The sequence below is a fragment of the Molothrus aeneus genome, chromosome 4 (assembly GCF_037042795.1).
Source record: "Molothrus aeneus isolate 106 chromosome 4, BPBGC_Maene_1.0, whole genome shotgun sequence".
Classification (NCBI taxonomy): Eukaryota; Metazoa; Chordata; class Aves; order Passeriformes; family Icteridae; genus Molothrus; species Molothrus aeneus.
In genome coordinates, this window is record NC_089649.1 from 55,240,757 (window position 1) to 55,382,942 (window position 142,186).

General features: G+C 39.0%; 5 protein-coding genes across 9 annotated transcripts in view; 1 reads left to right on the forward strand and 4 right to left on the reverse strand.

Annotated features, from left to right (window-relative positions):
* The window catches only part of SLC34A2 (solute carrier family 34 member 2), a 17,927-nt gene extending 7,667 nt beyond the window's left edge, over positions 1-10,260 (reverse strand). The window contains exons 1-7 of the mRNA XM_066549177.1: positions 10,207-10,260; positions 4,355-4,469; positions 4,114-4,251; positions 3,510-3,638; positions 2,469-2,612; positions 1,702-1,813; positions 418-613 (exon numbers count right to left, since the gene is read on the reverse strand). Of these exons, the coding sequence (XP_066405274.1) occupies positions 418-613; positions 1,702-1,813; positions 2,469-2,612; positions 3,510-3,638; positions 4,114-4,251; positions 4,355-4,460 (825 nt within the window). The 5' untranslated portion in view covers positions 4,461-4,469; positions 10,207-10,260. The remainder of the gene's footprint in view (positions 1-417; positions 614-1,701; positions 1,814-2,468; positions 2,613-3,509; positions 3,639-4,113; positions 4,252-4,354; positions 4,470-10,206) is intronic.
* Positions 10,261-48,192: 37,932 nt separating this feature from the next.
* On the reverse strand, positions 48,193-65,478 carry ANAPC4 (anaphase promoting complex subunit 4). 2 transcript variants are annotated; one of them, XM_066548531.1, is made up of 28 exons: positions 65,416-65,478; positions 64,051-64,156; positions 63,041-63,173; positions 62,373-62,447; positions 62,219-62,245; positions 62,075-62,119; positions 60,511-60,595; positions 60,036-60,146; positions 59,389-59,472; positions 59,042-59,128; positions 58,249-58,313; positions 58,113-58,155; positions 57,938-58,014; positions 57,397-57,497; positions 57,262-57,313; positions 56,919-56,974; positions 55,692-55,738; positions 54,713-54,769; positions 54,496-54,552; positions 53,834-53,927; positions 53,076-53,173; positions 52,483-52,544; positions 52,352-52,390; positions 52,151-52,252; positions 51,449-51,526; positions 50,561-50,731; positions 49,271-49,394; positions 48,193-48,919 (listed from the first exon to the last, which is right to left on the reverse strand). In XM_066548531.1, exons 3-28 carry the CDS (start codon positions 63,070-63,072, stop codon positions 48,704-48,706), a joined length of 2,085 nt encoding a protein of 694 aa, XP_066404628.1. In that variant the 5' UTR covers positions 63,073-63,173; positions 64,051-64,156; positions 65,416-65,478; the 3' UTR covers positions 48,193-48,703. The 2 variants fall into 2 exon arrangements, with proteins under 2 accessions (XP_066404628.1, XP_066404627.1); XM_066548530.1 differs by lacking the exon at positions 65,416-65,478 and adding an exon at positions 64,755-64,888.
* A 591-nt stretch (positions 65,479-66,069) lies between these two features.
* ZCCHC4 (zinc finger CCHC-type containing 4) lies at positions 66,070-76,541 on the reverse strand. 3 transcript variants are annotated; one of them, XM_066548532.1, is made up of 13 exons: positions 76,454-76,541; positions 76,150-76,268; positions 74,539-74,621; positions 73,582-73,857; positions 73,007-73,087; positions 72,620-72,692; positions 71,988-72,138; positions 71,373-71,473; positions 70,045-70,166; positions 69,390-69,465; positions 68,860-68,911; positions 68,018-68,162; positions 66,070-66,302 (listed from the first exon to the last, which is right to left on the reverse strand). In XM_066548532.1, the coding sequence occupies exons 1-13, from the start codon at positions 76,539-76,541 to the stop codon at positions 66,179-66,181; spliced, it is 1,491 nt and encodes a 496-aa protein (XP_066404629.1). In that variant the 3' UTR covers positions 66,070-66,178. The 3 variants fall into 3 exon arrangements, with proteins under 3 accessions (XP_066404629.1, XP_066404630.1, XP_066404631.1); XM_066548534.1 differs by lacking the exons at positions 66,070-66,302; positions 69,390-69,465 and having other exon boundaries at positions 68,048-68,162; XM_066548533.1 differs by lacking the exons at positions 68,018-68,162; positions 68,860-68,911; positions 69,390-69,465.
* Positions 76,168-97,596, reverse strand: PI4K2B (phosphatidylinositol 4-kinase type 2 beta). Of its 2 annotated transcripts, XM_066548536.1 has the most exons (11): positions 97,299-97,596; positions 93,086-93,243; positions 87,945-88,145; positions 87,297-87,428; positions 85,837-85,990; positions 85,062-85,129; positions 84,479-84,575; positions 81,957-82,090; positions 80,823-80,882; positions 78,114-78,308; positions 76,168-76,268 (listed from the first exon to the last, which is right to left on the reverse strand). In XM_066548536.1, the coding sequence occupies exons 1-10, from the start codon at positions 97,594-97,596 to the stop codon at positions 78,135-78,137; spliced, it is 1,476 nt and encodes a 491-aa protein (XP_066404633.1). In that variant the 3' UTR covers positions 76,168-76,268; positions 78,114-78,134. The 2 variants fall into 2 exon arrangements, with proteins under 2 accessions (XP_066404633.1, XP_066404632.1); XM_066548535.1 differs by lacking the exon at positions 76,168-76,268 and having other exon boundaries at positions 76,834-78,308.
* Positions 97,597-100,765: 3,169 nt separating this feature from the next.
* On the forward strand, positions 100,766-121,130 carry SEPSECS (Sep (O-phosphoserine) tRNA:Sec (selenocysteine) tRNA synthase). Its single transcript, XM_066549178.1, has 11 exons — positions 100,766-100,889; positions 102,269-102,423; positions 104,712-104,830; positions 104,918-105,076; positions 105,619-105,772; positions 109,182-109,284; positions 111,350-111,479; positions 111,606-111,697; positions 118,674-118,767; positions 119,376-119,466; positions 120,606-121,130. The coding sequence occupies exons 1-11, from the start codon at positions 100,776-100,778 to the stop codon at positions 120,853-120,855; spliced, it is 1,461 nt and encodes a 486-aa protein (XP_066405275.1). The 5' UTR covers positions 100,766-100,775; the 3' UTR covers positions 120,856-121,130.
* The last annotated feature ends 21,056 nt before the right edge of the window (positions 121,131-142,186 follow it).

Consider the following 142,186-nt stretch of genomic DNA (forward strand, 5'->3'; position numbering starts at 1 on the left):
CAAAACCTGTGTGCACCCCCTGGCCTCTAGATGCACATGATTTTGTCCCATAATTTCAGTGTCCTCATCAGGTCCAATGCTGTTCCTCTGGCTGTGTCTCAGCTAGTGCTACCTGCAAATGCCCAGGCAAGAGGCTGCCTTCCCATCCATCCCACATGGCTGAATTTGTCATCACCTGCCTTCCCAGTCCTCCTCCCCCCTGTCTGCCACTGATGCTGTGAAATGTGGGCGAAATAGAAACTGGAAACGTAGAACTGGGGCTTTATGAGATATGAATTAAGAGAAGAATACATCTGTTAATGAACTTTGCCCCCAGGAACACAGAGGTAGGAGTGGGAAGCCTTCTCACAGTCAGAGCATTTTGATTAGTTGGGACTGAATCAGGTAGGCAGCTTCTTGAAGTGAGAAAGAGCTTACCTCAATGATGAGCTTTGTAAAGGGGTCTGTGATAACTTTTAGTAGCTCTGGAGCATCCTCACCACTTTCAAGGTGAAAGGAGTCAACTATAACATTGGTGAGATGGTAGAGATAGCCAGTAATTACTTCAATGGGTAACAGTGCAAACACAGCCAGCCAGTTAAAGAAATCATGGATTGTTGCCCCAGCAAAGGCCCTGCAAGAAGAAATTAAAAAACAGAGCTGCTTTTAATTAAACAAAATGTGTATAACATCAATTAGATATGAAATCATAAAAGATGATGAAGGGCATTTCAAGATGGGAATAATTTAATTTCTGGGGTCAAATGCAATATCTACTTTGTTATGGAGTGCTAGGTTGGCTCCACACTGTTGGCCAATTAAAGAGCCAGACAGGTGAGTAAAACAAGAAAAACTAGAAAAGACAGAAGTAATCCATAGCATGAGGCTGCCAAGAGTACTTTTTTGAAGAAAGAAGTGGCTGTACAGCCTGTGTTTGTTTTGCCTCTCACCTGTTTTTAGTACATTTTTAATCCTCGGCCAGGCGTTGCCTCCAGGACCAGTTCTCCCTGACTCCTGGGGCAAGAGGGCTTTGCAGCTCTCCCACATGTTTCTGCAATCTGTGGTGTACAGGTCCCTTCAATCTTCTCCTCCAAAGCTTAAGGAGCCACAGCTCGTCCCTCAGAGGCTTTGGCCAAGAGTATTTCAATATGCCCAGTGCATAAATGACAAGGTACCAAAGTCTCCTATCACTCCCAAGTTTACTGCCCATCTCCAGTAAGCCTCCAAGTGCTCCACGAGCTCTCTCAGTGGCAATGTCAAGTGTCAGTCCAAAAGATGTCACTGTATATATCTGACAGCCAGAACATTTCATTTCTCTACAGTTACTAGCTCTGGTTTTCTGCAGACTTCAACACTGAAATCTCTTTTAAGGAAACCAGACCAAACTTATGTAATGCTAACTTCTTGTACAGCCCTCCCACAGCTGGCACATAATAAAAGGTGGGGGGTATAGTGAGAGCACTTGAAAATTTATTCCTGTGTAAGATCATTAAAAAAGGTGAATTCTTAAAAACCCACAAAATTTTTAAAGGGACATGATACAGTTTTTTTTCCAAGCATATAAGGCCATACATGTAGGCAGCTTTCTACCTTTGCCATGGCCATGCTTGTGACTTTCCTATCTAGAAAGGTTGAATGGCTGTAGTAGCGATAGGGAATATAGAAGAAGACCTACAAAAATGAAAGAAACAATTTTCCAGATCTAGAGTTTAAATACAATACCTTCTAAATTCATTCCTGTCCCCAGCTTGCATAAGTGCCACAATTGTGTTTGTAACTGAGGTGCCAATGTTTGCTCCCATGATGATAGGAATAGCTGCTCTAACAGTCAGCACTGGAAAACAGAAAAGGAAACAATGAACGAAAAAATCATATTATTAGCAAGCTCTATGCTTCAATGAAAATTTCTATTGCTATCAGTGAATTCCTGACCACCCTTGATGTCAGTGTGATGAGCTGCTCTAATCCAAACAGGTTTGCTTTAATCAAGCCCCCTGGGAATGTGGCACTCCCATAGTCCCATGATCCCCACTGACACTATGGCCCATGGTTATCCCTTTTCATCACATGTTAAAGGGCCAGATGAAAATAAAGTCTTTTCTTTCCCAGGCATTTTCCTACTTACTACAGAATTTTGAAATGATACCACAGAAAAAAATGAAGTTCAGTAACTTTCCAACATGAGAAAATGATGCAGATAATTCCAAAATTAAGTCATTTGGTGCCAAGGCTTCCAATGATTTTCCTTGCAGTTGTGGTTATTATTATTACTACTACTACTACTACTACTATTGCTACTACTGATATTAATACCATTATGATTCCTTTTTAAAATTTTATTTTATATCAGGGAAACAGCTGTGAAAAACTTTTCCAATGGTCTCTATTCTTTTACCCAAAGCTTCTACAATTTGAACACAAGTGGGAATGTTTGCACCTGAGACAAGTTTTATGAGTGATCTCTAGGAAGATTCTGTGAGCAGACTCACATGTGGAGGACACCATGCTGACTATGATGGATGAAGAGGTGCTGGAACTCTGGACCATCACAGTCACCAGAACTCCGATCACCAGTCCCGCAACAGGATTTGAGAGCACTGAATCATCTTTAAATATGTCCCCTGCTGCTTTACCTGTAAAAAAAATATATTCTCAGAGTGGGGGAAGTACAAGGTAAAGTCCATAGAAATTATCAGTGTTTAATTCAAGATCATTCAGCCATTTAATTGATACATATATAACCATGTTTGCTATCCCAAAAAAAGTACAATGTAGCCCAGGGATCCAGATTCATGTCCTGGACTCTCAGTTTCTCAGATTTTAGCGGATACTTTATATTCTCTCATTTCAGTGACTATAAGCCCTGCTGAACTCTGCAGAGAATTTCCACATATAATGCCACAGCCATCAGCAGAAAGACTGTAGGACAAAAAAAACACCCATACCTTGATTTAAATGTTATTACTTGGTATTTTTGGACACTGAATTAAGGGTAATGCTTTTAATAATACTGACTAATTCAGTCCCTGTACCTTTCTGTGTTTGCAAAATACTTCAATAGAGGTACACATATTTCTCTGATAACCACTCCTGAGTCCATCACCTGAATTCAACACTTTGAGGTAAATGTAAAAAATACATTTCAATAGTTTTCATCTTTGAAGGATTTGAGGGACATTTCAGTGTTAGATGCTTTGGTCAAGAGCACAATTTTGTAATTCACCTTGTTGAAATGTCTTTTACATGGGACAGATTTATGTCCAGATGTATTTTTTTAAACTGTCACTAAAGTAACTGGGAGCTACTGGGAAATTGGGGCCAATAACCCCTACATCAGCTCTGTGGAATTTGAGACAGAAAGACCCTTTCAAACATCTGAAGGTCAGTGTTTAATCAGAGCTGCTTCCTTCTGAATCTATGCCTCATCATATATGAAGAATGTTCTTGAAGAGTGGTAGATGTAACTAAGTGTCTCAGACAAAATTTACTGCCTTGTTAATTTATTCTTGATATTTTAGATATTTTCATACCTCCTACCAGTTGAAAAGCAGAGCTCAGTACATCCAGAGAACACACAAACATGTAGAGTAATCCAAGTAGCATAATGAACTTCCCTATCCCATAGAGTACACGAATGACTTTTCCTTTTGTATCCAGATCTGCAAAACAAATACATTATGTATAAAAGAATCATTTGAATTTTTCTCTGGAATACTCTAGTGCACAAGCAGAGACAGTGGAGACAAAGACAGTGACATGACTCCAGTGTGTGATTAAACCCAAAAGAATGTTCTTAATCACATTTTAACTGCAGAAACAGGTATTTTGTTTGCCTACTTTTACCACAAAAAAACCTTTTTGGTATGTGACAAAAGCCTTATGAAATCTGACATTGACCCTTGGTTTTATAGTCATCCTACTGAGTAAAAAAAAGACCAACAGCTGCCTGGATATAAAACTGTATTAGTGCTGGACTGTTTTACATATATCTTCTCATGTTTTAAGGAGGCTAAGAAGCATGATTTTGGGATTTTTCTTAGCTGACTGAATATTATAAACCCATTAACTCTTGAATAACATGAGACAAGTGATGGGAAAACAATGTAGGTAACTTATTTACAGAGAAATGGCTACCTGACCACTTGATCCCAGTGTCCTGCAGTTCTGGCAGAGCCCACGGGTCTTCTTCTTCTGGCCTTGTCTCATCTATCAAAGCTACTGTGGAAAATGCAGGTTGAATTTCCCCTTTATTTCCAAGTGAAGCCACGTTGCCTGATGAAACAGAACATTTAAAAAATTGTTTAATTACTTTCCATCTTCTCCAAGGATCCCCAAATCCTATCTATTTTTTTATAACTCAGAGTGAGCACATTACCTTTGTGATTTTCTCCTTCTTTCCCAGCCATGTTCTGGTTTTGTTTGGAAGAGTCCCCAATATAGTTATTGGTTTCAGGCTTTTCTACCTCCGGCCAGGGAGCCATGATCTGTGACTAACAAAGTAGTGTTGAGTGAAATGCAAGTGCAGTCAAAATATTCACCTTATAAGAGTGCATGTGAGAAATATGATAAGGATAAAGAGCACAGGAGATGAAAATTAAATAGAAGCAATTTTCCCTTGAACACAAATTTTTACTAAACTTTATGAGTTATTCTTCTATTTGGGAAATTGATTTCTCAATATTTTTAATCACAGTTTACTTATTTGTGTACACAATTAAAAAATTATTTCCATCTCACATCTATATTTTCATACACTTTTAACTTTCATTAAAGAAAATATTCCTCTGCTTTCCAAAGGTAGGCATTTCTTCTCTTTAATTAATTGTAACTCCTTTCAACAAGAAGTCAGAGAATTGTTTTATTTTCTTCCACCTTCTGGATTACCAAGCAATTGCCTGGTAATTCAATACACAGACCTTTACCTGGTAATTCAATACACAGAAATGTTTTAGCAAAAAAATTCTTCCCTAAAGCACTGCTTAGTTTGGGTCGTGAATGCTAAACACAATGCCTTGTTGCCTTTACTGGTTCATTGCCATGGAAACATGAAGAGGAGAATCCTGGACAAGGTGGAAGAAGAGCCCAGGGTTTTGAGCTTGCTGAGTGCCCAGAGAAGAGGACAATTAGGGAGCGGGGGCCATTTGCAGGTCTGTATTTGCCTGTAAGCCACAGCTGATGCTGCAAATGAAGCTGAGCTGGAAGCAGCAAGGTCCAGCTCACCCATCTCACACAGGCTCTCTCTCTGAACCTCTTCCTGACCCCTTTCTGGGCACATTTGACATGCACTCTATTATTAATTAATAATAACTTAAAAAGTAAGACATCATATGTCCAGATCCTGCCAGCATGGGTGCAAACACACATGACAGACCTGGTCTAGGCACAAGAGGAGACCAAGCTTGGAAAAGTCCTCCCTATTTACTTCACCAGTATTAGAAACCAGAGGGAGAGACATGAATGAGGGGGGAAGTGACTGTGGAAACAGGAGCCAATATGTACCACAATGCTTCTGCCTTTACAGACTTGGTGACATCAGCCAGCACATCCAAAAACTCCATGGAAAGGATGGGAGAAGTGAACCCTGTCCAGGAAAGCCCCACCTTCAGGTCTGTCTCTTCCACCCTCTGTGCCCCACAAGTCAGTCAGTGCTGCAGCCAGAGCTGCCCCATGGGCAGCACATCTGGCACCCACATGGCTGAAACACTGGTCAGTAAATTTGCCACCAATGCTCCTCATACACAGAGCCCCTGTGCCCCCTGCACCTCCAAAAGTCAGAGCTGGTTTCATGCTCCCATAAACAAGGTTCACCAGCAGTTAGCAGTCACTCTCAGGGAGTATAATTAGTCATTCATTTAATCATAGTCCTTTATGTAGCTGATGGCGAAAATGTTTTGTGCCTGCCCACATCAGTAAGCCACACATCCTCCTCCTTTAGCTGGGAAGGAAAAGTCACAGACAAAATCACTTGTGTCTTACTGTTACACAGGTGGGTATTGTTTTCTGGCACTCCACAAAGAAAAGAGTATCTCTTCTTCCACATTACCAGGAAAAGTTATTCTGCAATTCCATTAGCAAAAACTACACGTTTCACATTCTTTATCTGTGGTGTAAGACCCAGAGCAGCTCCCAAGATACACAAAGATCTTCAAACAGATGAAAGAAAGTCATTCTTGCTTGTTTCAACAAGGATTCCCATTTGCTTGGAGCAAATTCTCGCATTTCCATCCATGCCAAAACAACCTCCAGCCCCACCCAGACAAAAACACCTCCATCTTGTTAAACAAGTTTCATTTATATATGTTCAGCATCTAAAGACCTATTAAAAAAATAACTGCTCTGCACAAGTGATTCTTAAGTGAAATGTAATCATGAAAATATATTGGAAAGTCAGATGTGAAGCTGCAACTTATTCCAGCCATGGAGACACAGAATATGCTGGACACCACCATCCCCAGAGATGCCATCAGTACTACAGCTCTTCTGTTACGCTTAGTATGGAAATGAAGGATTCAGCCTGCATTATTACTGTATGGAAACTGAGCTGATGCATTCAGTGGAGAAACTGGAGCTTGAAAACTTCAGCAGACAAACAGCCTCTGCGTCCCCTAAAAAAAGTCTCTCCAAACAAGAATTCGGCAGAGCATTTTTCCATAATAAGCATCTCCCATGTTCCTGAGGTGCTCAGGAGCCCACAGGTACGTCATGTATTATTATTGTTTTTGCTTTATGTGATTAAACATCATAGAATGAGAGTTAATCACCTCTGTAGAGGAAGTTTTTATAGGTATGTATATAAGTAATTCACATGAGCCCTAGCCAACCTCTGACTTGAGAAGGTAGAATTGAATACTGGAGGCTTTTACAGCATTTGCCTTGAACATTTGGGTTTGCAGAGGCACTACTAGAACAGCCCATGCTGTGTGAGTGGTATTAATGACTGATGCTAGCAGAACTTCTATACCCTTGAAGTCCTCCCACAGTTGTCAGCTTTCCCAGATCCCAGCTCTTGTTAAGAGGAATAGCTGAGAAGATAGTGGGGAGACACCTGATACTCTCTGCTGGAGTCCTAGCCACAGCTACTTACTGTTAATTAACCACTGTGCTACAAAGATAATCTACATTCTATAGTTTTCCCTTTAAAGAATTTTTCCTTGGCCCAAATACAGACATTAACACCTTGGGAAAATACTCAGAGGACAGTCAGTGTGCTGTGGAGGAGCAGAGCAGTGGGGTGGCCGAGTGACCCCATCGCTCCCTGGGTGCTCACACGCGCCTTTGCAGAGGCTGACGTCAGCTGTGGCAGAAAGCACCAGCACTGCTGACGCAAGATCCCAATGACAATGAAAACCCTAATAGTGGTTTACCTGTGAGCACCAAAGACAGCTGCATGCAAAGGAACATATTAGGGAGCAGGCCAATGACAACGCACCCTGCAACAACTTGCTGTGCTCAGCTGGACGCACCGGTCCAGGTCCAAAGGCAGGAGAGCCACAATTGCTGGATGAGGCACTGGAGTGATGAGCTCTGCCCACTCCCATGCCAGCCCAGGTGCCTCAGTGCCACGCATCTGCCTCCTGCCTTGGCTGGCAGGACACCAGGCAGGGTAGGGTGCCTGCAGCCAGGGTGAAGTCACGGAGCTCACGTCAGGACACGCGTTGGTGCTCGGGATATCCACCTGCCGGGTGCTGAAACGGGAGCTGATTTCCTCCTGAAAGTGGCAGGTCACAATGTGCTATGCATATTGCAAAGGTCTGAAAACCAATGCCTGGGCAAGATGTAATCCAGCCCGTTTCAGTGAACCTCGTGGCAAATCCTCTCACACCGTCGTGTGTGCTTCTTTCGTTGTGAGTATAATCTTTCCTTGCCTTTGGAAAATGCTAACCATGTGTGACATCCTTTCTAACTTCAAAAGAAACTGAACCCTCCCCCTCCTAAGAGGGAGATAGATGGGAAAAATCAATGGCATTCAAATTCCGAAAATGTGAGAGAGAAAAACTCAGAGCCAAAGTGAGCTCCTGTGGTTTTTATGTCCATAGTCTCTCACTGCAGCATTTCAAAGAGTTAAAGTCTCTGGGGAATTATCTGAGCAACACTGGGTGTCATGCAGCTGCCCTATATTGCATTCCTCAGTGACTCACAGGCTGTAACAGCTTTGCCTGTGTTGCAGAGCTGCACTCTCGGTGCTTTGCAGTTCTAAATCAGAAACAGCTGTCAATCTGTTTGTTTCGCTGGACTTAACACAGCTAAATGAGCTACCCCCTGTGTGTGCCCAGCCAGCATTGTTCGTGCCTCTCCACCCGTGACAGCTCACCCAAAGGTGAGCCGCATTGTGCCGGACACAAGAACTATGGAGCAGCAACAAGCCTTAAAGAAACCTCACTCCTGGGGAACGGAAACAGTCAAAACAAGATAAAATAAAAAATACTGAAGAAAAGAGCAGTATTTTCAAAACTAACTGATAATAACTACAACAACCAATGTGACCATACATGCACCTACAGGCTGCTTAAGCAGCTCCATATCAGATTTTGGGTTCAGCCAGGCTTTCCCCATTTTCTCTCCCTCTCATTCCCTCCTGTCTCAGCTTTTCTACTAAAGTACCTCACTTCCTTATCATTCATCACAGCACTAAAGTTTTTATCTTCAAAAGGGATTTATTAGCTAATCTGATATCCAAATATATGACTTAGCAAATATGAATATTTATCACACATACTTCATAGGAATAAATACCAACCTACATATCAGCCTTTCTCGTACAAAGTTTGAAGAAATATTGTCTTTTTCCTCTCAAAATGTACCACTTGCAGCATAGAAGCACATTGTGTAGAGACAGGAAAAGAAAGCTTCTGAGCCAGCACAAATTCATTCAGGAGCTTTACATCAGCTGATAGTTTTGCCCCAGAACCAGTTCCATGGAAGCCACAAAGCCCCAGGTGCAACAGAGGCAGTAACAACTTAAATAAACACCAGCAATGATTCAGCCTTGCTAGGAGCAAGTCTTGTCTTTGCTCTGGCACCAGCTGCTTCCTTGGGGCTTTTTCTTTGAATAAGTCAGCAGGCTTAGCCGGGATGTAAACTTTCAACTCATGCAGTAGTAAAGGCAGAAAGAGATATGCAAAAGCTACAAAAACTGTGCTCAGTTTTAGTCCTATGGATCTGTAAGACTCATTGCTCACAAGCCTGAATCTAACACACAACAAAACTAAAAAAACACACAAAACAAACTAGAAAAGTCAACTAATATCTAGGTATGTGCAGGGAGAGAATAAATCCCAAAGATTAATTTTTGAATTCACAACCAAGCAAAGCACTGGAGACTGCCCCTGGGGAGCCAGAGCCAGGAAATACCACTGAACTACTTGAAATGCCTAGTAGGTATTTAAATAAAACTATTACTTTTTCAGAATAAAATGCCAAGAAAATTAATAACCCCACCAACAAAGAAATAGTACAGATCTACCCCATCCCATAGACAAAATACACAGTAAAGAATAAAGAAAGGAAAAAAAATGATGTTAAAAAGACTTACTGATCTAATGGAAGAGCTGATAATAAAAGTTACTGAGAAACCAGTTGATTTCTGCCTACTGCCACATTAGTTGGGCAAACTACATCAGAGTCTAATGTATTCCTTTTACCTCCGTGTATCAAACCAAATTAGCATAAGAAAATGTTTCCATCGAGAACAGCCTGACAAGGCAGTGGTGAGGCACACAGCCCTTACAGAAGATCTATGCTAACACATGAACTGACCGTATTTCCTTCCAATGTTTCATTAATCATATCCTAGACATTTTCCATTATCCAATACCACTGATCACTATGACTTAAAATCTCACTTCTTTTCAAATAATAGTTAAACAAATATTTTCTTTTGATACAGGCATTTCTTTTTTTGGGGGGGGGGGTGGTCTTTTGGCAGCTGCTAACAAAATACTTTCTTTCTTTATCATATTTAATAAGAATAAACCTAGCTAATTGCAGAAAAAAGTATAGTTTATTTTCAGAACTATGTTCTTTATCACTTCCTTAAAAATACAGATGCAGTAAAAGGAAAACAAGGTAAAAATATTAACAAGAGGATGACATTTCACATCCCACTCCAGTACCCCCATTACCTCTCTTTCACTATTTCTTGAACTGCAAAAGCAGAGCTTTAGATTTGAAGCTAAAAAAGTTCAAAAGAGAAGAAAAGAAAACTCAGTCTTAGTTGCTTTTACTTACCACGACTTAATTCCGAGACAATAGAGTGAACGGATCAACTGGGCAGCCACTGAAACCTGCAATATATATAGACAGGTGTTGAGCAAAGTTTGCTTTCATCACTGCACACTAACATTCCTATTTTACAGTCCAGAGGCACTGCCTACCTGCAACTTAATGATCACAATAAAACTTCTTTTTGCAGGAGTGGGCAGCAACCAACACTGATAAAACTATGGGTTATTTCACACTTATCACATTCTAAAAAATGTCCCATCAGCATTTAAGTACAAGTTACAAATGTGCTCATGTGAGTACTGGAGAACTAATTGTTCCAGCCAGAAAAATTGCTGTCCGCCTGATCATTCAGTAATCTTTTTTCCAATAATAATTTTCCAAAAATATTTTGCAGTCTCAAAAGTCTGTCAAAAGAGTGTGAAGGAGATGTAGTACTGTTATTTGTCTGTTCAGGTGCCTATTAATCTGCCTAAGAACAGAAGCGAAGGAGAATCAGATAAAAACAGTGTAAGTAGGAAACACGTAAGAACTCCTTAGAACAGAGGATGGAGTTTCATTCTTATCAGTGCTCAATGTTTACAATTAAGGCAAGCTCATTAGCATTTTGGCTGTGGCTCTACTTCCAAAGTAGATTTAAAGGTGTAAGGACACCTTTGATAATCACATTCAGAACACTAGAGATGAAGACAAATAGATGATAAAGAGATAGGTTATTCAATAAAACAGTGTGGTACTCTAGATTAGACAAAGCAGCCACCAGCATTGCTGTCTGTTCTAGTGCTGATCATCTTCACAGGGAGCTGGATGGGGGGGGCTGCATTAGGCACTGCAGCTTTATTATCTTTGATTTTTTTCTGTTTCAGTGGGCAACTTACACTGAGAAAATACGCTGTAAACTAGCCATGTAAGCAGCAGATCTGCTTTGTCTGCTTGTATGCAGTCATATCTCCCAGCAGCTTAGTGACTTAGTAACTCAGTAAAGTAAAACTCTTGCTTTTTGCACCTTTCAGTCCCCTGGAGATGCCCAGCCTTTGGAGCGGTGAGTCACAACTTCCCCTTCTCCTGCGTCGGCGTCAGAAATGTTTAATAAGCTGTGGCCAGGAGAGCTCTGCAGCCCCGTGTGCAGCATCACATCCTGGCAGCAGAGCCACCAAGCACCTCCCCTGCTGCAAGTGGCTCTGCTGGTGTCGACCCCACTGCCCACACTGTGCTGGGCAGGGCTGATGGTGCAGCCCAAGGATGGAAGCACCAGCCCTGCCTCACCCTCCCTACTTGCATTTTGCACAGAGGTGGCAAGGATGAAAAGGAAACCAATTTCTCTTCTGTGTGAAGTGGAGAACTGTGCAGAAGTGGAAAGAAGTAATGGAAAAAGGACCCAAGGTTGTCCTTGGTGGTTCACAGGCACACTTCTCTTAGCAGAAGTATACTTTAACATTACATCTAAAAATAGTACATTTTAAGTCATGCCCAACATGCAGGAAATCAGGTGAATCTTTTACTTGGGAATACTTGTATTTCTTTGAGTTATGGCTTATTCTCTTCTGAGTCACTGGTTGTGAAACCCAGCTCTTCTGAGTGGGAAGTTATGAAATGTGCACATTTCAAGTACCCAAGTACCCTGCCATGGCTCACCCAGAATGTGGCGATGTCCTCTGCAGTGTTTTATTCCAACATTGCTAATTCCATTTGCTAAACACAATCCTAAGTGCTGACCAAGTTAACATTTTAGAAAGAGAAAAATTCTATATCAGACCTATTGAACTAAAAAAAAAAAAAACTTAAGGAAAGAAAAAGCAGTCATTTACACAAAGGCAGACAATCTACAGTCTGTCTTTGGAAGTCCAGGGTGAATCTTCTGCAGAGTCACTCTGAAAGAGCCTTCATAAGAAGTTTGTCACAAGGGATGAAGGTGGGTGTTATTTGTTCCAGAAGCCTTCTCTTCATTCAAAATCAGAGGAGAAGCTGATGTTCTTCCTGGAACACCAGGGCAGTCAGAGTGATAGTTCAGAGTGCTTGTTGGCACACACTCAAAAGATGCTGCTGCTGCTCGGGAAGTGTGAGGCAATGCTCTATCTTCCCACTTTAGAGCTTACTTTGAAACAACTGACTTAATTAAATATATATATATATATTGGATAGGAAACACTTAATAAAGTAAAGAAAGCAAGCAAATTTGAAGGGTCCTGGTTTCCTCAAACAAAGTTGCTGGATCACTCTGCAGCTATTTGGAATAAATCTAGCTTTTAACAGGAAGTGCAAACACAGAAAATGTCTTAAACACAGAATAAGAAAAAAATTCCTAGCATGTGCAAATTCTGTGAGAGGTGAACTCTGTCCAGTCACTGTTATATGTTGCAAGAAGTTATGACACAGAAAAGAAACATGTCCACATAACATCCGTGCTACAAGCTCCTTTACAGATCTCCCCAAAAAAGGGGTACCTGCTGTGCAAGTGTCAACCCCATCCTACCTGTAAGACCCAAGCCCTAGTTCAGCAAACCAAGTGCACATAAGTCACAACTAAAACAAAAATAATTACAAGGAAGTGAAAGAAATGGCCATTTATCCTGCAAAGGTGTGTCAGTGCAGTCCAAGATACATATTCACTAACAGTAATATTAACATGATGAGGGTTGCTCTTTTAGAGACACAGCTTCAAAAGTCAGCAAGCATGAGCATGGCTCTCAGCTAACACCAGGAGAAAATCTCTCCCTCTCCTACATTTTAATTTAATTTTTAATATTCCACAAATCCAAAGAATCCACACCTAAACTATGTACATTCAAAAGAGTGGGAATCTGGAAAACAGCTATATGGCTCTTTACTGAAGAGAACGGGAATTGTTTCCATCATTTGGAAACAGAAGTGTCAATTTTCTCTTGTTCAGAAACCTTGACCAAATCTAGTTGTCTGCATTTGGGAACAACATGAGTGTAAATCAGCCTTCCCTCTTCCGGATACGTAAAACACGAAGCCCCAATCATAAAAGAGAGAGGCCAGTGCTGATTTCAATAGGAATTATAGCCTGAAGAGTTATTTGGTTAAGGACTTACACCCATTCAGCAGAAAAAGGTTTTCCTTCTTTGTGTAGTTACCTGGAAAAATTTAAGTCCTGGCTTTATCTATTGTCTGAAAAGTATTCTTCCTAAAAACATTTTAGCAGTGAACCTTATTAATGAAAACACCCAGTCAGATGTGGGTTTTGAATATGAACTTCCATAGTGGTACCAAGCTGGGTATTTCTTTGGAAACAATATTTGTAGCAGACTTTGACCCTGACATTATATAGGATGCTTTGATTTTGTAACACTGGGTAAGTGCTACAACTCTGCTGTTCACTAATTAATTTATTTTCCATTAAGAAGTGTAAATTTGTCTTTGAAAGAAATCACTGGCTTTTAGCTAGCCTGCACTCTTCTGCCTATTACTGCCATACATACTCAGAACTTTTTTTCCCCAATATTTCTGCTATAGTTGGGAATAGTAAAGAATAACTCCTAAGTCTACTTTGACAGGAATAAGAAAACCCCTAATTTCACGTATAAAGAAACTGGATACTATCACAGGGTTCTCTATTACAATACTGTGCATTTCATCTAACATGAATGATATGCAAAAAAAAATAATGGAGTTATGGTAGTTAACATACTTCCAGAACTGAGTAATGAATAAAGTCATAAAGAGACAGCACTCAACAGAACCAATGCCAGGAATGGAAGGGGGAAATAAAATGTGAACCAAAGGAGTCACAAAGAGAAAAACTACAGGAAGGGCTTTCAAATGTACAAAGGAAAATAAATATTTCAACACCAGGGAAATAGTTTTTATGAAGCAATTATATGGCAAACAATTTTAGACAGATAGTAGTGTTTGAAAGGAATAAGGGAAATCTCTTTTGGTCTTACAACAGCAGAGCAGTTCCTTCAGTATAGAATGAGTTTATTCTCATTACCACTATGTCTCAAAATTTTTTGTCAGTACAAATACACCCTTGGACATGAGTTAAGGGAGATATTTTGTTGACATTTTCCATGATAGCTATGTTTTCATTAAAGTAACTATTTACAGTTATTTTTATTGTTCCTGAAGTATCTTATTTTAACGTCCTATTTAGTTGATGTTTTGCTACAAGATGCACTGTTCTCAGCATTTGCTGACATGTAAGGGAGTGCTCATCTGGAGCCTGCAGTCCAGGCACTGGAAGTGGGGGCTTCAGAGCAGGGGCAGCTCCCACATCTTCTGACCCCCTGCCAGGGGAGGCATGGCCTGAGGCAACAAGGCACAGGCTAAAATAGGGCATGAAAAAATAGTACCAGCAGTAGCCTGCATTTGATTTCAGCAAGAATGCTAAAAAGTTGGATCATGTAATTTGCTTTTACTACTAAATCCCAGATAAATTTTTAAACTTTGCTTACCATAGCTGTTTTAAATGTTCACTTCTTGTCTGGAGTGTATAACTAAAAGGTTTAACTAAAGGTTAAGATAATTCATTAAAAAATAATCTCCAAGACAAAGACCTGGTGATGCTTTGGCATCAGAAATTTTTAATCACAAAAGAAACCCAATATTATTCCCCTCCTGCTAACCTTTCCTTACACTTTTTATAGTCTCTCCCCTAACCTTACCCTGACACCACACCCCTCATTCCCCACTCCTGTTCACTCTCTGAACCAATCTTATATTCCACAGCCTCTGGTTGCCTCCCACTTTGGTCACACATGAATGCAAGTAGCACCTTCCCAGCAAACAAGTGATGGGGAAGAGGAAGAGAAGTGAAAGGAAATGTGAGAGCTCTTAAATAAATAATAATATTCACACTCTTAGGCAAACCTTAATTTACAGATCCAAGCGCTTTGGGAAAGTAGGCGATGTTGGCTCCTTTATTATTCACAGACAGTTTCAATATATGTTTAATTTTAAGAAACCCATTGTTTTCCTCCTACATGATTTGTTAACTCTTGGCTGACACTGGGCATGGTGCTGCTGGTAGCAGGACAAGCCAGTATAATTACTGTCAGCCAGCTGAGCATGACTGCTGAGACAGAGGCTCCATCTCACCTTTCCCACCCATCGTGTGCTCCTCCTGCTCTGTGCAGCCCCTGCGTGCTGCCAACAGGGCACACCCACACTTATTTATCTTCCCCCAAATTAATTCTTCCCAAAAGGCAGATGTGAGGGTGGCATAAAATGAGGATTTTTGACAAAATAAATAGTCTCTCAAGAACACACTACTCATTCAAAGGCCATATGCACTAATTCTGCACAAAAATGTATATTTCAAATAAAGTATGAAACCCCTCAAACTCCAGGTGAAAAATTACCAATAATTTCATCAACAACACTGTTCTGTACTTATTGTTGCACAATGCTTGCAAAATCTCCTTTCTGAGCCTTTGTTCATGAAACAGCTTTTGGACAGCTCTAGGTGACTCACTTAAATGTGATCTGATGCCATAAGGTGAGGGAATAAATCTCTTTTCTTTGAAATTAGTTGCCATACAAATAATTGTCCAACTCACTAATTCTGTAAAAGTCATTAAACTAGACCTGCAAAATTAACAGCAAAATCAAACTATCTGGTATTCAATAAATATCAAACACAGTAACTTTCCTTAATGTGTAGTTTATAAGCAATTACCTGTGATTATCATCTAATAAAAAGGTCTTTGAATGTATCTGGAGAAGGGCAACAAAGATGGTGAAAGACTGGAAGGAATGTCCTGTGAGGAACTGCTGAGGGCTCTGGGTTTGTCCATGTAGGAGAAAAGGAGGCTAAGGAGTGACTTTATTGCTCTCTGTAGCTTCCTGAGGAGGGGAAGTAAAGAGAGAGAGACACAGAGAGGGATGAACCCTTCTCCTCCCTTCTCCTCCCTTCTCCTCCCTTCTCCTCCCTCCTCCTCCCTTCTCCAGGGATAGGACTCATGGGAATGGTTCAAAGCTGCACCAGGAAAGGCTTAGACCAGACATTAGGAGGCATTTCTTTAACAAAAGGGAGGTTAAACCCCAGATCAGACTTCCTAGAGTGGTGGTCAATGCCCCAGGCATGTCAGCATTTAAGAGACGTGTGGACAATGTCATAAACAACATGCTTTAACTTTTGGTCAGCCCTGAATTGGTTAGGCAGTTGGACTAGATGATAATTGTCGGTCTCTTCCAACTGAGTCTATTCTATTCTATTCTATTCCATTCCATTCCATTCCATTCCTGCCAGGATAACCAGGAAAGGAATCCAAGTCAAGTCATGAGTGAGGACAGCCCTCTCCTGTGTGAGCACTGCAGTAATTTTCTTACTGCATTAGGCAAACTAGTCTTGCTGCATAGTTGAGAGATCTTGCAATTAGGAGTGTGCCAAACATCAGAAAATTTGTCTCCTTCTTTCACAGCACCATCTCTCAGTGATGCCTGTGCCACAAAAACAGTTTCAGTCCAGTCCTGCTGTCAGCCACTGAAACCATGGATTCTTTTAGAGGATTTTGTTCTTGAAAACAAGACATTGTACATGGTGCAAGAACCATTCCCACTCTCCTTGCAGTGTAAATTGGATATAAGTCTCAGCCTTAAGTCACACATGAAGAAATGTAAGGCTTTTTTTCCTTAAATACTATCCCCAGGACTTTCTATAGATTTCAGGTCCCCATCTTCAAGATACATGCAATGAGTGACTTCACTAGAATAAGAAGACATAGCTTCTTATAAACTTTTGAAAGATTAAATCTCCTATTCACACACAATTACAGCTCCTATTGACTCAGAAGTGTAAATGTGTGTGTTTAAGGCATTATATTGACCAAGGCATGCAGGCCGTGGCTGCTTTTTAATTGTTTACAGTTCATCCTTTTACACACATATTTTTAGCTTTATAAGGGGTAATTAAGGGAGTAACAAGACCGATACCTGCTTTTACAAAGGAAGGCTGTAATAGACACAAGGCAAACCTGAAGAGGAACCCAAGACAGAAAGCATTTGCTCATGTGCAAGGATTTTGCTGTTTGCTTCCCTTAAAGGATAGAAAGTCCTTTTATTGCATTGTGTCTCTTTATATGAAAAATCATAGAATGACTTGAGTTGGAGGGGACCTTCAAGACTGCCTGGTTCCCACCTCTCTGCTGTGGGCAGGGACACCTTTCATTAGACCAGGTTTCTCAAAGCCCCATCCAACCTGACCTTGAACACCTCCAGCGATGGGGCATCCACAGCTTCTCTGGGAAACCTGTTCCAGTGCCTCACCAACCTCATGGGGAAGAATTTCTTCTGAACATCTAATGTAGACCTGCCCTGCTTCAGTTTAAACCATTACCCCTTGTCCTGTCGCTCTCTGCTGATGAAAAATCCCTCTACCTCCTTTTATAATGCCTGGAATCTATAACAGCTTTCCCTACTGAATACACCAAGCAGAACTCAAAGGTATTAAATAAATATCCAAACCTTTGGGCTCAGTGATGGCAGAAAAATGCCAGCAAAAACTCAGAACAAAATATTCTCTGTTGTATTCTTAAGCTGAATTCATGAAACAGGAATCTGAACATTTCTTGGAAATACAGAGCAATACTTCAAGAATATCTGAATACACAATTAGCTATCTTTCCTAAAGGAAGCAGATCTCAGCTTTGGCTGGTTGCTCAAGTGCAAAGAGGAAATACTACAGCAAAGACCTTCTTTCTTTAAAGAGTGGATCATGTTAGCTTTAAAAAGCATTATAAACAATTCCTCTGCTCAGGAAAACATAATTTTATCTCTCTAAAAAATTAATTGATAAACCACTGGCTATATAGTTTGGCTGCTCTTTTAAACCTCTTCAAACCTAGGCCCAAATATTATGCTCATTGATAAGCTGGAAATTTCTGGCATAATGTGACCTTATTAACCTCTTGCTTTTAAGTCTTGCAAAGCATCTCTTTCAGTTAGCAGAAACACAGTCTTAATAGTAATTTAATGCATTTTCATTGAAGTTTCTGCACTTTCAATAAAAATTATACTATTGCAAACCTATGACTTCCATTACTTTCAAATTAAGTGTTTCTTTGTTTAAGTAACAAGCATAAATTAGTTCAGCAAGAAGAGAAGAATTGCTTCTTAATTGTACTGGAAGAACTTTTTTTTAAACCTGAAGGTAACAAGTGTCATTTTGCATATATTAAGATTTAAAGAGGTGCTTTTGTTACAGCTGATGTGTAACTCAAGACTTTCAGAGTTGTAAAACTGTAACTTTATGCTAATTTATATAAATAATGTATAGCCCATTTACAATACCTTACGTGCTGTCCTTGATCCTCACACCATGCTTGGATTGGTCTGCTATTTTTTAATCAGCTCTGTCTCCACAGGTCTTGTAAACTGTCCCTGGTTCCAGGAAATAAGATTTGACCTGCCAGCCTTCACCTCTGCCAGTCACAAAAAGGCTTGGCACATATCATATGCCACAGAGCACATTCTTTCATTATTAGGTGAGTTTGGTTATTCATTTGAAAAATACTCTTGAATAAAATAAAAAAGTATGAAGTACAGAGCTTGTGATATTCAGAGATGGTCAAGGCAGACATTTCAGAATAAATGTTATGTATGACTTTTCCACAGTCTGAAGCCCTTGATCAGATGTAATTCTTCCATGCTTGTGCCTGTTCTTTTCACTGAAACAGCAGCAGAAAGAACAACCAGGATCCTTTTCCAGCCCAGGTGCATTAAGGGCAGCAGGGAACACTGTGCATGGAATGAAAGCCTGTCTGAGGCACCCACTGTGAACCTCAGCCTGCAGAGACAAGCAGTGGTGGGGGTGCAGATGGGGCAGAGCTGCCCACCTGCTCTCAGGGACACGGACACGGCCGTGCTCCCCCAAGGACGATAAACACACACCACAGCAGGTACACAACAGGGTCCTGGCAGCAGCTGAGCATCACTTTCTAGATGTGGTGCCTTGGGAAACACATGGCTGTTCTCAGCAGTGAATAAATAGTGCCACGAAATACAAGCCCTGGGAAATTGGAAAACAGGAGCACAGCAAACTGCCAAGGTTTCTGGTAGGGTTCACAGTAGGATTGCACACACCAAACAAGTGCACAAGGCTCTATCCAGCTCCCCTCTTAGACCCAGAAGCAGTCCCCATAGATGTTGTTTCCAGCTGCAGTGTGCCTTTCACGTGTGTGATACGTCATGCACTTGCCTGCAAAGCTGGAAGTGCTCTTCTGTAGCTGGATATTACAGAGATTAAGACAGCAAACCATCACAGCAAAGGGGAGCATGAAGAAGGAGAAATAGCTTTTACAGCCTATTTATTTGTAATATCAAGCATGCTGTTGTTTGCCTTTTACTGACTTACTGATATTTCCTCTGAAAAGTCACTGACTCTTAGTCCTATTGTTTCTGAAATGTGTCATATTTACTATGTGGCAGATTCAACTGCTGGTCTTGCATTTTGAAAGTTAAAGCAGACCATAAAATGGCATTAGTGCAAAGCCAGCATGATCTGTTCAGGAGGCATATAGAACAGCTTCCAGCACATTTTCTGTAATCACTAATCAAAACACATAAGTCTAATTATGCCTGATAACAGTATAATAATACTTGATTTTTGCATAATGCATTTCACATTAAAGGGAATCAATCTGTTGAAGATATAAGATGCATGTTGAAGACACAAGATTGAGATAGCTATAAATGGTTAAGAGCAATTTCTGGTGAAGGACAAGATACTGCAGCCTGAGACAGGTGCCATACCCAGATACTGGCACATCTCTGTAATCCTTGTTTTAAAAGTTTCCTGTTTCAGGTGGTCCTGAGCTTAAAATTGTTCTCTGAAAGCAAAGACAGGGAGATGCCCATTTGAACAACCATTTCTGAGAATTTTCTGTCCTTGAAACCACTTCCTTTCTAAAAAGAAGTGCTTTGGTGGCAGCTTTATCCAGGCCAGTAAGCACAGGCACATTGGAGTGGCCAGTTTGAGATGGCTGACAAACTTCCTGCTGAATTCTTCCAAAGGTGCCACCTTTCAGTCAGCTGACAGCATCATATCATCTCCACCAGTGGAGCAGCTTCCTCTGACTCCCAGTGGCCCCTTGGCCTCCAGGTCAGGCTGCCTGCAGCACCTCAGCTCCTGCTGCCACAATTTGAAACAATATTTGGGTTTTCACAAACTTCAGGGTAATGGTGGAAACCTTCCTGCCCTACCCAGTCCTTGCTGGGATGCTTTGCTTTGAACTGGACCCACAGAGCACCTTCAGTGCAGAGAGCTCCACCATCAAATCCCTTTCTCCTTCTGCCCATGCCTCACCCCCTCCCAGGGCAGCCTGAGCACAGCAGCTGCAGCTCTGGCACTGCCAACAGAGGAGAATTCACTGCAGGAGGGAGCAGCCCCAGGACTCCCAGTGCTCCAGGTGCAGGAGGGGCTGCTGCTCCAAAGGATGCAGGAGCAGCCCAGCACATCGCTGCTGCTCACTCCAGGCAGCTGTCCCACACCATGTGCCAGCACCCACCAAGGGACACCATCCCTGGGGAACAAACTGGTGTTCACAGCCTGGGGATGGGGAGGAGCTGGCAGGGCTGGGGAATGGCACAGCAGGGCCACCAAGCCCCAAAACCGCACTTGTGACAGAGAGCTGTGTCTGCAAGGACATGTGTGCAGACTGTGCTCTGCAAGGACAGGCAGAGGGAGGGAGGGAAGGAGGCTGAGGTGCTCTCTGCTCTCAGAGTAGGAGCTGGTCCTCACCCCCAGCCAGGGGCAAATCCAGCTGTGCTGTGATCTGCTGCCACACAGAACCGTGCACCAGCTCTGATGAGCAGGGTGAGATGTGCAGGTCACATCCTCCTCAAAGGGTTTACAACTTGCCAGCAGGAATGAAAGCTCACAAGCCTGGAGGTTCAGGGTGTAACTTGCACATGCTTAGTCTAGTCCACAGATCCTGGTGATACAGTAAATTCTTCACAGATAAGAAAATGCACGGGGTTTTTTGTGGGCTTTGGTTTGCAGGAATTGCAAGATGTGTTTTGTGAGATAACCTCTATCTTATCTTTATTTTTTCTGTTCTAAAGTAGAACAGTCTGGATACTAAAGCCATTTCTGCCACAACATTAACCCCATCAGGTAAAACAAGCTTCACTAAAAGAATTTTAGCCTTGGCCTGGGATTCAAGGAGTTAAAATGTGGCATTAGTGCTACAACAGAGTTTCTAGCACTGGAAGATGGCTCTTTCCACACTACAGAAAGCAGAGAACCAGAAATAGATAGATAAACTACTCTCCCTGCTACTCTTCCTACTTCTCTCCTTCTAAACTGTTCTCCTTTCTCTGGCTAAACCAAACAATGGTTGACTGCTAATACTCTTGCCATCCACTCATTTTGGAGATATATATATATATATATGAGACTGATTTCTAGTATTGCAGTCCTCATGAGTTTTTTTGGCAGAATTCTCAGGACCAATGCCAAGTGACTGATATTTGTCTGCCTCTTCACCAGCATCACACTTCTCACACCAATACTTCTCCAGATTTAAGTATTACTTTTTTTTCTGAGAATGTATTCAGTTTCATAGGAACACAGATGAGGAATTCAGCAGGACTAGACAACAGATGATATTATTCAAAACATTAGTAGGTTAACACATCCCACCTGCACCCAACTTTCTGTTTTGTCAACCTGTATATGTTCGTAATTTTTGTCTCAATTTTTTTCTGAGGCCTTGCACACTACAACACACCTGCATTGTTTTGGTCACCATTTTCTCCCTTCTTTCATGGATAACATGCTACACTTTCTATTTCCAGTCTGGTTATCTCCCTCCTGGGCTGGCAGCCATTTAAGCCATCTGACCCACATTCCCCCTGACCTTTATTACAGAGTTTCTTCTCCCAAATGACCAGCCTCCCCAGTGCACTAGAGCCATTCTAGGTATGGTCTATATATTCCCACTCTCCTGGCCCTAATTGCTTCCCTGTGTTTTACCCCCTGGAAGAGAAATATTTTTTTCTTTTTCCCCTCAAAGACACACCATTAACCTGGTGATCAGCAGGATACAGATACCCCCCTCCCTGCAGTTCTTTTAGTGATAAAGAAAGGAAGAGACCATTTGAGGCATGTTTAACAAATCCAATTCCCCAAAGCACATCATGGAGTAGATCTTCTCTGCTGAGGGGTACAAGCAAAGACAAAATATCTGCTATTAAAGATAAAATACACACCTATCATTTTCACAGACAGAAAAGGCTTGTATGGAGGATTTGCTCCTTTACACTCATGAACCTTTTGAGGTTCTAGGCTTTTGAACATAGCAATACTTTATAAAAAAATCCATTCTTAAATCCCATTTAAGTAGGTCTCAAAGGTAAGACCTGCCTTACAGAGCATGTCATCACCTCAGCTGTCATTAGATCACACAATAGCATGTAAGAGAACACTGAATTTGGGGTTACATGTGCAGCATGGAACTCACCAGTATTCACCCAATGCAATTGCATAAAAAACAGTGTTTCCTGAGAAAAAATGCCTGAGAAGAAAATGGGGCTCGCTTAGTCATTACAGTAAATAATACTTTCCTACCTGAGAGCAGAGAAATGTTATTGAAGTGTGTCACACAGAGCAGCTGGCAGAGCCTTCACCTGGGGCAGCCTTCATCTTGTGCCAAGTCACACAGTCACACCTCTGCAAGGTGCATGCTCAGACCAGGACACTGCTCACAGCCAAAGCCACAGCAAGCAGAGCCAGCTCAGGATGGCTGCTAAACCTTCTACACCCACCCTGAAATGAAAAAGCCAGGGCAGAGGACTTTCCTCCTCCAAGGAGGAGGAACCACTCCATAGACCTTGAATATAAAGCCAGAAGGTGAAATAGCTTATAGGAAAGTCCTCTCACCTTTCGTGGAAACTTGGTCAGGCTTGCCAGCACAATTTGATCCTTGTCCCATACAGAAATCACTGGGTAGGAAAAGTAGTGTGTCAGCTCTCAGAAATTCTGAGAAGGAAACAACTCAAAATCCCCCTACCTTTAAGCCCTGCCAATTACCTTTGGGGTTTTTACATTTGATCCAAAACATCTTGTGTAATTTTATTACTTATCTTTTGTAGAAGGCCAGCACAGTAAACATGGACTTGTATCCAGCAATAATATACATAAGGGTAATCAGGAAATTGGAATGGAAATTAGGTACATCAAGATGATCATCACAGCTTGATGGAAGAACATAATAATTCAGTGTCTTATTTGCCATATATTCAGGGGTTTGTCATTTGAGCACTTCAAGAGAAATGAGAGCAGATCACTCAAGCTGCCTTTCTGAGTTATTCTGCAAAACTCAAGAAGTCAGGAAAGGAGGTCAGAGGTGGAGGTAGGTGTTTGGGACCTTTAACTTACTAGAGAATGCTGATTCATCAAAACTTTTTGTGATTCATACATTTCATAGCAATAAAACTTGAGAAGGAAAGGTTCTTGGATTGAAAATTGCTCTTCCAAAAAGAGGCAAGATCTGTGGGATGTGAGCCCAGAAAATTTAGGTCGTGAGCAAGCCCCAGTAAGGCTTGATTGTACATTCTCTTCTAACCACAGCTGTCCATGCAAACACCTATGGACAGGGTCACTGGGAGAGCAACTGCTGGGGACAAGAGCTACTTGAGATCATTTTCCCTTGAAAAGATTAGGAGTTGATTACCCAAGCAACTGTGCAGCAGAACTGACTTTGGAGCAGAGACAGCCATCCCCTCATTTAGCTAACCCAGTTGCCCTTCATACAATGAGAAATGACCAAAAATTTCAATAGTAACTAGCATATAGAAATTTTATGTTTGACACCAAATACCAACTGCCTGGTCAATAAGACTAAAAAGAAACATAATAAACTAGAAATATTTTTTTATTAACCCTGTGGTCAGTAAATGGTTGCCCATATCAGATGTGTATCACTCTTTGAGGATACTGAGGACCCATGTGTAAAATTCTGCATCCTAATAATAGCAATTCATAGCAAAGATTTTAGTTTTTGTTTTTTAACCCAGGCATTTATAGGGAAACAAAATTAACATCATAAGAAATGAAAGTTTAAAAGTTAGAAGTTCAAAGAAGGCAAGGAAGAAAGGAAAAAAAACGATGGGCATAGCCAATAATTACAGTACCATGTGAAGAATGTAGTTAAATGTAAAGCTTATTGTGCTTTTAAATAGCCCAAAATAAACAGATGTACAAAGCCATTTCCAATTTTGATAATTTCCTTAAACATGTCTCTTCTTCTGACTCACAGGAGTAATTTGAGGACAACAATTTTAAGAGATGCTCCTGTGGAAACACCTCCCTCATGCTGTTGCTTGCCATATAATTCAGATATAAAAGCAAAGCCACATGACAATTACACCTTTCTTTGAGCATTAGTTTACATTAAAATTCCCTTTCCTTTAGACTACTGCCCTTACATTTTTATGATTCAGATGTTTAAACTTGATTAGATCTAGCAGTGACTGCTTGCAACAACAACAAGCAATTGCCAAGAAAAGGCAAAAAGTGCTTATAGCTGTGCTGGGTATCATCAAACAACTCAAAGACCTATAGAATTTAATGACATTGTCAAAAGCTGGTATTTGTAGTGATACACCAGCAAGAAAGTACATTGTGTTTCTAGTACTGATCTTAACTTTCCCTCTTTAGACAAATACAGCTTCTCTGTAAAACCTTTGTTTTTACTTTCTAGTCCTTGACAATCCACAGAGAGAGACCGGCTTTTCCAGAAGGTGTTCAGAAGGTAGCAGCATACCACAGGACTCTGCAAAAACAGCTTTTTTTTTCTCTGCTAATTGAAAAGGCAGCATACAAAAGTGCTTATTTGAATTCTTTCCCTAAACCCATTTTCTGAACTTAAGCAGTACCCTGTGACCCCTGCTGACAGATGGGTTATGTCAGGACAAGAACTCTGGTATCCTGAGCTCCCAGAAGGCAGTGATAAGGATCTTTTCTGTCCACTGGACTAGGCTAAGGACTCAATGATTTTAGACACAGCAGGGGTGAGCTTCTCCTTGGCAAGATGGAACTTCCAGCAAAGGCAGATGGGTAAGGGCAGAACCCAGGAAAAGAAAAGCACTATGAATATTAGGAGATAATCCCTCAAAAAGAAGAAATGGGGGGGTGAGGTGGAAATGCATGCCATGTTTCCAGTTAGGATGTTGGCTAGACCACAATCTGAACTCAATGTCTACAAATGACCTTCACAGAGGTCTAGGATATATTTACATGTTCAGTGCAGTCAATATTTAGGTTTTTTAATCTACTGAAACAGTGCAACAGCATCTCCCAAGTGGTGCTGCAGAGAGGACATTGTATAATCCCATCCTGCAGCAGCAATACTGTCCAGGTGCCCCTGCACTGTGGCATTGAACCACACCAATTTCTCTTGGAAACTTCAGCCAGGAGGATGCAGAGGGCTTGGCAAACATCAGCAGTTTTCAGCAGGGTGAAGAAATATTGGATGTTGACTTTTCATTTACACAGCTCAGGAAAGAAATGTCGTGGAATATTTAAATAGACTAAATACTCAGGAGCTCTCATCTGTGTCTGACTGTTGATTGTACATACTACAGAAACCTCAGCTTTGCTCTGGTGACAAGCAGCATGCAAGGAATGGGGAGATTAGAAGCCAGCTTCCCATGACTGCAAGAGAAAAAAAAAAAGGATAAATTAGATGTTACTTTTCAAAATAATGTTTATTTCCCTTTTAATCAGAGAATTACAGTTCTGTACAGTTAAGATACAAACCCAAGCCAAACCTAACCAATATCTCCTCAGCTCAAGGAAGTGAGAGTAATACTAGATTTAAGGTAAAGACACCGTAAAATATGAGTTTCTGTTCTAACTCCACTGTGTTCATCTTTCTGCAGTAGCAGAACTTTTTAGGTTAAAAAAAATAAAAAAAGGCATAACAGGCACCTGGTCAATGTCAAGGATAGTCCAGTTTCACTGTTTGCACTAGCTCAAGTTTCTAGGTTGAATTTTCTGTAGTTCATTTCTGGTATTTCTAAAAGAATCTGAGAGAGGTTGCATCAGCTTTTAAGGAGATGTACCTGTTGCTCTGGATTCATGTGTATGTTGCAAAATTCTTTTATGTTTATTTTAACTACTCTCAAAATTCAACTTGCCTTCTAAAGCAGTTTTCTTTATTCCAGAAGTAACATTAAGTCTTTAAGTAGATATTTTTACCAGCTGCTGAACCAGCAGCATGTCTCAGGCTCCTCTTGCTTCCATTGGTCTCCAGGAACTGCTGGGACAGAGCCCAGATACCTCTGAGGGAGCAGAAATTCTGAGTGGTTGGTGATGCCACCACACCAGTGCTAAGCAGTGTCTGAACTACCAGGTCACACGTGATGGGGTGCAGCATTTCTGTGCTGCAACTGCCTTGATTTTTGCTCCAAACACCCAGCTCTGTGCAAAGGCACTGTTTATGAACAGAGGAGCCTGAGCTGGCACTAGTCAAGTCTTTCCTGTGCCATCACCCAGTGTCTGGTGTGGGCCCATCCTCTGTGACTTAGAAGCCCAAATTCCACAGACATCTAATGAGACTGTTTCTGACAGTCTGTTTAATTTTACTATGACAAACACTCATCTTCTGCCCAGAACAGACAAGTTACAGGCACACATGAGGAACCACAACAGCACATGTTTCAGGGTACCTCTTCCGTGTCCCTTACTCTCTTAGCTGCTCATGTGGTTGATCACCAACAGTCTTCATGTCTCTGAATATAATTAAAATATATAATAAAGCAGTATCATAACAAAAATATACAATAATACTAAATAGTTCCATTTAAAAAATCTAGCAATTAAAAATAAAAGACAATAGTCAGGCATGGGACTGCAGGCAGTGAGAGGCGGATCTCCAGACCTCTGCTCACAGGCAGCAGGGCTCCAGAGTCACACTTGGCAGCTGTGCAATTTCCAGAGCAACAGAGGATGCTCATAATTAGCTGACAAGAGGCTTAACCTCTGAGGCAATGATTGTGTGAAAAACTGTAATGTGGGCTCCATACACTTGTACTTCAGCACAAAACTCCTGCAGAACCATCTCTCTCCTTTTCTGTGCCTCTGTGCTCTGCTATTCACTTGTTAAGATTTGCACCAAACACAGGTAGTAAATTTTCACCATCATTTGTAACACTCATGCCTGGAGGGCTTTGCTAAGAGCAACTTGTTTTGTTCTTGTGTCTTCTCCTCTGTGCTAACAACCTCATAGCCAACAAAACAGATGGAGCTGAAATACAGCTCCAGCAGAAGAATGATATTAATGGACTCCCCCCATTTCACACAATGGGAAAAGAACATAAAAAAGGAATATAATGTCAGAATATAATTTTTCACATCAACTCCACTTCTACTTTGCAGTATTGGAATGACCAAATGCCTCCAGCTGAGATGTCACTGAGCCACAGATAAAGCAAAAGCTGAGAACCCTCAGGTGTTTCTGGCCTCTGAAAATGTCAGATTCTGCAGACTAAGCCTTGAACATCTAACCTTGCTTCATTCCTGAGGAGACAGCTTTATGATCTCATTAAAAGAATTGTTTTGTTTGGAAAGCTTGTTAGCCTTCCAGATAGAGTCAGCTTAGCTGAAACTATCTATCAACGTTTTATTTGATTTCAAAAAAGATAGACCAAATAAAAAGGCTAGGCAAACACCAGCCAAATAAGAAGACTTACATACTCAGGGTTCCCAGGTACTCTCTTTGTTTTCTTTGGCTTTTAAGTCATGATTATTCATTACTATTTTTAGCACCAGCCACATGTTTCTCTGAATATTAAGGAAACTAGTAGCATCACATTCCTACAAGGAAAGGAAAGTCATACAATACAGCACCTCAGCCTAGTTCCTAGTATGGAAAGAGTGAGTCCAAGTGAATGAATAATACCCCCTGTGAAGTTTGCAGGTACTGTGCCTTGACCAGACATGTTCAGGTACAAGCTGGTGTAGAATTGGCCCCCATTGTCTTCATTCCTGGGCCATTGATCAAAAGGCACAGTTTTGGATCAGCAGCACCAGCTCCCCACCCACTGATTTCTCAGGGAAGAGCTGGAGCTTCCTCCTTCATAAAAAGAAAATTTTAAGAGCGATAGCTCTGGATAAAACAGCCTTTGTAAGAAACAACTTTGAGAACAACAACAAACCAACAGCAGGTTTTAAATCTATATAATACCCAGCACTGCAGGTACTTGCAATTCTGACCAATTAAGCACTGCATGTTCAGGATGTCTAAAGTATAGGTCTTATTTTGGAAAATTGAGAAAGTTGAGGGAGTACAAACCAGCAAGCATTGGTTTGCATAGCAGACATTGCAGGAAAGAGGGGCAAGTGAAAGGCTGCAGTTCCATTTCCTCACTCATAGTAAACAGCCCATTTCTCACTGCAGTAGGAGTTAAATCAGCTAGCCTATAGAAAAGTTATCTCAACATAAATATTAGAATTTAATAGATGTATTTGCCATTTGTAGACCTGGACCTGCCCCAGAGAGACAAGATGAAACAGTCCCTTAAATACTCAGGAAAGAAGAACCAGCAAAACACTTGGGTGATTTGTCCCTGGTGGAGAAAGAAGCAATGGCACTGGCACTAATTTATTAATAAATTAGAGACTGCCCTCCACTCTGCTGTCTCCTCCAAACCAGAGACTGCAGCTGCCATACCTTGTTGCTTAATTGTGATGATAGTTCTAGTTGTTTCAGTGCCTGAGAACACCTATAATCTTTACATACATTTAAGAAAGTGTAGAGCTCTCTAAAAGCAACAATTTAGGAAAAAATTAGTATAGATGTAAGAGAAAATTATTATTTATTATCTCTTCTGATTTGTGCAGCTGCAGTTTCTGAACTTGACCAAATAATTATCATCAAATCCATAATTTTAGATTAAGTTGAAGCAACTAGGATATAGAAAATACTTAATTGTGAACAAAGAGACCAGAAGATGAAAAAGGCAGTAAGTGTTTGAATTGGCTGTTTCCAGGTAAATGATCCTCTGTTAAAACCATGAATGGCACACCAAGCCTCTCTGTCCATCATTAAGGGCTTGAGTATTTTTCCTCATACAATGAAATTAAGTATCTGGTAGTAATCAAATTCTGGTTTGAGCATACTTATAACTGTCTGCCAACCTGCCAAACTGAAAAGAAATTGGGAAAAATGGAATTTAAGGGCAGAGCAAGTAATTTTTCCAAGATAATTTTTACTTCAGAACTGAATGCTGTGGTCAAATCAATGTACAAATCCATTTTTCATTTTCTGTATTCATTCTACTATGATTATCATTAGAAGATAAATTTTAATGGCTTTTAAATTGTAAATAGATATTCACATTCACACATAAGAAATATAAATTATGTTATAATGTGGAAGTAAAAACATTGCAAAAATTAAAGAATGCTTTCCATGTCTATTTGCTTTGTCCTATGGTTTCTCCTCCATTATTTATCTTACACATTCCTACTACCAGACCTTGCCCATGTCAAGAAAATGTGTTTACATTAAAGAATATGACAGCAGTGGCATGACAACAGAAAGAATAAACAACATAAAGAATATGACAACAGCTGTGTGTACCAACACCCTTTTCCCATAGCTGGTAAAGTTTTAATTCATTTCCACCATGTATTTACATTTGGAACTGCATCACCTGTGACCATCTGATATCACCTATGCTGGCTGACAGTCAAAGATTTACTTCCCCACAGGCAAACAACTGGATCACACAAGCCTTGTTCACACTCAGCTCTGTTCACCATACCTGGGTTATAACATCACCAGGGATGCACTGAAACACTACATATTCCTACCAGAAAGAGCAAATCAATAGTGTTGCCATAGAAAAAATGCAATCCCTTTACCTAACCATGAATTTCTGTACAACAACAAATAACAACCAAGCACCTTTTATTTCATTGTGTTTGCTTTTAAAATCTTTGCTCTTTCCAGAAAGTGTTTACATACATAAATCCAAAGAGTGCTCAGTAATAAGGAGAGCCAGGCTATGCACAGGTTCCCCAGAGGAAACCAAGGGTGTGAAAGATGCCCCATGCAGGAGAGGGGTGCTGCAGCTCTGCACCCACCAGCACAGAAGGCACCCAGCCTGCTCTGCACAGCACCTGCCAGCACCCTGCACCTCCAGAAACTGCAGTGGGAGGGACCAAAAAGCCCCACCACTTGCAGCAGAGCAGCCATCCTCATTAATGCCTGGGATGGTGAGCAGGCAAAGGATTTGTAAGGGGTGGTCCCACACCAGTGGCAGTGCTGCAGCCCAGGTTTGTGGAAGTTTGGCTACTCCAGAACCAGGATTTCTCAAACTTGTTTCTGCTATGTCTGCACTCACTAAACAAAAGGTATTGGGCCACACCCTACCTCATGCTAGGTGACACTCAGATATAATGCAACATCTAATTTCATGAAACCTGTCTTGCCAAAGTTTGTAATGACCTCAGTCAAGGTGCTGCGCTCCCACCTTCCTTTGACACAGACACCAGCTCTTCTGCTGAGTAATGCTGCCTTCCCTTCCCCTCACTGCCAGCCTTCTGCTTCTTCTTTCACTCTCCTACAGTTCTCATAAAAGGGGCTTGCCTTTTCAGGTCCTCTGCAACTCTCCTCCACTTTCTATTAGCATCCTACAGATCTTTGACCTTCATTTCTTTCTCTTCACCTTCAATAATTTCTCCCAGAATCCCAAGTGCAAACAAATTATAGCTACAATGTCCATAGCACTGAAGTGTTAGAGGTAGAGAAAGTCTTACTTTTTTTTTTTAAGTTAGACTCATTCACAAAATAACAATGGCATCTTATATTAGAGAGCATCTCCCATGTTTTGATGACAGGTTTTGTGTATGACTTCCCTAAAATTTTATATACAGTATAAAAAATTAACCAAGCCAGAGCTACTGCTGAGCTGAGCTGTGTTCACAAAATATGTACTTCAATTTCCTAGAATCGAAGAATATCTGAAGTTGGAAGGGACCCTTAGGGAACATTGAGTCCAGCTTCAAAAAGCTGGGGAAGAAAACATGACCTGATAGCATATTATTTAAGAAATTATATGGTGTATAACAAAGACTTAGAAGTGAACAAAAGCAGCATAACTTCTACACATGCAGGCTTAACATGGCCGTTCTTTGGTTTATGAAGCTTTTCATGTTTCCATGTTTTTCCTTGAGAAGCACATCCACAGGTTACCTGCAGAGATAGCTATCAGTGCCCTGCTCTGGGCATTAGGAGCATGGAAATAAGGAACTACACCCATTGTGAGACAAGTGCCCTTATGAAACAAGTGTCAAAAATCTCTGCTGACAACTCCAGCTGGCCCTTTGTCATCATGTTTAAACCAAGTGGAGCCCATTTTTGAGGCTTGGTAGCCTTTGTACAGTCTGTACTAGATGGGAGTATGTCTGTGCTTAGAGTAACCACAAGCACTGCAAAAAGAGCAGAACAACATAACAGCTCTTAAAAACACCAGCAATAAAAAGCAACAGTTGATTTTACACATAAAGTCATCTGAGCTGGCTTTATCTCAGCACTGCTCTCAGACTTTGTGCTCCATCATTGCAAAGTCTGCATCAGCCCAAAGTGGCAGGGGCAGCAGCAGGTGGAAACAGCACAGGAGATAGGAACAGGGAAGCCTGGTCTCCTGTATTTGCATTTGATGGTCTCAGTGACACTGCCCACCACCAGGAGTGCCATCTCACCTGAAAAACCCTCTGTAGACACAAGAGATTGGGAGAGGAAACAGATTCAGAGTCTGGCATGAATTAATTATCTATGACTGAGGAGTTGCTGCCATAGCTGGTCACCAGGGCTGGCTAGATAAGGAGATTAGGGTTTAGAACTTGATGAATTGTCTAGAATGACAAAGGAGGGAGACAAACCTGAAGAGGAGTATTGGTAAGGTTGGTAAAGAGTGTGAGACAGAAAACAGGAAAGCTTTGAATGGAAGGGTAGATTGGGGTAAGAAATTACAATTGAGAGGGAGGGAAAGATTAGGGGAAAAGGCATTTTACTTCACAGTTGCTATCCAGACTGCAAAAGGTATCAGCTAAACAAACAAAATGATAAAAAGGTCTTTGGGGTACTGATGGGAAACAGAACAAGGCCACCTGCAGAAAGGAGAGTGGCATCTGAGGAGCAGAGAGATTTGCAGGTGGGAATCTCAAAGAGCTTGGGCTGTGGTTTCCATGGTGAGCTCAGGGTGACATCTGGGCTTGCCTGAAGAAGACTGGTAGAAGATTCCTAAAGAGAGCAGAAGAGATGGCAAATCCATCAGGTGCACAGGGCACAGGGCTGGATCCAGCTCAGACTGTAGAGCCAGAGGGAGGGCATGAGCAGCATGGGGAGAGGGAGGAAATGAAGAAATAATTGAGTCTGTGCCACCAAGTACACACAAGTTTTCTTCATCCCCTGGGATAAAATCCAGCACTCAGGACCCTTTTCAGCCTTTTCCCATGTCCAAATTCTAGTGTTATTTTCTATTTCAAAGCAATAGATTTGCTTTGAAGGGGAGTACCTGCAGGAATGAGAATTACTATCATGTTATTAAGCACCTCCTAGCCCACAAGCAGCTACAGTCTGTTACAAGAAAGTTGTATATTTTTGTACATCCCTTTCTGATCTTTGAGTTTGAGCAGTGGGGTTTAACCTAAGCATAATGCTGTTTATTATACTAACACTCATTACAGGAAACAAGAGCACAGAGCTTGAGAAACTGTAAACAAGGACCATCAATATTATCTAATGATTCACCTAACCTGGTTTAGGAAGCTGTAAAACTCATTAGGTATATTTCAGCAGTCAATAGGTTGGCCATGACAGATAATTTCAGACAGTTGACTTCTGCAAGGAAACTTTTTCACATTATTTCAAGCTTAGAAAAATATTAAATTACGGAAAAGTATAATTAATCAAATCTGATTACTAATTTCATTAGCACAGTAACAAATATTGCTATCAGAGTAGGAAAGCACTTCTAAATCACTGCTTTTTAACAAAGATGAAGTTGAGCTCAGAAGAGGTCATCTGAAACTGGACAATTAGACATCAGCTTGATGAATTTGTTGATTGTCTTTCTGGTCTGGCCATTATGCTACCAGCACCTAGCTACAGGGCAGGAACATACAGCCAGTGCAGGGGGAAGAGGACAGGGCAGCACTGCAGGGATAGCATGTTCTCAGATCAATCACTGTACATCAGAAATGAAGACTGACCCCGTTGAATACAAGAATCATCTTCCTGAATTTAACAATCAACTTCTTCAGCAGCTGTAGACCTGCATTCCTGCTTTCCAATCACTCCTGTTTGTGCTTGAGAGGGTGGCTGTTACATTGAATTGTTTCATTTGCAGAACAAAATCCCCAACATTTCATTGGCATTTAGGAAAGAAAAATTAATAATTTTTCAGACTACAAAATTACAATTTGAGGATCCAGGTTTCCTGTTATTCTTGGGATATACAACTTTTATCTGCTAAGTAAATAGAAACAATGCTTACAACAAAACAATTCCGTTTTTTGGATGTGAATAAGTGTTTTTACTACACATGTGCTTACTTACACATGCACAAGTGTTTGGAAAAGACTGCATGTCCAGATTGTTATATTTCAGGAAAGAAAAAAACCAAACTAAACAGCAACCATAAAAAAAGTATTTCCTCACTAAGCTGTACTGATATGTTTTTGCCAAAACCAGATGAGGATCGTGCAGCCCCCTCAAAGAAGAGTTGCTTTTGCCTCCCCTGCCTGAGAGCTCCCAGACAGCCCATTAGCTGGAGCTGGGAACACAAGGGTTACAGCACCAATGTGTCAGCCAGGGGTGGGCCAAGTCCTGAAATTTTGTAAGGCAACTTGGAGGAGGAGAGAAGGTTGGGTCCTATCTTCTCCCTCCATCAATTTTACAATCAGCATTAGAATTGCAATTTCCATTTACTGCCACTTTCTCAGTACAAATGGCATTAATATTAATAAAGTTTCTTGACAATTATTTCTATGTCAGCTTTTGGAGTTCCCTTACTGTGTTTGAAGTTAACATCTTAAAAATAAGATAAAGAAGTTGCTAGTTTTGCTTTGGGAGCAGGAAGATACTCGCAAGAAGACTCCTTGTCTCTCTGCTTTATGACTGTTACTGTCATATTGAATCATCTCAAAACTGAACCCTGACCTCATATACAGATATTATGGGACTTACCTTTGCTTCTGAAGTCTTCATTTAATAGCAATAGTTCTGATATCCTAGACATATGCCTTCATCCCACATCATTTGTTCATTTCACAATAGTTACAGGTTCAAAGTATTAATAAAATTACCTGTGATTTTTTTCCATGTTTAACCATCTTCTTTCCATGATGAATTTTTTAAGCCTTTATTTATTTATGGTAGGTAGGAGCTTGCCATCATCCCTCCTACACACTTGGAGCTCCTTCTTCTCTAATATCAGAGCTGCTAAAATCACACCAGGTGTATGAAGACCACCATGAAGGACTGGCACAGGGATCCAGACTAAGTTTTGTGCTTGGGCTCTCTTACTGTTGCTAAAATAGCCTATTACAGAATATAGGGAACCAAGGCCATGACTTTGTATTTTGGGTCTGCTCTATATTTAACAGCACTTCTTTTCAAGACTTACTGGCACCTGCACATAGGTAGATTGCAATCCAAAACCAGACTTGAAGAACATTGTTAGCTTCAATCATGAATTCAACATTGGATCAACAGTGGTTAGCAGCTCTGGAAAACACCCTCCCGGAATAAATAATTCATAAAACTTGTGGTGTTAGGAGCTCCATGTACACAAAGTACACAGATTATTTTTATCAGTCACAGGAGGGACTGATACTTTACCCTCACTGAAACAACTGTACAAAACAGGTGGAAGGGATGCAAGTGCTTCACCAACTGGCCTGCCAAAGATTTTGGTTGTACCTCCATAAAATGAACAAATTTTGGACTATTCACCAACAGAGGTAGCATTATTTTCATGCCCATGCTGTGTTTCTGCTCACACTCCCACCTTTTACTTCACATCTGCACTTCAGGGATGTTGTAGAGCTCAAGAACTTAAATATTAGCAGCTACATATTCTGAGGAAGCATCAGGAACTGAGGATACATTATACATCTCATTCTCTTCAGCCTCCTTTGGAGAATGATTGTCCTCCACCTCTTCCTCTGGGACCACTTAAAGAAGATGAATCAACTCCTAACTTGACACACCTAATCATTACATGCTGCTAATATTCAAGGATGCTGCCAGATAAAGCAGAGGGTGTAGCCTTCATTCAAATGTGTTTTCCAGATCTCAAATCAAAGGCCTTCCTTTAATTAGTCATCTAATTAATTGAGGTCCAAATGAGGCTTCAGAGGAAAAAGCAAATTCAGATGAGACATCATAAATGTGCAATTAGAAGTTGTTCACTAATCTTATAATTATTAGGTATTTTCAAAGCAAGCCTTATAACAAGGCTGAGATCCCCTATTGTTTCTATCAGGAAAGGAAGAAAAGGCTTCCCTAATCATCTTCTTTTGAAATTAATTTCTATTGAACTTGACTAAATTAATAAACACAGTAGCCTAAAAAGTTTAGAAAGCAATTAAGAGAGATTTTGAAATTATTTAAAACAGCCAAAGTTTTACAGTTATGGGTAATCAAATTATTTCCTTTGAAACAGTTCTAGCAACTGCCCTGTATTTCCTGGTTTCCTGATTATTGAAAGGCTGCTCATACTTTTAATTTAGGAACTTCTAACAGAGGGAATCCTTAATCCTCCCCAAACATCATATTTCAGCAGAGATTTGTATTGGATGGCTTTCAGTATTAAGTTCAAAATTCAGCTGTATTCTGGTACCAAGAGATGACTGTTTAACTTATATTTAGATTTTTATGCAAGTTTCTCCTTCACTTTGGTCCAAACTCTCTTTCAGCACATGCTGCCCACTAATCTTGGCAGAAAGGATGGCAGAATGAGTTTTTCTGCACTATTTTCTCAATCTTTCTTCTTTGGAGGCAGCAAAGAGATGCAGCTGGAGGGTGCTTTATTCTTCCAGCTACAGCAACAAAAGGTGAATGAGATGGGAAGAGAGTGTGAGCTGGAGCATAGTAGGATTTCTGCAACAGGAAAACTGGCTTGCTTCTCTTGCTTTGCACCTGTCTGGTGCTCATCTCCAAGGCAGCACTGCTTACACAGACTATAGAAATACAGCAAAGACTCAAAAAAGGAGTGGCCTTCATGCCATGGCTTAGAAGCCTTCCTGTGGAAGTGAAAGAAAGGAAAGAAGTATGGTCCATGTTCCCATCTCTGTTCCCATTTCTGCACCCCCGCAGTCCACCCTCTGGGCCAGCAGCTGCACACTTGTCAAGTTCTTTCAGGCTTCTTCTGAAAAGCACTGTGAGAAGCAACTTAACAACTGAATCAGACACAAATGTAGGGAACCTGATGCTAATGAAACAGTCACAACAATTCTGCTATTTCACCTGAATCCTTATAGCAGTAAACTCATTCTCCCCTCTCGATCCAGGTAATTCAGACAAACCCCACTTTCAGTTAGAGTTATTATTTTGTGGAGTAGCAGGGTATAATATTTTCAGGTCATTAGCCAGAAGCAGGTCACTAACCTACTTCAAAGCAAAAGCTAAATGGGTTTAAAGAGAGAAGCAATATTTTGGGGCTTTTCAACCAATCTTTTGCAACAACAAACTTTCAAAGACTGAAGGAGCAGCTTTGCTTCTTAATGCAACTCTGGGATTTTTTCCAGCTAATTGTGTGATCTGATAAATTATAATGATCTCTTTCTATAAATACTGTCTTTCAGAACACCACCAATATAATCAAAAACTACCACAACAACAAATGAACAAGTTTGATACTAAGAAACCATTTTAGGTTGAACTCTGAGGGAGCATTAAACCTGTATTTCTGAAGTGCCAATAGTACAGCCATGGCATTTCAGACTGCACAAACAAAGTACAAATTTTAATAGGCCAAATTAAGTTCTAAGTGAGCAAAGTACAGTTCCTCAAAGCACTTTGAGGATGAACCCCAAATGGTCAAAGCAAGATTCCTGACACTGGCTGACCTGCACAGCCTGGTATCAGAAGATTCCCCAACATGATGATCAGGATGAAGAGAAAGTGTAGTGAGGCCTCTGGCAGGACATTAAACAGACGACATTGGCTTTTGAAGTGTGCACCTGATATAAAGAAAAACATTGCTTGAAGGCTCCAGGAATAAGTGTTTACTTAAGACAAACAGGAATTCAATAGCAGCTTTTACAGTTGGAGAACAATGAATCCAGTAAATATTTTCCACTCATTTAATTTAAAAACAAATCCACTTAATCTGTGTTCTCATTTTCTGCACTTGCTCTCTGTTCTCACTATTGAAAACAATTTAAATAGGTGGAATATTCTTAGAAACTGACTTTTAAACAATTACTATGGAGAGATCACTTCATATGTAGAGTAGGATATACACAAACTGAAGGCAGGCTGAACAGGCATAACCTAAAAAACAAAGGGTAAAAAAAAAGGAAAAGCCATTCTGTGTAGTCAAACTGTATAAGTAATAGGACTAATGGGTAAAGCTGCCTTATTAAAGGTCCATATTCACTTCAGTCACGTGCTCTACCAGCTCCTAATCTCCCCAGAAAGTACAGAAAGTACAGGAAACCCACAGAGAATTTCTGAAATTTCTGAAATCAGACTTCACAACGTAATTCCTCTTTTCCTCACCTCTCCTTTTTAAAAATAGATAGTGGATCTCTGGCCTCTTCTTAAACTACTTCAGTTACTCAAAGAGAAAAATACTTCTGTATTTCTTCTCCAGTTGGGCTCTAACACTCTTAACCATCCCAGATCTACCCACTCCTAGCTGGTTCTAATGACTGGAGATAAGTCAAGAAGTAATAATAGTGCTGTAATAATCAAGAAGTAATAATAGAATAATAATAGTGCTGTAGTGACACATCACAGACAGGGAAATGAGAAAGCAAAGGTTTAATCAGAAATCTTAAGCCATAGATATTGTTTTCATCTGAAACAGAAAAAACATGAAGGAAAAAGAACAGCATCAAAAACCTTCCATGATTTCTGTCCCCTGGTACAGAGTTAAGGTTTGGCTCTGAGAAAGTAATGAACAGGCCAGCCACCTGGACCTTTAAAATATTTACAATGCTTTATGTACTAATGGGCAAATCATATAGAAGTCGGGAAATAGTCACCAAACTTTGAGGCTTCCTGCCCACACACCCCCTTTTTTCCCCCTCATAGGTACTTTGTCCATGTTTTCTCCCTGTTTTCTGGCTGTGAGGCAGCTGCTGCTCCAATGGGGCTGTCAGGTATCCAGGATCCCTTGCCAAATGGCCACGCTGCATTTACAGGCCAGCCTTACAATGTGTGCACAGTCACCGCAGGCAGGTTGAGGGCCAGCAAATTCTTTATCCAGAGGCAGTAAACATAAACATCAAGCCTCTCACCAACCTCTTGTGAGGATGCATCAGGTCTATATTTCAGATTTGCTCATAACAGCAGCAGCATCCGCCCAGATATTTCAGTCCCATTCTCAGGAAACTTTTCCTGACTGAAGCCCAGTTTTTTCCAGACGTACCATCTGGTGAGCAGAACCTCTCACAGTCACATGAACCACCCAATTAGTCCTGGGTTGGTTTTTTTCTGCACATATTCCCACTGTGCTCATCATAATTATATTAAAAAAGAAGGTTCAGGTTGCTCTTTCACCAAAACCAATTTTACTTGATAGAAAGATAGAAGACATGACACTAAATGAGTCGCTGTGAGCTGAGGCAGGGTGGGGATTTTCAGCACACACCCAGCATTTCAGAGAAGCTTCCCTTGGACCTGCCCTCCTCTCATGGTGCTGTGGTGCTCTCACTGCAGGGTGGCTGCTGTTCCAGTGCTGTGAGTCCCATGGGAAGGCACTCAGCAGCTTATTTTTATAAATCCAAACACTTACACCATTATGCCATATCTCGTTTGTGGGTCCAGGTCTGTATCCATCCATCCACACTTCTAAAGGAACTTAGCCTCTAGCTTAGCTGATAAACATTTAATGGATTGACACAAGGCAAAATTATGTCAAGTCACTGCTTACATCACAAGGATGACTGTCTGGATTTTCTTTTTTGATTAAGTGATACAGTACAGGACTTTTAAAGCACAGCTCCATCTGCCTATGTGAAACTTTTGAGCTATGCTAAGAACAGATGACCCTATTAGCATGTAGAAACAGTATTGGGCAGCTATTGGGAGTAACCAACAAGGTGTGCTTTATTTTAATTCACTTTTTTTTCAGACAGATAAAAAACTTCAGGTACATTTTTTTAAAAAGGCATTACATACTTGGCACTGCATTAGTATTACAAGCATTTTTTTTCAACAGTTTGAAAATAAACCTTTCATTGTGTCCAGACATGATTTACAGATACAGTCCTTCAAATAGGAACCCTGTGTTAATTTTAAGACAAATCATTCCTTATGCCCATATCTGATTTACAGTTAGTTTTGTTCAAATAAAAATGTATGACGCAGATTTCCATTTACATTCTGCCAGGTACTTCTATTTTTAGATGCAGGTCAGTTTTATACTTCTTTCATGTGCTTACAGCTCCAACACAGCAAAGGATCCACCTTACTAAGTTTATCTAACATTCTCTTAGATAAAAAACCTGCAAAATTGCTGACCCAATTGTATCAACATTGACAGGAACAGCAAGGTGTTTGGACCTCCTCCTTGATGGATGTCTGCTAAAGGAAGGTTTTTTTCCTTGTCTTTTTTTTATTGTAATTTTTTAATGTGGACAAAACCAGAAAACAGAAGTAGGTCCCTGGCTACACTCCATACTGGAACCACACTGCTCTGACACAAAATGTCTTCTTGAATCTTTCAAGCTGGAGCTGCTCCAGAAGTCTTCACTGGCTCACACTCCCGAGGCACCAGATCTCATCTCATCAGCTTCACCCAACCTTGGCTCCACCTGTCCCTCCCATTTCCTCTCACACTCACCTCCCAATCTCCACTCTCTGCCCAAATTACTGATGACTGGCCCTTTTGGATTTTTTATCCACTCCCAAATGTGAATTTTCTTACATCCCACCCACGCTAAGAGAAACAGCCTCTTAGCCAAATATTTCCCCTTCATCAAGGGCACTCAGAAAACTTCTGTTCTGAAAAACACTCCACTGTTAAAAATTATGGAAATATGTAGAGAACAGAAAGTGATAGGTACCTTACTTTGTGTCTGATCCTTTGTCTGGCACGTGTTTTGTTACATACAGTACAGATAAATACTTTGTTAGCTAAAGAAAAAACAAAAACTATTTCAGTACATTCTTTTCCCCAAGTAACAAAACTGGGGTTTGTTTTGCAACAGAAGTCAAAACTTGGTACATATTTGACACATGCATGTTTCTTTTTGCTTCCCTTCCCTATCAAAATATCAAGTCAAACAGAAATTCCTTGATTAGAAAAACAGTTTGTTTCTATTTATCTTGTCTTTGTGATGGTCTGTAGTTTATACTTTATGAAAAAACATCAACTTCAAATACATGGATACATAATGAGAGGAATGTGCATTTACTACTCCTCTTGAAACTAAAAAAACTTACAATCCAAAGTGTGGAAACCCAGATAAAAAGGACTTAATTTACTAATTCCAGTCTCCCTAAGGCCTCTGCAGCACGAGTGATGATCGTGCAATTCAAATGTGCGTTTCAGGAATCTGTAACATTCCTTGCTGCAAGCTTCTGGGAAAGAAGCAACTTTTTCTGGTAAGAAGTTCTTCTTTTATTAACTAAATGAATCTGAGTTATTTGAAACTATAAATATTTGTCCAAATGTTTACATGACTGAGAAATTTTAGGTAAATTCCATCCAAACAATGAAGCAACTTCCAGCAATGTGTAACAAAAATAGTGCCTCCCTTACATTTTTACTTCAGTAAATGTCTTAAAGTGATCCCATAATCAGGAATCACAAGGAGAAATGAAAGACACTGGGAGGATAGCAACATTTGGAACAACAACTCTTTTAGTGTAATGTAGATAACATATGTGTAGGAAGATAGACTGTATCCAGTTTCATTTCTTAGGGATGTTCTCACTTATCTATTCTCAAAGCTTCCAAATTATTTCTTGCTTTAGGAAAACAAAACTATTTTTAGAGAATTTCTGAAAGCTGGATAAATATTTTTAAATAACACTTGGAAAGCCTACAAGAATGAAAATGTCTTTTTGTCCCCCACTGCTTAGTCTAACTGGCACTACCAAATGTTTGCCATTTTACTGAAAACACTTCCATAAACTGAGAAATCAAGATCCTGCAAATGATTATACTTAAAGTAAGTCACAATTCTGATCTAATAGGATGTTCTTTGAAAACAAAAATGCAGTCTTGATCACATAAACGACCAGCTCTTTCAAAATCATCTATTGTAGAACTGCAAGGATTTAAAATTAAACATCAGTATAAGAGCTTTGTCAATGATGCAATTATATAAGCATATCCTTACTATTACATGGGTTAAAACTGGAGAACAGGAACATGTCTTATGCAGGAAAAAAATCAGAACTGAGTTTTGCCTGTAACCAAAAGTTTAACTAAGGAACCTATTAGATTCAAAAAATACTGTATAGCTATTTTTGTCATAGTATATTTTCTCCATTTTCTAAAGAATTAGTGAACAAAGTTGAAAGAGTTATCCATGCAGCTTACAAGCCATCTGCAAGAGTATTTTTTTGAAGTCACAGCCTGAAATTTTTGGTGGCTACCTATGAGTGATATATTCCCTGACATCTCAAAAGAGATCTCTGGCTACCATGAAACAACAGCAGCTTGCATCAGCCCCACATTTTCCGTGGGCTTTTAAATATGTAGGAGGAGTCTGAGAATTTAAATGAAAAACAAACAAAAAAAATCACAGTCCATGTAATACATTAACAATCATGATGTGTGGTACATCCCTGGCACAGTTCAAGGCCAGGTTGAATGGAGCTCTGAGCAACCTGCTCTAGTGGAAGGTGTCCCTGCTTATGACAGGGATTGGAGCTAGATGATTTTTAAGGTTCCTTCCAACCCAAATCATCCTGTGATTCTATGACTGCTGTAAATAACTATGAAGTTTGACATAGGACTAAATAAGATTAAGATCTACAAAATAGAAGCCAGTAAAGAGTTTCCACCACTGCTGTTTCCCAATGGGCAAGTTCCCAGGATGTTAGAGAAGGCAAATTCCCACCTCATGTTAAGGGCTGCTTTGAGAAGCAGACTTTCACTGCAGAAAATCTGCTATATTAAATCAGCAGTTGGAAGAATAAAAGATAAGGAGGATAATGTGTGTAAGGAGCCACATCCTGCCAGTTGTTTCTCCTCCTGCAAAACTTACAATCATACTCTCTGACCTCACCCTGTTGCAGAGTGGTGGGATTTTCCAGTGTGTTGAAGTGCTACACAAGGCTAGTAACTCAAAGAGATTGATCAAAGAGACTGATAAAAGAAAACACTCATTAAAGATAGAGCTTCAGGAAACCCCCTCAACAGGCACCACTTCCCAGTGCTGACATCTCAGTGACAGGATACTGTGCCGAAGCTTTAGTTTACTGCCTAGTCTGGCACCTTCTTGACACTCTAAATTGAGCAATTGTTTATTACTACTTTTAGAGAAAAGGCAACAGAAAGGTTTTGGTGAGCAAAGGTACCTTGAGCAACTTATGCTGGATACAAAGTGGTATAAGCAATACTGACTTTGCAACAAATCAGCTAAGGAACAGTAAGAAAATTCATTCCAGAAGAGATGGTAACAAAAAAAAAGGAGGCAATAATGAAGGGCTTGGAAAAATAATGTATTTGCCAAACCAAAGTGAGGAGTTTTCAGTGAGGACTCAGGGAAAAATGCTATCCCCTTAAAACACCAGTGGTGTTCTGTGTAGCACCTAGAAGTCTCTTGCTCAACTGCCTCAGTCCAGTCATACTTGATTTATAAGATCACAGCAGTTTGCTATAAAATTCCCCCCCTTAAAATATCTTTTAACAGTTGTTAAAGTTATCACTTCCCTTACAGCACCTTTGAAAAATGAAAACAAAACTACCTGATAAAACATATATGCTATAAACCCATAAAACTAGATCACAAATAAAACTATAAAGGCCAATAAAAAGTCATTTGGATTTAAAACAAGAAACCAAACCACAAATTACATACTAAAAGTACCCCTCCCAGCCTTCTCCCTTCCAACAGTCACAGAAAAGCTCCATAAAGTTAAGTTGCTCTGGTCTAGTGGAAGGTGTCCTTGCCCATGGCAGGGGGCTGGAACTAGATGATCTTTGAGGTCCCTTCCAACCCAACCATTCCATGAGTCTATGATTCTGTACTTCAAGCATCCTAAGATGTTCAAAACAACGTGACATCAAAATGTAAGAAAAAATATTGTCTTAATTGGTAATACTCAAAACAGGGTATAAATCTGGACCTTGCTGAAGGTGCTGATTTTGCAAAAGTCAAGCTGCTTTGGTCTGAATTTACATACTTTCCTTGGAGTTCTTTGGAAGGGAAGCAAGAAAAACACCTTAAACCTTTCTCTGATGTAAACTCAAGAGCTACTTTCAAAATATTGTCACTTTAATATAAACTTTGGTTATCTCCCCAAGGCACAAAGTGTGCACAAAGAGTCCAGTCCAGTCTCATGCTGTTGAAGGATCCCAGCCTGAGAGAGAATTAGGAACACTGGAGACAGGTTTCTGTTAAAAGCATTTGCAGATGTGTGCAGGTGGGCTACTTTGTTCACTAAGACACCTGCAGCTTTTCACTTGAATAAATTACACTCAGAAATGGCCTGAGGATCCAGGAGCTCCCTTGTGAGTTCAGCCTGTCACTAGCACAGCTTTGGAGCTGCAGGGCAGAGCACAGCTCTTCAACCCCAGACACAGCCAAGTCCCACCCATGAACCAGAGCAACAGATGAACAGGAGAAACATGGAAGGATGCTGTTCGATTAAAACAGACTTCACCTTGCCCAACTTGAATATGACTTGGCAAGCCAGCAACGTCACTTCCAGCCAGATCTGACTGCACTCAGAGCCATTCTCCCCCTCTGCAATATTCCCTGGATACACTTTGTGCAGCAGAAAGGAGAGGCAGCCACAACAAACTGAATTAGTGCTGCTGGTTGTTTCAGTGTTCTACTGAAAGTGGCTCACCAAAGATTGGACAATCCCAATTTAGGAAATCAAATTCAACCCAGACTACGAACTCAACACAGCAACAGCTGTGCTGCATGTGCTGTTGCCACGAGTTCATGCATGTTAGCACGTCTGAGAGACATTATGGAAAAAAAAGCAATGCAATCTCTAATACAAGCTGAGAAACTGAAAGTTTGGGTCTATTACAAGACCTTAAATCGGAAAGTCTCTAGGTGTGACACAGGAAAAGAAAAACACAGTCAATAAACATTGAGGAAAAATGGAAAGTGTAAATTTTACTTTTGGGACACCCTCCCCTTCCTGCACCTATAATTAGCAGGGATACACTTGCTGTGAAGTTCTGCCTTGGTTCTCTTTGAGGCAACCCAATTCCACCATGGCTACAGAGATTTTGAAAAGCTTCACTTTAAGAGACCGCCTTTGCAATTAAGAGTTCCTGCTGGATTTGTTCTGCAAAGTCTGTAATTGGCACTTCTGCTGATGTACTTCATTTCAACAAATTGTAAACATTTTTCTTGATTTTGTTTACCACTCCTCTTTGACTGTAAAGACACGCATATTTCTCCTGTTACTGCTATGACGAGAATCAGATGAGCATGTTTACTGACATCTTCCAAGCTGCTTTTATCAGTAGCTCAGTATTAAGCTAGGAGGAAGGAAAGGAGGGAAGCCTTCTCCCCTTCCTCAGGGACCTCCTTCCAGCAGGACTTTGGAACCAAAGGCTAACCCCACTTGGCTTTGCTGGGTTAAGTACAGGGTGGCACAGGACTTTGACTAGAGCTGAGATTGTGCCCATCTAATGTCAATATACTCAACCACGACAGATAAGGCTGCTCCTTCACTCAGTACTGAGCAATCAAGGTTCAGGTCAAGGAAATATCAGTAATCTACAAAGATAAGATGCACTGGAGAGACAGGAAAGTGGGGACAGAATGTCTCTTCATTCTCTTCTGGCTGCAATTTCTACTGCAACTTCTTTCTGGTTTGCAATTTCAAGCCAAACCCACTCTCAATGCGTTTGCTCTTGCTCCTGAGCAAGCCATCAGATCCCTCAATTTAAATTAAGCATAAAAATTCTTAATAGAGATCACAGATAAATCAACATGATCCTAAATCCTGGACTGGTATTTCAAGTCTTCCAGAATCACAGAATCTTCAAATGGTCTGGGTTGGAAGGGACTTTAAGGATCATTTACCTCCAACACCCCTGCCATGGGCAGAGATGCCACTCCCTAAATGAGGTTGCTCAGGGTACCATCCAGCTTGGTCTTGAACAGCCCCTGGGAGAAGACATCAGATACATTGCTAAAAATATTTGCATCTAGTTCTTTCTCTCCACCTTAATACTCTTAATAAGAGAGTTCTTAATACTGGGTCCATCCTTTCAAATTTTAAAAGGCACTGGCTCTCTCTCTTTGCCTTTGTTTCTTACATAATCAACAGCAGCAACATAGCTAACTGTAAATTCAGGCAGCTCTTCCCCTAAAACAGCTTGTGAAGCAAGAAATTGAGATTATAGCCCCAACTCCAAGAGCAACAGCTAGTTCCAGGTAGCATGAGGGCTCTCAGATGTTAGTGCTGCAGTAGGTAACCCAATTCTGACTACAGATATTAAATACAGGCCACATGCTAAGGAATTTCCATGCTTACAGAAATGACTTTCCCATTTTGTCAAGGTTTACAAAGGGGGTCTAAGGCATTTTTTAGGTAGGTTTTTCAAAGTCAAGGAGCATTAGGACCAGCTATAGCTTTTGTTATAAAGCTACACATCCCTTGTCCCCTCTGCAAACATAAATCTGTCACAAGGCAAGCTTTTGTTCACTATTGCTCTGCAGTCATCTCCTGTCTTTCTGAGCAGCTCAAGTGGCTGTTTATGCAGGAAGGTGCAAATGTGCCACAAAATCCATGTAAGTGGGAGGCAATGGTACCACAGCATGCCCAGGTTGTGGAGCAAAACAGCACCAGCTGGTGAGAGACCGAAGCACACACCTGGCAATGGGGCAAACTTTGGAGAGATCAGGCAGAATAGGCATGGGAAAAAGGTCTGGAAAAGGGATTAAAGAGCAGAAAATAAAAGTTGTGTTAAGATCTTTTTAAAAAAGATAGTAATGCCATATGCAAAACAGATATTAAAAAAGAGGCAGCAGTAAATGTTCCTTAAGAGACATAAAGATTTGTATTACAGAGTGGATTGTGTGCATGCTTGCTGAGAATATAGAGGGTAATTTATCAGTAAATTATAACTCCCCACAGAAAAAGGCTGACTGAGCCTTCAGTTAGCATAAGAGAGCAAAATGGTAAATGAGAAACCACCACACCCAGACACCACCAAAATCCTAAAATACTTCCAGATAAATGCTTCTTAACACCTTTTGAAAACAGTTGCATAAACACATTACTGACATATTTATTATTAAAAAAATCTATCAGTAAATTAAATTTTTAAAAATCTTGTCAGAAGGAATCAGCAATGCATGCAGCAGCACTGACCACTGGTGTGAGTGTACTGTGTCACTGAGAAATGTACCATGTGCACATGGACTTACCCAAGGCAGACACAAAGCTCCCACTGACTCAAGTTTATCCCAGACTGGACTAGAAAGGTGCACAGAACAACCTTAGAGATGTCTGAAAGACATGCCCCTGTGACATGGGACACATCTGCTACTAACACAAATTTAGGAACTACTGGGGCAGGATAGATCAGATTTCCATATGCACATGGACTAAAACTATATAGCACAAAACACAGCAGAACAATTACTTCTAAGCCCTTGATGTGACAACTCTAAGTTAGATCAGAAGCAAAAGTTTCCTAGAAGAACACAAGGCCAGGTTTAAGCTGAGTGGGCTCTGTTGCAACAGCAATTTTTTAGTAAGAGTTACCTGCTCTACACAGAAAATCACAGCACTTCTGGATGGGCTTTTCTGCCCCTCCTGTCCTACAGCTTCACTGTGCCCTGGAACTTGACCATCTGTTGGATGAGAATGATGAACAGCAAGCAGCTTCCAAGGAGGTTGTTAGGAAAAGGAAAAACTTAAGTCTCCTTCAAAACTGAAAGCTTGTTTTACCAGGGTCTCCCCCAAAGAGATCAAAACCTTCAGAAGCCCACTTTAAAAAAGTTACTTAAAAAGAGTATATTTCAAAATACGAGGCTAAAATAAGTTTAGTATTCGAATTTTGCAATGCCAAATAGCAATTTCAAAAGATTTATTTTTAAAGCACAGAATGGAAATTTGGTCCTCCTCACAAATAGAAGGTACACTCACTGTTCAAAGGAAGATCATGCATTAAGCAGCATTGTTAATTCAAAGAGCTGAGTTTTATGTCAGATCAGAATGGCAGCTAGTAGGGAAGAAGAAAACATTTTAGATTCCTAAATGCTCTTTCTAGTTTCTACTGCTAAGTAACATGATTATGCTGAGAGCTATGCACAACTCCCTGTGCTAAATCAGAATAAAAAAATTCATTTTCTGTTGAAATTTTTCATTACAAAAAATTCCAGATTGAGAAAACAGGCTTTCAGGAACAAATTCAGAAAAACTAGGCAGGATGAGACATGCAAACATTTGACAAATCACGCACTGCACAAACACATTGCACTGAGGACTAAAGAACTGCATAGATTGAAATGCTGTGTTACCAAGGAGAGATGTTATCCAAAGAGCTTTTAAAACTATGCATTTCATTAACAGTTGGTAAATTTTGTTGTGTAAGTAGCCCTACACTGATTTGCAACCTTACGTTTTGGTTCTACAGGAAACTTTCAAACCCATTACTAGAATACAAAGTCGGAGAAGCAAAAAAGTTTTGTTGGTTTTATATACAACTTTATTTTATCTTTATAACAGTACCCAGGACTGAACAGACTAGCTACAAAAACTTCAGCTGGTATTTTCTTTTCTCTTCACCTTTTAAAAATGGCAAATAGAAAAGCTTTCAAAGCTTTAGCTGGTACCAAACCGTGTGCCAGACAGAAAAGAGTCAATAAAGGTACTCTAGAACACAATCTTAGCTGAGAAGCAATAAAGAATTCCAGTTTGATTCAGCTGCTTGAGGAGGTATGGGATCCATCATCTCAGCAGCCTGAAGTGAGATTACTTTTTAACTAGTTAGATGACCTTTCAAATGTATCACTCCACATCACTCCCAGTCCCAGGGACAGTACTGATAGTGTCCCTGCTTACTGTAGCAGCCAGGATGAGTTTGAACTTGCTTTTAATATTTTCTGTTCATTCTTCAATACACAATTTCTTTGTGCCATTAAAAAGAGTATTTACAGTTCAGTCCTGTCCCTTTTCTATTACCAAAGCCCATTTCAAGGATCCAGACTTGTCTCATGTTCTTCAGTTTCGTCAGGTAGTTCTTCAGCAGATGCATCACACACATTGTCCTGGCCAGCTGCAGGCTGATTTGGCTCATCAGGTTCCCCAGCTGCAATCTGAGTTGTTTCTTCTTCCTCTTCTTCCTCAACTTCCCCATCATCCTCTACGTCCATCTCAAACACCCTGATGTGGCGGAGGTTTGAACTTAGCTACAGAGACAGTAAGAAGTTCCTTTAATGACCAAATAAATAAAAACACCACCAGCACTTTAATTGTCAGCCAATAGCTTTGAAAATAACCTTTATCTTTGAAATAGAGGTTTCAAGGGAATTAGCAACTTTTTTATTGCTCTACAGACTGAGAAGTACAGCAAGCAGATCTATTACCTTCTGTTAAAGTTTTTCCATCCTGTGTTATTATGGTATGACATACTAATAGCAGATTATGAAAAAAATAATCTATTTGTTAACAAAAAAATGAAAATTGGTAATTTTTAGGTTACCACTTCAGTCAGCACACTTCCTTTAATAGAGAGGCTTTTTCAGAGATACTGCACTTACCACACAAGAAACTTTTCTAATGCCATTTACAGAAACATACTGAGCTTTCATGTTCTCCAGCACTCTCCACTGACTCTCCAAGAAGACAGTACGTGTGGGTATCTCACTGCTTCGCTCATCCAGCCTGCACAGCAAGGAAAAAAGCACAAAGCTGCTTCACAAGAAACAACTGCACTTCTAAGAAAAAACCTCCAGTTCCTTATGTCTAAATTTCATCATATGCAAGAAGCAGATAAGTCTCTGAAACCATCGTAATGCCACTATGATACTCTAGAGCAGGAGATCCAACTATAGAGACACAGCACGTTCCAACCGAGTTAAAAACATTACAGCAGGTGAGAAGGGAGTTGTGAAGTCTGACCTTCCCACAAGAAACAGCTGTAGCAGGATGTGGGTGGCTTTTTTCAAACTTCTCCTCTGCACAAAGAGGAGTTTCCAAACACAGTCCTGGATGCAGTGCCTCCCTTACACAGAAGTTTGGCCTCCATGACCTTTCAAATATGCATCATTACCCCACTCACAGGGATTGTATGAAGACACTCCCTACCTATTACAGCAGCCAGGATTAGTTTGAACTTGCTCCTAATATTTTCTGTTCATTCTTCAATATACAAGATCTTTGTGGCATAAGAAAGTTAATTTACAGTTCAGTGTGGCTCTTTATTTTGAAATAAAAATGCATCTTAAGCAAACCACCAGAGAAGAATGGGAGAAAAGTAAAAGCAAGGAACACACAGCAACTAAAGGATTGGATTCACTAATTGAACTTCACTGGCCCTTGTGTGTGTGCTCACTTTCACCTCTACCTATGCCAATGCAGACAGCTGTACCAGTTCTGATGTTTTAAGGTCAAGCTGACAATATTTTTAAGGGTGGCTAACAGGGAAAGATCAAGAAATACCTGTGTATTCTTATTACAAGGCAGAGGTATATGAGCACATATGCTGAAAACATCCTCAATTGAAGTATTCTGACTAGCAAAGTCAGCATCTTCTAAGGAAGATTTCTGATTCTGCAAGGTGCCTTCAGCTGATCCTTCCATTTCATGACAGGCAGGTACAGAAGTAGTATCAGTATGAAAAAAAACCAAAACCAACCTCTCAAAACCCACAAAACAAACTATTTAGGAAGCTTCCATTTCCCCCATCCTACTCTCCTGGCACAAAAAGAGTTTCTGTCTTTAAAATATTTACACACGCACAAAGTATGAGTAACTGTACACGATCACAATATTTGCTTAATTTGCTTTTCAATTCTACATTTTCAGATTTGCTCAAGGTTTTTCAGTACCTTTCCATAGAATCCCAAATGAATTTCCTATCTTGGTCCTCATCCGTATATACTGAAGATAAAGGCAGCTGAGCCAAGACTCTTTCCTTCCCCTCTTGTTGCACACTCTCTTTCAGAACTACAGTTACAGTTTCATCATCATAGAAATGAGCATCCAAACAACTGTAGCATCTATACGAAAATAATTTAGAAAGCATCAAGTAATATAAGAGAATGTAGAAATAAAATATGTTAAAGTTGACCAGCACACATGTTAAAAAATATTCAGTACTTAACAACGAGCTTCATTGTAAATAATAATAAAATAATCAAAGAGGTCAGTTGTGCAGCTATGACTGAATGATAGCCATAACCTGGCAGACTCCTGCATCATGCAGGAAAAATGATTCTGAAGGGGAAAATAAAGCAACTCACAAAAAACTCTTACTAGCAACCTTCACGTTTCAGATGAAACATAAGAAACAGCAAACGTAAACACCAAAGAAAATTTAGAAATACAGCTGAAGGTTCTGAGGGCAAATCACATCTGGCTTTTCTACACAAAAAGGACTAGTTTACCACATGCCTTGTAAGATAGCTACATTCAGGCATACCAAGTTTTACCTTACTTAAAGAACATCACAGAGATAAACAATAGTTGTTTCCAGTTAGATTTGTTTCTTGCACCTGTGTTAAAGCTTTAGTTTTCAACTGAAAACTAAAATTTACTTGACCTTGAGATGAAGTGTGATGTAAGATTTGCACTACTCTGCAGCTTCATGCACCTGTGCCATTTCTTACACCCCGATTCACCCAGGTGAGTTAACTTCAAAGGTAACAATGCAAGAAAACCAACAGGAAATATGATTTTTAATTCAGCAATCTGCAAGAAAAATCAAATATACTGACCTGGAGTCTGAGCTCTCATTTATACTGTTGTTCAAGAAGTTTCCAAACTCTACTGCAAGAATCCCATTACTGACAGACCTAGAACAACAGAGTTAATTATCTCAGTGACAAAAACCTTTCCCTTCACTGAGAATCCAAAATCTCTAATGGCAACTGTGGGACAAGATGGTGTAAAAGCCTATCTAAGCTCAGCACAATACATGGCTACATGCCAAAATTATGTTATTGGTGGATGGGAACCTTTTAAATTCCTCTGCTCCTCAGAAAAACATAACTAATGGAGTCAAATGGAAAACTACATCCTCTTCTCTACAGAGAAGAGAAAGCCATCATTAAATTACAGACTGCAAGACATTAATTAAAAATACTATTTAGAGTAAGACAAAGCAACAGTGGAAGCAGGATTCTTTGTAATTCTTCAGAAGTTTGCACAAATAAGTAATTCTGTTAGCAGCAATCTAATGGAGTCTGACTTTTCCTTATCCCAGAACTATCTTGGGTCTTGAGATGAGATTTACTGAGTGTAATACAACACAAACTTCTGCTGCACTTCTTAAATGTACTCCTCATTTTCTCTAGAATTCAAGGGACATTGTATTCATGGTGCTCATTCCTTATTTTTACAAATAGATTTAAATTGTAAATGTTTCTGTACAAATGTGGCAAAACTCACATACCACTTTTTCCCTCTTTTTGTCTTACCTGGAAGTATCAGTATGTCTCCTCAAAATATGTATTTTAGAAATAGAATTTTCTAACATGGTGAAGAGAACATAATGTAAGTTAGATGTTTTGTCATTCCACCTGCAATGTGATGGAAGAAATGAAAATTTAGATCAAGTTTTAATAACCCGTAAACTACAAGGAACAAGGAATAGGAACAAGGAATAGCAGCATACTTACAGAAATGGTAACTTAAATAACTGAGGTGTGGAATCTTCACTGAAAAGGAAAGACCAAAACAGTTTATGACATGCTACTCATGCATGAGTTTTAGTTGCACATTTCTTTAGCTGCTTTTAGCAAAGAAATACCTTTGAGAAACTTTGTAGAGAGACATGCAGACTGCTTGATGCACTGACTTTCCAATTACATCCTAATAAATAGAACAGAAATAGTCCATAAAATACAGGCAGTTATTCATTATTATACATGTTTTTAAGAAAAAAAACAAAAAACCAACCAACCTACCAACAACCTCTGAGTGCATCTGAAAGAAAACTCCACTAATATTAATCCTAGAATAAACATCCCTAATGCAAATACTACATACACTATGTCACTTCACACATTTGTTTCATGTTTCTCCATATTAGACTAATGTATTGCCAGCTGACACAGTTATCTGGTACACAGCGCACACACACACACATATATATATATATAAAATTAACATTAAAACCAGATCCCAGTATCGTATGAAGAGAATATGTCAAATAAAAAAATCCCCCACTGTACTATCCCTGGCCAAAGGCTTGAGATATCCCAGCAGTGAAGCTGGACTCTACCCAAGTTATAGGCACTCAAAGGCAAAGATCAAAGCTTCAGGCCTTGCTAAGTGTGACTGCTTCCTTCAGTTGACCACTATCCCTAAAAGAAAGTTATCATTTGTAAAAACAGAACTTACTGCTGGCTTTTGTAAACACTGATCAATGACCCCTTCCATTTGCCTTTTGACAAAATGCAATGATTTCTCAGGATAGTAGGGAAACAGAAGTGGGCTTTCTGTAAACAGACAAAGCTAATTTTAAAAATGCTTGTATCTCTATAGAAACATATTACACCATTATTACCTCTAAAACCAGATTTTCTAAAGACTATTTTCCAGACAAAAGTGCTACCATTTCCCCCCTTTTAATCAAATTAAATAGGCAGAAAAAGGCAACTGTAGCAAACTCTATTATACACAGCTTATGCTGTCAAGATACTACAGTCTTCAGTTTCTAAAGTTAAACTAGAATAATTGTGACCATCTGCACATTATAGTCTCTTACTTCCTTTTCACCACTAATTAACAAAATAGTCTCAGACTCCAGTGAAAGAGAACAAGTTAGGGCACTTCCCTCAGGTACAACCTAAGCATAACTATTACTCTCTTGAATTAAGATATCCTAAAATTGACCTCTTCTGGGATTCCTTCCAAGCCAACACTTCTGAGACTGGTACAGAAAAGATGAGGAACTCCCAATATCCAGAAAATGGTAATTGACTGGGTAAGCAGCTACATGAACCCTGTGCAAGGCTCATTTATTTTATTCCACTCAGATGAAGACCAATGAGTAACATTACAGAAGTAACTCACAAGCATGAAAAAAGATAACTCTTCTACATTGGTTCATTCTACATGTATCTTGCATTCACTTCTTTTTCATGAAAACACATTACCTTTAAGATGAGTACTATCTTTAAGAAAGTTAAACCACTGGTTTCCCTCTGTATTAGGTGGTGATACAAGGTCATCATCTTCATCTTTCAAGTACTAGAAAACAAACACATTTTTAAGACTGTTATTTAAGAATAGGGAACATTAGAATTCACCTTCACTATTGCCCCTAGCGAGTATAGTAAATGTTTCTTGGTAAATAAACATGCCATAGTCTTATAACTAAATATTCCACCCTATCTAGAAACAATAAGAAAAATCAATTATTGTTTAGGATCACGTGGTGATATTTCCCTAAGAAACTGATTTTTAGATCAAGTCTGAACACAAATGTTTTGAAATACAGTGATTAATGCCACACAGATAACCAACATATCAGTTTTACTGTAGCTGGCTTTTAGAGTTTTACTACTGCTGCAAAATATTTTTGTCTTTTCCTAAAAATACAGAATGTGTAAAGTGAAACTACAAGGTTTTAAACCCTCATTTTCCTATTAATAAGGTGAAACAATTTACTCTTTTTTACCATTACTGGTATGTGCAACACAGAGAAAAAAAGGCAACGCAGAGCAAAAAGGGAAACAAAGTGGACACAACTTTAAAAGCTTCTATATCTAAGGATTTTCTCATGTATTCTTTTTGCATTTATTACTTAGTTCTTTACCTGGCCAACTCTCTCCACATTGAAGTATTTTCCTTTACGATTGTAAAGTTCTGGTGCCTAAAAATAATGTAAAAAACCACATTATTTAAATACAAAAGTAATGAGAAACAGTGAACAAAAAGATGATCAAATTATTTTATTCTAAGATTTTTCAGACTCAGCTATTGTCAGCAAAAATACAGTCAAATCACGTACTTGGAAAATTAGTTTCACTGACCTCATTAAAGTGCTCAGTAAGAAAATCAGCCACAAATGTGATATCTTTTTGAGTCATCTAAAAGGAAAAAAAACAGTGAGAAAAGCAAAGGGTAAGAAACACATTTCAGTGAGCACAGAACACACAATCTATAGGCTGCACAAGCACAGCTCCCTCAGCCTGTGCTCACAGGGCAAATGTTCCAGCCTCCAACCCACTTGGGAGTGCTCTGCTGAACTCATCCCAGACCACTCTTGTCTTGTACAGGATGGTCCCAAACTGGAGATGCAACCAAGTGCTAAATAAGGACAATAAATGCTTCCCCTGACCTCCTGGCCATGCTCTCATTACTACAGCCCTGGTCACCCCTGCCCACCTTTGCCAGGGCACACTGCTGGCGCAAGCCCAGTGTGCACCCAGTGATTCCCACATCATTTTGGCAGAGCTGACACCTTCCCAGCCACATGGGCTCCAGCAGTGCACTCACAGGGGGTTAAGCCACCCCACAACAGAACCTTGCATTTTGTCCTTCATGAACTGCAGGGAGTCCCTGCCTGCCCATTCCTCCAGCCCATGTATTTCTGGAAGGCACCTCTGCCCTCAAGTGAGGGCAGTGTGATGGTGGCTGCAAATTCGATGCAGGTGTTATTGTATTATTATATAATTGTGTTGTTATACATTCCCTCTCCTCTATGGGGAAAGCGATAAAGATATTAAGATCTCACTCTGGTTAACTTCAGCATTTAGGGTGCATAAAGAGCTGCTATACAGAGGCCTTGCATACCCAGCATACTAAATACAGCAGTGTAAACAAAGCAAACAGAAAAAGTAATTCAAGCACAACAGCATATTAGTGTCAATGTGCAGGCATCAACTTTCTCAAAAAGTGACACAGACACTACCCTTATAAGTTCTGGAACAAAAAGGAACCTTTAATTCTGCTTTTGAGATGAGCAGAATATCGAGGATATCACCATTTATTAGAAAATGTTACTATTACCTTGTTCAGCTCTGGAAGCACATGATCTTCTGACATCCTCAACATGGCTGAGGGAAAAATTATATTTTTATTGCATTAATACTGTTTTTCTAATATCCTTAATTTTTCACATGTATGTAATAAGACACTGTTGCTAAAAAAGATTCATTCATTAGAAGCAAAAGAGCCTGGGATGAAGAATTAAAAGTCGAGACTGAAATTAAGTCTCTCTAGTCTCACTAGCTTACATTACAAATCTTCAAGAATTTTTATCTTTAATCTTCTCCAACTGCATTCTACTCTGTATGAGACTGAAACAAAATTATTATGAAAAGAGATCATAAGAATTTGTTCATGTCCATACTCAGAGTACTAAAATAGATATATGTAAAATACACGAAAACTGTCATACTCAGAAAAATGTGGTTTAAGAGAATTGCACAGGATTAATTTTAAATCTGCAAATCTTGGATAAAGTTCTCTGTTTCGTCTGAAATGAAACAAACGGTGAACATAACATTATGAAAGAGAACTTAGGTAGTTCTGCTTTCTGCAATTTTTAAATTAGAACTATTATATTCCTGCTAGTAGGTGCTAACACTGCATATCTGGTGCTTCTACAATATCTGGTAATAACACTTAGTTTTGTAAGGTAGTTCTAAAAAGATCAAATTGAAGTTATAAACTTATTCATAAACACTTTATAAAAACAAGCAGGCTAAAATACAGTGTGTTTCACTTCCTTCTAAAACTTTCTCTGCAGCTATCCAGACACAACTGAAGGTGGCTACTAAGTGCAAGTGGACATTCAGAGACTGTTTACATCTGTGCAGAACCTTACAAGTAACTAGGCTTTGACAGGAGAAAACAGCAAGTAACAGAGTAAAAGAAAATAAGGCTGTATTTCAAGTTTTGTGTAGACTAAAAAAAGTCCTTTATTTTTCTCCAAATCAGGACCAGCAAATTGCTCATGAAACAGAAAACAGTTTGGAGAAGTATTACAGGTCAAGTATATGCAATACCCACTCTGCATATACTAAATTTAATTGAGAACTGCCAAATTTATAATCTGTGTTTAATATTATAATTACTCTTGCCTCATCAGCTATATCTCTTTATATGTCCAGAAATTTTCTAGGATAGAAAAAAATAGATGGTTATAACTAAGACTGGCCTAGTTACTTGTCTGCATTTCAGTGCTTACAATATAAAGCAGATACTGGATGATTACTGTGTGACCAATCTTACCAACATAGAGCCATCGGAAAAATGCCTTGAAGTTTTTCATACTACTGTCGATCACTCTAAACAAGAAACAAGACAAGAAATTACAAAATCTGACTGTTACAAGCTGCTTCATGTTTAAGTCCCATCTTTACCACAGAAAGGCCTGCAAGCTCTGTCAGTATTTTTCAAAATGCCCAATGCAACGTTTCAAGTAAGACTATTCATGTCTGACATGCAGGGAGACAAGATGAAAGCTCACCACCAACAGAAGAGTCTTGCTCTCCCAACTTCCTCTATTCATCAATCTCCTCCAATACAAGACTGAATAGGAATGCTTTTTAAATTCTCCAGACTTTATACTTACTGAAGCAGCTCATTTGCCTTCAGGATGAAAGAACCAACAGCAGTAATAGCCTCTGTAAAAAAAAAAAGCTAACCATTATTATTAAGCTTTCAAAAGTGAAATGAGAGCAGGTAGGTAGTACACACACTACTGTACCGTCAATTCCAGATGCATCTAATCCCAGAGACTCATATTTTTGTTTCCATAAAGCCATTCCTTTCAATTCACTCAAGTGGTATAGAAGTGCCTCAGAGCCACTAGAAAAGCAGAGGAAAGAAGCATAATTTTTTTATTCACACTCTGGAAATTCAGTGCTGTGCTGCATGCTACATTTTTATTATTTAATGCACAAAGTGAAAAGCTTTCTAAGGTAGTCTGCCATGAACAAGAGGCATGGTATCACTTCAGAGAAAGGCAGATATTGTCTCAATGACACATAAATTTAGTGTGAATATTTTGCACAGATCCTATTAAACACACCTAATTAAGGCAGCAATTTACAGGTGATGCACCAGGAAGATTGTTCAAAATACTTCACTACTTCTCTACTACACAAAAGTAAAATGTTTTGCCATGATCACAGTTTCCATACCAGCTCACCTACATAAGAAAGCACCTCCAAGACAGCATATTATCTTTCATCAAAGCATATAATATGCCATTTAATCTAAAATTCATTGGAAATTCTGTGACTTACCTCTGCAAATGACTTATAACCAACTTCTGTATACTAGAATAGGAAGACTCTATGGACTGACCAAGTTTTTTTAAACCCTGTTAACAAAGAAATATAATAATGATCTGTTAGCATAAAAATGATTAAAAGACATTGAAATAGTTTAATTTAGTACATTTAAAAAATGTTAACATACCTTTACTGTCAGTTGGTTCATTAGTAATGCCTGAAGTTCCAGACTGAAGGAGGTAGGGAGAGAACCAAATAGGCATTTCATTTTGTGTTTCAACATCAAGTGCAAAGGCATACTCAGATAAAACAACAGTAACTACCTTGCTTTGCCCCATAACAACAGCTGCATAAACTCATCCTGAACAGAAGTGGTTGTATTCTTTTCCTGTCAGTCAAAATGATTGAAATAGATTGGTGAAGAGATTAAATCCAGCCTACCAAATTATCTCACAAACACTCCATATAAAGTATTTCAAAGAAGCCACCCAGATCTTTGAATGTTGAAATCACTACTGAAATCACTACTGATCACTACCGATCACTGAAAATTTTCTGATCACTGAAATTTCTCTGGTATTTCAAGTTATTTTCAACTGCATTACCCAATAAAAATTCTAAGTAGTTTGCCACCAAGAATCTATTCTAAAAAATAAGCAAATTACAAGATTCACTAACTTCTGACCATGGTCAATGAACACAAAATTTAAGCAAATCCAATAGCATCTTAGACACGGATAATTACACGTGCTCTATTGAACTAGGCTTTAAATGTTGTTACTGAACATTTACAGTGATCCGTTTATCAATGACTTAAGTACAAAGAGCACAGCCTTAAGTAGAAAGCAACTGATCAACAGCTGGACAAGCTGAAAAGTATGGTTTTTAAAACATTCAGAATAAATAAAAGTATCACAATACAACTATGTTTGATTGTACACAGGTGCCTTCAGCATCAGAGCACTTGACACACAATAGCTTCTAGGCTGTCTCTGAACTTAGAGACTCTTATCTGGAGGCATCATGCTTAAACATTAAGATATTCAAAAGACTAACAAGAACAACAGAACTACTGCAAAAAGTGTTTTTCCAAAAGGCTGGTTAATCCTACAGTACCTGTACAAACTTGGTTAGTCGTGAGTCCATCTGCATCAGTATTTCTTCCCATGCTTCACACATGCATGTCAATGACAGCTTTATATACTGTAATACAGAAACTGGCATCAGTATTATTTCCTTTCTCCCTTTCAACAATACATTCAACAAATGGATGCTACAATATAAAGGCAATATACACCGTAGATCTTATATAAAATTTATTATCAAATTCCAAGTTGGAGCTCTACATTTACTTAAAACCAACTCAAGCTTCTTACAAGAAAACACTTATGTCACTTGCATTAGAATGTCAAAGCCTACAGAACCACAAGACTAAATAAAAGGATGGTCTAACACAACTGTACCTGTAACAGAGTTGAAATGTGAGTAAACTTCCGGGCCATTCGAGTTACCTCAGGTAAGTAACTTGATAATAGACTAGTGTCCAACTGTAACAAATGGAAAAAGCAAGAGTTAACAGATGATTTGTCTTTTAACAATATACAGATTACAGAAATTAAGACAGATTGGAAGGACGCACAGAAAATCTCTTCATTCTCAACTCCTTAAGGTTGATTTTAAAAGGAAAATACATTTAATTCAAAGAAGCAATAACTATTTTTAATACATCTATAAAAACCCCTGATAAGGTTCCACATTTTGGAGCTCTAACAGTAATAATTTTAAGGATGACTGTTCTGGAAAGAGGATAATCACAATCATTGCTGTTATGCCCTTGTGTGCAGAATGGAAAAATCTGAAAAATTGTCACTATAGTTGAATAAATTCATGTTATTCTAGAATAAGTATTTTGCAAGAATGGCTCAGATCACCACTGTCAGTCTCATCAGAAACTGCATGTTAGCATCATAAATTCAAAAGCTAAACTGGAGTTAATTTCAGAATGGCTGGAACTGGTAGTTTTTGTTATAATGGGAAAGCAAAAAAGCTACCAGAATGCAATTTAAAAGCAGTTTTACTTTTAAAAATGTTTTTAAATTTGTTTACTTACCTGAAAATACATTATCTCTGCATCGCTGTCTGGAGAGCTTTGTATCTCTGTAATAACTGACAGTGATTTCAAATCACTAGACAAACACAGTCCACGACAAGAACCTGCCACCTGAAGGATTCCAGTTTACAAGTTAGTAAAACATTTCATCTTCTCTAAGACATATTTACCGCTCTAACACACTGACATACAAAGATGACTGTGTTCAATGGCAGCTAAAAACAAAGGGAAATTTTCAGCTACTGCTCAGGAGCAAACCCACTCTTTTTATCGTGTATTAACAGTGAATTTTGGAACAAGAGTTAAATTTCCCAGTTACAAGGTCTTTCCATCAATAACCAACAACCCAACCAATTAGTTTCTTCAAATTCAGCAGCCCAGTTTCACTTATGTGTAAGCATATGTATATTTTCACTCAATTCAGCTGTATTTTGGCATATTATGAAGAAAAAATATGGAAAGGAACCAAACATACCCCATTTACTGTAGCAATCTTGAACATTCCATAAGCATATATCTCAATAAATCCTGAGCTGCCACCAAGGACAAGAGCATTAAGTCTATAAAAATAGAAGAATGAAAAAAAATTGAATGCACACAGATGTAATTCTTAGTACTTAAATTCCTTCCCTTTAATAATGTTCATCTAAAGAATCACTGTACAAAAGGAAAGATTGTGTTACCTTCCATCAGTCAAGAAACTTAAAAATAAACTAACAAATTAGCTTGGATTTTACTGATAAAACCTGCCTCTAACATTTATATTAAGAGTATTAATTACTACATTAACCGAGAGAATAGGGAAAAAATAGCACAGTATAGTCACAGAGTCCTTTTTCACTAAAAGTAACAAGTTTCTAGCAACCTTCCCCTTACCAATGCAGCTGCAAAGCATTATGACAAAGCTACCTTGAATTACCCTGATTACATGCAGAGTGAGTTTGTCACACTCACTCAGTGGCATCCCTCAGCACTTCAGAGGCAATGAACATTTGAAATGGATGTGCAGCAGTAATAACAGCCACAGAAGTAACAATAGCATCAGAAATAGAAACTCAGTTCAAAGAATAGAGTCTGGCACAGACACATCTATGTTTTGCTCACTTATTAACACTAATGTGCTACACTGGCTTGGGAAAAAGCCTACAAATACAAGAAAATTAACTGCAACTTCTGCCTGTTACCTATCTAAACAAATATACATTGAAACAGAATATTTCTTTTAAAGCCAACACAGAACTTAGGAAAACAGTATCCTAAAAACTTTTGGTTTGATTAATTGAGCAGATGAAGACAGCAGAAAGAATTCACAAAGCTCCTACACCACAGACAGCTCACTCTCTCCCAAGCAAGGAAATCCTACTGTAAGAAGAGTTATCAAATTTTAAAGAGGAGTATCTGGTGATAGACAGAGATGCAGATTTGAATTAGGGAGGGTGGTTCTGTGGTGAGACTGTAAGGAACAGTGAAATAGAAAAAACAAGACACATTAAGTGCCCCCCTCAAAAAAGCAGCACAAGGCACTGCACAAAGCCAGTCTCAGTCTGCTAAATTACACTTCCACCAGCTGCCCTTCATGTGTTCCCTAATAACAGATGTTTATTTTAAAGCAACACTGACACAACTAGTTTCAGAGCTACTTTTAAGTTTAGATTTGTCACACTCATACAAACCTCCAGGAATTCTCTGTATAGAACAAGCATTCAAAAATGTCTACAAGACCAGCTTAAGTAACACATAAATCAGCCTTCAAATGCACCCCAAGAAATCTGCTAAGAAGATATGACAACAACAGCAGTTACAGATAAACTGCCTTATAATCCCTCTAAACTAAGGAGAAAAGTTGACTGATGAAAACTTTAATAATAGTCTTTGAACTTTATCTTTGTACATAAGAAAAGATATTCCATATCATTTCTTCGACACTTAAAAAACAATTATGAATAATTTAACAGTAAACTCAATTATCCATTATTTTATCAATTAAAAAAAGCAACTAAACAAAAACCCTCAACCAACAAGCCACAGCCAGAATTTACCTGACATCACCCAGAAGCTTCATAATCTCATCTGACTTTTCTTCACTGAAAATACAAAACACGTGATGTTTATGTAGTTTGTCTCAATACCAGAAAACAAAATAAAATGAAAAAAGAGTGAGTTACAATATGACAATTTCTTACCTGAAAATTTTTGCAGTGGTACTGTAACTGAAAACAAAATAATTACTCTCAGTAACAATAATCAGACAGCTGTTGAGCATTAAAGATGAATAACCGAAATAATGACAACAAATGACAAATGGTATTTCCTCCAGCTTATGAGACTAACACTTACTTTTTTGGTAGCGCTGGTAATTTAGGCAAAAGGAGGTTTGATTCATCTTCAGCATTGTAAAAGGAAGTGAGAACACTGAAAAAGACATAATATTGTCTTTATTACACAAGCTGTAAAAATAACAGACTTTCTTTTCAACTCCAGAGTTAAGATGCATTATGTATATCAAAATTACAAATGTCAGAGGATAATCCTTTATGGGACCTTTAATAATTTATCAAGTGATCAAATTAATAAAAGAACTGAAAATCTTTTTTTATTTCCAGTGAATAAAGTTTGTATCTGCTGGCTCAGAGGCTTGTCACCAAATCCTTCATTGCCTGTAAATCAGTTACTGTCAGAGACTTTCTGTTTAAACACTCTCCAAACCTGCAATACAACAGGCTGTACATGCTAACACTAGATTAAGCAGCTCTTTAGAAGATGCACAAGATTATGCTGAAATTTAATGTATTACCCAAAGAACCACAACACTAAGGTATCAGCAGTAAAAATTAACATATGAAAAGTGTCTATTCTAAAAAAAGGAAAATTTTAGCCAAGTCGTGAAAAAACCCCACAGCTGTGGAATACTGTATTACTTTATGTGACTGCTTGTAACATTCCACATATAAATTATCAGTAAGGTGGCATTACATGGCTTGTGATTTATTTCTTTTCAGACTCACCTGCTTTCCTCAGTTACTTCCATCCAATGCATGTATGTAATAGATAACTCCACAGAGAAGGAGTGCAAGCTTTCAGGCTTTTCTACATCACACAGAATAATCCGCTTGGTATCAGCAAGGCCAAAAGCCAAAACTAGAGAAAGACAAGTAAAATGTACAAATAACCAATAAGCAAAATGTGTATCTTACACTGACCTAGAACTGAACATGCTTCTAACGCTTCTAACAATAGTTCTGATAAAGTAGAAGCTTCCAATTTTGCAAACTTGAGTCCAATATTATAGATAACATTGTCCACCAGAAAGACTTGGTGGACAAAAAACACAAATTAGGACTTGCCAAGCAACTTTTGCACCACTTTTTTCTTAATTTTCTTCATTCATAATAGCAAATAGCAGGCAGAGGTTTCTGTATTTACTTCCTTATAATCACAGGTAATCAGCTTAAAAAGAAGTTTCTTAAACTCTTCGGATGCCATCAATTTTTATCCACATCATAGAAGAAGATTGTTCCCATTCTCCCACCTCCAGTAAAGCAAAAATTAACTGATTTCTGGCATAAGTTTATTAAGCTACTAACTTCAGCATTATTTCTATTAATAAGGAAAAGGCTTTTTTTTCTTCTCTAGTATATAATTAGAGCCATTTTAGCCTACAAAGTTTTGCCTATGGTAAGCTAAGCTTTTCAATCAATCCTGATCAGACAGCTTCTTTCTCCCTCAATAAACTTTGTAGTTCATACAAAATATCCTGCATAGTTAAGAGGTTAAAATTTTACTATACCCTGAAAAACAGCATTTGGCACATAAATCTGGCTTACAAGTCTTTCTTGCAATTGCATTCAACAGTGTTAATCTCTCTATTGCTGTGAATGAACCTACATAAAATTAAGCCACCCTTCTCTTCAAACACAGTTTACTTGAAAATTTCCTGCATTGATGAGAGGCATCATCATTCATGATTTCCCACGGGGTTTTATTGCACCATATCATCTCATATACTTGACATTACTTTTGCCATCTGGTCTCCAAGCAAGAGCAGTCACTTCTTTTCCTGTATTTTCATTTGGAGGCAAACTCCACACACGTTGAAAGTTTGCAAGCCGATGAAGTAAAACCTACAAAGCAAATGCATTAAAGACAAACTTAAACCACATTCTCCCATTAATAAAAGTTTGCAAATGAGTTCAAGATGCATGGAGTTTTTTATCAGGTTTTAACTCCTGTGTTTTAAACACCCGCCCCTCTAGCAGATGATTCACTCCTGTGCTCTTTAAGAGGGCAGCACACAGTTTACAGCAGTACAGAGAAATAAGCTGAGCCTTGCATAAGGATACAAGCTCCTAACCAACAGGGGTTACCCATCAGCTCTCTAGCAGACAGCCCAAAAACACGAGTCTTGTCTTCATGCATGATCACATACCTCAGTTACAGGGGAAAAAGTATTTAAATTAAATTTAATTTAAATAGGAACTTCCATGCACTTTAAAATCCCACAAACAAGCGAGGAGCACATCATACGTGAATTTGTTCGGAAATCAGAATGCAAAAAACGAAGGAGCATTATTAAGACGTTTGATTTACAAAATTTGCTATCCTTAAATGCCTGGCCAGCTTTAAGAGAAACAAGCCCCAAGTAACGGCAAAGGCACCTGGGCCTGCAGGGAGAGGCAGCGCCCGTTCCTCCCGTGCCCCTCACCCGGCACCCGCACTCACCTCCCCCGCCCGGTTGGCCAGGGCGATGAGATCCCTTTTGGGGGACCACGACATGAACACGACCTCCTGCGGCAGCTGCTTCTCGCCCACCTGCCTGAAGGCCGGCATGGCTGCGGGGCTCCGCCGGGGCCCGCCGGGCCTCTGCTCCCGCTTCCGGGGACGGCGCTTCCCGCCGCGGCAAGGAGCGGCCAGGAGCGGGGCGGGCCTCGGCAGCGGGGCGGGGAATTCTGAGAGCGGGGCGGGCCTCGGCAGTGGGGCGGAGATCCCGGCAGCGGGACGGGTCTCGCCGCAGCGCCGAGCCAGGCTCTTCCCGCTCCGCTCACTTACTAAGTACTAAATACTTTTTTTTTAAGCCTCTTTTCCACTTGGAGAGAAATTTTTAAAAATTCACAAGTCTTCCTGTGAGACGATTGTGTGAAAAATGCGTATTTTATGATTGGCTTTTCGCAAATATTAAATTGAATATTATATGTGGTGTGTTAGGAAGTAATGCTGTATTAATTCTCTTAAGTCTATAAAAAATGTTAAAATAGAAACTATGCTATGTAGGATACTTTTCTTTCTAAAGAAAGGACTCGCACTGAGATAGCAGCCACAGGACACCCAAATCTTTCAGAGAAAGAGAATTTATTGCCCTGCCCCATTATCAGGAGAAACGAACCTCTTCCCATCTCGCTCAGGCAGGACGACGCCATTGGGATTATGAGGAAGAAGCTGACGATGACCTGACAGAATCCTGTATTTGAATGGAATTTATGCATCATGTATGAGATGTATGAATATGCAACAGGTTATTCCTTTTAAGGGTTAATCCTCTGTTAACGGGGGTCCTTTTTCAGGCTTATGCCCAGAAAAAGGTACCCGGACGTCCATAACTCTTTGTTTCTATTGTCTCATACTGTCCTAATCCAAATTGTCCAAATTATTATTACTCTAATTGTATTACTATTTTTATAACCATTTTATTACTATTAAACTTTTAAGATTTTAAAAACAAGTGATTGGCATTTTTCACAACTGTAACTGAGACCGAATTCCTAGAACTCGTGCCTTCCCATCACCTACCCTCACTTCCTCCCTTGCCCCACATCCTCCAATACCAACATAAAACCAGAGCATCAGCCAGTACCTCACCTCTCAGTGAGACCCATAACATCCAACACCCACCAAATTAGACAAACAGCTAATCCTAAATACAAAATTATCACATTATACAAATACATGGTAAGGGTTGTGATAGTTCACTTCGCTGTTTTGGGGTTGCCTCTTTTTTTTTTTTGGTACCAGTAATGATGTATAATAAAGGAACTGTCACTTGATTCAATCAGGTTTTATTCTGGATGTTAACACTTACATTTTTAGAAAATGGAACAAAAGGCTGACAATAAAAAAATAAATTAGCAACTATGTAGCAGCAAGAAAAGTCATGTCTTTTTTTTCTTATTCTTTACTTTCCTCTTCGAGAATATGGCATGTTTCATAGCTAATCTTTTACAGATCCCCATTTTTATTCTCTTTCGAGTTTTCTGCCCTTTCTTTTTGTCAGGTCTGTAAAGCAAAAAAAGGAACATAGAAATTAGAATAAAATGAAAAACACACTTCTCTGTACAAATACATTTGCTGGTATTCTAAATGAGTATATTATGTGTGAATTATGAATTATGTGGCAGTATGTGAAGTACTGTCACAAAAAGGACAATGAACATTACATCTCAAAATGTTATGGTCTTTCAACTTCACAAATCTGTCCACTTTATTGCCATTATACATTCATTTTATGTATTTATTCAGCATTTAAATTTACACAGATATTGAAAACAAGAAACTCATTCACTGAGTACAAAAAAGCACACAGAGTTTCATGCTGAATATATAATGCATGCATATATAATAGAAAGACTTAGAAGAAAGTATGTGAAGTTTAAGACCAGTAGGAAGCATCCTGCAATTAGTACAGGACCTAAATACAACTAGCAAGTGGATTGTTTTCTGTCTCTGACAAAAGATGTCATAATGCAAAACACTGAGTAATTATAACAACCATATAAAATTTTTATTAGAAAAAGAAATCTAAGTTATCTTCTGCAATGAATCAGCAAAAGAACTAACTGATGGCCTGAAAGTACTAAAACCACTCTGGCACAACTGACAGAACAGTATCCTCCTTGATAGAAAAAACAGATGAGGTTTCATGAAATTCTTTTAGCATTCTTTTTAATTTTTTAGTCAAGAAAAAAGAAACATTAAGAGATTTAATTTTTTTTTGAGAGATATATAAAATGAAACATTTTTTCCTGCTTTTTGTGTCTAATACTCCCTAAGCAAAACCTGGTTTAGTATCAGTAGGATATGAAGCAATACACCTGTACCCATCTGCCATCCAGCAGGCATCTAATGAGTCTCTGGATACTGATCCAAGAGGATAATGGTCTGAGTCTCACTGTGTAACACAGGTACAGCTTTGGGGAGGGAAAATTTGCCTTCCACTGCTACAGCCATTCAAATCCAAAATCACAGAAAAACCCACTACTCTGGAAAGGAATTAATAGAAGTGCAATCAATTATCCCGAACTGGAAAGACTGAGCCATCTGCTGGATCATCTCTTAGCAAATCCCCTTTCCTCTTTTCAGTTAGTTCCATCTGAAAACATTCATAATGTTTTCACACACCATTCACTTGGCTCTCTGATACATACAGGTATGTGTACAGTGTTGTTCTGTATGTAACAAAAGGAAAATCATGGAAGAATAAAAGTACTCAATGTGATCCTCATTAATGGTGGAGATTTAGATCATACTACAAAAAGCACCTGAAGTACCAGAAGGAAAAAAAGCAGAATATGCTACAACAAAGCAAAAGAGACAGGAAGCAATAACTAGTGACTCTTAGTGACTCTTATTATAGGGACTCTTCTCTCTGCTCTTTCATGAGGAATTCAAAGAGGATAAAAGTGTTCCATTACTTCAATTTTCAGTCATCTTGACAGAGCTCCATGCAGCAGCCACCAAGTTTGCAATTCATATAAATCAGTTTTGAAAGAAAACCCACAGACAGGGAATTGGGAGCCCCAGTAAGTGACCTGCCTTTTATCCCACTCTCCCTTCAGTATATACTCCCCAGCAATGCAGCAAGTGGGCAATAGGGAAAGCTGACATCAGTACCTAAAGTGGAAAATCATCTCTTTCTGAACGGATTGCCTGCCATAAGATCTCATCTCATGGGAATGCTGTATTTCACTGTGTTAATGCAGTATCACACTTACTGACAAGCTGCTCTGCTGCGGGACAGACTGGGACAGGCACTGCGCTTGTGACCTGCCTTGCCACAAACGAAACAGCCACTGTCAGTCTTCTCACAGCTGTGCTGCTGAAGAGTGCAGCACTTGCAATTGTTACAGTGAAACCAAGCTGCAAAATAGATAACATGATTTATGATCTTGGAGAAGTTTAAAACAAACATTCTGAAACTAAGCTTTAAATACAGGCCACATTACCAGGTGTTTAATTCTGGATTAGCTTTACAAAGGTCGATGTGGTCACTTTCTGATCCCTTAGCACATTACTAGACATACTGTCAAATTAAGTGTGAACTATTTTGCCGTTAGAACTTTTATCCTGTGTGTCATCTTCAAAACAAAAATAGTGCAGATGTTACAATGTACTCAGAGATTTTGATTGTTGTAACAGTAACAAAGATAATGGCTTCAGCAATTTATACAGAGGTATAAATGCAACTAAATTTGTGCATGAAACATAATTTTATAATGATCTCTCAAACATTTTAGTAATTGCCTACTTGTTTAGGAAATTCAAAGTTTAGAAAATTAGGAAATACTTATATGACAAATGGAAATATTTCTGTTTTGCCATGATAAATATAAATGGGATTTAGTGTGCCATGGCAAGAATTTATTCCACTTACACACAGTGCAAGTACAGCTAAACTAAAGAATAGTAACTTGTGTGAAATTGAGACTTTTTGTTTATTCTATGTCTTCTGAATTACATTTTACTTCTTTCACAGAATATTTTCTCTTCTGGTTTGAAATTTCAGTTTCTTTGGACTAAATGTACTTTTATTTAGAAAATATTTTTCTGTACTTACAGGGCTTTACACATTTTTTGCAAAGAACACAATGTTTCCATCGTCTGCCATCCTATAAAAGGCAAATAAATGGTTTTGTTTACTGAACCCCCCACTGATTCTATCTTAAAATAGAACTACTAGTGTACAGTCCCCACTGTTTACAGGAACAACTCCTCTGTAAGAAGGACTGTGACTCAGAAACAACAGTCCTGAGAATCTGTGAAAACCACAGATGAAATTTTGAAATTTAGCAAGTTCTACAACTTAAAAGCATGAGTAAAAACGCATGTGTCAACAGACCACAGCTGGGTAAGCTCTGGTCTAAGTGGCAAGCAGCAAACTTGTCCTGTCCTCTTTGCAACACAAAGGAATTGGGGAAAGAGAAATTAATTCCCAGTGGGTTATGGAAGATGTACTGTGAAGGTAATAATAAATCTGAACTGCTGTGGGTTTCCCATCGGAACAGGTTTTTATCAAAGCAAGTATTACAGAGGTTGTTATCTGACTACTGCTAAAACTTCCATTCAGAAAGAAGTGAAAATACTTACTTTCGATGTACATGAATTGCATATCTCACAGTGCTGGTTACCAGAACTAACATATCGCTGACATACACTGCAAAATCTGGGGAAAAAGATGTACTGGTCCCCTATTTGCTCACAAAACAATTAATTTTATACAACCTTAACCACTAATATAAGGACTGCAAAATCGGTTTGTTGAATTAAAAATTCTGTCTTTGCTGCACAAATGAGCACTTAGGCCATTTACACACAGTACATCCACACAGTAAAATTCAGGTCAAATTATCAACAGTATCAGTAGTAAATGAAACTAAATTTCTCTCTCCTTGATGCTTCTCTTACAAGTTCGTTTTTTTAGTAATGTATTAACAGCTGATTGTCAGACATAGCTGTAAAATTGTCTTGTAGATGTAAGACAGTATTTCCTACAGACAAAATAAGGAATCTCATAATTCCACACTGAAAAATTTAAATGTCTTTTTAGACACTTCAGCTCTCCTACACATTGTTTATATAATATGCAACTTCAGAATGAGACAGAAAAATGTCTTAAGGCCGGCATCCAAGTTAGGCAAGACACTATGGAACAGCACCATCCCAAACTCCTTTGGAGACTTTATGCCCTAATTAAGAAAAAAGACACTCTTTCAAAAGTCACCTGAGCATTAATATATCTTACCTATATCCCTCTTCTTCAGGAAGCACAATCATACTGGGGGTAAGGTTTGTGAAAATACGGACAGGAGACTGTCTACGACCTGTCTTGCCATGTTTATACAGTGCATGATTATCATAGTCTACCTAGAAAAATAAAACCATAACAAAGATTCTTAAACTGAATGCCAATCACAGGCAGAGCTATTTACATATTTATTATCTTTATAAGTGCCTTATGAAATCTTCGTGTTTATATCCAAGACTCTAACCCCAAATCAGATTACAAATTATACATCAAGTTTTTTGTCTCATTTACCTGTAAATTTGTGCAAACATAGTATTAGGCTAGACTCACTACACCTCAATAATCATATTGTATTTATTCCTTTTTGCTTGTTTGCATGGGATACATAAGATAACACTGCAGTTGATTACAAGAGCAACCTGCTGTAAAAAAAGGATCTATACAGCTTGGTTTGTCAGTACAAGAGATGACATCTTAACCTATCTCAGAGAAATTACAAAGTTGCAAATCTAATCAGCCTGCTTTTTCCAGCACTGCCTTCAGAGACTTGTCACAAAAACTCTCAAGGAATGCAGAGTCTAGCCTAGCATGAGTTTTCCATTTTCTTCAACAATTTTCATTCTAAAAGACACACTGTTCAGAACATCAATGCCAAAATTCATGCAGAGTTGTTACATGAAAAAAGAAACCTTTAGCATCACGAATACCCATGACTGAGCTCTCAAAACACACTGAAGTAGGTGTGCCCAAACCATGCACAGAATGGATACAATACTGAAGAAGCTGATTCCAGATCATTGCTTTATCACTGACAAGTTTACTTATTAAGTAATTCCAAACATTTCAATCATTGCAATTCTACTCTGATCCCAGTAGTTTTGGAGATGAAAGACCTTAGTTTTGTAATATACATATATTTTTTTTTTAGGGCTGGGCACTACCCACTGACATTTAACATCAGTGAAGAATAAAAATACTCTTCATTTGTTATGTACATTTGTTATTGAGTACACTCATTATGTACTCAACATACAAGTTACCTCTCACCTTTGCAACAAGCACCTGTCACAATTAGTGCAAATTTGTTATACTGAAAGCCTGCCAGAAGAAATGAGATAATGGATAAATGACAGATGAGTTAAAGATACATAACAGGAACATGATCAAGTTATCACAGATACAACTAATAGAAATACAGAATCCAGGCTTCACATGAGCAAGGCCCAGCTACAGAGAAGCATTGCCACTGCATTTGCTTTCACTCATATTCCTCTCACATTGCACACAGCTGGTATAATTAGCAGAGTCACTGGGTTCAGCCATACCTGGTAATCCATCATACTGAAGCTCGGGAAAAAGTCAAGAATGCGAGACTCAAAGAAGTATGGAAATATCCAGAACATGGGCATCTCTCTGTTGTCATGACCTAGTAATGAAAAAGCTTTGGTGTACATAGGAGAAAAACATAGTATATGTAGCATGAGAAATTTACAGTGAACATTCCAAATACATAAACGTGGATATGTACATCATGCTGGGCAGAAGAACTAGTTCTCTTAGGCAACAGAAAGTTTTGGCATATTGTACATGTGGAGATGTAAGTGCCATGTAATTACATTCTTGACATCCACTTAGGTTGCTAAGAAAATGTACTGGTTTGATAGCTTATTTTTCTCTACCTTTAAAGCCCATTTTAATTGCAAAGTAGATTTGCAAAAAAAAAAAAGGGAAAAGTTTTTAAGACAGACTTTGAGAATTGGGCATTACTGAACTAAAAATATCAGGAGAGTAAATCAGGTACATGATAGTTCATCTTTAGAAATTGTAACATGAGGATGCTCACATTCACCTGAGTAGCAAGAATCACAAACTTATAAATAGGTACTTTTTACTTAAAGTGATGTTACAGCACAAGCCACCCATCTGGCTGTAGTACATACCTTCTTTTTCTGTCTCACTCCACATTGCCATCAGTTTTTTAAAACTAGAAGCCAGTGCTTCCACTAAACCTCCAAATGGGGGATCAGCTACCATAATGACTCTTTCACCATTCTCTTCACACAAGAATTTCCTGCAAGTTTCACGTGCAGCCTGTAAGAAACAGAGGTTAACTCCCAGAAATCATTATTCAAGAACTGTAAACATTGTCTCTGGTAATAAACCAATCACTGCAGAAGTTTCAACTATGATGACGGAACTTTGCTTCCCTCTTGTGGAGGTGAATTTCCCCTTGGGGTAGCATTTAAAAAAAAATCCACAAAAAATGCACCTAGATTTGAAGGACTGAAAACAAGTGCCCTTTTCAGCTAACATACAAAACATTACTGAAAATCAAAGAATGAAACTGTCTCCTTTCCAGTAGTTCTCTTCCATTCAATTCAAAGCTGACTATTACATTTATGCTAACTAATGCTGTTTACACACCTTAATTGCTGCTTCTATTAAAATGTTCTTAATTAATTCATGTTTTCCCATGATGTTTTCCACTAGAGTAGTCATGAATTTCCTACAAAATTCTGCATCAACAACATGCACTTTTTTACCAAAGCACTCAATAAATACTTGACCTTACCTCTCCACCAAAAAAATGATGATTGAACATGTTGTAATGGCAAAATTCATCCTCTGTGTAAAACTGTGAGTACCTGTAAAGTAAGTTTTGATAGGAGTAGAAAAATATAAATAACTTTTTGTCTATCCTAGGATAGGATATTTAGAGTGAAAACAAGCCTCAGGAGAAACATCATGTTTGGGTTCTGATTACTGACAACACATACCAATACTGAGAAATTATTAAGTATACTTACTTTTCTCATCAATTTGATGCCATTTGTGTATGCATACAGGAACAGAGATACAGAGACAAGAAAGGGAAAACAACCACCAATTTATCTCTTAAAGTAAGAACACCCATCTTTGCATATGTTCTTCAGATATGTAAACATTTGTTAAAACCTACCTGAAATCAATATCTAGCAGAAGGCCTCTAACATTGAATTCTTCTTCTTGTGATGCTTTTGACTGGATCATTTCATGAAGCCTGAAGTATGATTGGAAGAAATTTAACACATAATGACCAACTTCAGAAATGATCTTGCAAGACAAGAATGCCTGGTACTTTACTAAACATAATACAAAGAGATACAGAAAACTGAGGAGCCTAAACTTCAGTGATTCCATTTGGCCTGTACTCCAAGTTAGAAAAATAGGTTAGTCTTGAAAGATGACAAGTCAGTGGAGTCCCCTTGATCACCACACACAAAAAATCACAAGGTAAGAAACTCAAATGTCACTTCCATCACTATCATAGATAGTGTGTGAAGTGTGTGTGTTATTGGCCGTGTTGCCACAGTCCTCTCTGGTATCTTATAATTTCAAAGCTAGACCCCACTAGATGCTTGGATAATCCCAACTAATAAAAGCTCACCAATAGTGAACCTCTTATGGGAAAATCATTGACTATAATCATTAGCAAGCTGTACAGCTTTGAGACAGAAATACTGTGTGAAAGTGTAACAATTCTCAGTGATGTACCTGGGTGTTCCAACAGAGAGGACTCGTCTGAATCCTAAATCTATAAGGAGATTCAGTAGGAACTGGCAACTTCTGTCTGTAAATAAATACTGTGCATTTGTTTTTTTATTCTCCAGTGGATACAGAAGCTGACTTGGACTTTTCAGCTGGGCAGTGGTGATATCACACAGGAGCTGGTGATCTGAATGTTTTTTCCATTCTGCTGGCAAAAGCAATTGCTGGCATTCCTGGCAAAACCTCCTCTTTGATAACGGCAACAGAACAAAATTCTTGTACCTTTAAATACAAAAGACAACAGGGAACAAAGTTTGGAAAAAGCCTCTCTCAAAGAGGAAGGGAAGCTATGGAGGGTTTTTTTTATATTTTAGGAGTTCAGATACTTAAACAGACAATGCAGTTTACATTGCTCTCACAAAACTCCACAAGAATGAAGTATTATTTATAAAAAAAATTTTCAAAGGACACTTTGAAATGCATAAAATATTGCCACCAAATATACTGGGAATCTCCACAAAATAACTGGATTACAAAGTGAAGACACCACCAACTATCAGCAAAGTCCTGTATGTTTACACATGAAATTCAGACATCACTTGTTACTATGTTACCTTTGCTTCTTTTCACAATGTTAAGCCTGTTACTTTTGTAGACTAAAGTCAGGAATAAATCTTTTTTAACAGAAATTACTACTGACCTCTTGAGCACTAACATAGGAATGACTATACATACCCCCAGAAAAAACCCCAATGCCCTCCCCCTGGTTCCTGGGATGAAAACACCATGCTCTAGTTCAGTGTTTCATGCTATTTCCTTTCCATTGCCATACAACAATTCTTATTTGCCCAAATTAATCTTTGCATATTTTAAAGAATCTTGAAATGTTATCCCTACATTCAGAGTACCTAAACCTACCTATATTACTACATCTTTATTGCAGAAAATATACATTAACAATACCTGTCCACATTCTGTCTGTGTGTAAAACAAGGCTGCTGACTTCTATTATATTCTTCACGTGCTGCAAGCCTAGCTTCTGACACCTGTAAAATTTGCATACATGAAAAGTTATAAAACTAACAGCTACTGCTGTGTGTGGTACATCAAATCTCAACATGAAAAAAGGGTGCATCAAAGGTCTCATGCTTTAGCTACTTAGGAAGGAGAAATGATTACTTTTGTTGTTTCAGAAGAACAAGTATGTCTGCAGCACAGGGGCATGCTGCAAAACAACACAAGCCTCTCATTGTGAATTTAAACTATGCATTTCATTCTCCTATCACATGTAATACTCAGAGAAAAATTCAAAAGGTGATTTTGAGGAAGACAGAAAGAGACATCCTTTCCATTAATGTGTGCCTGCAGTTGTGGTCCCTCTGAAGAACTATGATCTGATCCTGATAAGCTGATGACAATAGAAATGTTGCCCGAGTCTTTAGTGTGAAATCACTTTTAAGGCACGACAGCTCCTTGTTACAATCTGCACCTGAGTCTTTTAACATTTCAGTCTCTCACACTCTTCTCTGAGTCTTCTATCTTGTCCCCACAAGACATACTCATGGTTTCACAACAGTTTCAAAACATTTGGTCAAAACTTATGGAACTGTTTTACTTAAAGAGACAACAGTAAAATTCAACGCAAGAAAAGACATCATAATACAAGTGATATTCAAAATGAATGACAAGGAGAAATTGCTGCAGATATTCTGAGACTACTGAGCACCATGCCAAGGCCCACCATCTCAGCATTTTGTATACCCCACTGTTGTTTGTATCCAATAGATTATCTCTGTCTTAATTAGGGGAAACAAGGGCATCTTGGGATCAGAAGTACCCAATTTTGTTCAACATTGCAAAGCATTGGCAAACTTCCTATATGTTTTGGCAATAGAATAACAAATGCCAGGTTTGCTCAAAATGTACACAGCCTTTCTTGAAAGCTATATTTGAAACATGTTCTCCTGACAGAAATAAGTGCTCAGCTAAATATCAATTATTACACCAAGTTTAGAAAATAGGACTTACCAGAGATTTCCACAATAAAATATACCTTTTAAATTGCTAAATAGAGAAAAAAAATCGCCAATGTTTTATAAAACCATAGCATGACTTGGGTTGGAAGGGACATAAAGATCATCGAGTTCCAACCCTCCTGCCATGGGTAGGGGCACCTCCCACTACACCAAGTTGCTCAGAACCCCACCCAGCTTGGCCTTGAACACTTCCCGATATGGGGCATCCACGGCTTCTCCTGGTAACTCTTCCAGTACCTCAGCACCCTCACAGTAAAGAATTTCTTCCTAATATCTCATCTAAACCTCTCCTCCGAATGCTCAAAGCCATCACCCCTTGTCCTTCCACTACACGCCCTTGCAATAAGTCCCCCTCCGGATTTCTTGGAGCCCCCTCCAGGTATTGGGAGGCTGCTATCAGCTCTTCCCGGAGCATTCTCTTCTCCATGCTGAATAACCCAAACTCTCTCAGCCTTCCCTCACAGGGAAGATGCTCCAGGCCTCTGATGACCTTGGCAGCCCCGAGTCTTTAGCATAGCCTTCAGCAGTGCTCTCTTACCTTCTCATCTTCCCACTGGAAAAAGTTACAATCCTTTCTATCCCTACAAGCCGAACAAGCATAGAATCTTCTTCCTTCCTCTTTTCCTTGGCTGGTCTTCACAAACAGAAGCGCAGGACCTAGGGACAAACGCGAGGATAGGATAACACAGGGAACACCTGCAGCCCTGTTTCACTGCTCCGCTGCAAGAGCCGAGCTTCCAGAACACGGTCTCCGCAAGCCTGCAGCAGATCAGCTCGCGCCCGGAGCGCAGCGGGAGCTGAGCACAGGGACGCTGGGGAGATGAGCCCCGGGCCCGGCTCACCGTGAGGGCAGCAGGGCGCGCCGGGCGCCGGCCCGAGCAGGGCGAGCGCTGCGGGCCGCGGCCGCTCCGGGCCCGCCGCCGCCGCCATGGCCCCGTCTCCGTCCCGACGGGCAGCGCGCGGGCGGGCGGGCTGGTGGCGCCCCCCAGCGGAGCGGCGGCCCCGCGCAGAGCCCAGAGCAGGCCCGGGGCCGCGGGCAGCCCCACACACAACAGCGCTCATTTCTTGATAAACTGCTCGGACAGAAACAGCCAGGGAGAGCTTAGGCAGGCATTTCCCTCCCTTTTGAACCGCACTGTACCGTGTTTGACATTTAAGGTTTACACGTTTCAGGTTGTTGAAGTTGCTGACATACTACATTAATATTCACACCCACTCAAAATTATATAAAATACAAGCATTTTATTATTTCTGAGTTCAACAATATTGCTTAGAATTACAAAATACAGCAATGTCTGAAATACTGAAAGTTTCATAAAAGCAGCAATCTTTCTCCCCTTCCCAGTCTTAAATGTCCAGAAAATTATTAAAATAAAAATATTTCCCACATTACATATAAGTCACAGACCTAAGAAACATGACTGTCAAGTCTTAAACCAGGTAACTTAAACATAAATGCAAATGGCAATTGGCAGGTGAGCACAACATTATCCAGGGCACAAAAGTAATTCTCCGTGCTGTAGGTATTCCAGGTTTTTTTCCTCTTTTTTTTTTTTCCAGTCAAAAAAACCCAAACTGTGTTTAGGTAGAAATTTAGAAGGCAGACTGGCTTTGTGATGAACACATTAGTGCCTCTGTCATTAGCAGAAGAACCACTCTGGTGACGAGAGATGAACACATTTTTACATAAATGGCAAAACAAACCTGTAACAATATGGTGGAATTCAATTCATTCATGGTGATGCATCTCCAAAGAAATATCACAGATCTTCATACATGTGCTTAAATATACAAGTGCCAAACACTACAGTGACATTTCAGCCTCTGAAACATACACTGAGTGTATTTTGTCACAGTAGAAACTGTGTATTTACTTAGGTTGAATTTTGCTGTAATTCAACTATTAAACTATTTTTGGTCCCTGTGTGCAAAAAAAGCCTACTTGGAGCATTTTTCCCCCTTCTCCATTTCTTTAACTTGTATTTCAAGGACAGATTGATCTTTTTTTTTTAAGTGCATGACTTTTCAAGTAACTAGTCTACAAAAATCTATAACCAGTTCAAAATACCAGGAAGAAATTCCAAGAAAAAGCATTTTCACAATCAAAGATAACATTCTAAACGGCTTTTTTTAAAGGCCATATAAAAAGAAACTTATAGTGTATGGATTCTCACATTTATATTAAACAAAAAATTCCTATTGTACTCAAAATTAGTTTCTCAGCATATGCAAATTTTCTTCCCTTATCCAGAATATTATTCAGAATACATTAATTTAGCCTATAAAAATACAGTATGGACAAATTCTTTTCATTCCCTGACATAAGAATTCACAATTTTGACACAAAAATTGTAAACTTTTATTACATTCAAACTACATTTCTTAAGTCTTTAGAATTTAAGTTCTGAGGTGTTGGCAGTCAGAGCTCTTGGTATACAGCAGAAGTACATTATTGCAGAGCCTTTACACAGAAGTAGCTTTCTAAAGTTTAAAGAAACTTACTCTTCCCACGTATTTTTGTTGCTACCAGGAGGAAAAGAAAGGCTTCCTGCTGTGAAAGGTCTGTGTGAAAGCATTACTCAGATGAACAATTCGGCCCTGACTTCCAGTGCTACTTCGCTCTACAATCACACGTGGCATCTGAACAAGCTGAATGGGACTCTTTTCATCCTTTAATGCCTGAGTAAGGTTTAGTATCTAAAAAGAGTAAAAGCAGGTGAGGTTAGGATGCACAAATAAAACTGTGGCTATCAGGCTTATCATTTTAGATGCCACTCTTCAATTCTGTAGAGGACTGTACTGCTAAATAAATTCATTTCAAAAGATAGCTATTGCAAGTAGAAATGTTTTATTTGGTAACATGAATACATCCTACTGCTGTCTACCCTTCCATTCTTTTCCTATTTCATGCAGTCCTCTTTAAATTTTCAGAAAATTCTAAGAATATTTTAAATTTAGCACATCTCTTGAAAGCATTGCACCTTTAGTGAAAAAAGGCCTATAAGAAAGCCATCAACATGATTTAACATAAGACGTACCAGCAGTTTAGCTATAACTTATTTTCATATCAGAAGATATGAAGTCATATAATTAGCTCATACCAAAGCCAGTGCTAAGACACAAATTCAGGCCTCAGCTCCAAGAAGTCTGTTATCTTTCCTCCAAAACTTCAGTGCTCATGGACTGCCCTCATAACTTTCCATGTTCAATGTTATCCTGCTGAAAACTGAGGCAAGTATTCCATTTAGCTCTAGTGACACATTTGCGTTATCCTTAATACCAAGCCTTTTTTCCCATGCACAATGCCCTTTTCTTCCTTGTAAGACTGATCCTCTGCTTCTTCTGCTCTTCCATGGCTACAGAACCCCAACAAAGTCTTTTGCATGATTTACTGCAATTTGGTTCTGCTAGCACCTCCACTTGACATTTACACTCTCAAAGTTCTAAGGCAACCTTTTGTAGATGTGTTACCCGTTGCTTAGACTCTACATTCTTGAGAGAACTGTTTCTTTTGGGTTTGAAACACTTCCCAAAATTTTCCTACGCTTCACAGAAATAGGCTTCTAACTATGTTTGCTATCTTAGATTTAAAGACCTTGACTCTTCCATGCAAGGTATGTTTCCCTACAGTTTCTGTATCTAGATTCATCATTTTCTAATTCTTAATTTCTCATTTTTAAGGATATATTTGAATGCTTTGGATATACTGCAAATTCATCCCAACTGAATGAATTCTTTAGCATGTGATCTAAAGTCTATAGCCAAGTCTTCTATAATGCCCTAGTAACATACTTTGGTTTTACACCAAAACCAAGTTTAAAATCAGTGCTAAAAGGCATTGTCTGCCAATGTATTTCCAATAGCATCCAAGGATTACTCATTATCTGCATATCCTCCATGCCTGAAAACCTGACATTTCCCACAGTGAAACACACACTCTTACATAGTTAGAGAGAGGTAAACAAAACCCCAAAACTAAAACAAATATCTGCTAAAATCCACCTGAGGGACAGTGCATGAAGAAAGGGTCCATATGCAGCCTTTATAGTGGAAAATTAATTTTGACAACCTCAGCTACACCATTTTCAATTATATCAATCATGTTTTTCCTCAAGTGTTTAGTTAAATAACAGAGTCCTTGAAGCCAATTGTCTCATCAGAAAAAACCTACTTAATACAGTTTAGGATGCATGAGTACTTCAAGAACCAGCCTTCCAGTGACTACACAAACTTCTCAGAAGACTTATTTCAGAAACAACTCCTAATATTCAATTTAGTAAGTAAGGCTTGCTGTCTTTTAGCTACCACACAAAAGATGTTAACTGGGATTATGTTTGACTAAGCTGAGCTGCAGTCTCGTGAAAGGTACATCTTGATATAGGAAATTCTACAGAGAAAACATTGAGTTAAGACACTCGAGAAATTGTCTTAAAACTATCCATGTTGAATTTATGAACACAAGGACTAAGTTTCAATAAATTCAGGGCAAATGGGACTATTAATTTGCCTAGTTCAATTGCCCTACACTTGAAGAAATCACTCTCTTATACCTACAATTCTTTGCTAAAGCTTTTTCTCCAGTATTTGACATCAGTCAAATTGTAAAATAGGAGGAATGGAGAAACCCCCTCCTCACTTACTTTAGTGTTAAAACAAAAAAAACCAAAAAAAACCCCACAAAAAAATCCAGAAAACAAAACCAAACAAGCCCAGCATTTAAATATGATCAAATTTCTAAACTGAAAATGGCTGGGCTGTTTTGAAGTATGGTTTCAATATTTGATAGGATGAAGAAATTTTATTACCTAATATTGCTTTTAATTATCAGGTTGACCCTCTAAAATAAAGTCACATTTATTTTAATAGCATCATGAAATCAGACATCAAATTTTCCTTCCAAATTTAGGACTCTTTTTCATTTTTAAAATACCTGCCAAGAATATACAGTTATGTCCCCCCTTTCCCCACAAAACCAATAAAACAGAATTAGAATAAAAGCACTTTCTGTAAAAATAAAAAAAAAAATCAGCATACACTTTCTACTGCTTTATCTATCCACAAATAAGAACAAACTCTAGAAAGAAATTTAGTCTTCTCAGATGAAAATTCCTTCAAATGGCGTTCATAGGAGTTAGTTTTTGTAGCTCTAAAGAAAGCAGCTGAGGAGTGATGACAAGTTAAATACATAAAAATGTAAAAAAGCAGTCTTACCTGCCCCCTCATAACAGACATCTGGTTTTCAAAAGTAGCCTTGTCAAATCCTCTGTCAGTCTTTATTTAGAAAACAAACAGTTTATAGTAAATAAATAATTTATTTTTAGCTATATATTCAGCATGCAAATTCATCAATATCATAATATGCATATTCATATTTACCCACACTATAATAATTTTTGACAGCTTCAAATTGAATGTCAGTATGGATCACAAAAAGGTCAACTTATTGCATCAAGTTTACATATGTGAAAATGAAGATTGTTCCACATCATAAAATAAAATACATCAGTGGATACCAGTTTTGGGCATTGGTAAATACCAACAGGTGGTAGACACCAGGCTTAATATTATCACACATTAGAGTGCTCTTTCTTTCATGATGACTCCAGCAGAAAAATACTTCCTCCTTCAGATATAACAATACTTTACTAACACACCTAGAGGCATTTTGAACACAAATGAGCCAAATATGCAAATATAGCAAAACTGTGTTTCAGGATCTAGTTTTGACATTACACCTGCATTTTCATTAAAAGTTTAATATTTCCAATTATTTCAATCCTTTATGGGATTATTTCACTTGAAGATCTGGCACAAATGGTTACAAGATGTTTTAAAGAAGGACACTCTTTACATGTCAATACTGTAGACAGTTTCAGTATTTTAAAGTGAGTTTGACTTTCAATATGATCAGGATTTCAGCAGCAGCTTAGCACAATATATGCATATAAAATTAAGTATATGAAAGGTATGGAAGTACTTTAAGTTATGTTAAATACATGATATCCTCACAGCTACACTTTAAGTGTATACACACCACATAGGTATGTTAAATGCTGTTTTTACACAGATCTGTGATGTAAGAGTAAACTAGCTTTAATTAATCATGTGAAACTTAGATACAGAATAATTAATTTCTTTTTCCAGATTAGCTAATTACTATCAATTAACCACCTTGGTGACAGTTTCCTTATTAATACATAAACCCTTTCTACCATGCCAATGTTAAAACAGCATAGTATCTTGGCATTCAGCAGTTAGATGATTATTCCTTTTGTGAATGTAACTGTCCCATGACAAGTATCAGCTACTTTAGTAACAGTTAATTCAAAGAAGCACTTGATTCACCTTAAATAGCTCATAAAGGTCTTCACAAAGGTCCTGTACAAAGTTCATATCAGAAAGGCGAGGAAGAACCAGGTCTCTGGTCTCCTGAGAGAAAGGAACTTTTGCTTGAGGAAGCCAAGCCCAGTGAAAGGGATCTAATGCAGAAAAACAGTGCACTTAATGATAAACAAGCAAAAATGAAATTCTGAGTCCAGTAGTACCTACTTCAAGTTCTCACCTTGGATAACACCCCTTTTTCCCAACATTGTTACCCCATACGTTGCTTTTGGCTACAATTACCAGAGCAGCTTTACAACTGCTAAGCCATTTTTTCAAACAGTGAAATATAATAAGCAAAAAAGGTATATAAATTAAACATGGTAAGCAACGGTTGAGGCCTCCCCCTAGTTTAGTAAGGCAGTTTCCTTTGGAGTGAAATAATAGCTGCAATCAAATGCTACTATTTTTAATATATTTTAAATTTTTTTAAAATGCCTTTTTCTGAGCATGTTGAAAGAAAAGGATTCATAACTTTTCATGTAATTGCTATTAGACAGCTTTTATCAAATTATACTGCAAAAGCAATTAACGTTACCAGATGTTAAACAAGACATCAAACTGTTAACTACAGGAGCTGAGCAAAGTCACTAGCAGCAGGCCACCCCCCAAACTTGCTCACAATTGCCCACTGCCCCTTGAGTCTGATAGTCCAGCCAGCTTTCCACATAGTTCACATACACAGTCTGCTCAGTTCATATCTCACATTTCCCTACAATAATACTATGACAGAGCATGTAGAAGTCCTTGCCAAAGTGAAGGAAAAAAAAATGAAAAATCAGTATTCACTACCCTCCCCTCAGCCACTGAAGCAGTCATCATTAAAAGCTGCCTAGTTATCAAGCACAGTTTGTCCTTGGTAAATCCATGCTGGCTTCCCCATCACCACCTTGTTCTTCATGAGCCTAAACACAGCCTCCAGGATGATTCATTCCACACTCTTCATGGAGACTGAGCAACCTCTCACATTACTGGAGTCTCTCAAGAGGGATGAGGAAACTGTCTTACAAACAGCACCACTGCCACTGTTTCCACTGCATCCCATCCACTCCTATGAACTTCTGTATGACCACCTTGCTCAAGTGCTCCCTTTCTTCTGCCTTGGGGATTCATTCCCACAGGCTCTACTTCTCAGCTTTGAGATCCAAGAGACAGAGAGAAAATCGCGCAAGTGAAAACTGAAGCTAAGTCAGCATTGAGTAACTTGTTCTTTCTTATGCCTTTATGTCTTTTCTGTACTTTTCTTAAGTCCCACTCTCACTTCTAATTTACCCAGCCCCTTCTTGTTGCTCTTTATGTCCTCTGTACTCCAGCCAAGCTCCAACATTCCAAACTCCATAACTGCACTTTTGGAAAAATTCTCTGTTTTTTCAGGGAAGTCTCTATATCTTTTCTTTTTTTTAAAAAAAATGTACTTAAATTTTGCATCCCAATTCAGTCAGGATTTCCCTGTTCATCCCTGCTGGACCAATGTCATGCCTTTTGCAAATTCTGCTCTCTCACTTTGAGAAGGTTATTCTCAGTGACCCAGTAGCTCTAGTCATCAAAACCATGCTCTAGGGGGGTAAGAGACTGCAATTTGTAAAAATATTGCTACAAGTTTACTTTGACAAAACTATCACACACCTGTCTATGTGCAAAAGAACTCTAAAGGATCATGCAAGTTTATTCTTTTTGATGCTGAAGTAAAGATGGTATAAAATAAGCAATAATTTCTGTGTCTTTAGAACAGCTAGAGAAGTGACTGTGGCCAAGAGATATATAGGACAGCATCTATTTAGAATCAAGACAGAGACTGCACAGAGCTCTGGGTGGAGTACTTAACCAGCCTTTTGACAGCATAACTAGCCCACACCTAACTGCCAGAATTACCTGACTGGATAATAGCCCACAGAAGTCACTGCAAGCCCTGTTGGGCACTTCCCTCCTAATGATAAGTAGTCAGAGATGTGGTCAAAAACAACCTCATTTTAACAGGCATAGTATTTTCAATCAGATGGAAAATTGACTAACTAAATATTAACTTCTATAAAGTTAGCTAAAGCTGAAAACAAGAAAAAACAACCTGCCTACTTGTCCCCCTACAACAGTACCCTTCATTTTGAAATAGAAATTTGGCCAACAGATGGACAACTTGCAAATCTTTGCCATCAAGTTATTTTCCACTATGTTTTTCAAGAAAACCTGTGTGAGAAACACGATGCTAAATCCTTCCAATTCCACCAGTACATATACTACTATGTTTATGAGTGTCCATGTATTAATATTGCTTAAAGGTAAAAAATATCAACAAGAACCAAATCACATATACCACTGCAAAAATGGCATTTGTTGCTAACTTCCTGAAGAAGAGTACATTATTTAAAAATTCAATAGACAGTTACAGTGGTGATTTCTTACCTCCTTACTACAACAACACAAAGAAAAATTACTTCTTTGGAAGTTACACTCCCAAAAAGAAAATTATTGAAGAATGCAGTACTTACATGCCCTCCACTCATCAGGATGCTTAAAAGGAAATGCTAAACCGTTGTCAATTGCAGCAATTTTAATAGATTCTTTAGTTGTAGTCCATTGGCTATCCTACAGAAGGAATATTCAAAAAGTAAGTGATACATGCTTACACAAACAGCAAAACTCATTAAAAACACTAAATGATATACTTTGTTGCTTCACTGGTTAAATTCAACTTAAACAATATAAACCAGTGGCCAAATAAACTCCACCATGTATAATTTCTTACTCTGCCACCATGAAAGAGAAGCCCTTCCCCAAACACAAGATAAGCAGAGCACAAAGGGATGAGAAATGTACCTGAGCAACAGTGGATTTTGTTACTATAGCCCGAGCTAGTACAGTGAAAATACAGAACAATAAAAATAGTTTCTAGCACTGTTCTACCTAGTCTAATCAAAACAGCTTTTCCACTCATTTTGCCTACAATAATTTGTAGCTATCATATTTCTTGAGACCATGCACCAGGCTTAAGGATATGCCCTTAATCTTCAGAAAGAAAAGTTACAAAACTAAACAATTTAAAGAATATAAGTTTCAGAGTACAATTCTTACCTTATCTGACAGATCAAGTGCATCATCTTGTTTTTCGTACCTGACTAACCAGTTGTCGTTACCTCTGTCTTTAAACAGGAAAATACATGTCACAACATGTCATTTATAAAAAAATCATCATCTAGAGTGACATACAACAGTATTGTAAACTGACACTTCACCCATGGAGTTAGGCAAAACTGTTCAAAAAGGGTTTTTCCCATCACATGTGGTTTAGTTTTACTGAAATGTACAGGCAACCAATTCAGTGGAAAGACCAAATTTACCATGTGTTCCTTCTTTAGGTTCCCCAACTGGCTGAATATGCAGCAAAATATCAAGAAGGCAAAAAGAAACTATCTTCTTACATTTTATGCAGAAAGACTGGTTGGGTGTGCATTTTTCCTGAGGAAAACACTATCGGACCCAAATTACTTAATTTTTAAGCTTGTTTTAATGCTGGTGAGGGAATGGAGGCGGCCTCCAAAATTGTAGATAATGTGACCTTTGACTACATGGAGAAAACAGACTCTACAAAGATGGAGATGGGGCAAAATTGAACAGAAGGGCAAGAAACAGAAAATGCCTGCACTGTTCAGAAAAACTGTGAGATTAAACACTCTGACAAGGTCTTTCAGACAGAGGATGACTGCATGGATTTGTAGGACCTTTATGGCCTTCAATCAATACGAGAAAAGCATATGAAATGCATTAAAAGCCTTAAGTACAGGCTTTCAGGCAGCATTGCTTTCTGCCTCACAAAAATAGACAAATACCAAAAGACAGTAACAAATACCTGTATTTCTGATGACATAATCCAAGATAACCAATCTTTCAAACTGTGACTGAAATTCTTTCCTTGTGTTCTCAGGTAAAGGATCAGCTTCAAACTTCCTGAGCCAGTAGTCAGCTTCCTTATATCCTTCAACAAACAGCTGGAAGGAGCCAACCTAAAATATTAAGAAACTGTATTTGGAAAATGCACATGGGTAGGTCACATAAGTAATCTCAACATTACCAGAAAAAATTCATTATATACTTTCAAAGTTCAGACACAGGAAGTATGACATTAAAATAAATTAAATTAAATAGTAAGTAAATTTCTCTTTTATTCCTATATTTGTAACAAAAAGGTAAGAGTCAAATCATGTGAAGGTGGGTTTCTGGGGGTTCTGGTGGTGATTTTTTAAAAAATATTTGTTTAAAATACTCAGTGAGCTTACCAGGAATAAAATATAGCCAGGCAGCTCAGTGTAAATGAACAGTTAGTATTACAAGAAATATATGAAACAGAAGATGTAACACCTGTTTCTCTTTTTCATTGGAAAACTTGTTTCAGTAGTTCAGAGAACACTCACTAAAAATTACAAGAGAAAAATCTTCCTCTCTGAAAAGCCTTAAAGCATCACTGATAAGAACAGCAGCATTAACCACTTTCTTCAAGACAGATTTTTTTTGCAAAAAATGGCTGAAATACATTTCCCAAGAGTCCAAGGAAGAACAGGAGAGCTGGCATAGACTTCATACATATGTGAAAGGTGCTCAAGATTGAAACTGAAGAACTTCTATTTCAGAACTAAAATGCAGATAGATAAACACACAGCATGTGGAATAACCATGCTCATCCAAGCTTGCACAACCCCTGTCACATGGATCTAAACTGCTGGGAACTGCCACAAGTGGATTACCCAACTGTACGTAACCTGTGTTTTAGAAGCTTAGGATTAGAACACTGTAATGATATTCTGGGGATACAGTAAGGCTCATTAGGCAAGAAAGATGTGAGGTTTTTAGTCAGTGTAGTCCTCACTTAAGACAAAAGGGAAGTAGGGAGAACACAACAGCAGGGTACCCAAAAGAATAAAAACAAAAGCAGGCAAAAAAAAAATTAAAACATTTTAAATTATATAAACTGCAGGGAAAAAAACAGACTGACAATATCAAAACATGACACTGAAAGGACAGGTAGTAAAGAATCAATAGAGCAAAAATGAGATATATAACAATTTATATGTTACTACTCCAGCAGAAAACTCAACTGTTAACTGAAACAAAAAGTGAAAAGATTATTAAAATAGTTCAGAAGAAGAGTGGATACATGTTGCATGGAAACAGACATATCAAATTTCACACAGTTTTTAACAAACAGCAAGTTTTTCTCTTCTATCATGGAAGTTACTTATAAATACTCCTTTTTTAAAAAAAAGTTTTATGTAAGAATCAGGACATGCACAAATTACCTATTTTTGATCTTACCTTAGGAGGTAGTCCAATTCTATTAAATTTTTTAGCAACTTTTGGCACTTTCTCTAAAGCATATTTTTTTCCTCTTGACTTTGCACGATCTATTGCACTGTAATTAAAGGTCTCGCTGACAAGCCAGACAACCTTAAAGTTAAACAGACAACCTTAAAATTAAACAAAGTTAAACACAGCTCAGAATTCCTCATTATTTCAACTGGAAATTTACAATTCATGTTATGTTCAGTTATAAAAAAAATTAAAAATAAAAAGCAAGCATCAGGCATTTTCAACAGATAAATTTTATATGAAAAGGTGAATGTTCTCTATTTTACATATCCCAAACAAAAATGAGAATTTTATATGCTGACTTTTGCAATTTGAATCTCATCAAAACATGAGGCACAAAAGGTATTGGAAAATGCTAGAAAGTGGTTCCAAAGAAGAGATTCAATTCAGATCTCAAAATTATCCATTAAATCAAAAATCACAGTCACTTTTTTTTACATCAAACCACTGTGCCTTTGTACTTGCAGAAGTTTATAAATAACTTATAAATAACACATGATATACAAGGCTATCTATACAACCACAGTTCACAGACTGACAAACATGTCAGAACTTTTTTTTTTAATTCATAAATTTATGTGTTTTAACTTTTACCTTAGTTTTAGGTACAACTCCAAGCCCCAGCTTCTCATCCACAAGATAGGCACCAGCTTCAGAGAGATATCCCTGATTTGGAACGAGGCAGCCTCTGCCAAAGCAGCAAGGACAACATATTTTGTGAAAATATTTGGTCCATTTTGGATTTAGATGTCCATAAGGCTCTTCAGATTTTGGTTTGAACACTCCAACAATTTTCTAAGGTAAATAACATAAAATTAAAATGTGAGCACTTTGAGTTGCAAAATATTAAAATTAGTTTTAAAAGTAGTTATTTGAAAATATTGGTAAAATCATATCCAGTGTGTTTTACAGTTGTTCTTTTCAGATGATGAAACTAACAAAACAGAATTCCAAATAAATTTATCACTAAGTGCTTCTTTAGGATTAGTACAAATTCAAAATAAGCTCTTCGTAAGAGAAAATCCAAACTAACATTTACTTTTTCAAAACATTCTGTCAAAATTCAAAAGGATTGCATTTTAAAATATATATTTAAGTTCTTAAAAAAGGTGGTTCTGAAAATAGCTTTAAAAACAATTTTCAGCCCACCAACAACACACTGACCACTTATTACAGAGATGCAATGGCCCCACAAAAGTGACAAATATAAAGAACACTAAAAATCAAGTGATTTATTTTATTTTAAATCTACTTTTCATATTACCCTGAGTTTGAATGGATCAAAATGACCATCAGCCATCATTTACATTAGAGACACACAGTAAATATTAAAATTAGTCAGAGCCCTGCTTTTAAAATTAGTCAGAGCCCAATTTTGGACACTATGCTTTAAGAAATCTGTTAACAAACTGGAGAAAGCTGAAAAAAAAAAAAAAGAATAAGCACAAAATATGTGAATAATGAAGGACAGTAGGAACAGTGAATGTTTAAGCTAAGAGCAAACTGAGGCATGATGAACTACAGAATATGTTGCTATAGAAAAAAAAAGAACAACACATTTACTGTTAAGGAGCCAAAAAATGACAGGGTTAAACCCAGCAGATAAGCTGCAAAAAAAGAAATCCTTTAGAAACTTAAGTGCAGCTTGAGACTGGAACAGCCAGCCAGGTTCTGCAGTCTCCTAAACAGGGTGCAACTAACAAAAGGTTAGTTAGACATTCCTCAGGAGTTATGTTAAAACAATGCTGCTCCACAGCACAAGCATTAAATTGGCAATTTCTCAAGGTGCCTTCTGCACAGGGCTCTATATTTGTTAACCTCAGTCCACAGGGTTATTTCCACATTAAAATATATAACTTTTCAATTGTCTGTGATAAACTTTGGCCTAGTACACAAAGTTCTCATAATGACTCTTCAGTAGCTCAAGTGGAATGCCTTAGAAATTCTGCATCTTCTCACTGGACAATGGCAATTAAATCCCTTCTCACTGCACAATGGCAAGTAAATAAAATTCTTTCTGATAAATACTTAAGGACAACTGTTTAAGAAGCATTTTCACATATTAGAACTTTACTAAATCCATAGGAAAAAAGTGAGTATCCCAGTAAGCTGAACACTACCGGTTGTTGCACCAACACTCAAAGCTGATTCACACTCAGGTCATGAACACGTTTGCTGGCAGTCAGAAACCAGCAGTATTCTTCAGTAGCTGCTGATTCAGCTGCATTTGGGAGAGGACCTGACCAGCTGGTGTAGCTTCTAGAGATTTTTCAACCAATTTTTCCAAGACAATCTTGCTTTGTCTAAGATTGCCCAAGACTAAGTAACTACAGAAAATTTAATTCATTCAGTTTGTAAACAAATACACAAGACACCAGGCATTAGTAGCATTGTATGTCTCATCCATCTATTTTGATTAATTCCCACTAACTAAAGGAAAACTAAGTTACAAAATGCTATTATTTGCAGTCATACTATAGAATTAGTGTCCTATCAACAGAGTCAAGCAACAAATTGACAAAAATTCTCTTGGGTTTGGTATGCTGTTACCAATGATTCTAATGTTGCATTGAAAAGCTTGAATACACCTGCACAGAAAAAATTTTACTTAGACCTATACAAATGCAATAAATATTCTAGGTAATGTGAGAGGCCAGCATGTTTTTCGAATACTTTACAATTTTTTTTTAATTTTTAATTCACAGCATTTGGAATACTACTTTAGTCAAAATCCTACTGTTAGGTTCAGAATTGTTAAAAAATTATTTATTTTTTTCCTATTGAATCACATGTATCTACCTGCTTAAAACAAAGCTAGTAGCTTTGCTTTTCTTGGAATCACTGTGGTGTATTTAGAAGTACATGCCAAACCTTTAATTATCTCTTCTGAATCACTCTCTGGCTAATACTTCCTAGTAAGTGCCCATTTAAAAAAGGAGCTTAGCTCATTCTGTTAGCAGTCTGGACTGTACTGTGCTGTACAGTCAAATCTAGATATGGTTTTCAAGGCTTTGCTGAAGTTAGAACTTTTGCTAAACTTTGCAGAGCCACTGCTGTTGAGGACCAGAATAGAACAAAAAAGTTCAATCTATAGAACAAGCTACCAAGGCCAGTCTTAATTTTGCCAGTCAAAAGGCATTTATAGACTGACTCTATTAACACTGGCAATTAGTTAAAACTGTCAGGAACATATTGCAGAACAACTTGTAATAGACATCATGTCTTTTATTTATTGCTTACATAATGAACAACAAACACAGATATATTCAAGCCTTCTGTAATAGTGCTGCTTAAGTACTAAACTCCATTTCAGCATGCAGCCATATAACTTTAGCCAATAAATGCCAAAAACTAATTTTAATTATGCAATTTGAAGTTTATATTTCTGATAGAACCAAATAAGCATATAAGGTGACCTAATGGAAACTGCTTATTTTATCTGTAATTTGGTATTCATTTTGGGCACTTCAGAAGGTGACCAGTAAAAAGGCTTAGCACATCTTTAATGAGCTCCTTTCCAGAATAAGAAAGGAGATTACTCAAGAGGAATAGGAGAAAGCAAGTGACAGAACCGGTCTGAAGTGGAATGATGCAATACTCAAACAGGATCTGAAATCCATTCTACACATGAAAGCTGCACTATTGACAAAACGAAGTTTTATCAGACCTTTAATATAGATAGCAAACACAGACAAGCTCTGGAACAAAAGCAAATAGTGAAAGCAAAATTTAAGGTCTGCTAAGCACTCAGTATCATTATTCTCCCAGTCCCATATCCCAACTACTTTCATATTTTGCAATAAATTTTTTCTGAGCCATATAAAATAATCAGTCTTCTTCTCTCAATCTTTGTTTCTCCTAAATACTTATATTCAAATCAATGACCTGCATAAGGGAGGAGGGCAAGTCACTACTGGAAACTAAGTAGGAACAAAAACAACACAGCAAAAGAAAAGTGAAACAAATAAGAAAATCATCACATAAGAAACAGGGAATAATTTGGCCCATCCAAAGTACTATGGTTATATTTACACTAAAATGATGCACAAACACACTCTCACCATTGCGAGGGCTCAGTACCTCAGGCATTTGCTAGTGACCAAAACCCAGCAAAATCAACCTAGATAAGCTTAAGACAAAACAGATTTGCACATATGGTATGATTTCCTTTCCCTAGTGATTTGTCTACTAACTTTCTAAGAATAAAAAAATCTTGATTGCACAGCATTAAGAAAAACTCAAAGAACTTGAGATCTAAGCTACTATAAAAGAGTGACCTGAAGCTGGAACTCTGAAGAAGTTTTGATATTTACAGCATTGCACGTGATAGCAAGAATCCCACAAAGCCATTACAGAAAGATTTGTTTTCCTTCAGGTTTCAAAAAGAGAGAGACCCTCCTTTTTATTTTCTCCACCAGAATGAAGGGGATCATTATTAACAAACTTTCCTGGAACACAGGCATATGAACTGCAGTTTTCAGAAGATTTTGAAGGGGTGGTTCTGCCACATAAAAATAAAATCATAAATTGACATATTTATTTATATTAATGTCAGGTAACTCCACTAAAAAAAACAAACAAAACCACTTATTCAATAAAGTGTAAAAACTATCACCAGAAAACTGCCATTAAAACAAACTAAACAACTATGAAAATTAACTGGCAAAACAGGAATATATTTTCTAATGACCAATAATATGACTAAAATCTAAACAAAAACCATACAACCTTCTGAATGAAAGGGAAATTACTGTCATGGGAATGACAAAAATCTTGAACATGCCCTGAAAGCCTAGGCATTCAAAGTGTTCCATTTCCAGCACAACTGGGATCTTCAGGATTAATGAACATCTACATCTATCTAAGAGCTAAAAGCTGTTGATTGAGCTTAAAATAAAATCATATGTGACAAATTAACAAAAGTTGAGCAGTTGGAGGTCTTATTTTGTGAAACAGGTCAGTAGCAAAGTATTTCTAATTTAAAGAAAACAATGTGAAAGTGTGTCTGAGACATCATTTCCTCTTACTAAATAATGCTCACTGCATGTTACTTTTCAAGAGAGAGATTCAGGTAACCATTTCTTCTCTGTCTCAAAGTAAATTTAGGACACCTCACTGATGATCACTATTCAAGGTACCATTTACCAAGTACAGAAGGGAAAACCAAATCTTGCAGAGGGGAAACCACATCTTGCACCTAAGATCCAGCAGACAGGTACAAGTTAAAAGGTAGATTTGATGATATCATTCTCCTTGCCCATATACCAATCATATATGAGAAAGGAGACATGACCTAAATAAAGGCCCAGGTAACAAGAAAAGAGAGAAAACTGTAAGAGGCTTAGCTAAAGAAACTTAAACCACACTGAAATCAGGAGCTCAGTTGGGCAAAAATCAGTTAAAACATAAAGAGAACAAGATTCTACACAAGGGAATTCCTGAATTGCTTTCAGATGTTAGAGGCTCTTTTTTTTCTCTCCATTTTCCTTTGTTACAGATCATTAAAAAGATGATAAAGCTGCAGCAGAAATAATAGTTATTTTGCCTTAGATTATGTAGCAAGACATAATTAGAAATCTAAGTATTACTCGCATTAACTTTTCCAAAATAAATTTTGGCACACAATAAATTATTGAATAACTTATTTAAATTAATTTGCATCTAGACAGAATTTTTGAATTTCCATTTTCAGCTTGCTGCTGATGGTGTGTCTGACTTTGCAGTAACATGCTCACCCCTTTTGGATCCTTAGCAAAGTAACTCCCACTGGATCCTTGAGAGATTCTTTCTGGAAAAACTCCACACTCTATAGCTTGTTCTGTCCTCAGAACAATTTCTGCAAATTCTGGATCATCTAAAAATATATTCATATCTGCAGTATGTCCTGTATGCCCTGAAAAACAAGAAAACAACCAGTCTTAAGTGCAACTTGTACTACAAATTAAGTATAAGCAAATACCCTGATAAGCCAACAGCCTTCCCTGCTGATACGCATCCAACAGCAGGCTAAAAAATCTGGTCCATTCAATCAGTGCAAGTTTTTCCACTCATTTATCCATGTCTAATCAACTTCTTGTTTCAAGTAAATCAGCCAAATCTGCAACAACAAATTTGAGACTGCCACTGCTAAGTGTTTACAATTTTCAAGGATTTCTCTTTTTAATATTTATTTTTGAAACAAGTCTAAGAAAAAAAAAAAAGTTCAAAGTCACAACGTAAAAAAAACATGAAAGATTTTACACATTATTTTTGTGCCCCGCCCATTATCCACTATTAGAATAGTATTGTACCATTCATTTAAGAGCTGGGCTAACATGTTTATTATCTGCTAAAATGCAAGGAAGTTAATCCACTGAATAACCTGCTACATGTAGCACTCACAAGTGGCACAGCAGTGACTCCTGCACTCCAGCACCATTCCAGCCTTAAATTTAACACTGTAAGCAACTTGTAGCATTTCTTTGCCTGACCAGAAGTCAGGTCTGTGCAGACATTTGTGCAAACTCTAGGACTTCATGCAAGCATTTAGAAAGACAAGTAGAAAGGAAGGTGCCAGAATACCACTGTCTTTACAATTTTTAAAATATTTCTTCACAAGTTTTGATACTGTAGATTATTATATCTTCTTTTAAGGCTAGGATTGTTTCACATGTTCACCAATTGCATTCTAAAGGGCCTGTGCATTAGGGCTCATTTCTCCATTAACAAACAGCTACATTATTCTAAATTAAGCATTTACAGATAAAGTTGCTTTGTTCCCATTTCAGCAACTGAAGAAATTTAATATACATCCTTCTGGATTGACAACCAACACAGAATCCATTCAAAAAAGATACTCCTTAACAGTTCATGGAGAGTCAAATAAAAAAGAAAAAAGAAAAAAAAACAACAACCAAAAAAAAAAAAAAAACCAAAACTTTTTTTTGTAGCTCAGGACAGTTTTTGAAGCTTTTTAGAACATTAGCACTTGCTTGCATGTACCATTTAAAATAGTAACATGGACTCCAAACAAAAATAGTCAAAAAGCATTAAAAAATAGGAAAATCTTAATATAAGTTTGCAACAAGGAATAGAAACCTTAAAGCTAATAGATCATTCTTAAAAATCAACAGCTACAGCCCATTAGATCAGAATCTGTTTTAATTACTTGGCCAATACTGCTGTGATAAACTACACTTTAAGACTTTAGAGTTGGACAACAAGAGGGAGGGAAGAGGTTCAAAGGTTTTCCTGCCACAAAGTACTCAAATTACTTAAGCTTCAAACTTATTTTTATGGAAAAAGTCATTTTAAATCAGTGGTTCTTATTTCACAGTCAAGCCTCAACTATCTCCACACATCTACATTACCTCACACAGCTGAGCTCCAACTAGTTCATATTTTTGTCAGGGAAAGCAAAACCAGGGTTGTGCATTATACTGTTACCAAATGAAGTGCAACATCTGTGCTAAGTCATTCTGCACAATTACCTTCCAGATGAAGAAAACCTACAGATGAACTTTGTATCACATGGATTGCAGTTGACTGTGTGGAAGACTCAGAGGTCAGTTTTTAATTTCTGTGCATTTACTCTAGAATCTAGAACCATTAAGTAGTCTCACTGTCTGAGGAAATTCTTCAACAGTGTCTTTACTAACATAAAAGACAACTTCAGAAAAAATAAATTAAAACCAAAAAAGCCCCATTACACTGCATGGTGAAAGAAGAAAAGATAAATAATTTTTGAAATTCATTATTTGCTCAATATTGCTACTGTGCTGCTAGGAAGCACATTACAACAATGATGTGGCTGTACAAAAACATTTAGGCTGACAAGGAAACTAGCACTTTTAAGGAATTTATTAACCCTCTCCATATGAAAATAAGCCATATTAATTAAAGATAGTATTTGCTGAATGTGGCAGGGTTTGGGGTTTTTTTGAGTTAGTTTCTTTTTTAAAAATTATTTTAATCAAGTTTTCCACTGAGAAAGCATGTTATGTCACAACTTATTCCCAGTAAAGTCTCTAGACTTACAATTATAACTAATTAAGGTTTCTCTTGCAATTACTGTTGAAAATTACTCTTCTCATTAAACTCCCACTAAGGAGACAGGGCTCACGCACACACAGTCAAACTAACAAGCTTGAGAACTTTTTTCACATTAATTTGGACAAGGCCCAAGTTTGTGAAGCCTCTGTATTGGAATGATGAAGACTTGCCAAAGAAGATACAAATGCTATCATCCATGTATGCACCTCAACCTGTTCTTTCATCAAGTCAACAGTGACATGAGCTAAGCTAAACTAACACACTTTGCAAGAGTAACAGGTATGGACTCTTCAGCACTAAGCTGGATTTATACTTTTTAAACATTAACATGATTAAAGGTAGCCACTTTAACCAATTGCATCTTCTCCTATTCTGACCATAACTCCATTAAGGAAACACTGTGTTTCAGTAAGATTCACAAATAACATCTGGTGCATGTTGGCTCCACCTGACACATGAAACAATCCGGCACCTTTCAAGGGTTACACACACACAGAAAAGGAAAGGACAAGGAAACAAAGGAAGAGATGCTGTAATCAATATCAGTTCTGAGATTTTCTTACACACTTTTGGGGCAGATTCCAAGTAGTACACTGCCTTCACCATCCTAATTGCTTCAGTGGTGCAAGACCCATGTCTCTAGCCTTCATTCTGAAGCATTACCTTATTTTTAAAGTTTCTAGAAATACATTGCTAAAAGCATTATCTCCTTAGAAGATCTTAAGTCTTGTAGGAAAAAGACAGGAAAACTCTCACCTTTAATGGCATGTTTACATTACGGGTATGCACTACACTTGAGACCAGTGCTTAAAAGACAAGATTTTTCTGTCTTTATGGCTGAACAAGTAAAAGTTCTCTGTAGTTACTTAAACGGAATTATTAGCACAACTTATTTTGTTAAACTCGATGGGGGGGGGATGTTTCAATTTTTTTCAAGTACTCTATTGTTGCAAAAGAATCAGTGTTGCCAATCTCTGGCAAGAAATCCTACAGTATAATTACAACAGCAAAAACAAAGAAGTGATAGAACTCCACATACTTCTGTCAGCAAACCCATCCTAGATTTAAACTTTTATAGAAACTTGCACAGAATTAGAGAGCTTCAAAGTCTAAAGAAAAGAAAGTAATTAATAAATATAATGTAATTCATCACTTTTCCAGTATATTTAGAATATTTAGCACCCTTACATCTGTTTTCAAATTAATAACTAAGTTCTTGCATTTCTGGACTTTCACATTCTATTTCTCTCTTTAAGAACTGATTTGAAAATACAAAAAGAGGATGCATTTTTATGAAAACCAAAAATATGACAGTAGAGCCCACATCTAAAACTCTTAAAGCATGTGATGGTTACAAAGTGAGCATATGATTAAAACAACACACACAGACTGACTTGTTTTTCAAGATGAAACTATGAGGGCACCAAAAAAGCAGTTAGTGGGATATGCAAGTCAAACTGAAAACCTGACACTTCTCCAAGTGTTCGGGAAGCAGCAGCCAGTCCCACCACAAAACAGTCTTTAAAACAGGCAAAGCCACAAGTTTCAAACATGACAGAACAAACAAACAAGGCCCAACAAAGTAGCAGACAGCGGGGAGAAGTGACAGCGGAGACACTCATGAAGATGTAAACGAGTTCATGCAGCCCTGAGCATAGGGACAAAGCAGTGCAATTTCTACCCTTTTGCAGCATCTTCATTATCAGCCAGCGAGCCCATACGTCTAGAGAAGTCATCACACCTCTGTCCCTCACCGATGCTGTGCCATCGGACACGGCACAGCGAGCGCACCTCAGTCCCGCCGGGTGTTTTTGTAGCCTCGCTGGAAGGGCAGAGCGAGGCAGGGGCTGCCTCTGCCCCAGACCCTCCCCAGGCGCTGCCGCTCCCCGCGCGTCCCCGGGCCGGGCCGGGCCGTACCTGCGGCGGCTCGGCGCTCCTTGGCCCAGGCGGCGCCCGCCCGCCGCCCGCGGCCGCTCCCCGACGCCCGCAGGAGAGGCTCGTCCTCCCCATCACCTTCGGGCCCCGAGTCCTCCGACTCCTCCGAGTCCTCCACCTCCTCGAGCCCCGGCTCCCCGCACTGCCGCACGGCCCCGCCGGGGGCGGCTCTCGCACTCTGCGACCCCCGCCGGGGCGGCTCCGCCTGAGGAGGCGACGGCGGCGGCTCCACGAGGAGCAGCAGCCGCTCGTCGGGCTCCTCCGCGCCCGGCTCCGCCATGGGCGGCCGGGGCCGGGGCCGAGCGCGGCGGGAGGAGGCGGCGGCGGCGCGGCCGGGCGGGCTCGGGGCGCTCCCGCCGCTCCGGCTCCGACTGCGCCGCCCCGCGCGTGCGCGCGCCCGCCCCGCCACCTGCCTTAAAGGGGCCGCGGCTGCGCCGCCAGCGGGGGCGGCCGGCGGCAGCTCCTGGGGCTGCTCCGGGCAGAGACCGGTCAGGGGCTCGGACGGCGGCTTTCAGCCCTGGACGTTTAACTAAAACATCCATGACACTCGCCTTCAGCTCTACACCTGGAACATGCTTGCCTCCTGGCCACCACTTGCCACAGCCAGCTGCTCTCCCTCCCCAAACTTTGCACAACATTGTTCTATACCATCATCACGGTAACTTCCCAAACGAAGCCTAAAACAGCATAAGAGAAAACAGTATGAATACATTGCCATTAATTCCATGTTCCCCCGCTATCCATGCGTTATTAACTGAAGAAAGCGAATGCAACTATAACCCCAACATATACAACGATATAACATATACAACTATAATCCCTGCATTGGATTTCAGCCTGGATGCGTTCTCCCAATCCTGTCTATTGAAGAGGGGTTTTCCTCAAGTTTTGGTGAAATATAGGAGAAAGATACATGCATTAAATATTTGCATAGAATTGAGATTATGGGTTATACTGGGAGCAAATCAGTTCTCAGCTAAAATTAGTAATTGTATAAATTTATTATTCATTATTCTCACAGTTAAGAGCATGGTATAAGAATTTAACATATGCATAATCTGGATTACAGGGGAAAAAAAATCACTTTTCTTATTTACGACAAAATATAACCTTACTGAAATGCCGGACTTGTGCTTGTTTTGTCTAGGGTTGCCTGCCAGCCAGTGGACTTTGGAGTTACACTGAGTGTCATTTACCTGTGTAACTATTAATATCTATAATATTTGATAAAATCTGTTCACACTTGCATTTCTGTTCCTATTCCTTTCTATGAAAAGTGAATTCAGTCAGCTGTGACTCCAGATGAATAGCCAATTTGTTGCCTAGTAAACACAAATATGAAGGTTACAGCAAGTGGATGTAATTTTCCATACAGAAAATTAAACAGATGTTAATTTCTGTGTGAAGCAAACAAAAGGATCAAACTAAAAGGGAGAAGTCTGACATTTTCCCCAGCATACTGTTAAGTAAGACTGCGCCTCCTTTTAGCTACAAGTAAGTTGCATCTGTTTCAATAATGTTCAATTGAACAGCCAATTCACTAGCTTCTAAAAAGATTGAGAGGTAATGCTTTTGAAGAAAATAAGAAAGAACTCGTTAGTTATTTCATAGAAAGGCCTGGGTTGGAAGGGACCTTAATGATTTTCCTAAAGACCTTAAAGATATTTGCAACTCCTCTGCTATGGACAAAGCCACCTTCCACTAAAACAAGTTGCTCAGACCTCCACTGAACCTGGCCTTATACACTTGCAGAGATGGGGCATTCACAACTTCTGTGAGCACTCTGTTCCAGAAAAAAAAAATTTAAAACCCTTATTTTTTTCTGGTTTATGCATTCATCTAGACATACTACTGTATTTTTAAATGCAATTAACTGATAGTTTTCATCTTCTGCTTCAATAAGAATTCTGCAACTTGCTCACAGGTCTTGATCTGACAAAGCCTTTACATTGCCTCACTCTTCACTAGTGCAGAGTTCAAACACCACGAGAACTCATAATTAAAAAAAATATACACTACCGTCATAGTAATTAACAAACCATTAATTTTAATTCCAAATAGCTAATACTTTTCAATTAGCCACCTGGATTAAAATTCCTAAGAATTACATCATATAAATAAGCCGGGTCATTTTCCTCTTGCTATAGCTTTTGTCCCTATCTTTCTAACCAACAGCGCAAATTTTGTCATCTGCTCATATGTATTTGAGCACTTTGTCGGAACACCGGAGCGGAAGAAAAAGAAGGAAAAAAGAGGAATTCCCGCACAATGTGCGCTTATCGCTTTAGGTGAGCGCCCTCTTGTGGTACAGACCAGGAGGAGCAGCGCTGGGGACTGCGGGCATCGCGAACGGGGAGCTCGACCTGTGGAGCTCTGTTCTGCTCAAAGGGCTATGAAACTGTGTTAATTATAGTATGAGCCAACAATTCAAACAGGTGGGTAAGATTTCTCTGTCAAAACGTTCAAAACTTAAACGCTAACTAGACTTACAGAAGCGGGACGGTCGCTACATACACTTCAGACGCCAATCAGCCGTCTGAGCTTAAAACTGTAAAACAGAAGAATCGGATAAGATTTTATAAACAGATTCAGTCGACCAGATACAGGCTGGTTATAATTAAACATTGGAACAAACACACCACGTACTTAACGCGCCTCTTGAATTTTTTACGCTCCCTACTAGTTATTTCAAGGAGGCAAATGGGAACCTGCCGGGCAAAGCACAGCGACTGCGGCCGGCTGCCCGTGCTCCAGGGAAGCTTCCACCTGCTGAGGCCTTACTGGCAGCTCCTAGCAAAGGTGCAAAGCCTGGCCTGCAAATCCTCTGCTGGTGTTAAAAAAAAAAAAAAAAAAAAAAAAAAAAAAAAAAATTAGGTCTCGCTGGGTAACTTGTCTTTGTCCTTGTGATGCGGTTTTGGGCTATGCCCGCAGCCCTAGCAGGCTGCTGCTATTCCCTGAGGATCGTCCTACAACCACTTGTGCCCCCCGACAGGTCCCAAGGATCAGAGAACGCCCTGGCCCCGGCGGAGCAGCAGGGAGGTACACGGCTGTTCTCAACGGCCTAGTGTTAAACTCAGCAAGGCCGGGAAAACCAGCCCGCCAACAGGCTCTGCCCAGCCCAGCGGTCTGGGTTCCGGCGAGCTGCCTCTCACAGCGGGGCGCGGCCTGTGACAGGCCCAAGCTCGGACCCGCTCCCCTGCGGCCCCGCACCTGCGCCGGGGGCGGCCCAGCCCAGCCCCGCCCAGCGGCCGGGCAGGGCCCGAGGGGGCCGGACGGGGGCGGCCCCGCGGAGCGCTCGCTGCCCGCTGCGCGGATCTGGCGGCGGGGCGGGGCCCCGGAGCTCCACGGCGCGGCGTGCACCGTACCGCCCCCGCCCGCCCCTTCCCGGCGGGAAGTACTCTGCTCGCAGAGGTCCGCTCGGCGCGGAGGGGGAGCGGCGGCGTCGGGAGCGCCGCGGCCATGAACGCGGAGAACCAGGGCTGCAGCGAGCGGCTGGTGACGGCGGCCTACGTGCGCCAGGGGGCGCAGGGCCGCCGTGCGCACGAGCTGCGCCTGCGGGCGCTGCTGGAGCAGGTAATGGGGCCGCCGCCCCCCGCCCTGCGCCCCGGGGCCGAGCGGGCACCGCCGCCCGGGCAGCACCGAGCAGCCCCATCTCTGCCACCACCGTCCGCAGTGGGGCAGAGCTGACCCCCCGCCCTCCGCGCACCGGGGTTCGCGAGGGCAGAGCGGCCTCGAGCCGCCCGTCGGCCCTCCGAGCAACCGGGTCGGGCAGGGAAACCTCCCGCGAGCCGGGCTGGTCGCGGCGGCCCCGCGCAGCGCCGTGAGCGCGCAGGCCGGCCCGGGTCACGGACTCTGCCCTCTGGCACGGCGGCACCGCCGAGTCCGGCCCGCGAGAGCCGCTGCCGGCACGGCAGGGACCTGACGGAGTCCCAGAGTGAAAGGCCGCGTTTGGCAGGAAGAGAAAATTACTGCCCTGGGTTGTGCGTTTCCCGAGAAAGGCCCAGAGAACAGTTAAATAAATGTTTAAAAACAGTGAGATACTAGCACATTGTTGCATGAGATAAAAAGCGATACTTGTACGGTGCCAAACCAATGTATTTCATTCCCTCCAGCGTATAAAAATCATTGTCATTGAATTAGCAAATGTTTCAGTTCTTGAGCATCCTCAGTCTAGTGTTGGAAACAGTCATCTACTGTTTCCTACTTAACTTTGATACCGCACTTGATAAACTAATCAGACTTACTGAATTGGCTGTTTTGTTGCTGGGGCATGTGAAAAAGCCTCTGGATCTATAAAAAATCTTCACGGTTTTATGGGTCCCTGCTTTGAGAATCTTGTCTGCAATTTGCAAAGATGGGTGCAGTTGTTAATTCAGTAAAGAGCACAAGAAAGAGCAGGTTTCTTCTTGCAGGTTTTGACATATTTTGGAAATGGTTTCCTTCCCTATTAGATAATAACTAACTGGAAAGTAATATGTGTAGATAGGAAGATGTATTACATTAAAACTATATTTCCCTTCTGCTCATGTTTTTGGTTCTCTAATATCTGAATATCTTCCCTTTTGTGCAGTTTTCGCTGTTGAATTCTTGTAGTTGTACATCATGTCTAGGGAATACATCAAATAATCTCTAGTCTTTTAGGGAGTAATTAACATGTATGCCCTGCAGTGGTTTTGTGTGTACCATAGAGAACACTTGAAGGTAAAAGATATCCTGATTGTTTTAATGTCGGGATGTGCTAATGTAATTGTATTTAACACATGGAAAAATCATTATTTAACTTTTCTCTGAATACAGCTTCATAACATTAGATAATATAAAAGAGAATAATGAAAATACAGACTGCTGCTTAGCATGAGAAAGAAGGGTAACAATTATCAAACAAGTTGCATAAAGTTTTGTTAATTTTTCATTTCCAAATTTCATATTTTTTTATTATTGTTATTATTAAGGGGAAATGTCCTGAAGATGGATGGGATGAAAGCACCATTGAATTGTTTCTTCATGAACTTGCTATAATGGATAGCAATAACTTCCTGGGCAACTGTGGTGTTGGTGAGAGGGAAGGAAGAGTGGCATCAGGTCTTGTTGCCCGAAGGCATTACAGGTACAAATTATTGACTGTTTTGAATTATTCAGGTTATTATTAATGCTTTCCTATGGTGTATTTTATTGTGGTTTGTTTATCTAAGACCTTGGTAGCATTTGAGAAAAATAATATAATGTGATAATTGAATTGATACAGCTTTCTATATTAAATTTTCATTAATAACTCTATAGAAAGTCTTGAATGAAGTAAAAATGTTTTGTCGGGATTATGTCCTGTACATTGAATTTGTAGAAGCTGAAGTTGTGGAGTTGTCCTTTACAAGGGAAGCAGAAATAGGAAGAGATCTTACTGTTTTAAAATAATCTATGCATTACATGCCTTTTATAACAAGGTGCAGCTTTTCATCTGTATATTATTAAAAACTACTGTACATTGAACATTGTAACTACCCATTATTGAACATTGACAGTGAACAGCTATTTGTATTTTTTAATATTTGTTAATAGCTTTATAATGTGATTAGTTGATAAGCAGATGAAACCCCAGTCCATCTATAATAGATTTTATATGAAGTAAGGAGATCTCTAAAGACAAAAAGTACTTTTATTAGCTTGTAGCCCTTCAGACTTACTTAATGGATATGTTGGATGGTATACTTTTAGAGGCTCTGCATTAATTTCCTTATGAATGTCCTTTTTTGTATTGTGTGTGTTGAGTGCTGTGCTGAGTATCTTGCTGTGATGTTTTATCCAGCAGGAGTGAATCAAAGTGAAAGTTCCAGGATGTTTCTCCTCAAAAGATAAACACAAAAGTATATTAGAGGCCAGAAATTTAGTAAGCTTGGTAAGCACATGGAGGCTGAGTTACTTAGGCTTGATGGCTTTCATAAGCCCTTCAGTGCCATGATAAATTCATGTCGAAATCCAGTGATACATCAGTTTGGCTTTTTTAGTTTTGTGTGCAGCTCTCTCGGCTAGGATATGCATGGTAGGGGAGGGGAGCATATCTGGGGAAGTTCTGCTTTTGGACAGTGCTGGGGAAATTGTTCCTGGCTCCTGGCCAGAGGGAGCCTGAACTGGTGCTCACTGCTGCCGTTCCAATGCAGCTCTGTCACCTGGCATCTTGCCTCTCCTGTGAGTGTCAGCAACAGCAAGGTGTCCTCCCCTCCACTTATTTCTGCAATAAGTTTTACAGGTGACTTGGGGAGTGATGGAGGTAGAGGGAGATGGTTTTCAAGCTGTCTCTCCTTTTAGCATAATAAAGGGGCAGTCTTAGGGAAGATTACTTCTCAGGAAGCAGTACGTAAGTGCACAAAATAAAAAGTACTGATATGAGACAGCTATTAAGAATATAGCAGGAATCAGGGAAGAAAATATTTTGGGTGGAGTATTATATGTAAGTTTTAATTAATTATCAAGTGTTTGTTGATTTCAACTTAGCACTTGAAACAGGAAAATAAATTTAAGATGTAAAATCATGCTCCAAGAAGTTCTGAATATCATATACTCATTGGGCTGCATTTTATTCTGTTGCCAAGACAAAAAAAAGGAATTAAAGCCATAAGTAGGTGTATACTGTTACTAGCTTACTTGAGCAGCTGCTGCATTTCAGCCATGGGTAAATTCATTCTGTAAGCTTGTATTCTATAAATTACTTCAGGATCCTCCACTCCTGAACTAAATAATGTTCAATATTTACAAACACAGTTTATAACCGTAATTTATAAACAGAATTCAGAGAAACATATTATTCCAAGATAGATAACATTGAATAGCAAAATGATAGATGAAGTGAAGATGTGTAAGATGGGCAAAGCGATACATATATCCATGTATATCACTTTGTACGTATTATTTCTTTGCCTTATGGAGATGAAGCATTTGCCAAGGGAGTATCTATAATACCACTATGCCTATGCTACCCTACACTACAGACAACTAATTTTTGTTTTCCTTAGTTGTGTGTCTGAACATGTCAGCATTTATAATGCTATTTTGACAAACATCAAGAAGTGCTGAGGTGTTAAAAGGAAACTTAAAGGGAAAAGGAAAAAAGGAAAAAAAGGAAACTTAAAAGGTAACCTGCCAGAGGCTAAAGGTGTTGCTGCTGTGGATCTTCTCAAAGTTTTTACTTACATGCAGAAACATTGTTAATCTACTGTTAAAAAATCCCCAAAATTTCATACAAATATGTGTACTTTGTTAAAATAGAATTGATTGTGGCAGGTACTGATGTGTACAAAGTTTTCCACAATTATTTATCAAGTTGAATTCTCTTCAGTCAGCAAGGTTTATGGCTTTGAAACATGAAAATCCTGATGTGTGTTTTCAACTTCTTTTGTCTAGGTTGATCCATGGAATTGGAAGGTCAGGTGATATTTCTGCAGTACAGCCCAAAGCTGCAGGTTCAAGCCTTTTGAACAAGCTTACTAATTCAGTAGTTCTGGATGTTATAAAACTGGCTGGTAGGTGTAAATTTGAAAAATCTCTCTCATTTGTGAAGTTACATCGTGGATTCTTCATGTTAATGTCTGACTTGCTTTTACATGCAGGTGTCCGGACAGTGACCAGTTGCTTTGTGGTTCCTATGGCAACAGGCATGAGTCTAACTCTGTGTTTTTTAACATTGAGGCACAAGAGACCAAAGGCAAAGTACATTATCTGGCCACGTATAGACCAGAAATCTTGCTTCAAATCAATGATAACTGCAGGTAAGAATGTAACTGATTGATGACACTGTGTGTGTTCTTCCAACAGATATGGAACTTACCTCTATCAGAGTGATCAATTCATATCTTGTAGTAAGATACAAAAAAGGCCTAAGGCATGGTAGTTCTGCTTTATTTGTGCACTCCTGATTTCCAACATGTAATTAAAACGTGTATGCTGTCTTCCTAATGCCTTGCAAAATGCAGGTGTGTGCAGTGGTACAGAGGTGGATAAAGGAGTCTAGTGAGAACAATACTAAGGAAGTTACAGTTCACCCTCAGAATAAGATGCCTAATCTACTGTCCTTAGAGTTATGTAAAACCAAAGCTCATGGTTCAAATCTCTCTCTCAAATTTTTGCAAAGACTAGTGTCCTAGGAATTGTGATCAGAAGGTGACAATCTGTCTGATTTGCACAGCCTTTTCTCTTAGAATCTATTAAAACAATAATAGCACAATGTGTTTTTCAAATGTATACTGTCACTAAACCCCCACAATTAGTCAGATTTGTTGAGTTATATCAAGTTCTTGCTTTTTTTGATCAGGTTTTGAGCCTGTAGTGATAGAAAATGTATTAGAAGGTGATGAGCTACGGACAGACCTTGAAGCAGTGGAGGCCAAAATCAAGGCTCTTGGTGCTGAAAATATCCTTTGTGTGCATTCTACAACATCTTGCTTTGCTCCAAGGGTACCTGACAGGTAAGCAGTCTTGGTAAGAGGTGTGTTATTTGTTACTCTTAAAACAAACATCCTCCTTACCCCCCAACAACAACAATAAAACCCAAACAACACCTCCATGTTTTGACCGTCCATCTTCCTAAAATTGCTTCTGCCAACAATTAGTAAAGGTTCTTTAATCCCCTTCCAGAAAAGTATATTTGAAAAGTGAGAATTACACAGAAGATTTTTCTTCTGTTATGTAAGTGAGGTTAATGTTGCTCTCTTGTGGTGAAATTCATGTCATTTTGCTCGTGGTTTTCATAAAATTTCATGGAAGTAGTAAAAGTAGATTCTCATGGAAACATAATCCAGGAAATGTAGCTCCATAGCTAATGCCATTTTTTTGATGTTACTGTTGCCTTTTCTATTCTCCTCCACAAGCATAGGAAAGAAATGTTATTGACTCTAAAATGTGGCAAGTAAAAATATATTTCACTCTCCTCTCCTACCTTAAAAAGTCCTCCAGTATTTATCATAGGTTAACCTAGTTGCTAGAGGAAAAAATGGGAGTTAAAACCATATAATTCTGCCAGAATACTATGAACATTGCTTGAAGTTGACTTGCAGATTTATTGGCTAACTTAAATCACAGCTATCAAAACTGAATGGTTGTTTTATAGCTTGGGTAAATGAATCTTCTCCTTATCTGCTTCCTCCTTTTGACATGCTGCTATTGTTTTGTCCTCTACAACTAAGAGATGAATTATTAGGTAGTGGCACTATGTTATAATATACCACAGATATAGGGAGATTTGAATGTACTTTCTATTTAAAAGAAACTGTCAACTATTGAAGGCCATAACCTTCATCTTCCTATTGGAAGGAAAACCCTGACAGCATTTCTGGAGGGTGCAATTTTAAATGTCTGTTTTTAAATATCTGCATTTGTAAGGCTTTATTTAGTTGTGGTGGCCGTGTTTTAAAATTTTTATTAGTTTTATGGCTGCCATACCTATGGCTTTCCTTTGAAGTACTATTAATCTCTATGGGGGTAATTCTCTAGTGTATAAACCCTCTTTCTCAGTATTCTACCTGCTGTTGCTGTAAGGTGTTTGTAAAACTACTGTAAATATAGTAGTTTGTAAAACTACTGTATTTAAGAGAACCAAAGGGAAAGTGTCCTTTTCAGTTGGTCTGTGTACTTAGCAGAAATCTCTTTTTACTTTCAATAGTAGAAAAAAAGAACAAAGCTTTCTTTGCATGAACTTTAACAAACAGGAGAGAAAGAAAGGAAGAATAAAGTGGGAGATACTTCTGTATTTGTGACTATTAAGAACTTCAGTAGCCAACTTCTGTTAATGCTTTATTTTTATGGTATGATTAGTAGCATTTTCAATGCTGCATTCCAGGCCTTGGAAACAGGTGCAGGTGCATACAGGTGATGTGCATCGTTTGCTTCCCTTGCATACTAACACATTCTCTTCAAACTGTGGCATCCTCATTCTGTATTGCACAATGGATCTAATTGTTCAATAGAATATTTTTAGGGAAAAAAGACTTTTCTGTTTTCAGTACTTGTAGAAGATAGGTTACTGCTCCTTTAATTTTAAGAAGGTGAGAAAGATGTACATAGCTGTACACCCTCTCTGTTTCTAGTTTGGTGAAATTCTGTGCCTGCACTTGACAAGAAGCCTGTAAGAGGGAAACTGTGTTCCTTTGAGTCTCTCTAGAGGGTGAGGAATGTGTCTGATTAAGAACCAGCAGGTCAGAAGGCAAAAACTTTGCCCTGCATAATAGATTTCCTCAAGTATTCTATTAATGAGGGGAAGCCACATGAGGAGCAGCTGAGGTCCCTTGGTCTGTTCACTCTGGAGGAGACTGAGTGGAGACCTCATTGCAGTTACAAATTCCTCATAAGGGAAAGAGGAGGGGCAGGCACTGATCTCTTCTGTGTGGTGACAGTGACAGGACCCAAGGGAATGGGCAGAAGCTGAGCTGGGGGAGGTTTGTTTATGTTGGATATCAGGAAAAGGTTCCTCACCCAGAGGTTGGGCATTGGCACAGGCTCCCCAGGGCAGGGGTCACAGCACCAAGCCTGACAGAGTTCAAGAAGCATTTGGACAATGCTCGATCATCCTTGTGGGTCCCTTCCAACTCAGAATATTTTGTAATTCTATGCTGATAAATGTGAAAAATTATTGGAAATGCAGTTCCTCACAATTATCTTGACTGTAGAAGATCAATATGTACATTATATTGCTGGTGTTTCCTAATTATAAAGTACTTTTGATTTTTTTACAGGATAATATGGTAATGATGGTTTCCTAAGAATTTATGTTTGGAAAAATTAATTTGACACTTGCAGCAGAATTTTGCATTGCAGAACAACACTAGAAAATGTAATAGAAATAGAATGCAAAGGAATGTCACCTTTTGGAAAATGTTTTCATACTCTGTCACATTTTATATGTATGTCAGTAAATAACAGTGAGAGTCTGTACAGGAGGAGATAGAGTAAAAATGCATTGGAAGCAGAGTTTCCTGATTTTTTTTTAAAGTAATATTACCTTTATGATCACTTTAAATTATTTTATATTGTCTAATTTTTTCAAATAGATTATATTTCTAAAATAGATTCAAAAGTTTGGGGAAAATCACGAGTTTTTTTTTTTAATATAGCATGATTGGAGTGCTTCAGAAAAGGGTACTGCATATAAGTATGTTTAAAATGCTGAAGGATCTTACTTAAAATGATCAGTGTGCTCACATAAACCTCAATTTGACTGATTAATCAATCCAGGTTGAGCTCACTGAGATTTCAGGGGGTTCTAAAGGCAAGTGAAGAGTAAACAGCTGAACAAATTTTCAATTTGTTGATGTCCATATTCAGACATTTTAGGGCTTCCCATTCCTTTAAAGAATTTATTTTTTCTTAATCAGTTTATCTGAAGCATGAAATTCCAGCCAAAGGATCAAAATACTAGTTCTTTTGAGATAAACAGAAAAATATAAAAACTTCCTGTTACAGCATGCTTTTGATTCCCAAGACACTGTTGAAGCTACTATAGACTTTTCATGTTGAATAATAGAGAAAAGAAAAAAAGTGACTAGCTAAAGCTATGCAGTTAATAGTAAAGCAACAACAACAAAAATAGCTTGTATCTAAAGCTTAATGGTTTGGGATATATTAACTGCTGTGCAGACAAAACTTAAAGTGAAGCAAGAAAAATGTCAGACTAGATCAACAATTTGCAGGATATGTAAAAGCCAATAGAATTTTCATCTTAACTTTTTAGCTTAAGGTGACAAATACTGCCTTGAGGTACTAATCAAGAGTTACTTTTCTCATTCTGACTTCCTTGTAGACCTTTCAGTCTTTTAATGGTCTGACTTGTAAGTTGAGCTACAGTAATCAATGCTTCTCTAAATTATGATTTTATGCTCACAGGCTGGAGGAGCTGGCTGTAATTTGTGCTAATTATGACATTCCACATATTGTCAACAATGCATATGGAGTTCAGTCTTCAAAATGTATGCATCTTATCCAGCAGGTAGGAGCTGTGTATTTCCAATAATATTTTTTAGCAAGTATAAGTAAATTTGTGGTTGTAGACAACCTAGCAAATTTTATCAGATGCTTCATAGCTTTGAGAGAAATCCCATGCATGTCTGACATTTGAACAATTTTCAGGGAAAGCACAACAGACAGAAAGAGAATTTAAGCATAGTAGTTATTTCTATTACGTGCTTTTTATGTAACCTTAAGTTTATTTAGGTTTTTGCATGTTCATGTGTCTTTATAATGGAAAAATAGCCTTAATAAGCTTTCTTAAAATAATTCCTAAAGTTGTTGACCAAAAGTGACATAATGGATCATACTTGAATAGAAATGAAGCCTTCAACAGAATGAGTTGCAAATTTTTAATTGAAGGTACAGAATTCTACAGCAGCGCTTGATAGACGTTGTCACTGTTAAAATATTGTTGGCACAGAGAATGGCTGAGGAAACTGATTTAAGTTCAATGTTATGCTCAAAAAAGTTTAAGTTCTGTTGCTGTTTAGCTTGAAGAGGATGTTGCTTGATATCTAAGATCAGTCATGAAGCAGAATTCTTGCATTTTTTCTCATTGTATTGTATGTACATTATTCTCTTTTCTGTTACCTATTCAAAAGAATAGGGGGTTATATTTTAATAGGATCCAGAGGATCCTGAACTATTAGTAATGTAAAATATGCTGTTTTTTTCTTTTTTTCTGATTGCTAAGACATTACTTACAGGACACAGACCAGCTTAATGTACAATTGTGAAAGAACATCATGTTGGCATTTCTAAATCTTGAAAGACTGAGGGAGTTTATGAAATAGAAAATGCTATATGCTTTATTTGTAATGTACTTAGTACATGTTTATTGTATTTAACTTGCTCAAGTTTAGTGAGAAACTAACATGAATGAGGCTGTGGAAGTGCTGGGTTTTCCTGCATTAAATGTTCTAATGATAAACAGTTCAGACTATAATGCTACAAATACAATTTTTACTGTGTTTGTTTTGATGTTTTTTCTAGACTCAATAGGTTGTTTGTTCCTTGCATATGCAAATGTATATATTTGAGCTCTGATTTGTTTTACATTTTATTACAAAACTTTATTACCATTTCATGTTGTGCTTTTCCTCTGGTGTTCTCCTGTCAATTAAATCAAATGGTAGCAAATGGCATTCATGTTCCCAACAAAAAGCTGACAAACTTGGAGTGTTTTTCCTGTCTTCTGTGCATTAAGCTATCAAAATATAGAACTTATAAATGAGGTTTAGTTGGCTTTGCTTTTTTTTCTGTCTGTTTGCCACAGGTATTAACTATGTTTCTACTTCTTACATTTAGTATGTAGTTTTAAAAATATGTGTATTTGCATATACTTTGATATGTATGGGGTTTAACCTACTTTTCAGGTTCTTATGCTTCATACTTTTTAATTGTACAGTTCATAGTTACATGCCACTCAAATTGAAGGTGTACTGCAGAATCTACATTTTTTCCTTTGAAAATATGAGTGGTTTGGTATAAAGATGTGGGGAATATCTGCTATAAGAAGGTACTTGAATCTTGCTTTTGAAAGCAGCCTTAGAAGAAGGAATGCTGTAATAAGCCTGTTTGTTTAATGCAAATTTATATATGTTGAAAATTTTATATAAAAAAATTTATATATTGAAAAAAGCTTTGCTAATGAAACATTAACTTGTAGCCTTTTATTGTGAGAATTGTAAGAAGTGTTCAGGATTGAACAGTTTTAACTGTATAATTCCCATTGAGGCATTTCTTTTTGATTGTTGCTGAAATGGAGCCACACTTAGACTTGCAGGAACTAAAATTGATATTTTAAATCATAGCAAAATGGGAATTTGTAAGGTTCTCTGTTAGGCAGACAATGGTACTAATAGTAAGCAGTGCTAAAAGAGGTAATGCTGTGATTTTTATGTTTTGATCACAAATGCAGTATCTGAGAGTTTCAGGAATTATATTTATTTTAGCTATACTTTTATATAGTTATTATGCTATGCCATTTCCCTTAGTTCTAATGTATGTTGTGGATTTTTTTTTTTTTGTCTTTTTTGATAAAGGGTGCTCGAGTTGGCAGAATAGATGCTTTTGTTCAGAGCTTGGACAAAAATTTTATGGTTCCAGTAGGTGGTGCTATCATTGCTGGCTTCAACGAGTCCTTCATTCAGGAGATCAGCAAAATGTATCCAGGTAACTAGTTCATGGGCTGATTTCAGCCATACAGAATTGCTGTAGAAAACTCGATTATCAGCTTTCTTTCACATAATTTTTTTTTTTGCCACTTTAATCTGTACATTGGGGGTTTTTTTTTTTCAGGAAGAGCATCTGCGTCTCCTTCTTTAGATGTCCTCATTACACTTCTGTCTCTGGGAACCAGTGGCTACAAAAAGTTACTGAAAGAGAGAAAGGTAAGCTTTTTGGCAAGCAGTATTTTCTTGAAGTCAGCTGTTAACAAAGTCTTGTTGCAAAACTGCTTTGTGTAGTAAATCCAGTTTCTGTCTAGAAAGCCATTGAATTAATCTGAGCCAGAGCTCTGGGAAAGTCAGTGTGATACAATTACTTCTTGTCTAAATGGTGCTCATGAGTAAGCATGATTTCCATGTTGTTGTTTGTTCAATCCAGGAGGCTAAACAGAGGGCCTGTACTACCTTGTACAGTATTCATGTTTGTTGTTCCTAAATGTGAATAATATAGTAGGATTTTGTCCACAAAAACTGAAATGGAGAAATACTGTACTGTTTTATCATGGTCACACTGCTTCCAGGACAGGAGATTGGACACCCAGAGTAACCCCGGGTCTGTGCTCTTCCTCTTTTGTCCCTATTGTGCCTTTGTGCTGTGATAGTGCTTAATTAAATGTTTGTGTGCCACATTCTCTGGAGAATCACAGCTTCTGGTTGGCTTATAAATACTGTGCATTGCCACAAAAAGAGAAGAATATTGTCGTTTTAGTTATTCATCTAAACACACAGCTTAGTTTCTTCTCTGCTTTTCACAGACTATAGGTTTTAAGTTGGGTATAATTGCACTGCACAAAAAATCCAGTGCATGTCAGGTTGGAAATTGTATATCTTGAGTTATCCTTAGTTCTGGAATTAATACGTCTGATTTTTTACGTGAAGATTCTTTTTATAGAGTCTTCATATAAGGAAATGCTGTGAATTAAGTACTATTAAATTAATAATTTTAAGCTATGCATTATCTGTTTCATTATTCTATTTGAAAACTATATTCCAGTTGTTTTCTGCTGACAGTTTGCTGCTGTCTCTGATTATGTGGCAGAGCAGTATTTTTTGGTGCTGTGACTTATTTCTAGCTGGTTAAAGGGCATCCATAAACTCTGTACTGGAACTGAGGTCCCATAGGAATAGCTAGGCTATAGAAAACCAAACCAACTTAGCAGCCTTACAATGACTAAGAAGTGATCTGTGCAACTGAAGTGAAACCAGCTTGTGAAACACTGAAAGCAGTTACTTTTGCCTCTACTGCAGCATTTTATTCTGGACTGTTGTATGTATTCTGATTTATGTTTTGTGTGTTCATTAAAAGCAAATTGCATTTTTCCCCTTTACTGCTATGTCCAGAAGAATCTCAAGTGAATTTATTGTTTTCTATGAAGCTGATTTTGTTGTTAGATTTCTACCAGTAGCTGATGTATAAAGGGCATGAGAAATATTGTCCGAGTCATAAATAATAATTCTTTCATAAATGTCTTAATGAATAGCTGTACACTTTGAGTCATCTAATTTTCTTGGAAGTAGAACTCTAAAGTGAATACAGTATCATATTTTTACAACTTCAGGCCTTTTTATTTCAAATGAGAATATACACTATAAACGGAGCCTTATATATGGCATAAATATGTTTCTTTTATTGGATTTGCTGTAGAAAGAGAAACATTTTTGCTTAAATCTGTTTGTTCCTGAATTGTAAAAGTGCAATAGTGGTAGTTTATTGCCTGTGCTCTGAGGAAGCAGAGGCAGAGCTATTAAGCTTCCAGCGGGAACTATTTATAGCTTGACATTGAGTACTCCTTTCTATATTGGTGCAGCTGCACCTACTCACACAAAAAAAAAATCAGCTATAAAAAACTTCAGGGGTATTTTTTTTTTCTTTCTCTTTTTACCTGATCCTTATTCATATGGATGTTACTTCAGGTTATTTGAGCTTAGGCCAGAAAGCCCAGAATATTACTGAGAAAGAGATTAGTCTCACACAAACAACTAAATAATCTGCCCAGTTTTTATTCTACACAGATTAGCTATTTAATACAGGAAGGGATATACATGGAGTGAGATTTTTTTGACAGGCTGGGAATTGTGGAGTGTGCAATTGTCCAAGAGTATGAGATTATAGGTAGTAATATGAAGAAGTACTGACTTTTTCAGAATTCCTTTTTATATGTTCATGTGATGGTTATAACAGTGGTTTTCTAATCTCAGTAGATGATTCTCAGTCCTTTTGCAGTGCAGATAACGGTTGGTCCATAGTCAAATTTGTTAATATCTTTGCTCTTAAAGAACTTAATGTAAAGGTTGTATTTTTATAGCAACTTTAGATGCCTCAGTACAGGTTATGTTATGTCCTGTATTTTACATTTCTAGGTCATAAAAGTTGCTATTTTCATATATGTATGTGTGTGTCTAAACCAGGCCATGTGAAGTAAATATAGTTGTTGCACTGTGTAATGGCATAAGCAGGCTTAGTTATCATCTCAAATTTCATGGAGAACAAGAGCTTTGTGTTCAGGGTTTGCATTCAGAACCCTACAGGCCAGGTTTAATACCTGCTATTATCCAGTATGGTCCTTCTAATCCACTTAACTAATTATTATACCAGTATTATTGAAGAGGTGATGGTTTTGTTTACAGCAGTTATGGATTTCCTCATTAGACTTAACAATCAAGATAATTCTCATTTTCTTAAATGCATTTCTGTGTTACTGTGGGATGTGATAGAGCTTTTTATATTGGTATCCATCTGTCTGCATACTTTGAGAGTAAAACTGGAGTTATTTTTATGTCCTTATGGAGTATGTATCTAAAATATTTAAAATCATACTGAGTGGGAGGAAGTTGTTTGGGTTTTACAATTCAGTATAATACTGGGTTTATGTTTCATGAGTTATCATTGATGTAGTTGTTCTGATTGGAATAAATTATTTGCATAGTTCAGTATGAGTTTGTATTGCTGCTCGACTTAAAATGGAAGAAGAGGAAAGACATTTATTGAGGGACATTAAAAATGTAAAAAAATCAGCTATTCTCAAAGCAAGGTAGACATTTGTTACTCCTCTTTTTTTTTTCCTTAGTTGGCTTGTTACACTGTAGCATGTCAAATATGAGACTATTGGAGGATTTTCCTCATGTGAGGTATATGTAACCATATTCAAACTTTAGAGTAGCTGGAGGCAAATTAGTTTAAATTACCTGTTTTAAATTGTGTGTAATTAAACAAATGCCAAGCACAAATGGAAATTTCAGAGAGGCCTCCATACTAAAAACCTGTGTTAAAGTGTGGGTCACAGAGTCTGAACTGAAGGTCTCACAAGTGCTGAAGGGAAAATGTGTTGATTGCTGTTGTTAAGAAAGACCTTTAAAAAAATGTGAATGTTAGTGTTACCAAATCAGATTGGCAAGGCTTACTGGGCGCTTTGTTAGATACTGATGATATACAGATTTCAAGGTTCTGTAATTAATTTCATGTTTTTAAAACTTTCTAGTGTAAATCCATAACAAAAATTCTTGCAGTGCAAGAGAATCTGCCTAGGAGGGTGTGTAGTATGTGCAGGTGTCACACACATACACGTGTATTTGTCATGTGTTTGGCTGCATTTCAAGAAACTGAGCCTCCTCCTGGGTGTCCATGCTCAGCCCTGCAGCCCCTCTGCTGGGTGGGGTGGTGCACCAGGGGTCTGGTCAGATCACAGCTCAGAGCAGGAGGTGTGATGGCTGCATTAGAAAACAGCTGCTGCTGCAAAGTGAGGTGGGACCAGATCAGGGTCAGGCAAGTGTAGGAGAGCTGGCAGTCTGTGTGGAGGGTGAAGAGGCTGTAAAATGACTCCTGTGCAATGTGCTCTTCTGCACCATCCCCAGCTCTGTGACCATTCCCTGAGGACATCTCGTCTTTTCAGGTGACAGTGACACAGGGAGGAAGGCAGAGTGTTACAGACTCAGGGTGTAAGCAAGCTGGGTGCTTAGAGCCAGCTAGGATAGTTTCAGCTCTGCACAAAAACTGTCCTGCCTTCATCAATTACCTCTTTGTCAGCTGGTATGGGACTGATGGCTTATTCAGTACCTGCATTTTCTTTTTCTCTGGAGTTGTTGGCTTTTTCCTCACTTGTTTTCCTCATGTTATTTTTGCTTGCAAGAACAGTGCCTATCACAATGGAGCAAATGAAGAGTCACCTATACTAGTGTAGGTTCTATTAAAAATAGTTTTATAGTGTAAATATAGTATGATTCAGATATTTTTAATGATTGTTACAACACTTCTTGAAAATATTTTTGTATATGTATGTGAAAGTAGACTGTTTCATCCAAAAAGTTGAGTTATTTGGCCTGTTTGATGCAGACAGTGTTGCTGACTTGTTCTTTGTTTTTTAAGGTGTTTTGTTGGCTTAAGTGCTCAAAGAACCAGAAGTGAAAGGCACATAGTTTAGCATTCGTCTAGCCTAATGAGTTTTTTTGATAAGTTTCTAAGGTAAAGGAGTGAATTAATAATGAAACTTAACTGACATTTAGTGCTTGAGTTGTTCAGTATAACTTCAGCATAATATTTGGCTTCTTTGGAGAAAACTTGACTTCCTGCTACAGAAAATCTATTATGTAGGAGCTCAATTATATATAATTGCTTAGGGTGCTTATAAATTTTCCATATATAAGAAATATTTTATAATGGAGGTTGGTTATAGATTTGACCTCACAAAAATATTGCTTTAATCCTTTTTTTTTGGAAAGGAAGTTAATCTATTTTGCAACAAACTTTTGAAACTAGAAAATGTCTAGAGGGCTTCCAATAGAAAGATGCAAAATATTGTTCATAAAACCAGGAAAATTTGAATTTGTGTTCATGTAGCTTTAGTCAAACTGATGAAAATACACACTTGGGGTTTTTTTCCATCTTTCCATTATCCTTTGTTTTAACAAATTCCTATGTATGTTAGGTTACTAGATTTAAAAAAATCTAGTAACCTAATTTCATTGAATAGATTTAAATAAATATAACATATTTATGCAGTGGGTAACTTTTTATACCAACTTTCAGTAATAATTCCAGTATTCCTTTCAGCAGTCCTTTCAGTAATACTTTAAGAGATGTATCAGAGAATTTCCTAGATAAAACACACAAAAATTATTTGGAAATTGGTCTTGTTCCAGTATATTTTTTCTCAGTACTAATTTCAGCAATAGTATCTCCAGAGAATTTATATGTGAATTTATCTCACAATTTGTGTATTTCTACAATAGTTTGCTTCAGTTTTAGAAGTAAATAGCCAGCAGAGGGAGCACAAATTAATTTATGATTTGTATTTCAAAATAAATACTAATAAAAGGCTAGTATATTAGTGATGCTTATTATGCTTTCCATAATAAGCTAGTGCTGCTTATTATAGAAAGTAACAAATTAATAATGTGCTTAAATACAGTGAGGGACCAGAGTGTCTGAACATTTGAAACATGAATATTTTTCAGCTTCTGTGAGTGAACCGTAAATAAACTCTGAACTAAAACCATAAAATCACTTGATTTCTGAGAAATAAAAATGATTCTTCACAGATTTCAATTTTGATAATTCAACATAGATACCTCTCAATTTTTTTTGGTTTTTTCAAGTATTACAGAAGCTTTATGCTTTTGTGGATAGTTGTGTCAATAGCCTAATTCATTTAGACAGTAAGAGGGTATTTTTTTCTCTCCATCTGTATTTGTTCTGTGATATTAGGAAGTACAGGTGGGGAGCTGTGTTCATTTAGTTGCTCATGAAGGGAGGCAAGGTTTCCTGCAGGGGTTCAAGAAAAGCAGCTGTAACATTCTTCTAACTTAGGTACCACAAACCTCATTTGGTTTCCTAAGACCTTGGGGAGGTTCTGTTCAAAAGCATAATGTTGATCACAAGCTGTAATTTATATCTGTCAGAGTCCATAGGTCAAAGCAGGATACTGCTCTACAAACAGAAGAGGTAATTCTATTTAAAGAATGAAAAATCACTTGTCAGGTCCAGAAATTGATGAGGATGCTTAAACAGGCAGTCACACTGAAGCAGATAAGCAGGACAATTTTTATGGCCTCAAAGAGGAGAAGCCTGGTGTTTAATATCTTTTAAAAAGGCTACCCAGTGTCTGTATGGTTTTGCTAGTTTTTATGAGAGACTAAGCGTTAAAAAGGATGGAAAAAATGCTAAGCTTACAATAAGAATGGTGTTTATTCTCACTCTGCCCATAAGTGTTTTGAGCTGATATCTGAAGAGGAATATATTAAACTGAGGAAGAGCATGAGCAATTATCAGAGCTTATTACAGGGGAAGAGGGAGGATATAAAATACAGATGAAGTAAGAGAAACAGCCTTTTATGTGCAGTGTGGCTTGTATCTGTGCCAAAGTATTTATGAATCTCAGTCTTATGACACTTTCACAATAAAGGTGCAATCCAATTAAGTGATAGCAGAAATTCAGATATTTCCATTTCCGTATTCTTATAGTCAGCTTGAACAGGAGTGGGGTCCTAGGGAAAGGACAGACTGCTCAACAGAGCTGAGTATTCAGGAGAGTGTATATTGTGTGAAACAAAATACAGTCAAATGTGTACTTATAGTCTCTTTAAGAGACTGGATTTTTATTATCATACAGAAAAAGAAATCTCTGCACTAGGGGGAAATGTGGTTGTGTGATACATGGTAGCAAGATATACTGCTTTTAGTCTGGAATGTATTAAAGGAGAGAAGACAAAGTAAGGAGCAATTTGCCCAAACGTGGCCATCTGTGATGGCAGCAGTTCATTCTCAGTGGTTTAGGGGGCTAGGGCATGGGGAGGCTCTTGAAAAGTAGTGTGGGGTAAGACCTGCTCTGCAGTGGGAATCTCTTCAAAACTTTTTACCTCCCTAGGTTTCAGGGCCACAGAGAGAATGAGTGACATCCCAAGCACATATATTAGACCAGATAGAGACTTTTGTATCAGCTTGAGAGATAAGAATGGTGCTCAGGAAATGGAGCTGTTCCTTTATAGAATTATTTCAGAGAATTGTCTGATCCACTCACTTGGTACACATGAAAAGAGAATCAACTGAGCACCTGTAGGATGTAAAGGAGACATAACAGTTTTGTGAAATAGATGCTATTTTCTCTGTTTGATAGTTAATAACAAAAACATTGCATCTTTTTTTCAGGAGATGTTTTCATATCTTTCAAGTGAGCTGAAGAAGCTGGCAGATAACCACAATGAGAGACTGTTAGACACACCACATAATCCCATTTCCTTAGGTAATTGTTGGGGTTTTAACTTTAAAAAAATCTAATATACTGTGGATTCATAATGCATTTCCACATACCATTCCTACATATTAAACGTCACTACACTCTACTCAATTGAATAATAATTCAATAAGGTTACTAAAAAGGTTATCTACTATAAAAGTAGTGTAGCAACTTGGACCCATTATTTTGCTCCTGTCCAACATATTCATTTGACAGAAATTAATTCAAGACAGGCTGAAGATATTAGCATGTAGTAATACTTCATAAAAATTAGATTTAAAATTAAATTAGGGTATAATTACTCATCCTCTTAGTTGTAAAAGAAATTATGGAATTCCTACTCAGGGTATTTGTTTTAACCAAAAATTCTGCTCAACACCAAAATAATACTGCCCACCTGTGCAGAATCTGCATACAGTCTAACCAGGAAGTAATCTGTGACAGCTTGTGGAAAAATTAAAAATTATGTGTTTCTTTTTTTTTTTTTTCCTTTGTATGTGAACACAAGTATGTGACTAGATTCTTGCTGTTGGAAAGCAACTTGTCATTTGTGGTAGTTCTTTGGAGAAAAAGTAGCTTTGTAGCAGTTTTAACCTGACCTTATGTTACTTTAGCCATGTCACTGAAGACTCTAGATGAAACTAATGATGCTGCTGTTACCCAGCTTGGATCTATGCTTTTCACAAGACAAGTTTCTGGAGCTAGGTAAGGATATTATGAATTTAAAAGACTGGGGGAGTGGGGGGGGTGTATTAGCATATATTGTAGGAAATCCTGTGAAGTGTTTTATACCAATTGTGTCATGATTACAGAAGGCAGCCTAATGAGTTAGAGAGTAATTACCCTTTGTCATCACTGTTATAGAGCAGTCATGTCTCCCTGCCTGAGTTGGCAGTGAGGCTTTCTATGTCTACTTTGGTATCCTAAATAGATAATCTATGCCCATTTAATTTAGTGTCACTATTCCCTAGTATCCCTTGATTGCATTTACTTTTCAGATGTTGTCTGATCTTACAATATAGGTGTAAGCTACAATGGAGGATCTTTGTTTTGTTTATTGCAGCACAAATATGGTTATGCTGGCTGTCAAGAGAATAAGCTTTTAATATCCTACACAGCTTTTTGTCAAATGGAAAAAAATTCTGCTTTCTGGAACTAATTGTGTTCAAAAAAAAATTTAAAATTAAAAATCTATAATCTGAGCCAGTCTGAGCTGAATTTATTCTTAGAGACACTGTTAAAATGAAATGCAAGCCAAATAATCTTTAATGATTTTGGTTTAAACCTTTTAGAAGAAGAGAATGATTTAAAAATTTGTTTTGGCAGCATTCCTTAATCTGCATATTACTGCTGCCATGCTAACTTCTGCCATAGCCTTAATGTTATTTTTTTGTAGCAGAGCTGAATGTTTCCACATCAGAAGGTATGCTTCATTAGCCTGGATTATTCCACTTCCTGCACAGATGAATGACAGTAAATCTATATGTACTGTGGTTAGATGCACTTTTTAATTTGCCTGCCCTAACCTTGGCTGGTCCTGTAATTTTAACCATTTTAGGCTGAAATTTTTTGAGTTTACATTTTTGAAGTTAAAGCTTTCAAAATCTTTCCCTGATGTGAAAGTTTCAGGTTTTCCCTTTTGTTACATAAGTAAATATTTTGTAATATATGCTGTTTGACCTGGCATTTCAACAGATTTTAAGTTATGCTGGTATTGAGCATCAGTGGTAGGAATAGCAACTCCCTACTTCAATAGGAACTTTTGTAATTGTGTTCAACCTAGAGTACCACATAAAATGTCAAGGCATCTTTAACTGAATCGTGATTTTGTTTGTTTGTTTCAGGGTTGTTCCCTGTGGGTCTGTACAAACTGTGAATAACTACACTTTTAAAGGCTTTATGTCACATACAAATGACTATCCTTGTGCTTACCTCAATGCTGCCTCAGCAATTGGAATTAAAAAGCAAGATGTAGATGTATTCCTGAAAAGACTTGACAAGTGTTTGAAGACTTTTAGAAAAGAAGCAAAGCAAGAAAAAACTATAAATGAAATCAGTGATGCTAATGCAGCTACAGAACAACTTGAAGACTAGAAGATACAGATTTAGTAACACAGGAAGATAAGATTTTGTCTGAAATATGTCAGGTTTGTATTGGGATAGGACTATGCATCTGCACTGCAGAAATTTATTCTTGATCTTATGTTCTTTTTATTGAAAACAATAATAAAAATTTGGATGGAATTCAGCTGTAAGAAAGTAGGTGATACTCTCTCCAAGAACAAGGGACCAGACACAAATTATTTTGCAGTGTATGAAAAATGCACTTAATATCTGCCAAAGTAAAGCTTTATGTTCAAAGACTTACAGTTTGCCTTTCAATCTGTGTGTGGCTATTTGGACAGTGTTTACCAAATCACAGTATCTTTATTCACATGTTTTTGTTTAACAGTATTGTCTGTGGCAGTGACTGAATTCCCTCCTAGATACAGACCATCCAAGCAACATTTCTCTGCTCTCAAAATACTTTGTTTTTCATAAATGAATGTGTCACTTTTAATTTCTTTTCAAAGATTTATGCAAATGTTAGGATAGCACTTACTAAATACAGTGTTCAGACTGCATGGTAAATGACAGAGTTGGAATAGTAATGTTTTTCAGGTGTTCTCACCTGTCATGAACTACCTAGAACTAGTCAGCCTCCAGTGGCAAAGAGGAACCTAGAGTACCTCATATCCTGTCAGTACTCAGCTCTTGAAAACATTTGCTTAGTTCAGCAGCCCAAAGGAGCTTTAATACTGAATGTCAGGGGTTGTGAAGTTGTGAAGTGAAGAGGTACAGTCACTGGGGGTATTTGGCTTTGGTTTTTTTGTTGTTGTTCTTCTGATTTGATAGGGTGATCAGATCAAAAACTCACTGGAAAGGAGGAATACCACGTAGGAGTAAGGCAGTTTTAAGAGCCAGTGAGATCTGAGAGTATTTTGGCATTTTTAGTCCACTGTTGTTGAAATAGATATACTTCCATTTTTGTAGTGTCTCCTGCCGTTGGCACTGTTGCTTCTGTGGATCTGTGCAGTTGCTGATTTGAATTCATTAAGCAAACAATAGATTCAGAGTCTGTTCCTCAGACAAAGGTTCCATATCACTGGAGTGACAGTGCTGCAGGTTGCAAAATGTGTAGTTATTCTTAAACGTGGTTACTACATTGTACATAGCTTCTGTGTAATTTACTGTTCAAAGTAAGCATCATGTTCGAAGACATTTTCTTTGTTAGTCTGTAACATAGTGTTGTTCAGGATACCACCATTAATGAGTTCTAAGTGTCAGGAAATGTTTTAGTTACTTTGTTGAGTGGGATCTGAGGCATGTATCCTTCAGAGCCCTCTGTAAATCACTTTATCAAAACAGTGATGCTTTTGAGAGATTGTCTGTCCAGCACATTCAAATGAATTCATGCAAGAGGTGATGCTAGTATGTGGGAGTTAATAATGTGCTGATCATCATGAAGGTGCTCTCTCTTAATGAGGTCCCTTGTATCTTCAGCTTAAGTTGAACTGCTGTTTCCACATTGTTATTGCTGGAGGTGCACATGAGATTGATTAAAGCTTGTGCAGGTACAGCTCCCCAGACTGCAGTCACCATTGTTGTTTGCTGTACAAACACATCCTTGGAGACATGTCAGGTAACTTGGCCTCTGAGCCCTTGTGGCTCTAAGGAGATGTAAATAGCTTGTCTTTTCTTTCTTTCTCCCTCTTTCTTTCCCCTCCCTCCCTCCTTCATTTCCCTCCCCCCCCCCACCTTTTTTTTTTTATGAGAACATGCTGTACCTCAGTTTTTCCAGTCAGTAAAACTTCCACAAACTTTGGAGCCACATCTCTGCAGCTTACTGCCTCAGTATTCTGTATATTGGAGCAGCCAGTGAAAGCCACCAGGCTTTAGTAATACCTTTCTTCCTGATTTTTGTATTGCCTAAATGAGTAGAAGTTACTGATTTAGATGACCAGTCATAGAATGTGAATGGTAGCACTATTAATACAAGAGTTTAGGGAGATGTGTGACAGCAGCTAAAATGAGCATTTTGATGAGTAGTACCCTGATTCGGAATAAAGAAAATAGCATTTGCCTTCTCTGAGAGGAAGACATTTCTGCCTTTTTTGGTCTCATAATTTATTGTCTGCTGAAAGTAATTCAGTCACTTCTAACACAGATTGAACTGCTTCCTTGATTAATGTTTTTTTCTGTCTTTGAAATGTTTCCCATTTGCAATCAAAGCTGAAAATTTCAACAAAGCTCTGAAAAAGAGTTCATAGACCTAAATAGTTTTTGGTTTTTACTTCTTAAACTTTTTTTATTAAAAAAAGAAGGTGATGGCTTTAATTGAAAACAAATACAAAATTAAATTTTGTATCATTCGAGTTCTTCACAGATCTTAGGGAAGCCACCTGAAGTGAGAAAATCTAAAATATTTTGAGAAATGTGTCCCACCACAATGTAAGAACTCTTGAACTAAGTGTTTGGGTTATATTGCTTTGGTAAGCTTTTGTACCAGTTTTCAGTTCTGTTTGCTTGCTTAATCCCCATAAATGTCTTCAGGTTTAATTAATATTAATTTTTTAGAGACAGAACCATTCTATAATGTCACATAAATATAAGGAAATTTTAAGTAATTCAAATGGCAATATCCTTTCAAGTAAGTGGAGAAGACATGGTTCTTTACAGTGTATCTGAAACAGGAGATTCAGTAGAGAATAAAAAGTATTTTTCAAGTAAGGGTATAAATTTCTTAGTCTCTGTTCAGTAATGTCTATAATAAAGTAGTGAAATAACACTGGAGCATGTACCCATGAGCAGAGGTTTCATTTCCTTTGTATAACAGTTACAGGGAGATTTCATGGCTATGGCAGCTCTTGCCCACTAAAAGCAGTCCTGTGAAAGATGGCAGTGGCCAAACTGTGCAGTGTAAAACAAATAACAAATACATTAGCAGTATTTGCCTTCTATGAAGATCTCTCCAGGATTGTACAGTGAAGTAGAAAAGCTTCTTAATTAAGTTGCAGCCCTTTTTCTAATCTCTACATACACACATCACTAAAGGCTTTCACGTGGCTCAAAAATCTGTAAGAGCCAACCTGCTGCCTCCAGCTTCTACGTTCTGAGGGAGACATCTGGGAAGGCTGCCTGGGCTCCAGAACATACTCAGGGCTCATAGAGCAGGAATCCTTAGTAGAAACACCAAGCAGAGATGCCCATTTAGTAAGGCTGTCTCACAGCTATTATTTATGTATCTACCTTTCTCCATCATCTCTGGGTCACAGCATGTAGCTCAGGTGCAAGGGTAGGCAGGGACTGCTCAGGTTGCTGCAGCCTGAATCACCAAAGTGGCTTTCTCCTCTTAAACAGGGCCTGCAACTGTTGTGTGAGATGCTTTTCTTTCCCTCTAATGTTGCATCTTAGACTATCTGGATCTATACAGGTGGAAGAAATGAGGGAGCAGATGGCTCTGCCTTATAAAAATAGCTCTGGGATAATAGAGTGCAAGTGAATTGACACTGAATGACCCATCTCACAGGCCCACTCTTAGTTTACTTTTTTTTGTAGTATCTGAGATAATCAACAAAACAAAGGACTTGGAGCAATAATATTGCCTATTTGTGCTTTGCTCGTAACAATTGCCTAAGATACAAAGCAAATAAAATCTACCAGATGCAGCAAATTCTCTTGAGCCTAAGAAAGCAAAATTGTAATGTTGCAAATGTAAATGCTGGCATTGCAGCTTAATACACATATAAACCGAGCAATCTATATTGTGTGATCATCATTTTTTAAGAAAGGCTGGAGCCCAGAGACTAGCAAATGTTCTCATCTGCAGTGTATCAGCAGTTCTCAGTCTTCAGCTGCTGTACAGATAATAATTCTAATTGAAGAATCATTACATGGATCCATATGTGAATGATAGATGGGCTACAGCTTTTTGGTCATGATACTTTAAAAACTGAGTTGCTGCTTTTACTTTTATAAGGGGAGATTAGATTGCCTCCCCCTGCTTTTTTTTAATGCAACATTTTAATCACCCTGGTCTGACAGGATTTGGAATCTGAAGGGAAAACAATTTCTATAGCTGACAATTTTTTTAAACAATAGCTATTTAAAGCCTTGAATTGGTTACAAAGTGACACTCCACAGAGAACCTTTGTTTAAATGTTTTTAATTCTGAAACTAGTGCTTGAAAAATTGTGTTCCATGTGCTCTGTAGTAATTGTTTTTCATATATTATACTTTTTTCCCTCTCAAAGATAACAGCACACACTTTAGTGCAGTTTAATAATCCCTTTAAAAAACCATGCTTAAAAAGGCATTTGCTCCATTACTCATCAAGCATCTGTTGTATCAAAGAACTGGTAATATATTTATCTTGATGGATAAGCTTCAGTGTTCTGGACCAAGTTCAGTGTAACTGGACCAAGCTTTCAATACTCCTTTGGGGATCCTAAAGTCAAGTTCATGGTCTAATTAAGATGGGTGTGATAATTATATCTGCTGCTGAACAGGAGTCTTTCATCAAACCGCATTTCAACTAAATTCAAAGCGGATCCAGTTCAGAAGCTGAATTGATTTCTTAATGTGGATGGTGGAATTTAATTTGCCTTTAGATCCTGTATTCTAATCCAGGCAGAGTTATAACTGTTTGATTTTTAACGTAACGTGAATAGAAAGAATCAGGGGTTTCAGCTGGGTGCTGCCATTCCTATTACTTGTTCTCAAAGGGCTACAGATACTAGGCAGCTGTCTTACCCCTGTGCTGTTTGGAGGGTGGCATTGGTCATGTACACGTACAATGACAGCAGCAGAGGTGTGTGAGTGTTATTAATCTTCTTCGGGGTACCCCAAGTAGGAGCACACCACTTGGGAATTCAAGATGAACATGTAGCATTACTCCTGATCTGTTTTCTCCAAAAACTCTTTCTGAGGTAAATTTCTTGTGATTGAAGTGTACCAGAGGAATACATGGCCAAAATAGAGGAAAAAGGAGCAAGGTCTCCAACACTTTTGAAGCTTTCTATGTTGGTTCGATGTGTTTGGCTCTTGTGATGTATAAAGCCTATATTGCTATGGAAACTCATGTAAAGAACGTTTGCAGCCATCCTTGTCCCTTACCTGAACTATTTCTGTGCTACCTCTGTAGGGACTGGGGCAAGGTGCACTGCTGCAGCACTGCAGCTGGTGGGTCACAGGTGCAGTCCTGAGCTCTGGCTGCAGGAGAATTCAGTACCCAGTAGGGGAAAGCATTTCTGCTTTCCTTTGATATTGGGCTGCCAAGCACACGGGAAGTGGAACTAGTCTGCAGACACAGCTACTGTTGAGGAGTTGAACCTGCAACTTTCTGGAGTCTGAGGAGCTGCAGAAGGGAAAAGAGCTTAGTTTGGTCTACAATATATCAAATTGAGAAATGTAGCTGTTGAGGGAAAATAATATGTCTGTTATTTTCTATAGAAATGTCTTTTAAAAATTGCAACATACTGTATAAATTCTTTATTAAATACAGATCTGCTTACTACTCATTGTTTTCTTGTGGCTTCTGCTTCTATACGACATCTATTTCAATAGTGGTAGAGGAATTGCAAATAGCTTAGTGGGTGGAGAGGCTTGGGATCCAGTAAAGACACATTTTTAAATGGAAGATGAGGAAAGTGTCTAGAAACTTCATAAAAATAGAAATAGCCTGAAATGCTTGCTGTGCCATTGAGGAGGTGTTGAGTCCAGAAGGATCAGAGTCTGCGTAGTAAAGTCTTGCCCTCCTGCACAGTGCAAGCACCAGAGAATACTGTCAAAATGTAGCTCTCATTTCATCACTGTGGTAGCCTACTCTCTAATAGTATGCATTTCCAGTTTGGCCCTCACCCCACTGGGTAATTTTGGGTATGTTTTTTTAGACTCTGCTTTACTAGTGCAGCAGAAAAAGGATGGGAAGGGAGGAAGGATGCCTAGCAGTGAGTTGCCATCCCCACTGATGCAGAACCTCCTATGCAAGAAGTCAGCTGGAGCACACAACAGCAGCAGGTGCAAGTGCACATGCCACTAGCTTTTTTTTTTGGTTAGAGGGTTTATAATCAGTAAATGGATTTGAATATAATTTTTTTAATAATGTTTTAACTAGTGTCATTAAAACTCATGCTCGTATCCCATGCAGATGGCACAAGCTGTCACGCTCTGGTTTTCTCTTTGGTTTGGTTTCTAAAAATTTCTGCTGAATGTTAAATCTGTGTCTAAATCTGCTAAAGGATAGCACTTCAAGTTTCAGAAAAGATGCACCTCATGTTGGCCTAGCAGTGCATGTTTTCATTGGGCCCCACAGAGTTAGTTCATTTTCCATCTCTGGAGACAGGCTTAGGAATTTCAGCCTCATTAATCCAAAGCCTCTTGAAGGGAGATATTTCTCAGTGGTGCTGTGTCACTGAGAAAGTGGAGGTCTTTGTGGGCTCTTCAGAGTGTCTTGTGCTGGCTTCACCCAGTGACTTCTGGATCCATATGCTCATTTACAAGTAAATTGCTTTCCATCTCTTTTTGCACTGCAATGGGCAGTATAAATGCTTCTTTATTGCTTCTACACCCTTATCAGTATTTAAAGTTATGGCGAGTGAAACACTGCTGCTGCCTCAAGCAAGGCTGTAAGGCATGTGTGGATTTGCTAGCAGGGTGGAGCAGGACCCGAGGGTGTTTGAGCTCAGATGATGGCACAGCCTGTGCTCCTCATCCTGAAATGCCATTGCTCTGCAAGGGAGGCAGGGCCTGTGGTGGCCCTCCTGCAGGTGTCAGCTAGGCAGAAGCAAAGTGTGCCGCTGGCCTTGGGGTGTCCAGTCTGCTGATGCAGAAGGGAGTGGTGTTTTCTCTTTCCTAGATGGGATGGCCCTGCTGGGGCTCAGGAAGCAGAGGAATGTATTTTTGTCATGGAAGGTAGCAGCAGTGACTCAGGACTCCTGGGGCACCACTTAGCAGAGTTAAAATATGCCACTTACATTTAGTTGCTAAATATCTGCATTTCTGAGTATCCCTATTTGCTTTGTTCTTGCATAAACCCCTCTCCCTACATTTGCACGCCCTAGTTTTCCTCTACCTTGCAGTTTTTGTAGATTTTTACATCCATGCAAGTGGTGGCAAAGCTCAGCTCTTTTGCTGTGAGAGCATTTAGCATATATGCTGCATTTACTTGGCATAAGCATAGAAGGCCATAGTAGGGGCAAGACAGTGGGGAATCGAGCCAATTGTTTACATTTTCCTCCAAAGGACTGCTAGGTCAAACATCCTTCTCCTGTCCACAATTCTCTGCCATTAACAGCTGTTAGCGAGTGTTAGCACATCATATTTTTTCCCCTCGAGGCTGAGTACATTATCTCTACAACCCTCCAGCACCTTGCTGGGAACACGCCACAGCTCTGTTTTCAAAGTGTTTTGTTAATGCTAGTGACCTTGGTGGTGTGACCACAACACCTGCTTTACCTGATAAGATCATTAATTTTTTTCTCTTCAGCCTTTGTGTTGAGCGTAAGCAAATCTTCATTTGTACCTGGGAAACATTGCCCGAACATCAGCTTACTGGAGCACTGACCTGTATCTCCCAGTATTTTTTAATGTGTTAAATAGACAATTAGAAGAAATCACTTCAATAAAGGCAGAGTGAACACAAGCCTCAATCGAGCAAGACGGTGTTGGAATCAATCACATGGCTTTTCAGCTGTCACTCTGCCACAGCAACAGCTGTCTGTCAGTCGAGGTGACAGCAGAAAGCTGATCTATTCTCTTCTCTGAGCTATAGAGATAAGCTGCACCTGCACAATGAATGTGTTCTCAAAATAAACACATTGGGAAGAGCAGAGGGGTTTTTTTAATGATAAATCTTTTCACTCTTCTAACAGTTCCTCCTTCCTCATGGATTGAGAACTGGCCGAACAGCAGATCCCAGAGGGTCATAATCAATACTATGGGCTCTAGTTTGAGGCCTGTCACAAGGGGTGTCCCCCAAGGTTCAATACTGGGTCCAGTACTGTTTAATTTATTCATCAGTGGCTTGGATGAAGGGCCAGATGCCTCCTCAGCAAGTTCATGGATGACATAAAGTGGGTAGAAGCTTTGGACTGATCCCCCTGAGTGCTGTGCAGCCTTCCAGAAGGACCTGGGCAGATTTGGGAGATGGGCAGGAAGGGACCATTTGAAATTCAACAAAGGCAAATGCAGGATCCTGCACCTGGGGAAGAATAACCCCAGGGACCAGCACACACTTGGGACCAAACTGCTGGAAAGCAGCTCTGCAAAGAAGGACCTGGTGGACACCAAGTGTCCTTGAGCCAGCAGTGCCCTTGTGGCCAGGAGGGCCAGTGGTACCCTGGGGTGCATTAGGGAGAGCATTGCCAACAGGCTGAGGGAGGTGATCCTGCCCCTCTACTCAGCCCTGGTGAAGCTCATCTGGAGTTCTGTGTCCAGTTCTGGGCTCCTCAGTACAAGAGAGACATGGAGCTCCTGGAACAGGCCCAACAGAGGGCTATCAGGATAATTAAAGGATGGGAACACCTCTATTACAAGAAAAGGCTGAGGGAGCTGGGCCTGTTCAACCCTAAGATGAGATGACTGAGAGGGAAGCTCATCAATATGAGGAAGAACTTCTTCATTGTGTGAGTGACCAGGTGCTGGAACAGGTTGCCCAAAGAGCTTGTGGAGACTCCTTCCATGGAGATACTGAAGAACCATCTGGACACAGTCCTGTGCCATGTGCTCTAGGATGGCCCTGTTTGAGCAGGGAGTTTGGACCAAATGACTGTGATCCTTTCCAATCTTACCCATTCTCCTCCTTTTTCACTTTACCAGGTTGCTGTCACCTCCTGCCTTTTTTCTTACAGTGGCTGTGTGTTCTTCTTCTCTTTACCTTACAAATTTGGTTTTCTGCTTGTTGCTGCTTTGAATTTCTGCAACTCCATCCCACCTTCTGCTGCATTCCACCTTCTGCTTCATTCCACCTGTGGTATCTGTCAGAGGAGAACACACAGGTGGTGCTGCCTCCAGGGCTAATGTCAGTGCCATGGCTGCAGCTGATGTCCATAAAGCACTGATTGGAATTGTTTGGATAAGGTTTAAATGGGTCTTAAACTCAGTGAGGAGTAGAAGAACTGTAGGGGCTTGTGAAGGGATTAGCCTTACTTTAGGCTTTCCCCCAGTCCTTTGTATAGGCAGGCCTGTGAGATTCTTGCATTTGCTTCTGCTCCTTTATTAATCAGGCATGAATTTATTAAATTGTAAGGCACCTTCAACTTTTCCCTCCTCACTGTTTGCCCCAGTTTTGTTGTTCCTGCATGCAGGGCTGATATTGTTTTCATGTACAGGGCAGTGCTGTAGCTCCTTTCTTTCTTCCTCACCCCTGTGCTGGCTGGAGAGAAACAAATTTCCTTGGCAGAAATCCTGTGTTTAGGGTCTTGCTACACGGCCCCATGCTCAAGTATATCCTGGTGGTGTGTCCTGTGTGGCAGGGCTGTGCAGGGATTGTAATTGCTCCTGTTTTTCTGCCTTACTCTACAGTAACAGGCATTTGTATTTAGGAATCTGTGAGTCTCAGTAAGACATAGCAGTGCAAGCACTGTGTCATGAAAGCATAGGGATGACTCAGGAGACTGATCATGTCACTGGTCCAGACTAAGAACACATATGTCATCAGGGACTTGGTTCAAGTCCTTCCAAAAAGACCAACAGAAACTCACAGTGGCACGAAAAGAGGAGAGCTGATCTCAGAGAAGCCTTTGCATGTACAAAAAATCCCATAAATGTTTTCATTTAAAAATTCAGTTTCATTCTTTATTTTATAATTTTGGTTGCACATATCTTTTATTTTTGCCTGAGGTCTCCAAAGCCTGAAATGGAAAGCATGGATTTTTCCATCAGTCAGTGAGATGAGCTGAGTAAGGATCTTTCCCATTTTATAGGTAGCAAGGACAAGACAGCAGGATCTCCTGAGATGACCAATTGCCTTTCATGTAGCTGTGCTGGTTATGCCCTTTGGCTGTCTCAGAAGCCCAAAGCAGCAGGTCAAAGTGTGAGGTACAGATGGGTAGCTCAGGACACACACTCTCCCTGTCCTTGCCTCTCTCTCTTTCACATGCAGATTGCTTCAAATCTTCCATTTTAAACTTTTTTTTTTTACTTAAACAAGGACAATACAATAAATACATTTTTTCCTGAATAATGTTTGGTATAGGACCCACAAGACTCAATACCACATTATGGCAATATATGGGTATAAAATCAGCAGCTCCCAAGTTGCAAGCTACTGGGTTTGATTAGGTAGCTCCTTCAATAATTTCAAATGGCCTAAGGTGAAAGGAGCTTAGAAAAGATCTCTGATTTCCTACCAGAGGGATGGAGGAGCAGTGAAGAGAGCCATCACCACTTCTGCTGCTCTCAGTTTATTGAATATGCACTGCCAGAAAAAAAAAGTCAGTTTTCAGGACTATTAACAGACACTTCAAATAATTAAAAATAATATCTCAGCAATTATTGTTACATAGCCTCTTCCATGCTACCAATCCTACCTTTGAAGTCTATGGTTTTAGGAAAATTTAATACAAGTTGCTGAAAATTAAGCAAATAACTTACTGACATTATAAAATGTTATTCTTTTGTAAGCTGTTACTTGTAGCTTTCCAGAAAACCAGGTGTCTAAAATAAGATTTTTTCAGGAAAAATTCAGTGTTATCAGTTAGTTTGAAACATTCATTCTCTTTCTGGTTCTATCTCAGGATAGAACACACAGAGTGCAGAACAGAGGAATTATATGCTTCTTCTATACACAGAGATTTGGGTTGTTTTTCAAAGAGTTTATAATTTTTGCCCAAACTTAGGTTGTTGCTGAGGTCTGTTTTCAATTTTACTGCAAAGTCTCAACTAAGGCAACCATTATCCAAACCAGTCATTTCTAAGACATGTTTTATTTTAAAATCCTTCTTAGAGAGTAGTTTGAATCATTAAAATATAGGTGCCGTAAGTCCTGGTCATCTAAGCCACAATTCATCCATACTACACGAAATTTCCCCTGAGATTGCACATTTTCCAAGACCACTTTCAGTATATAAGTACCTTTCTGTGACCGTGTTCCAGGGGTCCGAGGATGAGGGAAGAGACAAGGATCTGACTCCATGTTTCAGAAGGCTTGATTTATTATTTTATGATATATATGATATTAAAACTATACTAAAAGAATAGAAGAAAGGATTTCATCAGAAGGCTAGCTAAGAATAGAAAAAGAAAGAATGAATAACAAAGGCTTGTGGCTTGGACAGAGAGTCTGAGCCAGCTGACTGTGATTGGCCATTAATTAGAAACAACTCCATGAGACCAATCACAGATGCACCTGTTGCATTCCACAGCAGCAGATAACCATTGTTTACATTTTGTTCCTGAGGCCTCTCAGCTTCTCAGGAGGAAAAATCCTAAGGAAAGGATTTTTCAGAAAATATCATGGATACACCTTTCCAAGTTTTTTCCAAAATTCAGATAATAATTTAGTTATGTTAATACGCTTATTACAGAACCATAGTGTAGTTATGTAATATATTAGTTGATGGAATTAACCACTGCATTCAGAAATGTTAAACAGAAAGAAATTAAGCTGCTTTTCCTCCAGAGTAACCTGCAGCTGCAGCAGACAGAGACCCAAGCTCTGTGTCTCAGGCCAGCCTGTGTGGGTGCGAGGGCAGGCCCCTGCAGAATTGCTCCCTCTTGCCTGTAGCTGTCATTGAACCAGCTGTTAAATGAGGGAAAGATAACTGAGGCAAGAGATAAAACAGTGCTCTTTGGGAGCACCACTGAACATATCCAATTATGCTTTAATAGAGCTTGCAGGAACGTGGCCTGATCCCACCAGCTGGTGACAAACAGCAAATGAACCTCAGGGAAAACTGAGGCTCTTGCTGGACTTAGCATCAACCTGGGCATCCACTGCAGCTCCTGATGGACCTTCATCACCTCTCTCCACATCAGTCTGTCCCACTAGTATCTAACCTGTCTGAACTGCACACAAGTCTGCTTCCTGTGAGAGGAGGTTTCCAACAGGCCAGCCATAAAAGAAAAAAAAGCACCTAAACAACAAACTCAAACACCAAAAAAATTACGTAAAGGAAGATGGGCACAGGGGGATAGAACATAAGGGTATAACATAAATAAAGGTAGTATAGAAAGTAATCTTACTCCCCTCCTAAAGAGTTGCAGCTGAGCCAATTATTAAGGATTAGGAGCAGGCCTGACTTTAACAGGCCACAGCTGTAGCCAATGAGAAGAGTGTTATAAAAGAGTGGATTGGTTGGTTGAGGGGAGCTGGACTCAGTTGGCTGCTGTGAGGATAAGGAAGAGTCAGTGCCCAGAGGAGCTGCCTACAAGAAACATCAAGGAGGTACAAAACTCTAGCAATAGACAAATTAATTGCACCATATCCAAGCTACATGTGCTGGGATAGAAACCCCTTTACTGAGGGTAACCATTCCTATAGCAATGATAAATGATAGCTGAGGGCCCCTAGAACAACCCAAGAAGTCCTAGTTTATTTCTAAACAGTTCCTAAGAGCACTGATGCTATGATGGATGGCTCCTTACTTGAAAACTTCTTTCCCAAAAAGCACAAGACTGTCAATATTTATAAGCTTTACTCACACAAGTCAGCAAATATAATAGGCAAATATGCAGAGCAAAATACATTTTGATTGATTAGACACTTTGGAGAGAAAGCACCAAGTTCTTTATTACAGATATTTGTCTTGTAGTCTTTTCCACTCTGATGTTTGTTAGTGCATATGGAGAGTTTTGCTTGTATTTTTAAATACTTGTAAGTGTGAGACACAGGGGAAAGGTTCTTCAATGGATTTTCTCTTATTTTAATTTAAGTTAGGCCAGATATAATGCTGGCCAAATACTGTCTTGTTAAGCTCAAACCAATATATTTTTTGAGTCCTTAGGACATTATTGAGAATTGACATCAACTCTGTCACAAGAGCAACTAAGATTCCCATCTTTATAAATATTTCAGGTGCCATTAAAAAAACAGATGTCATAGTAGCAGCAGCTTTTCTCCTTTTATCTGCATAAGTGTAATTGGGAATATGCCAGCATTTTGCCACCCCAAATGGTCACCAATAGGTGGTGCTGCTCTTTCCGATTTCAATGCAAGATTCCTCCTGTTTGTCTCTCAAGCAAATTCTCCTGCATGCCTCATTTTCCTGACAGATCTTTCTCAAAGCCTTTTGTTGATAAATACACAATTCCCAACAGAATGATCTCATATTTTCATATTCCTTCTTTGCTGCTCTGACCTTTAGTTGCTCTTGCACACTAGTCTCTGGTTTTTCCCCATGCTCCAGTCTTTTGCAGCCAGCTGTCAAGTGGGAACTTCTGGGAACGTGATTCCCACACCCAGAGCTTTGGCTGCACTCCCAAAGAGCTTACCTTTGTCCTCATTCAAAGTTCTTTTATCATGACTGTATTTTTCCATTCTTTCTGAAATGGGTCTTAACAGTGCTCCAAAACAAATGAATCATTTTCACTCAAAGTCATCTTTACTACAACTTGTATAAAATTCTGCATTTGAATTCAGAAGCAAAAAACTTAAAGAAAGGAAAAGGTTATATAAACATAAAGCAAAATCTGTCAAATGGTGTAGAGCAGATCTGGTGATAGCAGTCTTTTATCTTAAGCAAGGATATTCTTTTTGCTCATTGATTCAGAATTCAAACTGATAGGTGTGTTCTGCTTTCAGTGACTGGCTCAGGGCAATATCCTGCAACTCCAGCTTGCAGTTATCCAGTGATGATTCCCCTGATGGAAGCCATGACATCAGATTTGCACTGATGGGGAGAGCAAGGTTCATCACATCCAGCTGTCAGCATGCACTTTGTGTTTTCTGAGCCCCATGCAGGAGCAGAAAGTGCCAGTGCCAACTGGACCAGTGGGACCACATGAGCCAAGCCTCCACATTGGAGACCAACATAGCTCCTCTCATAACTGTGATATTCAGGGTGCATCTTTGCATTTATAACAGCTTTGGTAAGACTTTTTTCCAGTGCTGCCTATAAAAAGCAATAGACTTAACTCTTAGCAAATTCTGACTGGGGTACTTCTGCCAGCCTGGGTAGCAGGGCATACCCTGTAAGAGGAGGAAAGCTGCCAGTTCCAGCACCCCTGCAGTACATGGTCTGTCCATGTCCCTTGGCTACCTCTTGACTCTTAGAGGGTATATGTAGGCCAGAACACTTTTGGTAAGACACTGCATCCCCAGAGGCTTGATTCCTAATTGCCAGGAAAGAGAGAAGTGAGTATTTCGGATCATAGCATTTTAGCATCATAGAATGTCAAGGGGTTACAATGGGCCTTAAAGATCCTGTAGTCCTAAGCCCCCTTTGCAAGGGGCAGGGAGATCTCCCACTAGACCAAGTGGCTCAAGGTCTTATCCAGCCTAGCCTTGAACACTGACAGGGTTGGAGCATCCACAACCTCCCTGGGCAACCTGATCCAGTGTCTCACCACCCTCACAGTAAAGAATATCTTCCTAGTATCTAACCTAAATTTCCTCTCTTTCAATTTGTGCCCAATACTCCCTATCACTGTGGTTCCTGATGAAAAGTCCCTCTCTGTCTTCCCTGCAGGTCCATTCAGGAACTGTAAGGTTGTTATGAGGTCTCCACAAAGTCTTCTCCAAGATGAACAGCCCAAACCTTCACAGCCTCTCATCACAGGGGAGGTGCTCCAGTCCTCTTACCAACTCCATGGTCCTCCTCTGGACTTGCTCCAGCAGTTCCATGTTCTCCTTAGGTTGGCAGCACCAGAACTGTACACAGTACTTCAGGTGATGTCTCACAAGGGCCAAATGGAGGGGGAGAATCACCTCCTTTGACCTGCTGCCACTCTCCTTTTGATACAGCCCAGGATTCTCTTGGGTTTCTGGCCTGCAACTGCACATTGCTGGCTCATGTTAAGATTTTCATCAACCATCACCCCCAAGTCTTTTGTGCAATCCTGTGCTCTCTAACCATTTTGAACATCATCCACAGCCTCTAGAGTATATATAAGGTAGCTGCCAGAAGTCCTTCTGACCTTAAAGGCATAGATACTCTGAGCTCTCTGACATGTCCAAAGGGCTGGAGTGCTTCACTTGGAGGTGCAGGCAACCATGGAAGGCTCCTGGCTTGGCCTCAGCTGGGGAACCTGTGCTATGCACTTGGAGAGAGAGCAGTGGCATCCTTGGAACACTGCTCTTTACCTCCCAAATTAGGAGGCCAAAGGTTGTCAAGCTATTTTTTCCTTCTGCTCAGCTTAATGAATGTTGAGGGGATTATTTTTTTCTTTCTGTTTGTCACATCTGGAAGGATGAAGTGCATCTCTCCTCCTTCCAGGGAGGAGGAGACTCTAAGCCTCAGAGTCAGACTCTTTCCCCAAGGCTTAGAGAATATTTTGGAGAAATACTGAGAATAGATTTGTCATTTCCTCATTGAATGATGATCAGAAAAGCACTGTGTGAGGGAGGAACATGGTGGTAATCATAATGTTTTAAAAATGGTGTCCAGAACTGCATTTCTTGAATATCTTGATCCCTTGTTATGCTCTAATGAAATAGAGTGGCTCAAGGCTTTCATGGGGGCAGACACCAATAAACACCCCATTTCTGCATCACCTTTGAATTTAAGCATGCCTGATCTGAAACCCTTAGTTTTGGGCTGTTTTGGACATGGGCACCTTTTGACCTTAGGACCCACCAGAGCTGGGCAACAATGAAGTTATTTGACAGGCAGCCACCTCACTATTGAAAATCACATTCTGTAGATGATGCCCAAATTCCCAAGCTATGCAGCCTGTTTGACTTCAGACGAGGCACAAGAAGGGATGCCTCTGTCCTCATTCTTGCATCTCTAAGTCAGGTTTTCTTTTTTCCCTCCAGCCTACCCTGGGTTAGTTGTTGTTACTGATCCATCCTCCTGCCTGTGGGAAGGATGTGTTTTGTGCCCTCCAAGGTCTATCTGATACATTACTGAAGTTTCAGTGCTCTGCACCTGCACCCTGTACAGAGAGGTTTAACCTTACTTTCCCAGCCTGTCTTTGTGAGTTTAACTGAAAAGTACAACTCCTAAACTTCAGCTTCTAACATGTGTGCATTGCTCTAGATAAGATCTTGCTGACCCCGTATAAGATTCCACAATAAAAGGAATTGTCTTGTTGCATAAGTATGATTTATGAGTATTGAAAAATAAAAAGGATCCTGGCATGGGAAATAGAAATCTGATATGAGGAAAAGAGATATTGTTTGGGTACACGCTGAGAAACATTGACATCCCTGTTACAGCTCTGGGGAAACTGGATTGGTTTAGCCACATGATCCAAAACATAATGAGCCTACACATTAATTTTAAAGATGCCAGTAAATCAGTAAGCATCTTGAAGGGTGAAACAAATGTCCTGAGCATGAATATTCATCAATGTCTCTAGTAGGTTTCATACAAATCTTGCTGTTTTACAGAAATTGGTGAAGCAAACATCTTTCACTTATTATCAGCACCAGATACAGTGTATGACATATTCACTGAAGAAAACAAATGGTCTGGGCAGAGAAATTATGACTATAGGTGTAAGGGAAGAGTAAAACACAGAACTGAGCAGAAAGCCAGACCTACCCAAAATAAGTATGATCCCAAGACCAGAAAAGCAGTTTTGGAAATAGGCTGCCTAGAAAAGGCTTGTTAGAAGCCCAGAAACTATCTTTGTTTTCTTAATCTCTCCAGTGCCCAAAGGAATAGCGCTCAGAAATTTTGTTAGAAACAGCGCAGCACCAATTTCTCCTAAGCCAAATAACTTGCAAATCCTCCACATTTTTAGCCAGGAAGAGTTTTAGCTTTGCTGCTTTGCAGCTGCTTCAGGATCAGCTTTTGATACATTTTGTAACTGCATCCTTTTTTACCCCAGTTTATTCCATTTTTTCAGACTTGTCTAGAACTGGTACATATTGTCAATCCTCTGCCAGGTAGGAACAGATTTGAAGTTTTGCACAAAACCTGTTCTGCAGGAACACATTTTGTAAATGTCTTTGTTTTACCTGCAGACATTGTCAGTGTAGGTATAGATTCAAGAAAATACTTTGTTGAACTATGAACACAACAGCACCTTGTGGCTCCTGCTGCACAGCCTCCACTGCTGTCCAAGCCTTGTTTTTCTCTTTATAAATCATTGGACTGGACTGACCACTACATGTTTAGTTGCTTATTCAATGTTGGTAAAGATTGAAGAGAACAGAGATGTGTAAAATAGAGATGTGCAAATGATTACTTAGTACAATTAAATTTAGTGTACTTTCTGCTAATTGATATGACAATTTCTGTCTAAAACATTTTTGTCTCAGTTGTACGCTATGGCAACAAAAAGACATTTTTAGGTCTTTCTGCTGTTTCCAAGTTTTTTTCCACTGTTTTATTTCTTTGCTTTGTACTAGACAGCATTTTCTCTTGCTCTTCCTGTTTCTCAATGTTCCTAATGAAAATTCCAATAATAAAATGTCAATAAAAGCTAAATTCACACTTCAGATGGAATTTTTTCATATATTTTCCATGAATTTCCAAAGCCCTACACCCAAAATCCACAAATAGGAAATCGTTAAAGCCAGGGGATCTTAGGAGAAGGTACAACTAAGTGGTGTCTCCCAACCTTCACTCACATGTTAGTCAAATGGAAATACTACTTGAAATTAGTTGCACAGGTGTTTATTCTCTAAGCTTAATGCAAAAAAAGGGTTACCTATTCTATCACTTTACTGTGGAATTACTGTGGTTTTGCTCCAGTCCTTGCATAGGCTTAATGGTGCTCATAAGGCTTTATGAGTGACAGGAGGGCTGATGGCACATAACAGTCAGAGTCTCAAAACATCAGTGATAGACTGAAGAACCAATTACACTTTAAAAACAGTTCTCTCTTCCTACCTGTTCACTCAGACAAAGACAGAGGACAAGTGACTGTCAGCTGGGTGCCAGAGGCAGTGGCACGGGTTCTGTGCTCAGTGGCTTGAGGGGATTGTGCCACAACACCGGGCACTGGGGGACAATGGGAGCCTGTGGCCCTACCTGCTTCTCCCTCTGCCAGTGTAGCCAGTCTGGCACGAGTGGGGAGAGCCCTTCCCTGGAGCACACCTGAAGCATTTCAGCCCTGATGGCACAGGGGCTTGTCTCAAGGGCTGTAGTGGGCATCACACCTGGACATAGCCAGGCTTCCCCATTCCAAAGCTCCAAACAGAACCCGTGGCTGAGAAGTGCACACAAAGGCAGATGCGGTCAGCTGCTTTTCCAATGGGCAGCCTCTGTCTTGCACTTAATGGGCTTCAGTGAATCAATCCCGAGGTCCCAAGGAGTTAAACATAGATAAAATTCCTTCTCTCATAACAGGCTGGGGATCTGCGGACAGGGTTCAGCCACAATGCTAAAATCCCATTCAAGCAGAAATGTCACGTTATTTACTTGCTAAAACAATGCTCTTATTGCAAAGACATGTTAGGAGTGAAAATATGACAGCATCTATTTTAGGTTGTCATTGATCTTTAATTTGCTATGACCTGAAGGTTTTCCATGTAGTCAGTGCTTTTTGGCCAAAATATATGACTGCAGGGAAATGAGTAAATGAGTGCCAGAGATGTTCTTTTTTTCCTATGAAAAGACTGAAATTGCTTTGTGTAAATGTGTGGAAAATGCTGATATTTTGTTTCTATAAATACTTTGCCTCCTGCGTGCTGTATTTCATTTGTGCTGTTTCCTAGGAGTATTTGGCTTCTTATCACTTTTACACAGTGTGCTGAATACAAATGAGCTACAGTTTACCCAGCAACCAAGCTGTGGAGCATTTGTGGCTGTTGTGCATTTCCTGAGCAAGAGTAACTACTGAATGAAGCAGATTACCCTGTAGCCTTGCAAAACATTGAGGATTATAAAACATGCATTTAGTGGATAAATACACAGAGGAAAATGCACAGACAATCTCTGTTTCTATATATATGGATGTGCATATACATGAATATATCTGGGTGATGCAAAAAAAAAAAAAAGGCTGAAATAATCCATCATTTTTAATGATAATTTAAATTTAGAGGAAGCAAAAAACCTCAAAACTGCATCTCTTATTCTCAGCAATACCACCTACAACCAGGATCCTTGTTTATGGAGTCTATAAACAAGGCTCCATTACCACAGACTTCTGTGATCCCAGGATGATCCACATTGACAGGATCCTCAGGAGATCACTGGTCCAGCCTCAGCTCAGAGCAGGGCCAGCTCTGAGGTTAGACCAGGTTTCTCAAGGCTTGATACAGTTGTTTCTTGAAACTCCTGAGATTGGAGTCTGCACAGCCTCTCAGGGCTGCTGCACCAGTGTCTGATAGATTTTCCCCACACATTCAACCTGAACCTCTCTTGTTTCATCATCTGTTGTCTCTCATTCTCCTGCCATATGTCTCTGTGTGTTAAAATGCTGGCCCTGCCTCCTTGTTGTTCTCCCCAAAGATGCTGGGTGGCTGCTGTTAGGTGCCTTTAAAGCCATCTTCTCTCCAGGCTGGACAAGTCCAGGTTGGACAAAGCCTGTCCTCAGAGGGAAGCACTCCAGTCTCCAACTAGACCATGGTCTCTTGCCAAACTCACACCAGCTCATCATCCTCTTCCTTTTATTTGAAAGGATCAAAACTGGGCACAGGACTGCAGAAACAGTGTCACTACTGGTGAGCAAAGGGGCTCCTCCCTGGACCTCCTGGCCACAGTGTCACTAATACAGCCCTGGTGACACCTGGCCACACTTGCCTCCAGGGCACACTGCCAGATCATGCCAGCTTGTACCCACTGACATCGCCAGGTCCATCTTGGCAGAGCTGCTTCCCCATCCAGTTGGGCATCAGTGTGTCCCTGCAAGGGATTGCTCTTTCCCAAGTGCAGGATGTGGCATTCATCCATGTTGAATTTCAGGACATTCCTGCTGGCCAATTCCTTCAGTGTGTCCAGGTCCCTCTGGAGGGCAGACCTGCCATCCCATTTACTGAATGGTGCAGCCACTTGGTGTAAACTTGATGGGAGTGCACTCATGGTGTCATTGATGAGGATGTGAAGCCTGACACATGCCTGCTGCACTCCACTTGTCACTGGCCACCAGGTACAGGATGGTTCATTCACTCTTCCCTTGGAACCCAACCATCCAAGCTGCTTTTGGACACTGGGTGCCCACCTGTCCAGACTCATCTGGATGCAAGAATATTACAGGAGACAGTGTCAAAAGCCTTGCAATGTTCAGGTAAATACCATCCACTGAAAAAAAGTATTCCTGGAGAACTCAATGATTTTGTTAGTGACTAAAGTTAGGCTAACTGGCTTGTATTCCCCATGTTATGCTTTTGGTCTTTTCTGAAGACAGGTGCACAACTTGCTCTCCTCCAGATCTTAGGGACCTCTCCTTCTCCCCAGGACCTCTCAAAGGTAACAGAGAATGACCTCTATTGGCAGTAGCCATTAAAGTAAGCAGCCTTGGGTGCAGCCCACCAAGTCCATGGATGCCTATGGTCCAAGTTCTCTTGAGATTCCTGACTGAGTCCTCTGCTGGTCTCCTCCTTCCACCCTCTGTTGTCATCTTATTGCAAAAGCTTCAGACCTTCTTGGTGTTTCTCATGGGCATCTCCTCAGAGCACTGACTCTTTCTTCTTTACAAAGCAGCCAACTGATTCCAGTTCCCTTCTCAGCCAGCCACCCCACTCTTTTATAGCACTCTTCCTCTCATTGGTTACAGCTGTGGCCTGTTAAAATCAGGCCTGTTCCTAATCTTTGATAATTGGCCCAGCTGCAACTCCTTAGGGGTAAGATTACTTTCTACATGATCTTTATTTTCTTATATTCTATCCCCCTACAACCCTCTGCACTGCTGATGCATTTTGGCAGTGGGGTGAACCAAGATGACAGGTTTGCTTTGCTGGAGAGGGGACCTCCTAGTAGAACCAAGAGGAAAGATTCAAATTTTGTCAAGAACATTTTGGGTGAAAAACATGAACTCTTTTCAAAAGACTTTGGGAAACATCAGGAAGCTTTCCCCAAGTTGGGTAATCAGCTGTGGGCAGAGGAGGGATAGAAAAGCGCATTCAGAATTACACACCTGAAGTTATCATCCAGGTCAGACTGATCATTTTGTCACTCACAAGCTTGAGCAAGGACTTTATGTTGCCTTGAGAGGGGAATGGCAGTGCAAGCACTGAGGTCTTCAGCACTTCCCATGAGCATACCACATTTTTAATTGATAAAATACACATATAAATATGCCAGATCACTCTATAGGAGTGTTTGTAGTGTCTCAAAGCAATTTAAATGAGTCTTGTTGAACTGATTGACAAATGTAATACAGATGCACT

What these genes read in the sequence shown, in the direction of transcription:
- ANAPC4 (XM_066548530.1), bottom strand. Translation starts at nt 64,862, where the DNA reads ATGCCGGCCTTCAGGCAGGTGGGCGAGAAGCAGCTGCCGCAGGAGGTC. An exon ending in ACATTTCAACTCTGTTACAG is followed by an intron (nt 59,129 to 59,388) that starts GTACAGTTGTGT and finishes TCTGTATTACAG; the next exon opens with TATATAAAGCTGTCATTGAC. An exon ending in AGACATACTGATACTTCCAG is followed by an intron (nt 51,527 to 52,150) that starts GTAAGACAAAAA and finishes CTGTTGTTCTAG; the next exon opens with GTCTGTCAGTAATGGGATTC.
- ZCCHC4 (XM_066548532.1), bottom strand. Translation starts at nt 76,541, where the DNA reads ATGGCGGCGGCGGCGGGCCCGGAGCGGCCGCGGCCCGCAGCGCTCGCC. An exon ending in CACAGACAGAATGTGGACAG is followed by an intron (nt 73,858 to 74,538) that starts GTATTGTTAATG and finishes TTGTATTTAAAG; the next exon opens with GTACAAGAATTTTGTTCTGT. An exon ending in TCAGTATGATGGATTACCAG is followed by an intron (nt 70,167 to 71,372) that starts GTATGGCTGAAC and finishes TTATTTTTCTAG; the next exon opens with GTAGACTATGATAATCATGC.
- PI4K2B (XM_066548536.1), bottom strand. Translation starts at nt 97,596, where the DNA reads ATGGCGGAGCCGGGCGCGGAGGAGCCCGACGAGCGGCTGCTGCTCCTC. An exon ending in ACCTTTATGAGCTATTTAAG is followed by an intron (nt 80,883 to 81,956) that starts GTGAATCAAGTG and finishes TTCTAAATAAAG; the next exon opens with ACTGACAGAGGATTTGACAA. An exon ending in TGTCTGTTATGAGGGGGCAG is followed by an intron (nt 78,309 to 80,822) that starts GTAAGACTGCTT and finishes TACTCTTTTTAG; the next exon opens with ATACTAAACCTTACTCAGGC.
- SEPSECS (XM_066549178.1), top strand. Translation starts at nt 100,776, where the DNA reads ATGAACGCGGAGAACCAGGGCTGCAGCGAGCGGCTGGTGACGGCGGCC. An exon ending in AGTTACTGAAAGAGAGAAAG is followed by an intron (nt 111,698 to 118,673) that starts GTAAGCTTTTTG and finishes TCTTTTTTTCAG; the next exon opens with GAGATGTTTTCATATCTTTC. An exon ending in ACATAATCCCATTTCCTTAG is followed by an intron (nt 118,768 to 119,375) that starts GTAATTGTTGGG and finishes ATGTTACTTTAG; the next exon opens with CCATGTCACTGAAGACTCTA.